Source organism: Amblyomma americanum, chromosome 1 (genome assembly GCF_052857255.1).
Source record: "Amblyomma americanum isolate KBUSLIRL-KWMA chromosome 1, ASM5285725v1, whole genome shotgun sequence".
NCBI classification, from domain to species: Eukaryota; Metazoa; Arthropoda; class Arachnida; order Ixodida; family Ixodidae; genus Amblyomma; species Amblyomma americanum.
This window is the reverse complement of record NC_135497.1, coordinates 530,760,326-530,904,504: the sequence shown is the minus strand read 5'-3', so window position 1 is coordinate 530,904,504 and position 144,179 is coordinate 530,760,326. Positions and strand designations below refer to the sequence as shown.

The following is a 144,179-nucleotide window of genomic DNA, read 5'->3' as shown; positions in this document are numbered from 1 at the left end:
ATCAGCTGCTGATGTGTATAAAGAGCAGTGTTTCCCGAATAAAAAATTCAGTTGTAAGTCCAGCGCTGTGTGTGTGTGTCTTTATCTTTCAGTCCGTGTCTTTTGAGCGCAGGTATATTTTCAATAAGATAATAAGTTACATCTTCGACAGACTGAGCTGGAAGACCGGCAGCGCAGGGACAATCTTCTGTTCTTGGGCGTACCCGACAGTTTGTCCGAAACGTGGGATGAAACGGAAGAAAAATTGTTGAACCTTGTTTTAGGCTTCTTTGATCCTGCTCTTACGAATGACATGTTTGAACGAACACAAAGGATTGGTGCGTTCTCGGATGAAAAGTGTCGTCCGCTTGTTGTGAAGTTCCGGTCTTTCAAAACAAAAGAAATCCTAGTGCAGTCTGCCACACTTATAAATAAAAAGGTCACTGTAGGCGAAGATTATTCTTTGCAGACACGTGTCGCTAGAAAGAAGCTTGTGCAGTTCGCGAAGGATTCTGACTTTAAGCATAAGTTGAGGTATAACAAACTGTATTGTAACAACCAATGCTACGCCTTTGACCCTATTCGCGATAGCATTTTCGAGCTAGCTGGACCACCGGGATATTTAGTGGCCCCTTATCGCACTGCTCCTGCTTCCGGCTCGCCACACGCTTCGCCGTAGAGATAAGGGAGGGGAAGCAAGGCGGATTTAAAGTGGTGGCAAAGGCTGGGCCGAAAAGTGGTTTAGCGCGACTGCAGCACAACCAGAGGATGGGGGCAAAACACTCAAATAAAGAAATGATAAAGCTACAAAATTGGAATGTAATCTGCCAATAGAAAAGAAAAAAATATATTAGCACCTTGTTTTATGAAAGAGGTAAGTCATTTTATTAAAACCTGGCAAATTTTGTATTTTTGCAACACTCTTGACCGGCCCCCTATTCATGAGTGTGCGGTGCATTACAGCGCGTCTTTGCAGGCCTTGTTTCGATACCCGGCTAACCCGGCCACGCCAGTGTCTGGAAGTGTTGCTGCCTTTCTATGCTGCCCCTCCTTTACCAGTCACTTTCATTGCGTTCCCAATTGCACATTAACAAGGCCATAACTAGCAGGAACTCGAGCACACAAGGCGAGCACATTTGACTGGCAAATGTTGGGGCGCGCTGAAAGGCAGCAACCTTCGAGAGGTACGGGCTCGAAAACGCGGATTCTACAGAAAGACCGCTTTATAATTCGCGCCAAAGCATACGTATGCGTGACGTCATTCTACGTCACGTTTCCGTAGTTTGTCCCCCAAAATCCAGGGGGCGCTGGAGTGCCCACGAGCCGCCATTTTTTGGACCAATGGGCGTCTATGGAGCCTTCGCTACCAGTGTACATCTACCTTGGGGGCAGTGGACGGGCGACTGGAGATAAGACAGCGCTTTCAATTTTTTTCACAAACATCAGAAACATAATACCAAAGCGGGAAGATCTAAACTCTGTCATCGACTCATGTGATGCCGATGTTGTATTGCTGACCGAAACGTGGCTCTCTGCAAAGATAGAGAGCAAGTAACTGTTCGATTGCAAGAAGCGCTACAATGTTTATCGTTCTGATACTGGTCACAGAAGTGGCGGAGGTGTTTTAATAGCCATCGCCGATAATATTGTGTCTTCACCCATAAGCCTTTCTAACATCTTAGAGTTGGTTTGGGTTGAACTCCGTGTTCATTTCAGGAAACTGGTTCTGGGCATATGCTACTGTTCCCCGTCTTCGTGTGCAACTTTCGTTGAAGATTTGCATGACGCTCTTAACATAATCTCAGTACGTTATCCGGGTGCGGCAATCCTTCTTGCTGGTGACTTCAATTATCCCAGCATCGTGTGGGCTAATACATCGCCGTATCCTCGCCCCTTTTCTACCGAATGCAATAACTTTTTGCGAACCTGTTTGGATTTCAACCTTTCGCAGCTAGTTACTAAACCAACTCGAGTCACGCCATCATTTTCCATTATATTAGACCTTGTGTTAACCAATGCGCCGGATCTTATCCCTTCTATCTCGTTCTTACCTGGTCTTAGTGATCACTCCTTGCTTCATTTCGATGTAAAAATTAAAATTCCTAATCGCCGGAGCATCTTCAAGTCTATTAGAGATTACAAAAGGGCGGACTATGATGCCATTAATCGTGAATTAGCGCTTTTCTCAAACAGTTATTTACCAGAATTTTCACAGCGTTCTGTCCACACTAACTGGGAATTGTTTAGGGACACTGTTGAACGTCTCACTAATGCATTTTTGCCACTAAGACTTGCGGTGTAATAGACAATCACCATGGTTTAATAACATTTTAAAAAGGCTACCTATAAGAAAAAGCGTTTGTTTCGCTCGGCCAAATAATCGAATTCGCAACAACGATGGGACGGTTACCTTTCTGCGGCCGCTGAGTACAAATTAGCTCTGCTCTGAAAAATGCTAAGGACTCCTTCTTTAAAAGTACTTTGCCTGCTCTGCTGATTAATAACCCTAGACAGATTTGAAACACTGTGAACCAGAAAGATAGTTCGTCAATACTACTTACATCTTCTGATATTCACCTAATGAATGCGCTAGTATTCTTAATAGTGTTTTTGTTGCTGCTTTTTCTGGCAATATTTGCGTTACCAATCAGGAGTGTCCGGTCTTGGATGCTTTTCCCATGAATCCAATTCTTTTTGACACAACTGGTATCCTGAGAATAATAGAAAACCTTAAAAGTTCTTGCTCCTGTGGCGTCGATAACACTAATTCGAAATTTCTTGTCAATACAAAGATGTACAGTTCAATGATCCTTACCAAACTGTTTGACCAGTCTCTGGAAACGGGCTGTGTTCCCAATGACTGGAAGGTTGGCAGAGTGATTCCCCTGCACAAGTCTGGCGATAAACATTGCCCTGATAACTTTCGCCCTGTGTCGCTCACCAGCATTCCATGTAAAATCATGGAACATGTCACCCACTCTCATCTTGCTACCTTTTTAGAATCCAATTGCTTTTTCAGTACTGCCCAACACGGCTTCCGTAAATCATTTTCATGCGAAACGCAACTCATATGCTTCGCAAATGACTTGCATTGCATTCTAGATCGCGGATCCCGTGCTGATTCTATATTTATGGATTTTTCTAAAGCATTTGACAAGGTTTCACATGAGCGTTTTCTTAAACTAAACAGCCTTAACATCGATTCCACATTACTTGCATGGTTGTATTGTTTTCTTTCAAACCGAAGTCAGTTCGTAACAGCAAATAACGTCAATTCAGATTCCTTGCCTGTTGGCTCTGGTGTGCCTCAGGGGTCCGTTCTTGGGCCCATCCTCTTTCTCATTTATATAAACGACTTACCAACTACTATATCGTCTTCCGTTTGTCTTTTTGCCGATGACTGTGTTATTTACCGCGAAATTAATGACGATAATGATGCATCTGTTCTTCAGTCAGATAATAACAAGGTACTGGATTGGTGTAACCTGTGGAATATGAAGCTAAACATTACTAAATGCAAGCATTTTCCCATTTCTCGTCTGTCTACTACACACTCTACCTACTGCATTAATGGCATCACTCTTGAAACTGTGTCGTCTTATAAATATCTGGGTGTTCATGTCTCTTCGAACCTGTCTTGGAAACCTCATGTTGATTACATTATAAATAACGCTAACCTCATCCTTGGATACCTTCGCAGAAATTTTTCATGTGCACCAAGTTCATTACAACTACTACTTCACAAAACTTTGGTCCGTTCTAAATTGGAATATGCTTCATCCGTGTGGAACCCTGGGGTCAAATCTCTCATTTCTGACTTAGAATCAGTTCAAAACCGGGGTTACTAGTAGTGTAACTGCCATGAAAGCTAACCTTTCCCTCCCGCTTCTTTCCCATCGCAGGTCAATAGCTTCATTATGTACTTTTCACAAAATTTATCATAATCCTTATTTTAAAGAGAAGTTGTTAAAAAGACCATGGTATATTTCAGCACGCATTGATCACCGCCGCAAAGTTTGGATCCCTCCTTGTCGCATGAGATGTTTTCACGATTCATTCATACCCAGAACTTGTGTCAGCTGGAATCACCTTCCCCACGATATTGCTGAAATTACTGATACTGTTGCCTTTCGTAACGCTGTTACTAATTTTATATAAGTCTGTGTCTATATGTATGTTTTATTTTATTAGCTGCTGTTTTCTTTTGTGGTTTGTTTTGTGAAATGCTGCCTTTTGCTAGTGCGGTTATTGATATTAAACCAGTGTGTGCTGTAACTATATTCAAATTTTTTATCTGCTGTTTTGTTTTTTACTTGTGTGTTCTTCCCACTATCCTCTGTAACGCCTAACGGCCTTGAGGGAAAATAAATGAACTGAAATGAAATGAAAGTGGTCTAAGCCTACCCGCTGCGTCGGCTCTAGAGATGAGAGTGGACACACAATCGCCCTCATGGTGAGTAGCTCGCGCGGCCTCGTCCGCGCGGTGGTTGCCTGCGATGCCGCTGTGTCCTGGCAGCCCCTGGTAAAAAAAAATATCCTGTCCTTTATTGATGCGGTGTGGTGGAGTTCTCGGATTTCCGCGACCAGTTGTTCATAGGACCCATGACGAAGAGCATATTGAAAGGCTTGGAGGACTCCCGTTAAATCATTGAAAGCAGACTTTTGCTGGGGTGCTTCTTCGCTGAAATGCTCAACGGCGACACGAATAGCAGTGTGTCGTGCACCCGTCGATGAAGTCCGGTAGGATTTTTTCACTTTCCTAAATATGGCCCTTACGGGGATGACAATAGAGCCCGAGGAACTGGAAGGGGTCATTGATCCATCGGTGTATAGGTGCCGTCGGAGTCTGTGCTTCTCATGCAAATATTCTAGAGTGGTCTATTTTAATTCTGTCGACAACAAATCAGCCTTCTTCTTGATTCCCGGTATGGAAAGAAACAGGCAAGGTTGGTGCAGACTCCATAATGGGGAAGACGGTCTAGAGGCTGGTGTAGATTGGGCTGGTATAAAGTCGCGATGGGCATCAATAATTTTCGCAAACGATGTAGTCCGCCGGTTAGCAGGAACACTGGCAAGTCGGTGTGCGGGAATTCGAATGAGGTGACTAATATGCACTCTCAAGCCCTCGGTTCTTACATAGGCAGTCACTGGATTATACTGGGCAATGAGTACTGTTGCGGCAGTGGACGCGCATTTTGGCAGTCCCAGGCACATCCGGAGAGCTTGAGCTTGAATACTTTGTAGACACCGTATGTTCGTTTTCCTCAAGTTTCCTAGTGCAAGGATACTGTGCCGAAGGAATCCCATGAATAATGCGTAGTACAGCTGGAGCATCGACAGCACTTATGCTGCCCACAACTCCTCTCCGAGAAAGGAGAGAGCGTGAATGATCGATGTCAGTCGCCTTTTCATGTACGGGACATGTGGGTTCCATGTTAGATTAATATCGATGATTACTCTAAAGAAGCTATGGCTTCAATTGTAGTGTATTGCTCAGCCGTTTATGCGCATGGGGCATTGGGACATGCTCTTGCGTGTAAAGGCAACAAGGGCACAATTTACAGAGGCGAGGTAGGCTGCAAGTATGCTTGACGTCTCTTGAGGCTTTACTCGAACTTGTGGTCGCGTAACTCCTGATGTCCAGATATAAATATCGTCCACACAGACTGAGACTCGCGTCGACTGTGGTAGTACGTCGAAAAGGCCGACAAGCGCAAGATTTAAAATCGTTGTGCTAAGTACTCCAACCTGTGGGAGCCCAAGGGAAGCGAAATATGAAGGTGTTGGCCTGTCCTCAGTCTGCATAAATCGTGACCTGTTAGAAACACAACTGCGTATTCGGCAGAATATGTGCCGAACACGTTCTGCAGATTCCAGAGAGTCGAAAATAGCTGTATGAGTGAAGATATCATACGCCCCTTTAACCTAGAGAAAGAACGCAGTGGTCAAGTGCTTTAGATGCTTCTGATGTTGAACTGATGACACCAGGTCAATCCAACTATCAATAGAAGAAGAACGTCCACACCGAAATCCGGACATTACATCTGGGTATATTTGGTAGCCTTCCAGATGCCACTCAATTCGCGTAAGTGTGCCATCCATTCCATGAGTTTGCCCACGCAAGTAGCCAATGCACTTGGACGGTACGATGCTGGCCAAGCGGCGATTTCTTGGGTTTAAGGACTGGGACCAGATGACATGATTTCCACGCGTCCGGAACTGCACCCGCACATCATGAGTTGAAGTGTTCTCAGAGAGCACGTCCAGCCTCCTGACCAAGGTTTGCAAGTGCAGAGGTTGTTACTACATCAGGCCCGGTGATGAAGACCGTCTGCAAACAGCCATGGTGACGTCTAGTTCTTCCATGGAGAAAAGAAAGTCCAGTCGCGAATCCCTAGATCTAAGCACTTCTTAGCAATTCCGGGTCGTGAATCGATTCCTGAGGCTTGCTATTCTTGCGCAAAAGTCTTCACCAATCTCTGCTTCACTACGCCCTTGGTGAAGTGCGAGAGTCTTGAATGGTTGAGGAAGAGGAAGACAAAGACGTTGTTCGATCGCCTGTCGCCTCAGCTCTGTTTATTTAGCTAATTTTTCCTAATTTACCTAGTTTTATTTGAATATTCGAGGACGGCAGCATCTTCAAGGCGGTACTATCCCTGCGGGAAGAGTACGGCTTCTCCGGCGCCGGCAAGCCTAAAGGGACCACGCCATTCAAAGGTAGGCTGGCTCGGAAAAGGCGGCCATGGCTTCCCAGGTTGTAGAGAGGCCAGACAATGACTCGACCACCCGTCCAGCGAGACCTCATCGCTTAGTGGGGCTGAGTCATCTATCGTGCACGGTGACGAGTCAGTGGCCGATATGGCTGACGTGGACAACGAGAGCTTCAAGTTGGTGAGTCATCGCAAGCAACGAACGGTAGGGATCCCGATAGTGGTTGAGCCCACAGAAAAGGGGGTTGATTTAAGAGAGAAGAATACCATCTTGCGTTTCGCGGCCATTCAAACACTGCTGGGATCAGCTCCGATTCGAAGTCGGTTCACCATGCACGGGGCTCTTCAGCTAGATGCCTCGACGGAAGACCAGGTTGACAAGCTCCTGCAGTGCTTTCAGATTTTTGGCATCATAGTTAACGTGCCGTTGCCCCATTCCTACATGAAGAACACCTGTGTTATTAAGGGTGTACCAAAGTGGTATTTAGAACGCGACCTACTTGATTATCTGAAACCACAAGGTGTGCTGCACGTGAAAGACTTGTGCGTCGTGCGGAGTCTCCAGGAAAAGAATGGGCTGCGAAACCTACCAACTCTATAGTGTTGACATTCGCTCCCAACTAAGAGCGCCCCGAAAAAATTGATGTGGGATTCACAAAACACGCAGTCGCAGATTTCGCTGAAGCTCCTCCACGTGTTTTAGATGCCAACGGTTTGGGCACGTGGCCAAAGTTTGCAACTAGGATCGATGCTGTAAGTGGTGCGGAGGCGACCACGACTTTAAAACCTGCAGGGCAGATTTTGCTTGCGCCAGTTGCGGTGGCCACCATCCAGCGAGTTTCGGAGGCTGCCCCTTCTTTGTGAGCGCTCTGCACCGTCGGATGTCCTTTATTGCTGGTCCCGGATTTAAAACTCAGGAACCTTTGCTCAGCGAGAAGAAAGGCGGAGCGCCAAATCGTGCGGAAGAAGGACGACAGGCAACTGAAGACGACCTTCAATAGGCTGAATTCTGCTATTAGACGGCACACGAACAAGCTGTACAGGTCTCAGTGGGCCTCATTTTGTGCTAGTTTGACTGTGTTCTCACCGATAACGAGAATATGGCGAGTTATTGGCAGCCTTGCTGGAGAATCTCGCCCTTCGAAGCCTTTTGAAGCTCTTGCAATACGCAAGGAAAAACCTATTGCGTGCTTGGCAGAGAAATTTGCAGACGCACTCGTACGCGCTGATTCTGGAATATATATATATACACCACCTGCTTCCTCCAGGTCAATCATGGACGTCCCGTTCACGCTTCGTGAGCTTCAGACTGCGCTCAGTGGCCTGCGGCGCCGGTGTTCACCAGGTCCCGACGGCATTACCAATCAAATGCTGAATAATCTGCCCTTGCAACTCAGAAAGGAGCTCCTCAACTTCATCAATCGATTTTGGGAGACTGGCGATGTTCCTCCGTCATGGAAGGTGGCACATGTAGTTCCAGTACTGAAGCCTGGCAAAGACATGACAGACCTTCCCTCGTATCGCCCTGTGTCATTCACCTTCTGTGTAGCTAAGTTGATGGAGAAGCTGGTAAATGAACGCTTATCATGGTGGCTTGAGGACAGCAAGGCACTGCCATCATGTTTGATAGGATTCCGCCGAGGTCTTAGTGCGCAAGATAGCGTCTTAGACTTGATCAGTCACATTGAATACCAGAGAGCTTTCGGCCTTTCCACCTTAGCCATTTTTCTTGATGTGGCGAAAGCTTACCACAGCGTGCTTCAGAGCTCAATTCTAAACAGTTTGCAAGGCATGGGCATACAGGGCCATATGTTAAGATTCATTTACAAGTTTATAAGTTATCGCGCGGTTCGTGTACGGTTAGGGAGTACGTTAAGCACAGAAAAGGTTCTATCACAAGGTGTGCCTCAAGGAAGTGTTCTTTCCCCCACGCTCTTTAACGCCGTAATGGCTGGCCTACCCGATTCGTTGAAAAAAAGTTGCAGGCAAGTGCGTATGTCGCTTTATGCTGACGACATCTGTATTTGGATTACTGGCTACCAACACATGCGATTAGCCCTGATAGCTCGACAGGTTCTACTTTCGGCACAAGCTTACCTTCAAGGTGTGGGGTTGTCTCTGTCAGTGGACAAATCCGGCTTTATTCTGTTTCCCGGTGTAGGAAAACGTCAAGTGCGGCTGAAGATAGACCTCGGTCTCTCTTGCATCCGTCAATTCAACCACGCGCGTTTCCTGGGTGTCAGAAGTGACTCCCGTCTACGGTGGCGAAAAGCTGTAGACGCGATTGTTTCATCTATATCTTCTCGTCTCAATGTGATCTGTAGAATTGCACGTGAGCAATGGGGAAACCATCCCTCTTCAATGGTCAAACTTCATGAAGCGCTGGTGGTCAGCCGGATAATGTATCAATTACATTTAATTTCCCCCTAGGCATCACAACTTGAACGCCTCGAAGTTGTCCACAGAAAGGGCCTAAGAAGAGCCATTGGAGTTCCCCAGGCGGCTGCGAATAAGGCAGTACTTCATGAGTCCCTATCGAAACCTCTTAGCCCGATCGCTTCTCAGAGACTATTAATGCATCTTGACCGCTTAGGAGAGACGGTAGCTGGGCAATCCCTTTTCCAGCGGCTCTGCAAGAGATATGAGTCGAAGGCTTACTTGGCACTCAATACTCTTAGTTCTTTAGTCATTAATGTCCGAAGGCAAAGAAACGGTTGAAACCCCCCTGGTCTTTTCCGACCCTCAACTGTAAGGTCACAATTCCCCATGTGAGCGCAAAGCGCAGCTCTCCTTTGGCAGCAACGCGTTCGCTTGTACTGGAATACTTGGAAACAGAGTATGCCTGCCATCTTCAAATTTTAACGGATGGTTCTGTGGACAAGGTCAAACAAACTAGCGCAGCGGCTTTTTACATTCCTTTTCTGGACTGTAAGTGGTCCGTACGCTGTACTGCTGTCGTATTCTCCACAACGGCTGAAAGTGTTGCTATTGAGGCGGCTTTACGGAAGTTGTCATTGTCACCTTCCTGTTGTCATCCTAACTGACTCAAAATCTGCCCTTCAGAGGTTAGAACGCGGATTCCCTACTGACGCCTTGTCTCTAAGCTCTCTGCGCTTGGTGCAGAATCTGCACAGCAGAGGTTTTACTCTACATTTCCAGTGGGTGCCCTCTCACATAGGAGTCAACGGTAATGAGGTGGCAGACAGTCTTGCTCATAAAGCTCTCTCAAGGATTCCATCAAAAAAGTACCTCAAGATTGGAAAAGTCTCTGCAGGAAAACGGTGCTCGATCACTTCAGTACCGTGTGGAGTCCGTCCCACAAGCCATGTGCGACCAAGGGACAGAGAAGATCTCAGGCGACCCTTCTACATCGAATTCACACGGCCTCTGCTCGCACTCCTGCATGGGTGCATAAGACCGGCATAGCAACGTCTCCGCTCTGCTCTTCATGTGGTGTGTGCGGGGATATCGAACATTATATTATGTACTGCCCAGAGTACAACGCGGAAAGGCATGTGATGTACGCTTCCTTCAAGAAGACAGGGACCCGTCACAGCACAGTGCCAGACATTGTCTCCCCGAGTGGAAACCAGACATGCAGAAGGGAGGCTGCACGCCTCCTTTTAACATTTCTGCAGACACGGATCTTGTTTTTAAATGGTGACAGCAGAAACGAACTATGGCCTACTGTGATTGAATGTGTGCGTAGATGGTGTCTTCCGGAGTGGACTACTTTATACTGTGAGTGAATGTGTGTATGGAGTGTGGCACTACAATGGCCTATGTTCTACTGTGACTGAATATGTGCATAGATAGTGACTTCTGGAGTGGACTTGTGATGTGAACTGTGTGGATTGATTGTGTGCATAGATGGTAACTGCGGGAGAGAATGTGTGCTATTATAAGAGACTGTGCGCTTAGCGGGGTTGATGTGGCATTGTTAATATCGAAGGGACGCTGCGGTGGAGCAATTGCCGGCAGATAAAGCAAGGCTAACCCCACCTGTAGCATTCAACACCTCAACTCAACTCAACTCAACTCTTGAATGGTTGCAGCTGTTGATGAGACGTTCGTGGACCGCTTACCACACTCCAAATGCGTGAGAGGGCTTTCGAGGATCCAGCGATTCGGAGAATGCCTTCCAACGGTCAGCCTGCAAGATGTGAATTCTACGCTGGATTTTCTTTTGCACGCGCCTTCCATTCCTTAAGTTGAGCAGCAACTTTGTGCGCCTGTATCTATTCTCTGCTCTTCGTCGAAATGACCGGAGGCGCAGCAGCTTTACATGGAAGTATTGGAACTTCGGCATTGAAGTGAAGAATGATCCCACGTTTTCCATAGCCTCCTTGATGCGCTATTCAATGTCTGTTGTAATGTTTTCTCTGCAGGCAAAATATTATTATAATAATAATATTAATAATATTAATAATAATAATAATAATAATAATTGAATTTCGGGGGAAAAGAAAAGGCGCAGTATCAGTCTCATATATTGGCGGACACCTGCACTGCGCCGTAAGGGAATGAATAACGGAGGGCGCGAAAGAAGAACGGAAGAAAGAGGTGCCGTAGTGGAGGGCTCCGGAATAATTTCGACCACCTGTGAATCTTTAACGTGCACTGACATCGAACACAAACGGGCGCTTTAGTGTTTTGCTCTCCACTATGGCACCTCTTTCTACCGTTCTTCTTTTACTCCCTCCTTTATTCCTTCCCTTACGGCGCGGTTCAGGTGTCCGCCGATATATGAGACAGATACTGCGCCATTCCTTTTCCGCATAAAACAGCTATTATTTTAATGCCTGCAGAGAAGACATTATATTCCATATGGGTTTTAAACATAGACCAGCCTATGCGTTGCAATCGTTTGGCAGGCCTGCATGCAGCGAGACCAGAAACGATAATAGATAATATATGTGGGGATGTGGTCACTTTCATGCGTTTCTACATCGGCAAACCACCGAACGCGTCTCGCAAGGCACCGAGACAGAAACGCCCAGTCCAGAAACTGATGTAAGACAGTCCGCGAATGTACGCTGCAGAACCGTCGTTAAGGCATTGTAGATAGTGGTCAGAGGCGCAACAGTCAAGACTGATTCCGTTCGAATTCATCCCGATGCCTCCCCGCATGATGTGATGCGCATTAAAGGCACCAGTGTAGATCCAAGGACCAGGCGTTACAGCCAGCAAGTCACTCAGTCTGTCGGCGTCGAACCGTGTTGGAGATTATTACGCGGCCAAAGCGTAAACGTCAGGATGCGCCTTTTCACTGTCAGACGTACAGGTTATGGTTGAAGGGGAACCGTATGGTGCACATAAGTAAGCTCCCTTCGAATGTATTTGATGGCCTTGCTATTTCCCCTGTGCGTGGAGGATGCAAACGCTTCATAGCCAGATATTTGGATGGGCTTTTCAAATTGGGCTCACAAATCTTAAAGATTCAGAATCTCTATTTATAGACGTATTCGCTAACGTCCAAAATGCTTGAATTGAGTCCACGAGCATTCCACTGGAAAATGAATGCTTCTCTGACTTGGCTTTCAAATGATAATGCTAGGAGAGCCACTGTGTCTGCTACTGAAAAGCTGCAATGACTGCATTTAGCTCGTTCAGTACGTGAAATAAATTCCGCGCTGCTGATGAGTGAAGGCTAGACAGCATCACACGCATGGCATCCATAAAGGACCTCAAGATGGCGATCATCTGCGCCCCCTCACCTAGGGTTGGATCTGGGCCTTGAGCTCGCTCAGCTCTAGGCCTTGGACAGTGGGTGCGTGGCGCCTGCTCAGACACCGAGGTCGAGCGTGGCTGCGGCAGTGGTGGCCATGTCACCTCTGAAGCACTCGTTCCTGCTTCGCCAGTCACCGGAATTACGTTACTCCGTGGAGGGAGAGGACAAGTAGCAGGAGCGATGGGGCTTCCCTGCCGCTATCAACAGCTTGTCTAGTAGATCGTCGGAGACGGGAATGAAGGCTACGGACCGTAGCTGCGGCCTCTCTGTGCGTTGTATGGTCTCGCACCAGTTGCTTCAACACCGCCCGTTCATTCTTCATGCAGGGTCGGACTTTCGAAGAAGCGCCATGAGGGCCACGGCAGTTGGCGCACTTCAGGAGAGTATCGCGGCAAATGTCACCGCTATGTGGTTCAGAGCAGCGCGGGCACGCTAAGGTCGTATTAGAAACAACACTGGCATGCCCAAATTTCATGAACTTCTGACAGTGAAGCGGCTTCGGGACGAATGGGCAAACTGTATGTCGAAAGTGGCCAACCATCACATGCGATGGGATACAGTCGGCCTTAAAATTGAGCTCCACGCACTTTGACTCGCCGAGGCGCTGAACCTTGGCTATTTCGATGCTGTTCGTCGCTGGTTTAAAGAGTATCGGCCGGTCGGAGTCAGAGATGGTCGCGTCGACCTCGTAAATGATGACAGCGGTTGTGCGATTTCTTTCTAGAACAAGAGAGCGGACGGGGTTGCCTTCGATTTTCTTGATGGTGGCTAGACATTCAAAGGCACTCCGCTCCCTTACATCAATGGCAAGGAGGTGTCTTCGGCTGTTGATCCTGACGTCCGTGATCACTCCAGGAACGCGAGCCTCGAGAATTACCGACGTTGCTTGTCCATTAGGTTAGAGGTTGTCGGTGGGCGTTTCAGGCACAAACAAGATTGTATGAGCCGATGCACCACGCTTCGTGATGATGGTAGATGTAGTGGATGAGGATGAGTCCTCACTTTTACGCAGTTTCCTCTTGGCTTTCTTGCCCACCACTGGGACGAACTTGTAGGGCGCCGAGGAGTCCTCGCTTGTAGCTAAGTAAAGCACGGTGTGCTGGATTCTTGCCTCGCTCGATTGGTAGAATGGCTTCCTCTGGGCGGCTGCCGCCGACCCACCGGGTTCCAGAGTAGGCCTCACGTCCTCCACTTCCATCGCCGTCACGAAGAGGGAGCGGTGCCTCCATGATTGTGCGAAAAAACGGGAAAACTTCAGAGGCAAAGAGATAGCGTTCTGCTCTGGAACGACTACCTATACATAAATGAAATTTTTAATGTTCAAGGACGTAAAAAATGGTGCCGTACTCTTATGATACAAATGTATTTTTCTCAGCAGTAATACTCGTTAAATATAGCCAGAAGCATATAAATGCCTAGAAGGTCTGAAAACGTGGCTGAAAGCCAATAAAATTGAATTGAATACATAAAGGAAAAAACAAAATAATGAACCAATCTACCTGCCTTGCCTTGAAATTTCAAGGCGTAACTATCCAGCACTCAGCTACAACTCGATTTTTAGGTGTCGTGTTCAAAGAGAAATTATCATGGTCACCCTATGTCAATGCCGTTAAGAACCGACGTGTCTAGAGCGATTGGTGTGTTAAATAAACATAGTTCACACCTCCCGTCTGTTGCTAAACGTATAATCTGTGTCTCCTGCTCTCCGTAGTGGTCGGCCGCAGCCGAGACAAACCTTAATTTTCTTTTATCGTTGCGAAAGCGAACTAAACGAGCAATTAGAAGCGTGCCTTACACTGAAAGCACAGCTTTGTATTTTACCAGCTATAGCACACTTGAGATAAACCAATTGTTAAGCAAAAACTACCTCTGGATGCAGTGCGTCAGTACGAAACAAACACAACAGAGTTTCAGGAAAACTATCAACTCAAACAGTCCCCACATTAACTACGACAGGGCTTGATAGCTAAGACCACATCACGCGCAAATTATTAATTGCAGAGGTCGTTACTAATACCAATAATCCGCAATGAGTACCCTGACATATCAAGCTTACGAAACGATATTATCTCTCCAACATAATTAAAGAAGCCCACCGGAGCAGTGCCCGAGTGGCTGAGAATCCGCCTCGCATGCGGGAGGTGTGGGGTTTGATCCCCAGTGGCGCCGGGTACCCACCGGTGATACAAGGGTGATGCAATGGGGATAAATGCTTGGGAAATGGGTCTTTGACCGCACCTTGAGAAATCGAAAATGCCTTGTGTCTTTGGTATAGATGTCTTTGGCGCTCTTTGGTATAGATGCCCTTGCGCCATAAAAATTCATAATCATAATCATCATCACAATTCAAGAAGCAAGTAAAAACACTATATCAGAGTAAAAGGTATAAGAGTTAATCCCCTTAACCAACTCTTGGTGTAAGTCTTTTGTTTTGTACTACATTCTCATCATACATTACGTTTATTGCTTTGCATTATGTGTGTGAATTGTGCTTTATGTTGAATTGTCATGAATGACGTTCCGGAGAAACATTTTTTTTGTTATGAAACTGGTTAAGTAATAATAGAGCTCTATGAAGTTTTTTACTTGACCTTCCACAGGAACAATAAATCTGTATCCAAGGAAACGTAACTATATACTGTATTTGCCTTGATGTATTTTGGTCGAGATATGATGTGTAGCCATCTGCCAAAAATTTGGAGGGCACTTACGTCTGCTTATGTGGAGGAATGCGAATACATGTGTTCTGAGGATAACTCGTCGCCCCTCTTTGATCCTTTTTTTCCTCTGAGAAGTATTTCAGAAGAAGATTCGCACTGTTTCTGTAATTAAATTTCCCTTTACCCTTGGCAACACATTTAAAAAAAACATACACAAGAAAGGCACACTGACAACCGTGTTTTGCTCGTCGTGTAACTTGTCTTGTGTCTGTGTTTTTTAAAGTCACTTTTTATGCAATTGTCTCAAATAGAGTCGGAAATAAAAAAGAATGAAGAGCGAAAGATAGCCTAGGTCGAAGAAGCCAACCTTGGAGTTATTGAAGGAGGGCCCATCTCCCGCGGAGTTTACGAGACTTCAAATTTCCAGCAGCGCACGGTAATTCAAAACTGCTCAGCTGCGGAGCAGTTTTGGCAAAAGAGCTCAGAGAGCGTGAGCTCGCTGGTAGCTGATAGGACCAAAGCTTGCCCCAGTCTATACGTGTGTGTGCGAAGAAACCGAACATGTGCGATGCTGATTGTGTTTCTGTATTTCGCTTGTATCTTTCCTATATCTGAAGTTGTATTTTAAGCATTCATGTAGAAAGACATTGGTTTCCTTGAAAGAGTGCACCGACCTGCTATAATGTGTGATATTTCTTTTCTTAAGATAAAAAATATGAAACAGCGACTACGGATTTTCCTCTCATTCAATTGAGAAATCAGTTAATACACTCTTCAACTCGTGCTGTAACACGTTTCACGTTACAGCTAGCTGGTGCAATGAATCCATGTTACAAAGTACGCAACTTAGTGTTTTCAAAAAATGCCATTATTGCAACAGTGTTTCCCCTAAACTTCGAACTTATAGTCAAAATCAGTTATGCGTTTCAACGTAGCTACTAGAGCCATCAATGAGGTGATTATTCATGCGGCTCCCAGTCGAATTATCGCCCTGAATGTACGAAAAAATATAAGGCGACGTCCCCGCAACCACTCAGGGTCGTTTGAAGCAGGCGAGCGTCATATATACTTCGAAATCAATGCACGTGCCGGGCGCGCCATTGAAGGGCCAGGAAACTGAGGGATGAGGAAGGCCCCCAGTACTGGTGGTGCTCCTTGCGGCCGCGCTGCATGTTAAGTTCACACAAACTGGCCGCGCACGCGCCGCCGTCAGATCACCTTTCTTTCTTTCAACATAAAGAACATATGACGAACAAAAGAACGCTATTGCCCATTGTTCTTAGTTGCCAGCTGTGAAGGATCATTTACAGAAAGAATATCCAGCAAACAGATTCAGTTCCCCATTATATCGAAGCGGCGCAGAGGTAATACAGAAGGTACGGAATTGAAAATTATTTTCTTCATTTTGATTACACTATACACAGCGAGCAAAGAAGGACCGCATTGACAAATATTTGAGTAGGACACGTTGTCGGGATTGTTGGTGACGTTCTTCAGGCATGCTAACGTTATGCGAAAATAAAAACGCACACACAAGACATTCTGTCTTGGGTGTGTGTGCGTTTTCTTTTTTTGGTTAAATTTTTGATGTCCTGACATTGAAAAGAATAACTATTAGAGCTGAGCTCACCGGCTCAGCCCATTGCTCAGGTAAAGCTTATGGACATTACAGGCTGAGGATTCTGGAGTGGCTAGCGCATTTGACGTTTCCCAGGTTCGGTTGGGTGCCAATGAGCTCGCATGCATAATCGTCCTTCCTTCTCCCGCTAGCGGTCTTTGGTTCAATCGCGTTCCCGGCACACTTTACGGACACCAGGGCCCGCTGGCACGAAGCAAATAGCCTTGCTCTCAGTGTTGCTTTATTCGCAGCCTAAGCCCTCCGCTGGTTTTGATGAAAAGAAAGACGTTGCACTGGCTCCCTTGGTCTTTGACTTTGAGCTACGTGGCGGTGGTGTCTACTAAAAAAGCGCGTTACGTACAGCGCGTTACACCGCTGCCTCTGTAATCCCTTCATTGCTCCTATTTAATGGCCTGTTAAAAGCTAGTAAAGCTTTCGCTGTATAAAGAAAAGACAGACGCTGCACCTGGAGTACCGCCCTTCATCTCATATTATCGGCTCTCTCAGTATCGTAATTGATTCTAGTTGCACGCATAAAACTCTTAACCAAATACAAGCCCTAGTCATCATTGCTACAAGTTATCGAGATTCTTATCTTCGTTTGACTCTCAAAGTACCACTTCACCATTGCTGAATCACAATATGTTAGTTGTACCCTCAAAAATGGTTCCAAGTATATGAGTTTCGCTTTCTTCTTTGAGGAACGTTTTTTTCTGCTCTCCTGTCTAAGCCTGTAAAAGCGTGGAAAATAATTATGCTTCTGCAGGAAGCATGTTTTGGGGCTTTCCTTTGATGCTTGATATACTCTAATTTTGGAATTTTCTCATCCCCTAATGAGGTCATTTTTTTATGGATAAATTAGGTTATTATTGTCGTGGAGATACTCTTGATAACGCACAGAAAGTGTTTAAGCTAGATTAACGAAAGTTTTTCTTCTTGCCTTTTTCACCTTGGCTTGACGTTACGTGGAACATCTTGCTTGCGTTCTCTTTCGCTTAATTTCGCCCAGTACGTCGATGACTGAGCTGCAAACTAACCATGTTTTCGTGTTCCTGTTTTCAGTATTCTGCCTTGACTTGCGAGCACTTTATACACCGCCGTCTTCTTACCTCTGATCCAGGAAAATCATGTTGAGACTTGGAAAGTCACTTTGTACGCTCATCCTTCTCAGTGAGTGGCGACTGTTGAACCAGAGTTCCAATAAGCGTAAGAAGTACTAAAATTTGATTGCTTCATTTTGATCCCCAAGTGTGAACAAGACATACTGAACATAAATCCAGCAACATCGCTTGACCTTGTCCGGATCACTAATTATATCTCGCAATACTTCTACACGAGCGAAAGATTGGGAAAATCCGATGATTCGTTTTTCTTTTCTAGCCACAAATTTGCGATCTTTGACCCGTGCTTCCTAAAAAAGCGTGCAGCAAAATATGCCGCATTGAAAGAACGTGAGTCACAGAGGAAAATTACAACCCCTAGTCCTTCTAGTACTTATAGAGAACTCTACAAACTGCGCTTCAGCCGCTGCGGTGGCAGAGTGGTTACGGCGCTCGGCTGCTGGCCCAAAAGACGTGGGTTCAATCCCGGCCGCGGCGGTCAAATTTCGATAAAGGCGAAATTCAAGAGGCCCATGTACTGTGCGATGTCATTGCACGTTAAAGAACCCCATGTGACCGAAATCTCCGGAGCCCTTCACTACGGCGTATCGCAAGCCTGAGTCGCTTTGGGACATTAAACCCCCATAAACAAAACCAAACTGCGCTTCTATTGACAAGAAGAGAGACTTAGTGCATTATTTTATCAAAAGAGTATAGGCACCTAACATTCGGGTGCGTGTTTTCTTCTTTGTAACGATGCGTAAGGCACTATTTTATATGGATTCATCTTTATGCAGCGCGAAACACAGGACGTAGAAGACAAAGGAGACGACACCAGCGCTTTTGTTAAGTGCTCGTGTCGCCTCGTGTTTTTTCCTCTGCGTCCTGTGTTTCGCGCTGCTTAAAGATAATTCCATTCCAACTCGCCCAGTTTTCTGTTCTAGTTATATATGGATTACCACGTGGTGTTCTCCCGTGACCGATAAAAATTTATAATTAAATTTCTTTCTCGTGCTGTCTCGGTTTGAACAGCCGAACGATGACTGCGTCAAAGTGTGGTTATAGGTCACGTCAGGCATAAAAAACTGCGATATATTCAGTGCTTATACAATCGTTATCATTCCAGCTCTTCAGAATGTCTGACTTCATCATTGAAGTGAATTAATACGATAAAGCAGCGATTTTACTGCAGTTTTTCATGCCTCACGCGCGATATAACCAATCTTTGATGTCACAGACATCGTTCGGCTCCTGAAGCCGAAACTGTAACACCATGACAGAAAAATTCGAATGTAAATGTTTTTACCGGTCATCGGTGAATATCACATGGGGATTTATGCGTAGTACTGTCTTCCGCATCATTGTACGGAAGAAAACATGTCACCAAAATTAGGTGTCTATACTTCTTTAACAATCTTGCATGTAGCACCTTGCATCTATCAGTTAACTACGGCTCACTCCTATGCAACAAGTACGGCAGCTGGAAGTGTCCTGACACTGATGTAAATAAGTTAAAGAACATAAATTATATTGTGAAAGCATAACCGTCAGTGGGTATCAGTATATCACACAAAATTCGTCGCAGATGATCCGCTTGTATTTCCCGAGAAGCAGTGTGAGCAGTCTTCTCTTGTGGAATGCGAAACAAAGTGACAACTGCAAACCGGCGACAACTGCTTTTAAGTTAAACCGACACACACTGCCCATTAAATGAGTACGCACACCAACCTTTCAACGTTCTTTGTAGTAATGCGCAAGATATTGCGTTGAATACATAACCACCTGGAATTCCCTTACTACCGCTAAAGAATATTGCAAAAGGGCACTTTTGCAATATTATCTGCAAATATTATCTTTCTGGAGTAGTCGGTATACATTTCGCAGGAGAAGGTACAGTGCAAAAAAGGCAGGACTAAAGGAGCGGAAAAACACAGGCGCTGACTTATGAATGATAATTTTATTGCTATGATGGCGCAATAAATAGGAGAACCTAAGAACAATCAACACGTGGCATTGCATCGCTGATTGATCACGTCAACAAAAGGAAAGAAATAAAGAGATAAACCAGCACTGGTCACTCAGCCGCTGCGATAATTTCTTTTTGAGTGAGCGCAAGAGATGGTTTGCTCAAGCACTTGTCTTGCTCTTGATGAATCAGGAACGCGTCGACTATTTCCCGCGTGCCTCTATGCTTGTACAAAATGGTTCTCCTGCTGAAAGCCGGGGCGCATTTTCACTCAAGCCAGTGTAAATCAAGGTTAGTATTTGTAAGGGGGGGGGGGGAGTTCCAAAGAGCGTTCGTGTTCTCTTAAGCGGTCATTCACGCATCTATCTGTTTGTCCGATGTAGCATAGTCTACAGGATAGCTCAATTTTGTACACTACATTTTTTTCGGCATGGCACATAAGGGATCTCATTGTTCTTCCTACATTCGGCAGGTGGTGGCGGTCTTTCACAGTTGACTCTCTTGCAAAGACGCTGCAGTTAGAAGCAGAGAAGACAAATAGCACACCGGTTTTGCTGGCTCTTCTTTTCAAATTGTGCGATACCTTTTGTACATAAGGTATTACCTGAAAAATACGGCTCAACACATCTTTGCTGGAGGCACTTTTTGTTTTGGTGTTTGAAGTCGGCAAGCATCTTTTCTGCCACTGCGCCCATGATGTGTTTCAGAAAACCGACATTCCCAGCCTCATTATCTGGCTGCTGAAGCTAGCTTGCATCCCATGGCAGCATCATCTAGATATGGCATTTTTCAAGGCGGCTGTCACGATGATTCGTATAACTAGTTTGGAGTGCCAGGATGAGTAGGGTAAAAACCACTTATGCGTTCGAGGTGCGTAATGCCCGCACAGCTCTTCGTTGCTCGTTAGTATCTTTAGATCCACGAACTTCCATCGTTAGTTGGAACGATTGCAGACCTGACATGAACAGGGAAAAATATCGTTGGCTTGATTTGCATTGATGTAGTTATTATTAGAAATCACCAGAAAATCGCTGATGTAACGAAAACTACGTACCACTGAAGACCCGGGTAAGGACTCTTGCAGTCTTTGGTCCAAGCACGCTAGTAGGCAGTCGCAGAAGAAAGGAGCCAGCCGTGAGCATATGCAAACGCCCTCCTCGTGAATGAAATGTCTGTTGTTGAAGGAAACGGCCGTAGAGCGCCGGTACAGGTCCGGGAGTTCGAGAAGGCTATCCAGGTCGATGCCACATTGATTTTGAAATTTCGTGATGCCTTACTCGTCAGTCGTTCGAACCACAGCACTGTGGAAGGCGTTCTAAGGAAGGGAATAGTACATGCCCTTAATGTCGACGGACAAGGCGTTGACACATATTTTAGCCGGTGCTCCTTAAAAAAATCGGACACAGCTGCTGGGCTACGCACTAGGAAAGGGTGCTCGATTTTTAGCTTGGAGAGACACTTTTAAAGATAGGAGCGGAGGGCAAGTTGCCATGTGCCCTTTTCGCTGACAATGACCCGAAACGGGCATTCATTCTTGTGGTTTTTTTACCGAGAAGAAATATAGCAGGGTTAAGGCCGAGGTGTTGCTCACAGCAGCCGCAAGCTTGTCCAGGCCGAGCCTATCACGCTCTTTTAGACCTTCTTTTTTACCTTGTTTGGTTGAAACTTTCTTCATGGAAAGAAGTTTTCATTGATGGCATCTTACGCTTTATAAATTATAATTATAAACATAAATTAAAAATAAAAGCGGTCCACGAACGGATCCTTGTGGTACACCAAAAATCACGTTAGTAAGCGGTGAGGTAGATCCATTAGCAAATAAAAAGTGCCAGCGGTTATATAAGAAGGATTCAATCCATCTGAAGACGTTAGAATCGAGATTAGGATGACTTAACTTATAAACTAACAATTTATAATACACTTTACAAAGCCTTTCGGAAAGTATAAAAAATGCAGTATGCGGTGTATCTTATCAGTGAATGTGAATAACTGTGTCACACGAGTATCTTTGACAAAAACCACGTTGACAGGTGTAGAAAAGCAATTGTCATCAAGAAAGGCAACGATGTTGTTAAAAGTTATATGTTCTACTATTTTGCAGCATGTGCTAGTCAGTGAAGTGGGACGAAAATTTTGAGGCAAGTGCTTACCGCCAGACTTGTAAAGAGTAAACGCTTTCCCGATTTTTCAATTCATAAGAAGGCTTTTTGAGCCGAGAGATTGCTGAAAAGTTTTCTTATAACAACTGAACTAGAAGCGCAAGTACTCCTTAAGTTAAGAAGTTGTGGCTAACTGTATGACATCCAGGAGAATCACACTTTTAAGACTATTTGTTTATCAATGACAGGTGCATCAACAGTTATAGGTGACATAAGGAAGAATCCTTGCGCGGTATATCGGGAAGATGAAGAAATGCAGATTAATTGTGCAAAAAACATTTCTCACCTTGCCGCCGTGAGAAACCGCGCGAGTTCCGCGTTGAAGACCAAGACAGACGCAAAAAAAAAAAACGGCGCCTGTGGGTTAAGAAAAACGCCGCAAGCTTGCAGGCGCAGGTGCGAAAACGACCGTCCCTTGGTTTCGTTCTGCCTTGTCCGCCCGTCTCCAGTCGGCCGTGCAATGGCCCCCGGCTATTCCCCTATGCACCTCACTGGTAGGGTCACCCTATTCTAAATGTCTACTAATGGTCAGTGAGCTTGCCAGCAATGGCGACACCTACGAGGAGCGCAGTTTCATACGAAGCCATAAGAGGGCGTCCTTGTTAATGGCTTGGTAATTGGACGATAACAGGTGGGCAGCTAAGGTACTTAAACACTTATACAGAAAGAGCGTTGACTCGAAACTTCGGGAAAAAACTAGGAAATTAACTGATAAGTATGGCGGACACGAGGACGAAGAAACAAAGATGCCCAATCCTGCAATTTGCAATTCCGGCAGGTGGTTATTCTAATACAATTTAAAATAGCACCCAACAGCTCGAAATAGGTGAAAGCAAAAAGATTGCTTTATTCATTACTACGTAATGAATTCTTGCTACTGGGCAACATCGGGCATTTCAGGTGCTCCTTGGAGTGGAAGAAATCGAAGCGATTCCTTACCGGTAGTAGACACAAATGCATCTTGCATTTCTTACAGAAGAGTTAGGTGTAGCCTGTCTTGCAAAACTTGCACCTGTTCTTCATTTTGCGGTACTGAGGCCAGTGGTGAGTGCCGTCGTAGCGGACATCCGTTACTGGTCGCAGTACCAAAGGTCGCGTGATTTTCTTCGCAGACGCATGTTGAGTTCCTACTGCCGTGCTAGAATTTGTTTTAAGCGACTTTGTATTTACTTGAGCCAGGGCTTGCCCTATGTGTCTGCGGAAGGTGACAAGAGGCAGAGTCAGTTTCCTTTTGATGCCCAATTGCATGCAGTCCCTCTGCTACAGAAGTCATTCATTCACAAAGAGGATGTCGATAAACCAAAAAAAAATCATCCGCAAGTACCATTTTTATTTATGGTCGGTGTGGTAAAATTCGATATGCATGTCCGCAGGGTCCACACCACTCATGAAGGCGTTGGATTCTTTGACTGCAAAAGGGCGAGAAACGTCAATGGTGCGTTTCTCCTTGGTTCTACATCGTTTGCATGTGTCGGTCACCTGGACTCTTGCGTAGCTCAACGCGAGGACAACAGAACTGTTGTCATATCATTTTGCGACTTCAGTCTCTGATTTAGCGTCTGTCCGGAAATCAACAGATCATCTGCCTTGGCTCTTCAGCCTTGCTTCGGCGGCAAGATGGCACTTCTCTATCCGGTCAGATCGCATTGTTGCAACGCTGTGAATTACTCCAGACACAAGCCGCAGTCTGCTGAACCAATTATCGAAATATAGTTTGTACTTGATATGCGGTTCTCGGTCCTGCACTATGTCAATTACGACATCTCTAGATATGCCAAATCCATGTTCATTTGTTGTGGGTTTGCCTTCCTAAATTCGTAAGTCGTGAATTATTCCAGAGGAACTTGCGCGCGTGTGGACTTTTTATCCCCATTTACGGGGTTTTGATTTCATGCATTGTTCAAAGTGATCTCCCTTTGAACGGGACAATTTATTCATCAATGCTTTGGCGCTCATCCTGTTCCACTTTTTTCTTATTTTGTTTTAAGAGGTCTACAATGGGACGCACGTTGTAAAGACGGTCGTAGCCGTCCCTCTGCATCCCTCGGCTTCGTTTCAAAGTTGTCGTTCATGTGCAGACATTGGTGGATGGCCTCGAGCCAATTTCTTGACATCAAGACAGCCACCGTAGCAAAACGTATTCCGTTCTGCCAATGCGTACGGAAGTGGGGCATGCGTATTGTTCCCGATGTCACAAGGATTGATAAATACTACCGCATCTCCTCAGGTGTGATGTCAATGGAAGTACCATCTCTTTACGTAGAGAACAGATTCGTCTGGAAGCGCAAATTATCCACTATTCCGGCGTAAGAGGATGCAGAAAAGTACTCGTAAGGAGTGAGCACATCTGGAGGTGGGGGTGGCAGCTCACTTTTCATGAAATATCCACGAGTGGCAAGCATTCGCGTTGCCAATTCCGCGTTGGCTTCTCTTTTTTTTTGGTTTCTTAGCGCCCTTTGGTTTCTGAGAGCTGCTTGACAGAACTGCAGGGGACGCGCTTGGCGCTTCATTCACGCGTTCTGGTACATTCTCATTAGAAGGGTTAGCGACAAATTTCAAAGGGCAATTATGAAGAAAAGAATCTTGTTTACTTGGTTCATAGTCTGGATGGTCGGGGTCGCTGTCAACGTCTTTATCCAACACTTCCCCATCACGCTAAAAACTTATTAGCTGGATCTCCTGGTCTGCGAGGGCCCTCCGTGGTCTCGACTGCTCCATCTGAATATAAATGCGTTGTTTTCTCACACTTCATGCAAGTACAAAAAGACAAATAGAATGAAATTCTGCACTATGTGAGCAGTTTGTCAGATGCGAGAGCTCGGCGCCCTAAGCTTGCTCATTATTACATGCCACCCACAAGTGCCCGATGTTGCTCCTGAGCAACATAATCGTTTTCACGCCTTGCGCCATGACGCTGTAAAATTTTGCCGATTGAATTGCGCACAAATGTTTCCTGTCTCATAATTGATGCGCTTCACATACGATTAAGCGTTAAATAGCGGCTAGTTGTTGATAAGAAACAAAATATCTCACCTCGTGTAGCATAGTGCACGTTGCTCCTCGGAGTCCAAAACGTTGGCTGCTGTTGTGCGAGACTGGTTGATTGCTGCGCTCTGGTTTTTAGCTGTAGAAGCAAAGGCTTCTTCATAGTTACACCAGATGGCAATGCTATACCAAAAGCGCGCATCTGAAAGATCATGAAAAATACGTGCTGAATGATGCTAGTAGGAATGCAGCTGCCATGAAAAATAGGGCACGGTAGATTTACAATAGGTGTGAAATGGTAAGGGCGATCTCGAAAGGGTTGATGGTTCCTAGCCTGACTTTCGGCAATGCGGTCCTGTGCATGAGACCAGATGATCAAGCCAGGTCAGAAATCAAACAACGCGAGGCAGGGAGGCTAGCTTTGGCTGCGCATGGCAATACAGCAAATCAGGGGGTACAGGGTGATGTGGGATGGGCTTCCTTCGAGAGCAGAGAAGCTAGCAGTTAGATAGCATTTGATGAGCGATTGAGAAAAATTGGGGAAAAGCAGTGGGTTAGGAACGCCTTCAGATACCTGTACATAACGAATGTTGACACGAAATTTAGATAGCGAAATAGAAAATTGACAAAAAATATCTGGGCAGCAGTACGGAGGAAAATCAGCAATTATTGCTTAAGAATAAGGTTAAAGAAACCGAGAGAGCTCTGTGGTAACAGGGATGCTGAAGAAATCGGCACTGGGAACATACAGGATCTTTAAGCAGGAAATTGCCAAATAAATTATCTAGGATAAGTGTACAGGAATCTCTATGTTTCTTGAGGCCAGGACGGAAGTTTTGCGGACTAAGACATATAGAGTCTGGTACCACGAGATAGACACGTTGTGCGCTGCGTGCAGAGAGGAGGAGGAAACTGCTGAACACTTGATACGTTTCCGTAAAGGGCTTCACCTTACAGTGGAAAGCACTGTGATGACCCCCATAATGCGCAGGTCCACACGGGACGGAGAGGCAAAGAGAGACCGTATGGCTCAGTTTAAACAAACAGGTATATTCAATAATTACACATGATTAAGATTATACATCAGAGGCTGGGGCGTCCGAGCTTACGTGCCGACGACTTCATGGGGGCGATGGAGTGGCTCCGGAGTTGGGCTCGAGCGGTTGCTGGCAGAAGCTGCACGCCGACGGGCTTCGGCGCTGAAGGCCCTCTTGGCGAACGATGTCGTCCTGAGCGTGCTTGCAGTAGAATTTCAATAGTCGTCCGTTTCTTCGAGGATGGTTCACAAACCCTTCCTCTAGTGTCGTTCGGCTTGGAAGATGAACAGGAGGCGAGCTTGTAGATGATGACAGCAGAGCATAATTTTACAACATACATATACAGAGAGTTAAACTGGAAAAAGCAGAACTGAATTTACAAAAGAACAAACTTTGCACTACTTTACTCATCGACCGGGCAGGTTAGCGCCTAAGTAGCATCACATTACATGCTAAGCATGGAGCCCCAGCTCCGACTGGACTGCATCCGTTTACATGTGCTTTTAAGCACTTGATTAACAAAGGACTAAGGGCGGTCATTTCCAGTGGCCCGCCCAAAGCATCAATTCTCCAATCCAAAATAACATGCGAGATGGGGACCACCCCTTGGGTTGGGCTTAGCCTCGAACCCAGAGTCTGTTAACAATACAAACTAAATAAACAACAAAAACGCCACCACTCTCTCTCAAGTGAGAGTATATACAGGCTCTCTCTTCGGAGCTAATTCACTAGCGCCTGTCTTTCCACATTCTTGGCGAGTACTGCCTGTCCGCCATGACAGGTGTCCGTCACGGCCCTTCTGGGAATGCGCTTTTGTTCACGAGGCACGGCGGGAAGCTGTGGGTGCCTTCCCGGCGATAGCCCACGTCGAAAGGGGAAGGAGGGAAAGAATGTTGTCTTCGCGGTAGCGCATAGTGTCGGCTGTGGTACGGCGCGCTCTGGCCCGCTGACAGCTCCCTTGTCCTGGAATGTGCCCGGAAATTGGGGAGGATAAAGCCTGTTTCCCCGCGGCGGCGGCGGCGGGTCCGGTTGTTCTGGTCGTCACTCAAAGAGCATGGCTGGGTAATTGATGATGCCGCTGTCATCTGGGTCTCCGTCTACGCCGCGCCGTGGAACGCGGAACCTCGCAGCACACAAGGAATGTCACACTCGCTCACCCTCCAGAAGAATGTTCTCCGAACATTTGAGTCCCTGCAGCTCCCCTTGTCTTTCTGAATCGCCTCGCACAGTGCGTCCGACAAAACACTTTTCGCTGCACTCAACACCACTGCACAACACCAATGCCTCCGCTGTCATAACTGGCGTCTCCAGGGGCAGCACTGATCTTTTACAGATAAACATGAAACTCAGCACCCAAGCCTCTCCTTTCTAGTCCAAACTGGACAAAATAAATTTACCACAGTTACAAAGGAGCTCCCACTTCTAGCACGATCAGGGCACAGACAAAAATATAGATAACGAAAGGAAGTAGGGCAGGTTCTGCATGCGCTCCGCATGCTCTCCTGTGAAGGTGTTACTTAATGACAGAAAGGTTTAACTATTAACTCCGATAACTTAACACATACGCATATAGCAATGTTATGAGCTGTGGCATTACACAATTCTAACCAGTTCACAACTCCGCTCTGTTTACGCCATTAGTCCGACTTAGCTTTCCGATTTCGCAGCGGATATCGGCCTTCATGAGTCATACTAAGTAAGTCTGTGCCCCTTTGTCTGCTTTGGGACTCGCGAGGGCTCGTGGCAGGAGCCTCTCCTGGCGTTATCTGCGCGGCAACCTCGCGCGCTTCTTCTTCTAGCAATGCATGAAGTAAATCCGGTGGCATTCCGGCCGTCACCTCGGGCGCCTGCCGAACAAATGAAGGAGAGGGCGTTTCTTGCGAACTCTCTGCGCGCTCCGCTTCACTTCTGTCCCCATCAAAATCCGCGCTTTCCCTTTCCTCATTTCGTGAATACTGAACCGGTGCCGACTTGAGGCGATTTGCGTGTATCCTTATCAAACGCCGGTTCACGTCTCGGACTCTGAAGTTTACCGGAGAAAGCTTCTCGACAACCTCGCACGGTCCTCTCCACTTCGTCTGGAACTTACGAGCTAGCCCAATCTGCCTTTGGCAGTTTTCAATGTACACGCTGTCCCCCACATCAAACGACGCGTCTCTAGCACTGCGATCGTGCACCTCCTTCCTGCGCTTCGCCGCTTTCTTTAAGGACTCCTTTGCGATGTCCCTCGCCACTTGCAAGCGCGATTCTAGCTCCACCTTATAGTCGTCCAGTGAAGCGTATGGGACACGACGGGGGCCCTCTGGCACTTCACTAGGCTGGTCCGGGTCTCGGCCGTAGAGAAGAAAGAATGGCGATTCGCCCGTGCTCTCGTGTGCTGCGGAATTGTAGGCAAACATTGCATACGGGAGCCACAAGTCCCAGTCCCGCTGGTCGCGCGAAACAAAATGCGACAGGAACCCGGCCACTGTTTGGTTCAGTCGCTCCACCGCGCCGTTGCAAGCCGGATGGTACGGTGTTGTCTGCTTCTTAGCGATCTTAAGCAGCTCGCAAACTCTCCTCATTAGCTGCGACACGAAGTTCGTTCCCCGATCTGTCAAGAGTTGCCTCGGGGGTCCATGTCGGAGCACGATCTGTTCGACAAATGCTCTTGCAACCGTGTCTGCCTTCTGATCTGGGAGTGCTACCGCTTCCGCGTATTTTGAAAGGTGATCGACAAATACTAAAATGTACTTGTTTCCGGAAGTGGTCGTGGGCAATGGGCCCATTATGTCCATACCTGTCCGCTCGAAGGGAGCCGAAACCTCAGGGAACGGCTCAATTGGAGCTGGTCTTCGTCCCTTGGGTGTTTTTCTTTCGAGACAGGAATGACACTTCGCACAGTAGTCTCTAACATCCCGTCGCATGCCACTCCAAAAGTACAAACGCTCCACACGCCTGCGTGTCTTCGCTACGCCAAAATGACCGGCGCATGGCGCATCGTGAAACGCGCGAAGAACCCTTTCTGTCCACGACCGAGGTATGACGACTCTCTCCCAAGCGGTTTTCTCTGGTCTCCCTTTCCTGGTTGGCCTCGTGCGCCGACACAGGGTGCCGTCTTTGTGAATGAAATAACCTAGCTGTTCGGGGTGAGACGGTGCGCCCTCTAAGCTTTCGATTATTCGCTTCAGGTCAGGATCTTTGCACTGCTCTGTGCGTAATTCGGCGGGGTCGACTACGGGGACAAACTCATCTATAGCTGCCACGGCAGCTGTGCGGCTGAGTGCATCAGCATTCAGATGTGTCTTTCCTGACTTGTGCTCAACTTCAAAGCAGTATTCCTGCAGGTGTAGATTCCATCTAGCGAGTCGCGAGCTAGGGTCCCTGACACTCATCACCCATTTCAGAGGATGGCAGTCTGTTACTAGCTTGAATTTGCGGCCGTAAAGGTAGCATCTGAAGTGCTTTACTGCCCAGACAACGGCGAGGCACTCCCTTTTCGTAGCTCCGTACTTTTGCTCTGTGGGGCTCAGCTGTCGGCTAGCAAAAGCAACGGGATGTTCTTTGCCCTCGATAACCTGAGATAGCACGGCACCAACTGCGAACTTTGACGCATCTGTGGCCATAACGAAGGGCAAACTAAAATCCGGGTGGCGCAACAGCGGTGCACTCATTAGCTTCCTTTTCAGGGCCCCAAAAGCATTCTCCGCGTTTTCGTCCCAGCGAAAGGCGACATTTTTGGCTGTTAAGGCGGTGAGCGGCTTAGCGAGCTTGGCGAACTCCTCTATGTGCCTTCGGTAGTAACCGATCAGGCCGAGAAACTGCCGGACCTGGCGGACGCTAGTCGGGGATGGAAAATCCGAGACACACCTTAGTTTCTCAGGGTCCGGTCGCACGCCGTCAGCTGAAACAACGTGCCCGAGGTATTTCACCTCGTTTTTGAGGAATTGGCACTTAGAGGGCTTCAGCTTGAGACCCGCTGCTCTTAGTCGCACCAAAACCTGCTCAATATCGCGCAAATGGTTATCAAAACTGTCACTGTATATGATAATGTCATCCATATACACGAAGCACAGCCTCCCCAGAAGACCTGCCAGGATAACATCAGCGGTTCTCTGCCAGACAGCAGGGCTGTTGGCGAGACCCATCGGCATTCTTTTCCATTCATAGTGCCCTGAGGGCGTGTTGAATGCCGTTTTCTCGGCATCTGCCGGATCCATTGCTATCTGCCAGAATCCCGCCGCCATGTCCACTACCGTGAAGTACCTGGCAGAGCCCAGCTGAGAAAGCGTCTCCTGTATATTGGGGATGGGGTATGGATCGATGCGAGTTACAGCATTTAGTTTGCGGTAGTCCACTACCAATCGATACGAGCCATCTGGCTTTTCCACCAATAGTGCTGGTGCTCCCCAGGGTGACTTTGAGTGTTCGACAATGCCGCGATCAATCAGGTCCTGCACCTGCCGCTCCATCTCCTCACGTTGGGAGTAAGGAATCCTGTACGCACGCTGGTAAACGGGCGATGAAGTGCCGGTTTCCATCCTGTGCTTTATAACGCCACAGCAGCCCAAATCCAGGTTGGACGCGGCGAATACCTCCGAGTAGTCGTTCAGCAAACCAGCCAGAGCCTCCCTCTCCCTGGATTTTACGTGAGAAAGATCGAACGACACCTTTGGAGCAGCCGAAGGACTAGCATGCTCTACAGTTGCGAGTACCGTATCGGTGGGCTCACGTTGCTCTATCGCAGAGGTGAAGAAAGCCAATGTTTTGTTCTTGGGAAGGCTCAGTGGCTGCTGGCTACAGTTAACCACCCGTAGGGGCACTCTGTGGGCGTCATTAACTGTCACGAGGCACGCGGCTGCCTTCAGGCCATTGCTGAGAGAGTCGACCGGCTCAAGCACTCCCACGGCGCCGCTCTCTACATCTGAAGGCACAAACGCGTACAAAATGTGCTCCGACCAAGGAAGGACGACCGCCTCCTCGACCAGCCGGACGGCAACCCGCGAATATACCTTCTCCAATGATCCCACTGTTTGACGGGTGTCAATATCGGTAATGCGAATCTCAGCCCCTCTCCTGTTCAAAAACGGAACTTTTGAGCCGCCCGCATTAACCTCTTCCTCAGAGAATGAGACTACTACCTTCCCTTTTCTCAAAAAATCCTGCCCTAATATACCTGACACTCCGTTTGGCAGAGACACCGTGTCCGGGCATACGTAGCAGGGGTGCTCCAATGCAATTCCTCCGAGAGAAAAGTGTAACCGGTAGAGTCCACTTATGCCAAGAGGATCCCCCTTTATGCCTACAAATTTGGTTGCCATACCACCAGACGCTTCCAACACCTCGCGGTCCCCCTTCCTTCGAAGCGTGTTAAAACTGCTCTCCTTAAGCAATGTCACCTTTGACCCCGTATCTATCAACAATTCCATACAACAACCATTTAACTTGCAACGCACAACAGGGCATGCCTCGTCGGCCACACAAACTACCACCACCTCATCATCTACTGCTCCCTCCCCACGCTCCTTAGGCTGGGGAGGACTAACTAGTTTTTTGACTCGGTATCTGGAGCCCCGCTGTAGGCTTGCTTAGGGCGTGTCTCGCCTGCTTCTCTTTGTGGCTCCCCACGGCGCACGTTTTGGCAGAACCTGGCGATGTGTCCGCGACCCTGGCAAGCGAAGCATACGATTTCTTCAAAATCTCGCATACCGCGCCTGTAGCTTTGTGGCGGTCTCCGGTTTCCAGCGAATGGGCGCTGTTGAGCGCGCGCTTCAACCTGGCATTCTACCTGCTGAGATAGCAGCTGTTCCAAGCGATCTAACCGCTCTGTCAAGAGAGCAACCTCAGGGTTGAGCACCGCTCTCTCTATGACGCGTACTCTCGCTGCGGCTGTCGTTAACGCCTCATTTTGTTCCTCATCCAATGCGGCCTCCACGGCTTGGTCGAAATTGCTCGGCTTGCGCGAGAGCACGAACCGGCGCACGGGGTCTTGCAGACCAGCCACGAACAAAGCGGTCATTTCCTCTTTAAGTATATCCTCCGCGTATTTCTTCTTAAGCTGGTCTCCTTCCTCCTGCCTGCTTAACGTATCGCGCGCTAAGCGCTGAAGCCGCGACGCAAACGTTCGCACGTCCTCCCCTACCATCTGTCCGGCGTCACGGAACCTCTGTACTCGCACGTGACGTGGTTCAGTGTCAAAATGCTCAAACGCGAGCTTCTTAAATTCCGCAAATGATTTTGTGGATTTTACTTTTTCGTCTCGCCATGCAAAATCATGAGCAGCTCCTGCCATCTTACACCTCGCCATTCCCAGCATTTGAGCATCGGACCATCCCCCCATTTTCCCAATCTCTTCTAGCATGGAAAAGAAATCGCAGATTGGAACCCCTGTCTTATCTCCCGTAAACGTCGGAATGACGCTTCCTAATGCCAGCATGCTTGCTCCGAGCGACGGCTGTGGAGTGGGAGCTCCCTCAGATACAGTCATTTTTTTTTTCAAGCCCTCCAGTGCCTCAAGCCTCTCAAATGGGGGTAAAAGTCCCACAATCAGTCCCGTGATTCCCTTTTGATTACAATTTTGAAGTCATGAATGTCACAGCATTCAGAGGACATTTGCTTTTGAGACCCCACTTCTGACACCAGTGTGATGACCCCCATAATGCGCAGGTCCACACGGGACGGAGAGGCAAAGAGACACCGTATGGCTCAGTTTAAACAAACAGGTATATTCAATAATTACACATGATTAAGATTATACATCAGAGGCTGGGGCGTCCGAGCTTACGTGCCGACGACTTCATGGGGGCGATGGAGTGGCTCCGGAGTTGGGCTCGAGCGGTTGCTGGCAGAAGCTGCACGCCGACGGGCTTCGGCGCTGAAGGCCCTCTTGGCGAACGATGTCGTCCTGAGCGTGCTTGCAGTAGAATTTCAATAGTCGTCCGTTTCTTCGAGGATGGTTCACAAACCCTTCCTCTAGTGTCGTTCGGCTTGGAAGATGAACAGGAGGCGAGCTTGTAGATGATGACAGCAGAGCATAATTTTACAACATACATATACAGAGAGTTAAACTGGAAAAAGCAGAACTGAATTTACAAAAGAACAAACTTTGCACTACTTTACTCATCGACCGGGCAGGTTAGCGCCTAAGTAGCATCACATTACATGCTAAGCATGGAGCCCCAGCTCCGACTGGACTGCATCCGTTTACATGTGCTTTTAAGCACTTGATTAACAAAGGACTAAGGGCGGTCATTTCCAGTGGCCCGCCCAAAGCATCAATTCTCCAATCCAAAATAACATGCGAGATGGGGACCACCCCTTGGGTTGGGCTTAGCCTCGAACCCAGAGTCTGTTAACAATACAAACTAAATAAACAACAAAAACGCCACCACTCTCTCTCAAGTGAGAGTATATACAGGCTCTCTCTTCGGAGCTAATTCACTAGCGCCTGTCTTTCCACATTCTTGGCTGAGTACTGCCTGTCCGCCATGACAGGTGTCCGTCACGGCCCTTCTGGGAATGCGCTTTTGTTCACGAGGCACGGCGGGAAGCTGTGGGTGCCTTCCCGGCGATAGCCCACGTCGAAAGGGGAAGGAGGGAAAGAATGTTGTCTTCGCGGTAGCGCATAGCGTCGGCTGTGGTACGGCGCGCTCTGGCCCGCTGACAGCTCCCTTGTCCTGGAATGTGCCCGGAAATTGGGGAGGATAAAGCCTGTTACCCCGCGGCGGCGGCGGCGGGTCCGGTTGTTCTGGTCGTCACTCAAAGAGCATGGCTGGGTAATTGATGATGCCGCTGTCATCTGGGTCTCCGTCTACGCCGCGCCTTGGAACGCGGAACCTCGCAGCACACAAGGAATGTCACAGCACAGAAGCTGATTTCTCCTAGGCATTGAGATTTAAGGACAGTGAAGAGAAAGCAGATTTTTAGCAGGTGGAAGTAACCAAGCGAAGGTTATCAGTTTTGTGGCTGAAATAAAGACAAGATTAAGATTTCACAAGACGTGGCTAGGTTGCTTGAACCACCGCCCGATTTACAGCGCTCAGCCTTATCCATCCATCCATCCATCCATCCATCCATCCATCCATCCATCCATCCATCCATCCATCCATCCATCCATCCATCCGTCCGTCCGTCCGCCGTCCGTCCGTCCTTCCGTCCGTCCGTCCATCCATCCATCCATCCATCCATCCGTCCGTCCATCCGTCCGTCCGTCCGTCCGTCCGTCCGTCCATCCATCCATCCATCCATCCATCCATCCATTCCGTGATGTGCCACAGAAAAAACAAAAACGTTTGTGACTTGTTGCCCCAGAGCAACGTTGGGCATTAAAGGTTAAGCGACAGGTTAAAAACGCAGAAGGTAAAAATTTGATTAATTAAATGAAAAATAAGCATAGTATAGAACTATATCGATACTAGAATAGGCGGATCAGGAAGGAAGCGTTCTACGATAATTCAAGAGCCAGCGTCCTACTCTTTGAAGTTAGGTCAGCATGTCTTAGAACGCGTAGCTACAAAAATAAATTTAATGAAGGTGACACATATTCTGTGTGTGGTAGATCTGTAGAAGCAATTGAACGCCCCAAACTCGATTGGGATGGTATCTCTCTGGGCATCTATATAGGCACAGTCATGTAATTAAATCCGCGGTGGAAGCTATCAAAAAGAAATTGGAAGATTCGTGGCTCAAAAGCAGAGAGGTGACATAAATTTAAAGGTGTATTAAAAGACATTTAAAGAAAATGGCGATTGTTAATAGCAATTTACAACGCATGTAACAAAATCTAAAGAAAAAGCCGAGTGTGATGGCAACTGCCACCACCCAGTTTCAAAGCGGACGCTTCGACCTTCCATTCATCTCCTCCATCGCACCGTAAACGACACCTGGCGCGGAAGGCAACGAGCCATCCGTATTGCAGCCTTTTGTCCCAACTCGCAGGCACCGGCGCTGATTGTGGATGTTGTATTTTTCGGTGTTCCGGAACGACGTATTGTTACCGAGTGAGTTCCTACTATAGCTTCGCAGGTGACGATGACCGCTCGTTGCTGCGCGCCATTCTCAAGTGAGGCGCACAAGCACTGGAGGCACGGGAGACGGGCTTTTACGGACAGGCTGTGTTCGCCCGCTGAGTGTGCATGCAAGGGTCGCTGAGGTTTTTCAGTGTTGACAAAGTTTTGATGCAGGCTGCTGCAGGGACAGGTTTGTGACGAACTAGTGTATTTACCTTGTTTTAGTTCTATGAGTTTGTAAATATGCCGAAGCGTGGAAAACGATTGTGTTTGCTAAGCTTGTTGAAACTTAAATTATTTGTGGAGAATCGTATATGGAAGAAAACTTTTCACATGCCTTTGATCTGCTGTATCATCCTGTCGCCAAGCTTGGACTGAACGAAATTTTGGAGAAGTACCGAAGTGGTTGGTGTCCCCACTGAGCACGGGCACAGAACGATTAAAAGAGGCTGTTTCTGGGGTACCATAAGGCTGGTTTCGTCATCTATGTCTGCAAGGCAGTCATCGGTTAGAAGCATTACTATTCTTCTTCTTCCGTTCTGTTTTAATGATTCCTTTTCAAGTATAAATAAATAAGTAACCCTTCCTAAGTTACTTCAAGTAATATGTTCGAGCAAGTCAAACCTGGATGACGTTCTGCATTATATTACCATCATCAACATTTCTTTCCCTCTCCATAACAGCAAGAGAGAAGGGGGAGAATATGGCAACTGGCGTAGTTGACAGGACTGCAACGTCTTTCCACTCGAGGTTTGCGACGCTGAGCGGCGAAACCAGTCTGTATAGAAGCAATTGATCGGTACATCCTCAAGGAGAGAACATGAAGCAGCACAGGAACGAGAGAAGGCTCCCGGTCAACAGCGACGGGACGCAGAAGGCTCGAACCAGCAAGGAGCTGAAGGAGCCAAGCGACCGACAGGTCATGCCGGGTCCAAGCCGAGCTGCGGAAAGAACCACGTGTCCGCGTCGGGAAGGCTGTAGACATGAATCAGATTACCAGAACAACAGCAGGAGAGGGGGAAGATCACAGCTAACACAGTTGTGGGGAAAAATGGGCATGACGGCTCTTGTCGAAGGTTTCACGGAAGGATCGGCCTAGTTTACACAGTATTTTTTTCTCCGAACATCAACTGAATAACTGTAATCTAAAGTCTACTGAATGGCTCGCCTGCGTGGAGCAGTTTCAATCAGGCTTGCACGATACTCTCACACCTCTCTCCCTTTAAACTTTTCTTAAATGAGTAACATTGAGTAATAACAACAAATGAGTAACAACATAAAATGAGGATGATATACTCGGTGAAGGCGCAAGCGACATTTGCGATGGCACACATGCCGCTGTGGATTAGATGCTCTACGAAGGAGAACTTCCATAGTGCATCGTGCATTAGTAAATAACATCCTCGATCAAGGCATCGACGGTGCTCACTGCTGCTTTAAAAATAAATGTGGCTGCGATGCAACAAAACGCTGAGACAGAATAAACTTTTCTATTGCCGCTGCAGGTCGTCGTCATGTGATCCGTAGTCTGGTTCTTGCTTTCGCGCAGTTGTTTTTTTTCCACCTCATTGCTCTGAGAGTAGGTGACAAAGTCGCCTAATAAACTGAATATATCGTTAGGCATGGAAACAGAGCTGCCAGCGAATATTCTCACTCCAACTAGGAGGAAAGAGGCGATGAATGCAAAGAGTATAAGTGCAATACGGGAAGCCTATCAAGACGGAAGTCGAAGGCACCGACCAAACGAAAGGATGGGATGACGTTTCGGCTCCCCACGGGGACCTTGTGAATCATTGTGAATCATTGTGAACAAGGCCCTCGTGGGGGAGCCGAAACGTCATCCCATCCTTTCGTTTGGTCGGCGCCTTCTACTATCGTCATGTACCATCCCGACCAGACGGGTTTCCGTCATACTTTAGACTTGAAGCCTATCAAATTCGAATATTTAAAACACTGCTACCGTGCTCGCGACATGCCGCGCAAAAGTTCTAAATCTGGGCTGAGACCATTGAGCAGAAGAAGAGAGGATTATTTATCTGTGGTGTTTGATTTTAGGCATGATGGTCGTAAAGGCATCTATTGTCGACGACATTGAAGAAGCGCTTGATCGCTTGAAAGGAAATATTACTAAAAATTGGTCCAGTGTGACAAGCCTACCCAATTCTCTTGGCGACTTGTTACGCAAACTTGGAGTAAAGGCTAACGTCTCAGGTGAGTGTTATTTTCCGACACAAACGGAATTTCAGTTCCGTCACCGTTGTCCGCGTTGGTAATATCTGAGCTCAGGAGCTGTAATGTTTTGCCAGATTGTATTTATTGCAACTAACATGCTTTAGCGTTCGTCATTCTGTCACTAGTCCTGCTGGTTGGCCAGACTGCCATCATCCCACAAATTACCAATGAATGGCGTAACTTCATTATGTGCTGAAGTTTCTACGATTTACTATTTTCCTGAGAAGTAGGCGCTTGGGGCAATAGTAGAGATTCTTTGCATTCCGCCATTTGCGGAAAGAGTGTGGATGAACAAGATCGCCTTGGCTCGCTCACTTCAGAAATACCTACTGCTGCAAAACCCTTTCCAGTCTTTCTAATACCATCAAAAAATAAAAACTGGGTTATCAAAACGGTTAAAGGTACCCAAGACCTAGAAAAACATGTCACTAGTTTATGATGCACATTGAGAGATTGTACCTCATGTGAGAATTGAGCACTGCAATGGCGAATAAATTTGGATTTATAAATTTAAACTGCCATTTAAAATCATGTAACACAAACTGAAGTGCTGTCTTGTGGTAAAACCCTGCCGTTATTACTTTACTGCACCACGTGGCCACATCTAGAAAAATTGTCAGTGATTTGTTTCAAATGCACAGTGCTTCTTCCTTTCGAGGATTTTTCTCACGATTTAGTGAAGTTTACGCTCTCTATCATGGGCCTTCGATAAAAAACAACGAACCCGTCACATCGCCCATTATGTCCTTTTAACTTTTGTCACTAGATGGTGTAACTGTGTTTTCCAATTCTTGAATAAAGGTGCAACCATGTTCCGCTTAAACTCTCGGCCGCAACGTGTGCATCACTGTGCCGTAACAACTTTGGGTGTGGAAACTGAAATGAATGCTACTCTATATTAAAATGTCTAATTACTGTCCGGGGGTGAGATTAGTATTACTCTTTGGTACATCATTTCTGCCAAGGTACAATTGCTATTGTTTTTGCCGATCATTGTTTCCGGCATCGGCCTAAACAGAAACGGCGCACCCAATAATCAAATAATTTTCAGTAAAAACCGTCTAGAGCGGTTCCAATATATCATTTACGGAATCGAGTACCTTATACAGCAAGCTTACCGTAGCGCCGAAAAAATAGCGCGTTTTCTTTGAAACTCTACGTTCTTTCTCTTTAAACAGCATAGTCCACATGACAAGCGTTCTTAGTCACCGGGTACCGCCGGGTACCCCGGGTACCACCGGCTGCTTACCGGTGACACAATGGTTATGAGCTTTCCCTGGTCTGCTGCTCGCCTTATTTAGATTGAAATGCTTGGGAAATGGGTCTCCGACCCCACCTTGAGCAGTCGAAAATACCTTGTGCCATGGCTCTTTGGCCATAGATGCCCTTGCGCCATAAAAATCCATAATTATCATCAAAAAGCGTCCTTGAACCAGATAAGTAGGTTGAATAGGATGGCTTCTGGTATGTCGCTGTATTTGTATGGCTGTTGGCATCAGATGGGGAGTTTTCTGTCCATCGGATTTCTTGTTCTTTTGTGAGAGGGGAGATGGAGGCGTGGTCTTACAACGTCTGAAACAGCTGTGAATGACGTTTGGTGTGTACTGAGAGCTCTAAAGTTCTGTGTTACACATGCGAAGTTCCAAACCAGCAGCCTTGCTAGGATATACTCCAAACTACCGCTTTTGCAGCTGCGGCAACCGTTTTTTCGTTTTTCCTGGCTATGACGTACGACAGTATGCATGCTGAGCAACACTTAGCAGCATTACAAGCAGCAACGTTAAACTAGATGCGATGAAGACACTCGATGCCAATCAGAACTGACCACCGAACTTCAAGCTGCAAGCCACTGAATGAAGCCACAAAACAATAGAATACATATGAAATCACGATTTTATACCGGCCCTCAATCTGCACGACGGCGAAAAAAAACTGAGTGGAATTGAAGAGGAGTGAAAATGTTGAGTTATCATTGGTTTTCATTGAAGCTTATGAGCTTCAACCAGGAAACAATATCGTCATGGTTCAGAACTGTTTCTGTGAACTGCTGATCTCTTGCTAGGCGGTTGAACAATAACATTAATATTGCGAACAATAGTTCACAATTGGCAGCAAGGTGCTGGAAGTTGTAAATGCATGCGTCTACTTAGGGTAGATAGTGACACCTGATCTGGATTATGGGAGGGGAATAACTAGAATGATAAGAATGGGGTGGAGCGCATATGGCAGGTTCTCTCAGTTCATGAATGGCAGTTTGCCAATGTCATTTATAGAAGTGTACACAGCAGATACTACCGGTACTCTCCTGCGGGGCAGAAAAGTGTAGGCTAACGAAAAGGGTTCAGCTTAAGTTAAGGGCAACGCAGCGAGCCATGAGAAGAAAAACGATAGGTGTAACGTTAATAGACCGGAAGCGGGCAGAGTGGGTGAGGAAACAAACCCGGGTTAATGACATCCTAGTCGAAATCAAGAGAAATAAATGAGCTGGGGCAGGGCATTGTTGGATGGGGCTCGGAGTCGCTTTGCCAGGACCGCGGGTCAAGAACGACGCTTGCTCCGAACACCGCCACCACCACCAGGACAGGACTGACGACGAGTTAAAGAGTTGGATGATAGGAGGCAGGTTAATAGTGGGGTTTTTTACACTATTTTCAAGCTTTCAAGTTAAGACGGGTGCTCCTTCTACTGAATCTGCAGTCCGGTTTTATACACTGCGTCTTCCCGAGATTCCCCAGGTAGGGACGCCCTCGCCGTGGTGGGTGTGGCCAAAACTTTCACTATCACATACAAACAGACACCTCCGCACACATGGACACGCCGATGGCATAAGTTGAGCCCGAGAGAAAAGGGTATGAGGTCAGGACCCCGTCAGGCTGGCAGGAGACGTCAGGTGGTCGGCCCGCTCTCCGCCGGTCGGTGAACGTCGAAGCAACCGAGGCGCAACCCCGTCGGGAATAAATCCCCAGTGGTTCTGCCATTAGCCATGGCCGGCGAAGCCTGCAGAGAAGCCACTGTGGCGATCCGTTCCCACGCTGGTGCTGTGCCCGAGAGGCCAGGGGTTGTCGGGTCGGTGGAGACGTTGGGGAAAATCGGAAGACAGCCGGAACCACTTTTCGGCCGGCGACAGCGATTCCTTAAAGGGATTTTCGCAGAACCCTGCTCCCTGCTTGTCCCACGCAGCAACGACCAGGCGAGCGTGGCAAATGCACCCCGCAGACAACTGGCGAGAGATTCTGTCTTGGTGGCCATCCTCGAGACATGCTGGCGCCAATCCTAATACCAGCTGGCGGCCATTCCTAATAACTTCTCCGCGGCCAGGAAGATCTCGACTGGCCAGCGCTCCCAACCGCTGGGCATTAAGAGATGGGCCTGCATCCATGTTGATTTCCTTGCTTGCAGAATCAACTCCAAAGACAAACCGAAGGCACCAAACCACCAACAAAGGAAAGCATAGATGGGACGTTCCGAACAACAAAGCACTGCCCCACGCGCAAGCTTCCGGAATTCACTTCAGACCCACCAGGCTTCCTTCTAATGCCAAACCAAATCCTGCTCGCAATTAATGATTCCTCAATTCTTCCCGAATTTAGGGTCAAAGCGAGCGCCCACGTCACATCTGAGGTCGCCAAGGGCAGACTACCACGTTGTACGATAAGCGGTGTGTCAAAGCCTACAAATTTCTAATAGAACCTTCATCTCTTATTAATCAAAGCTCTGATTCTCCTAAACCACCCGAATATCGAAAGTCTGCTTAAAGTTTGGCCCACGCTCAGTTTTATCTACAAATTCTTCTCAACGTACCTTGCTCGCCCTAGACTGAGAATCAACGGCTCCGGTTGAACTCTCAAAGATGCGACTGCGCATCACAAACATTACCCACTCGTACTGGCGAGATGCTTTTCTTAATCTCATTGTGTCAATGTGACACCTCGTCACCATCATCTATACACAAAGCTGCTGCAGCTGGTCTCTACAAAATTGTGGGCCTTAGTTCAGTCGGTTAGCTTCCGAATAACACCAATGGCTAATTAACCACGCGCCGCTTAACACAATTACTCAAATGTACCCAAATATACGTATTTTCATTTGACTCCGGAATGCACTAGCTACATTTCCCTTAATATAATAACAAACCCCTAGTATCGCGACCAAGTTAAACACGTCTGAATAAACTAAGGATACAAAAACAAACCCGTGCGAAAATTCAGAGACAAAAACCGTCCGTCGAGAACGGTTCCCATTACGGAATCAACGTCTGCTCTACGCGACTCTAGCTACAATGTACCGAATGAGTCAAGCGAAGCGTACCTACACTTTGGCCGCCTCAACCAAACTTTTCCTCCGATATCTGTCAAGGATACCAAAAGAAACCAGTTCCAAAATTTCAAACACAAAGAAAGTTGCTAGCTCTCAGCTGTTCCACCTAGCAAACAGCTAAGCGTCTACTTGAGAACTGTATTCTCTGCATTCTTGTGAGTGTCCTTATCATTTGGCAGCACGGCAATTTCGACACGCATTTCTAACTCAATTAAGCAATAAGCTCTGTCGAAGTTTTAAGAAAGTACAACCCTATCTGATCAACTCCTAATCTTTAGCCCCAACAAAGTAGCCTTTCCCTCCCCGATCTCACGCAACCAAAAAAAAAGAGGAATAAAAAAAGAGAAACCGCTACTTCGAATGGCTACAGGGGAGTGACGGCTGATTCACCTCCACCCGTTTGAAAGGATTTGTCTTTAAGACGCGCCCGCCGGGGTCGCGCTCTGAGGGATTGAACTGCTGTCAACTCGTGACAAATGGCAGCTTAAAACCGCCATTCTTGACCGCCCCTGTCATCTCCGCGCCCCCTCGACGCGCTCAGAAGGCCGTGGAAAAGCATGCTAAGTCGGGAACCGACTCCTGGCGACGAACCGCTTCCAGCAATAGAAACTACCCTTCGTTCTCGTCGCAAGTAAACTCGGCTACGCTTTAGCCCTGCGCGCTTCCCACAATCCCGTGCGGAACTGAAGGACCCATCCTTCTCAAGTGCACGCGCGGAACCCGCCTACTTACGTTGTATCTGTTTCTGGAGGCCGGAGCTCGCCTCCCCAGAATGTCACGCAACTTAGCGTCTTGTGATCTTTCGGGCAGCTTGGCTTTTTTTCTTAGTGCCTTTCTGTCAGCTCGAGGTGGTCTCGATCTTCCCGCAGGCCGATGCCCCTTGAAAAACTCCGCTCTTGTTCTTCTTGCAAGAAGAGGTCTTCGCTCTCTGTTACAGCGGTCAGGTTTACAATCATCCGCGCATTTCGGCTGACCAGTAACATTAGCCGCAGATTTACAACATTCAATGCTGGAAGGCTTCGCTTTCCCTTCTGCAACATTTCCTGTGCTAAGGTTAGCACCTGTCTGCGCCCCTGAATTTAGGTACTGACATTTCAACCCGTTTTTTCTTCTTGGTCCTAGCCTTTTTCCTTTTTTTTTCGACTCAGCTGTTCCTTGTGCGTTTCCTGATAACAACTAGCTTCCTCTAGTTTCTCAATCGCACCTCGAACATCTCCCTCTAAGTCTTAACTGGCCGCGTGGCCAAAACATTCACTATCACACACAAACAGACACCTCCGCACACATGGACACGCTGATGGCATAAGTTGAGCCCAAGGGAAAGGGGTATGAGGCGAAGACCCCGTCAGGCTGGCAGGAGACGTCAGGTGGTCGGCCCGCTCTCCGCAGGTCGGTGAACTTCGAAGCAACCGAGGCGCAGCCCCGTCGGGAGATAAGCCCCAGTGGTTCTGCCATTAGCGATGGTCGGCGAAGCCTGCAAACAAGCCACTGTGGCGATCCGTTCCCACAGTGGTGTTGTGCCCGTGAGGCCAGGGGTAGTCGGGTCGGTGGAGACATCGGGGAAAATCGGAAGCCAGCCGGAACCACTTCGCGGCCGGCGACAGCGACTCCATTAAGGGATTTTTGCAGAACACTGCTCCCCGCTTGTCCCACGCAGCAACGACCGGGCGAGCGCGGCAAATGCACCCCACAGACACCTGGCGAGAGATTCTGTCTTGGTGGCAATCCTCGAGACATGCTGGCGCAAATCCTATTACCAGCTGGCGGCCATTCCTAATAGCATGTAATGCGAAGGCAAAATAACCGCTGGTCCTTGACGGTAACAGAGTGGATTCCAAAAAAGGTAAGCGTAGCAGGGTGCGGCAGAAGGTTAGGTGAGCGGATGAGATTAAGAAGTTTGCAGGCATAGGGTGGGTGCAGCTTGCAAAGGACAGGGTAATTGTAGAGACATGGCAGATGTCTTTGTCCGGCAATGGGTGTAGTTAGGCTGATGATGGTTACTGTGCCTTGGTCGTCGTATCAGAACTTCATATTTTAAATATTTGTCGTCAATGGAAGATTAACTTGAAGTTTGGTTCAAAATTTCAGGGGCCGAATTCTACGAGTATAAGGAGTTGGCGCGTCTAAATGGTGCGGGGTTGAACGGCACTGTCACCGTCGTCCGCCTGGCAGCCGCAACACCACGCATGACTAAGTCAGGAGCTGTTATTTTGTGCGTGTTTCTTTGATTATTGGGCCTTTGTTTTCTAGCACCACCTTCCACTTCAGTTCCAAAAACTGTGAAGCAAGGTACATGTTTTAGAGCGCTCTGACTAGGGCAGGGCAGCAACCAGCGTTTTGCTGAACGTTTTTATCTTTACATTTTTTTTCTCTGGTGACAATGTAATCAATATTTGAGAGCGTTCATTTTAGCTCTCCAAACAAAAGCAAATTGCTCTTGTACTTTCATGCCTACATCTTATCTCCGTCGAGTGCCATCGCTTTTTGTTGTTAAAGGATCAACTCGTGATTCTGCCCAGTTAAAATAAGGTGATGGAATCCTGAATTAAGCATATTTGAATTTTAATTTCGGTTTATTTCGATGATAGTACATAAGAATATGAAATGAAAACGCAGTTTTTATACAGCTTGACTAGATCCCATCCCGTTGACAAGAGCAAAGCATTGGCACATCTTTTATGAAGAAAAGCGATAAGCACCTCTTCTACAGTAATTGAAGAGAAATGAGAAGTTGACAATCATTGAGACAAGCACTAAGTAACACACACATCAGGGCATTATCGACAACGTACAAATAAATGCATCAAAGGACCACCGTGGCTCTGTGGTGATGGCGCTCGGCTGCTGGCGCGAAAGACGCGGGTTCGATCCCGGCCGCGGCGTTTGAATTTCAATGGAGACGAAATTCTAGAGACCCGTGTATTGTGCGATGTCGGTGCACACTAACAAACCGCCGATGGTCGGAATTTCTGAAGCCTTCCACTACAGCGTCTCTCATAGCTTTAGTCCCATTGGAACTTTAAACCCTCATAAACAAAGCCATAAACTAAATGAATAAAAGTGCAGTCGCCATTCGGCATGTGAGTATTTCTACAAATGAGCGAAAAAATAGCGTTACAAAAGCAGCTCCTTCGGTTTACGTCATAAATTTTCAAAGTTGATTCTACCTTTCCTGAAAAAGTATTCAGTGTTTTAGAGACTGTTGTGCACATTTCCGCACCATAATTAGTCCGTAAGTAAGGCACAAATAGAATTCAGATTACTATGTTTGATAATAATGGCTATTGGATCATAAAATACAAAGTGTGATAGTAAGTTTTTTTATTTTTGTTGCCCCCTGAACGTTCCATACGGGATATATTTGTATAGATTGAAACACTACCAAAATAAACTTTTTCATTGAAAGGCTAGTTTTATCTTGAAGGCTTCCTGAAATGATTTTATTCATCCTGCTTTAAAGTTTTGTTATTTTTGACATATTTGTTTTATACTTAAGGCAGAAAGCTGGGCTAGTTGGTGATTAGATTGAGAGGACATAGTACTAGCGATAAAAAACACAGGACGATAGGATAGAAGTAGACAACACAGGCGCTAGACATGAACTGACATTGTTCACGAAAATACCACGCATTTACAGGTGACAATTAGGTGGCAAGAAAATCAACAATGAAATCGCATGCGTGACGGCACTTCCCGATGCAGGAACCTCAATTCCTTGATATAAAGTTAAACATTCGGTTTGCTAGCGCAGGACTGCCTTTCCACGTGCATAACGAAGGCTTTCCATACCTCCCGTTTCTTCTGCTCTGCATTTACATATAGGTATCACAGGTGTCTCCTCAAAAAATGACGTACAAGTCTTTTCATCATGCTTACATTGTTTGCAGTGTGCCGCCAAGTGCCCAGGGCCTGATATCGCATCTGCTAGATTCTTGTGCTCCATGAGGCGAACGTTGATACAACGGCGAGTTTGGCCGATGTAGCATTTTCCGTAAGCTAGCGGAATTCGATAGACCACATTGATCCTGCAGGACAAAAACGGCTTCCCATGCTTGATGAGGCATGGAAGTTTTTTGTTGGCGATATCATTAGCAACCCGGCATTGTTTGCCGAGTCTGCTGGGTGCAGTAAGCACTACCCTGATATTGCCTTTCATGGGTACCTTTTTAATGGGGTGCGTAAGCTGGTGAACACAGAGCAGTGTCACGTATCTACACTGTAAAAAAAAATGCTCCGCAGTACAGAGAAACCCGCTGGTAATGCGTTGCCGGAGGGTTTTCCGCAACATGAGGTACGGACTAAATGTCAGAAACAGAGACTCCGTATGACGACTGTCACATTCTTGGTAACGGAAAGTTACGCCATGCTATGCACGAGACCGAAATCGTTTTTTCACAACGAATGCTTATGTTTTGTTCCTATTGAAGTTTCCGCAATGTGTATGCATACGTCCTCCGTTTACTCGGAAGTCATTTCATCTAGAGTGGAAATTATCTGTATTGTAATTATGTACTTTCTGTAGTACATGAACATGCATCTTCGTATAGCTTCTGCCCGCAATGTTCACTGCAGATATAGCCGTCCAGGTGCCGAAGAAATAAGTATTATGTACAAGGCTTTCCTTTACGCATATTATGTAGTGCATACGTACAAAGAATGCAGCTTAGAATGAAAGAGTGGTAAGTGTTTGGGTGAGTACAAGTACATACGTTTTATTTTCATGGCAAACTACACACATTGTACATCTGCACATTGCTGTCGGATCCATCTGAAAAGCATAAAAAAAATCCTCATTTAGTGGTCACACAACACCAAATATAAATTTCACAAATACATTTCAACCATCCGCTAGTGAACAATCGGCTTTCGTAGAAGCTTTCAAAAGCCATTCACCGAGAACCAACCCGTTATAATTTATTGCCCAAAATTCATTTCTCATAACAGTAAACAGTAAAAACCACAGGTCCAGAAAGAAGCAGACAAAATGCGCTTTCCCGGGCGGCACTGTGCGCATGAAAGTCTTTACAGTTGTTTGTAATTTTGTGCAAATAGAAAGTAGCTCAGGATGGGGGCCAGATGCAATTCAATGCAGGTGCCTTTCTGTACATAGTACTAAATGCACAACTTAGCGAGCAAGGAACATTGGTAACATCTCAAAAAGGTGGGAGACGCTTGCCGAATTTATCGTCCATCCAATTTGTTATAGGCAAGACAAGACGAAGTGAAAGTCCCCGGGCATGCCCGTTGCGGCAGATTATGACGCTTTTTATTATGGCATTCCAATATCTCTGCAGTGTGCCTCACAAGGAACGGATGCTCAAGTTTCAAAAAAAGGGCTCTTGGCAGAAATTTAACCAAAGGCCGTTGCCATGTGAACCTTTTTAAAATGATGACCCAGAAAGACGAAGTGTCCTCATGTGTCTGATGCAAAATAAGGATGAAGGCATGAGTCTTTCTGCTTTTTGAACAGCTGTGATAAGTTTTTTACTGGTACTGCTTGGATCAGCTTCAGTCTTCTTCTTGACATTTTGTGAAATAATTATATATCTGCGAAAGATCTCGCTAGCAAACATTTTGGCACTAATGGAGAAGCAAAAAGACCCATGTCCTAGGCCTTTTTTTGTGACACTAAAGGAAGGCTTGCCTTTTAGAGTCATTGATTACGAAGAGGTCCATGTGGCAACAAACTTTGAGTGAATTCCTTCAAGGGCTCTTTGTTCTCATGAGGTGCCCTGTAGATATACCACAACACCTCAGTGAGCTGTTACCAGCCCTCTGAGTTCACTGTCACTTGACATCAAGGGTATGTACTTTTCCTCGCCACATGCAGCAAAGATGTATATGTCAAGAGAAAGCATAAAAGATTTCTAAGTGCAATTCTAGATTGCTTGCGGAGGAAAGCACAAGAGTGGCCATGCTCAGCTGTTACCTTTGCTTCTTGCTCGAGTTCTACAGTGAGTACTACGTAATGACAGGTGTCTGCATCAACTCATATTTAACACCCGTCCTGTGCGACCTCCATCTTGCTCTACATGACAGGCAACTTTATAACACCCTTCATGCAAAGAGTGTCATCAGGGTCGGTGTGTCCTGTCAGTTTCCTGGTCCTGTGGTTTGTGCTGTGTTTTCTACTCTTAAATTATTTACTGCCTTCATTCTCCACTCCATGAAGCCTGAATGTGCTACACTGGTCTGCTCCATGCGTTGTGGAGCAGCCCAGTGGCCATTTTTTTTTCATACGTCGGAGGCACTCAGCTCGAAAGCCATGCTTACTATATTCAGCAGACAAGGGTACATGTGAGACACATCATTAATAACTAATTCTCACAGTGGTATCTGGCGCAAGAATATCTAAATACTACTAAATTTTTGCTTAAGCTTTCAGATATGCTCTTAGATTAAAAACATAATTTGGCTACATTAGCAGAAGCACAGCACCAAGGTACTCACCAGTTACCTGAAGCACTGTAGGCAAGTTCTCGTGCCATCATGAATACAGCACACTGTCCACGTCTTCATAATGCCATGTCACTCCAGCACTTTGGTAGCAAAATTTTCCTTTAAAAAAAAGTAGTTTTGTTTATGTTAGACTGGTCATATTTAATTTTACTATATACTATGTACTTCTCATTGTACTGCCCCAGACTAAAAAATACCAATGATCACGCTTTGAATTATGTCATATGTGATCACCAAATTATGTGATCACCAATATGTTCTTAGAAATTCTGATTGAAATAAATCTGACAAAATATTATTTCAGAAAATGTGGCACAAGGAAGAAGGACGCTAGCTAGATAACCTGGACGAATGTGTTCAGTTGCATGCAGCCACCGGCACCATTGCACACAAAATGTACAATAAAGTGGGTTTTACCTTTCCGAATAGAATTTAATGCTGCAAACATTTAGGTAAAAAAATTTCAACCTTCCATTCCGCATAAAGGAAAGGAAATTCCTCTCATTTTTTCACAAGCCTCTGCAAGTACACAATTCAGTGAATCTACTCTACAAGTACTTGAATCTATCAGCACGAGACAGGGACGAGAAAAGAAACAAAACAGGCACTGACTCGCAACTGAAGTTTATTGAAGTGAACAGAGTATATACAGAAAAGCCACACGCCACAAACTACACAATTACACATAAGCCACATCACAACATAAGTAAAAGATTGCCCTTAACATTCCTCTCATCTAGACAGTCCAACCCGCTGCATGTTAACGCTATGGGCAGCACACTCACACATTCGTCACCGAGTCATAAGATGTGTCTAGCCTCGATAATTTTCTGGTTAATCTGCTGTTAACGTAGTGCCAAAATGCGTGTTGCCGAAAGGAATGGCTAGCAGCCTTCACATCCCTTGTAATATGCAGATAAGTTACAACCCCTACCAATATCCAAATACCTCTCATGCTCCTGTAGTCTTACATTGATACACATTCCAGTTTCACCAACATAAACCCAACCACATGATAATGGTATGCAATGCATGCAATGGTTGCAAGGCACATATATGTTGCCACGTTTCACTCGACACATGTGCTTTTCCCTAACGAAATTCACAAACTTATTAACAATGTTACAGATTGTAGACAACTTATTAGGGGCCGAACACACCATTTTTACGTCATACCTTCTGGCCACAGTTTTCAAATTTTGCAACAATCTGCAACAACACAGTCAGTCTTTTGGCATCTCACTGGCTGGCCCCAGCCTGATCATGCCAGTCCCTGCGAAGGGGTTTCAGCTTTTAACATGCTAAAGGGAAGAATGGCACAGCATCAAGTAACGAGGAAAGCAGGACAGCACACCCACACACAAGTGCCAACCCTGGAGCAGATACAAAATCCAAGAGCGCGTGCTTGACATTCAGCGTTGACAGTCAAGGAAACGAGGAAACACGGATTTGAACGCTAAAGATTGAACGAGCCCGATCCTTGGCTGCCAACGCTGAATGTCAAGTACACGCTCTTAGATTCTGCATCCGCTCCAAGGATGGCACTTGTGCGTGGGTGTGCTCTCCTGTTGTCCTCGTTACTTGATGCTGCGCCATTCTTATCTTTAGCATGTCAGACCAACTTGCCCAATCTTATATGCTCAGCTTTAACAATTTATCGCACGCTTCTGCAATAGCATGGTTGGGAAATCATGCTTTCATTAGCCTTAAAATCTTCTCTTGGAAACCAGTTGTCACGCTGTAAATGCATGGCTTCACCAATACCGAGCCTAGACTTGACGACGCAATGCTATCTTTCACTAGCTTAGAATCGTTCGACCAACAGTCAAGTAGCTGCTTAACACTCCTGGGTGAATATCGCTAGGACACATGGCGTGTGCAGAACATCAAGGTAAGGTTCAGAAACCGCAGCTCTTTTTGTTGGGACATTTTCTCCAAGGTAAACTTAAGACAAAGGCCTTGCTCCTTAAACAAGTTCACAATATGTACAGGTCCCACACTATCACAACCTTTGTAAAAGACCAGAAAATCATAGACGTAGCGAGAGATTTCCCCCAGCCCATGCAATTTCTTGGCAATCATTCCTTCCACCCTGCTTAAGAGAATATTGCTTAGCACAGGGGCAACCTTCGAATCGATACATTTAGCAGACTTTTGAACATATGCCGCACTGCCATACTCCACAAACATGCTCTTCACTTCAAATAAAAGGAGTCAAGTGCCAAAAAAGACTTATGTTACACACCCATTCCTAAACACGAGCTCATCGTTGTGTTCCGATATACACATTCATAAGCTTTTCACAAGATCTTCATACGGGATAGAATAAAATAGTTCTACATCGACACTAATCACAAGACAATCCGCTGGATTGTCATTCTTAAGATACTCAACCACACTGCGAATTGAGTACAAGAAATGGATCTTCAAGATGCGAAGTAGACAGATGCTTTTGCAAATAACCAGAGATAATTTTGCATGAATCCTTTTCTGAAATTTATCTGAAGAGCATGTTATTGAATAGCATTTATTTGAAGAGCATGTTTGTAGAGTAGTGCAGTGCGGTATGTGTTCTAAAGTCTCGAATATGTAGTGGTTCAAAGGTTGACCTTGTGCTAAGAAATATTTTCTTGAGTAGGGTGGATAGAATAATTGTCTAGAATGTGCATGGGCTGGGGGAAAAATCTTTTGCTATGTCGATGATTTTCTGGTCTTTTATAAAGGTTGTGATAGTTCGGGACCTATACATCTCCTCAAGTTGTTTAAGGAGCAAGGCCTTTATCTCAGGTTTACCTTAGAGCAAATGTCCCAAGAAAAAGAGCTGTGGTTTCTGGACCTTAGCTTGATGTTCAGCACACTTCATGTGTGCTGGCGAGTGTTAAGCTGCTACCTGGCTACATGAATACCATTCCAAGCTAGTGAAAGATAGCATTGCGCTTTCTAGCGCGGGCTCAGAATTGATGAAATTATGCTTTCACAGCATGACGACTAGTTTCCAAGAGCAGATTTTAAGGTTAACGAACGCAGGATTTCCAAACCTTGTTACTGCAAGAGCATATGATAAATTGTTAAAGAAGCTGAGACAGTTTTGCGGCGACCGGCACAATCTGGCTGGGGCCAGCCAGCGAGATGCCAAAAGACCAGTTGTGTTACCGTATGTACATAAATTGTCGCAAAATTTGAAAAATGTGGCCAGAAGGTATGATGTAAAAATGGCTTTCTCGGCCCCTAATACGTTGTCTAAAGCATGTAAAATTTTAAGAATAATTCTGTGAATGTGGCTCGAGAAAAGTACACGTGTAGAGTGAAATGTATATGTACCTTGTAAAATGAATGTGGTATCAAATATTATTATCTTGTAGTCTGGTTTACGTAGGTGCAACTGGAAGGTGTATGAATGTAAGACTACAGGAACACAAGAGGGTAGGGGCTTGGCTAGGTGGTTGGGGTAACTCTGCTGTACACTGCACGGGATGTGAAGTCTGCTACCCTTTCCTTTTGGCAACACGCATTTTGGCAGTAAATTCAGAGAGATTAAATGGGAGATTATTGAGGCTAGACACATCTTATGACTCCGTGAAGAATGTGTGTTTTGTCTATCGTGTTAGCACACAATGAGTTGGACTACCTCGATCAGGGAAATAATGTTGAGGGCGATTTTTGACTCATGTTGTCCTGTATGCTTATCTGTAACTACATGGTTTATGGTATTGCTTGGCTTTTTATATATTCCCTGTTCACACCAATAAGCTATAGTCGCGAGTCAGCACCTGTCTTGTCTCCTTTCTCATCCCTGTCTTTCGCGCTGGTGGATTCACCGCAATGGCTCACCTCTGCAGAAATCAAGACATGACATTTTCCTCTTCACACTCATGGTTCAGCGCATAATACGGCAAAGGCTTTTCAATTCCAAGGAAAGTTCATGGCTCCATTGAACACTGCCTCCTGCTTACAAGACACAGAGCAGCAATCATTGTAGATTCTACCTGTGACACAAAGAGCAAAGTTTTAGTTTGAGTGGACTAAACTAGGAAAACAGCACAATATATCTATAGCCAAATAACTGAACTGAAAGAAATAGAGGGTAGTGTAATAGTGAACACACTCATATATTGCAAGTGAGATATATGCTTAATATATTGCAATATCCAACACTGCTACCATTGCCTTAGCCAACTACTTCATAAATAACAATAAATGCAGTATCACAAAAATACTGATAACGTACTATGTGCTAATAGTAGCAGTGCAGGTTCCATGAACAAAAAAGGGCCCAGTGCTGACTGTCGTTCCCACAGCAGCCTTGTGACCAATGGCCGGTGTAAAGGAAATAGGAGGAATGACTGAAAAGAAAAAGAGCCAGGGGGAAGGAAAATAGGTATAGAAGGGCTTAGGATATCATAGGCAAATAAGGTTGTTTAGATAGTGAGCACAAAATAAACATTACCACACAAGTAAAGACATACAAGACCAAACATATATATCATTATGCAGAGTAACAAACTTGATGCCATTTAGCCCAAAATATGTTTTCAATAAAGTGATTATAATTATTAATAGAACAACTGACCGAGTGAAACCATAACAGGGATGAACAAGGAAGTTGTTAATATTCTGGCAGAAATTAAAAGAAGAAAATGGATCTGGCCAGGGCATACAATGCAGAGAATGAATCACCAATGGTATCTTAGGGCAACATAATGAATTTGATGGATTTTAATGGCACAAGGGCATCTGTGGCCAAAGAGTGCCTTAGCACAAGTTAATTTCGTCTACTCAAGGTGAAATCAGAGACCCATTTCCCAAGCATTTCATTCCAGATAAGCTGAGCACCACGCCAGGAAACAGCTTGTGCATTGTATCGCAACAAAATGAATTTCACCCTAAGGAAAATATAGCAGGAGATAGCTGATTATAAGCTCACTAGATAAGATTAGGTGATTTCTGATAGTGTGGCATGTAGCTGGTGCAAGACACAGATAAATAAACTGGAAAAGGCCATTGTCCTGAGGTGAATGTAAACTAAGCAATGAGGATAATGAAATTCGCTACACTAGAGCTGTTAAGAATCAGCTCAAGTTCCATGCTTCAAGATGATGCAAGTTTGCTCAGTGAAAAAAAATCATAAGTTCACCCAAGAATTGGTATCTTGGCGGTATCAGGCTGCAGGTGCAGATGAATTAATCCTGCCTCAGAGAAGAGCTACATAGAGCACAAAACATTTTAGGCCAGTCCTACACTGACAGCTGTTAATAACTATTTTAAAACTGTTTTTCATTGCACAAACAATAATACCAAGTTTGTGTTGGTCATGTGATTATGTTACTGAGGCTCTCCTAAAAATTCTAGCCAGAGCTAAAATACAAGCTGTCTCAACTAAGTTTTTATATCAACAATGAGAACATAAACACATACAGATTATTCAAGTAGAAGTATTATTCTTCATGACGTGCCCTACAAATTTTAAATTATACTGAAAAGTAATAGAGTGGAGTGCTTGTGCCAAAAATATTAAACCTCAACAACAAAGAGAACACAAGATAAAGGCAACAACATATTGCCCAAAATTTAAATGTTTGACAGAACAAATTTGAAAAGAAAACCTCTCCACAACTGGAACAAAACAGCGTGATACCGAGCACACATTTGAAAATTGTTTCATCCAAATCCCCAGTCTGGTGCTCCAGCACTCTTCAGCCAGCATGTCATGAAATGTACCATAGTTCTGGTAGCTGTAAAGAGTATACAGCTGATCCAGCATTTTGATATGTGAACAGTAACCCTCAATGACCACCAGGCTGAATACTTTCAAGAGGCTGTTCTAGTAACAAGACTGCAGTGAAACACTTAGCAAGTTATGCGGGCGTAATAATGCAAACCGTTAATCTGAGAGTTCGCTACCACGCAACTCTGTAGTAACTCCTAAAGTGTTGCAATCGAATGAAAAAAAGGACTGCCTATTATATAAACAAAAGTCAAGAGGCTGCAATGCAAGGCCACGACAGAAGTGCTGCAATACAGCAATAGTGATACAATTTACACTTTAAGCAACACAATGAAACATGATCTTTTATCCTTAATTATCAGAATTTAAATATTTGTTTTCCTTGCTCTCTTGCAAAATTAAGTTTAGATCGTGAAAGCGCTCGAAAAGACAAGGATACAGAAAGATTTCCACACAGTGCGCTTACTTCCAGTGTCTTTTTGAGCACATCCACTATCTAAACATGGTAACCCAACTAGTTTAAACGCTGTCGTTATTCCAAAATTAAGCCTTTCACAAAGTGGGAGCCCCTTTCCTCATACAAGGTGCACCATAACTAATCCAACACTTTTTTCATGATATGTTTTCTCTGAGAATAAACACTGTTTGAAGATTTTGCAATAGTACTTGTCTTTTCGATTCTACGAATGTATCATGCAAGTGTTCAATGAAATGACCACCAGCCTATCTTGATCATTGCTCAAAATCAGGGTATAATGCACCATGAAGGGCAGGCTCTGCTTGATTTTTATGTTTTCCTAACGAAGCATGTATGTGCAACCCTTCTGCTGGCTTGTATGCAGCAGGTTTGTCTAGCTAGGCGAAATGTGGTTTTGCTATAAAGATGAAATGGTACTTTGGAAGTGAATGGTTTTCTAAAATGCATTTAACATACATACCGGGGCTTTAACAGCGCCTGGTGTAAGCAACATCAGTGGGGGGACCGCAGGAGTGGCCTAGTGGTCCGAGCATCTGCCTCGCAAGCGGTAGGTGTGGAGTTCGATCCCCAGTGCCATCGGGTAACCAGCGGTGATACAATGGGTCGTTTCAATGGCCAGTTTAAAACTTGAAATAACCATGCTGCAATATATACAAAAAATGATTTGTGTGCTCTCTCTTACATGACATAGTTAATCATATCATAGTGTTGGTAGTACACAAAATGCATGTGTGGAACATATACATGCACTGTTTTTGTTCACATCTTACCTGCTATGTGCTGTTATGGCATGTTATGTGCTGGGAAAGCAACAGGTAGAGAGCAATGTTGTGTTGCAGCCTTTCTTCTGATGGAATTTGAATCATGTGAGGTGCAGCTGAAAGAAATTGTTTCATACATAAGTATATTTCATGTAACACAACAAAAAGTGCACAGCCCCATCATGAGTTATGGTTTAAACTAACAGCGAGCTTTTTACCACTCTATTTAACATATGATGCAAGTCAGTGATGCTGGAGGCACAAAACTAAATACTGTGAGGTAACAAGAGCTAATATGGACAATCATGCCTTTAAGAGATATTGTCAATATTTATTTTCCTGAATGAACTAAAGTTATCCTTAGAAGCATTCACAGGAAGATAATTTTGCTAAATGCCTTTTGCCAGAATAGGCCTTTTATGAACCAGTTGCAAATGAAAAGAATAACTTTAAGACCATGCTATGCATGGTGTAACGCCAAAGTAGTTGCATACAAGCAGTATACTATGCCCCTAGTTTTATGGTGGGCCTGTACTGCACAATTTTCATGCAAGGTAGTGCAAAGTATGTGCCATGAAACAGACCTCTGCTTGCTGATACTGGCAAATAAGTACTGGGTTTTTAAGGCAGGAAAAAAGTTACATAGTTCCTTCTGCAGGTTTTGAACTTCAGGTTAGTTATTTGAAAAATATCAATCCCTGAACTGCAATGATTGAAGTTTTTAGCAAATAACATTTCCACTGTAACAGTGGAAACGCTCTTTTATATGAGGAACGACTTTTCAAAAGCCTGCGTTTCATGGTGGCTGTCAAGTAGCCCTGATAAAGAGAAACCAGTCACGACACACAACCAGGCCCCCGTAGCACATTTTCAACTATACCCTCATGATATAGCTTTAAAGTAAGTGTTAAGCAATACAAATACAAATCCCTTGATTTCCTTCATGATTTATCACTGGTGTATACATACAAAGATAACCGTACAAGATGTGGAGTGCTTGGTACAGAGAGAGTAGGCAGATGGTTTCTTGACACTCAAAAAGTGAACAAGGGAAGGAAAAATCTCAGGGTGCTTGCCGTTTCGACAAGACAACTTGTTTTCGTCTGGGGTCAACATATACAGAGGAAACTTAGAATCAAGTACAGGGTTGTCCACTCTTATCATTTATTCATCATTTATTAACCCTTAAGGGTCCCGTCAGGGACATTACATTAGTGCGAACACGCGAGCACATGGCTGTGCTCTTTGGGCCACTGTGTCTGACATTGCCACACATCGAAGTGTAACATGACACGAAGCACCACATCCAGGTGCATCTCCTCTTGCGCCATTTTGCAGCGATGAGTGGCTGCGCCGCACACAGTGGACCTCTAAAGAGTGCGGCCATGCGCTCACATGTTTGCACTAAATGTGGCCAGCTCTGTACATTCCGAAATTGGCATAATTATTTGAAAAGGCCTTGCACATGGTCAGAGGTTTCCCAACACCCATTTTCCCCCTCCTTTCCTGCTTTCTTTAATTTATCGTTATACTTTAACCTTACGCCCTGCACCTCCTGACATCACTTCTCGGAACCTTGGCTGCCATACTCCTCCCCCTCCCCCTTCTTTTTGCCTTTTCCCCGAACCTGCCCTCATTTTCTCTTTTTACTTCAAATTATTTTGCCCCCCCACCCCCCCTGGTATTTTATTCTGCCATGCTCCTTAATTCCTTTATCCTAGTTTTTCAGGAAAAGGCAGCCAGCCATACCAAGCCACCTGTTGTGGCTGGACATAAAGCCATTCAAGCCCACTATCCACACTCCATACCCCGAGATTCGTTTCTACTGAATTGGGCTTTTTTGTTTTCACAGTTTTGCAGGTCAACCGGTTAATCTTCTTTAGCAGCTATTATGCCTGGTCAAGGTTCATGCTCCCCATCGTAACGCCCTCCCCATATCGCACCCTCGTCCCACACAACAGGCCTTTCGCCTCGAAGTGAAAACCTTATTTAAACCCCACCAATGATGAACACTTTGCCAGACAAAGACAAGTCCTCTTGTCGAAACGTCGGCAAGCACCCTGAGGCTTTTCCCTTCCTTACTTCGTGAAAACCTTATTTAAACCCCACCAATGATGAACACTTTGCCAGACAAAGACAAGTCCTCTTGTCGAAACGTCGGCAAGCACCCTGAGGCTTTTCCCTTCCTTATTCAGTTTGTGAGATACCAGGGACAGGTGTTCAAGCAGCCATACCACACTAATACCCCTGTCACACGGGCACCGCAAAGGCCTTTGAGAATCATATCCAAAGGCGTAAGGAGTGCAGCTACCCGGTACAAATGTTGCGCCTTTGTCGCTAAGGGCCTTGGAGGCGAAGGCGCTCAACCGAGACCTTCGGAGCCCGAAGACGCGGCATTCGAGAAGCTGTGATCGCAGTACCATCCAAAGTCAAAAAGTAAAAGCAATAAAAAAATACATAAGCTAATAATGTTTGAAAACATTTTTTTCAAATACGAAAGGTGTGTCTGGCTTTGGTTTTTGTACGGGTGTTTATGTTTTATGTTCAAATTTCAAGACAGTGAAAGTGTTGCGGCAACACCGAGCGCCCATGGAGGCCAAGGCAATACACGTACAAAACCTGCTCCTGCTGATGAGAGTAGCTGTTGCAGTACTTTTAAGGAAGCAATCAGAATAAAAAATTGTCAAAGCTCAACGAATGAACAGAATACACCACTTTAATTTTAGAACACTCACTTCAGCCACCTCGAGTATAGCAGCGGGTGCTAAGCCTGAACGACTTTCACCTTTGGGCTGCACCGTGTAGCTGCATCGCTGCTCCTTTAAGCTTTCGCTCCTTTGGTGAAAAATGGTGCCTTTGCTGGAAAGGCCTTCGAGGAATGCCATGTGACAGGGGTATAAAGCACATTTTTTACTGACAGGAAAGACTCAGCGCCTTTAGTTCTGACAACATTCTGAATCATGCTTTGGTGGCTTAGCATATCAGAATACTGGACATGACAAAATCAGCTAATTAGTGAGGGCTATTATTTGCTATAGGTAAAATTGTAACATTCTCCTAAAATAATGAAAAGAAACCACCAGCACTGACATCAATGTACAATTTGGCTGTAACATACTGATATGACAATCTAGTTAAACGTAAATTCTCTTTTCGCAGTTCAAAACTGCATGCATTATTTCTAGAAAGCGCGAAAACAGAAGCTCATACATAGTGCCAAAGAAAAGAGTGCATAATAGTACCACTTATGAGGTGTTTATCGGCAACTGCAATGAGCAAGGCTATGTTAATGGCAATCCAGAGTTATTATGTGTCTTACGAGCGCATGCACTTGGGAGGTGATAGCAGCTGTGGACGCAGCTGTCCATTGCAGTTTTCAGTCTGTCGAGATAACACATGGGGTAAGGTATTCCCTGTTTTGCTGCCGAAGGCAAAACCGTCAGCGAGTGGAGTTGCCTTGCTATTCACTGTCAATATCTACTGGTCAATGTAAAGGAAACTAGGGCATAAAACATACAGCATTTCATATTATGCTTTGGCCAAATGCAGTGAGAATGAAACAGACTAGAGACTTGTCTTATGACGTTTGCACTCTTTACTTTGCACCAGAGGAAAATAAATTTATGTACAGTTGACCTACTGCTTGCCACAGTCCTAGAAGAAATGAATCCAGGTCTCAGAAATTCTACCGAGAGAATACTGATGCTGCATGTGCATTTCTCTGAACTGTTCTGAAATATGCAGAAGTTACCAATTTTTTTACTACCTGATTACATACTGTAATCTTTGCAAGGAATATGAGGTTAACGGACTGGGAAAAAATGTCAGGAATGGTACCTTTGGTACTGGGCACTTGGACAAACAAATGACCCACTGGGCGTCCCCAGCAGCTCTGCTACCAGGCACCCCTGGCAACAGTAGTCAATTTTCCAGATCCAAAGGAGCCATGCGAATGATTGCCGAAAAGTCAAGTTTAAGGACAGCAGATGCATGAACACAAAACAGTTTTCCAACTTTGTTTCAGTGTTGTGATGACCCCCATAATGCGCAGGTCCACACGGGACGGAGAGGCAAAGAGACACCGTATGGCTCAGTTTAAACAAACAGGTATATTCAATAATTACACATGAGTAAGATTATACATCAGAGGCTGGGGCGTCCGAGCTTACGTGCCGACGACTTCAGGGGGGCGATGGAGTGGCTCCGGAGTTGGGCTCGAGCGGTTGCTGGCAGAAGCTGCACGCCGACGGGCTCTCTCTTCGGCGCTGAAGGCCCTCTTGGCTAACGATGTCGTCCTGAGCGTGCTTGCAGTAGAATTTCAATAGTCGTCCGTTTCTTCGAGGATGGTTCACAAACCCCTTCCTCTAGTGTCGTTCGGCTTGGAAGATGAACAGGAGGCGAGCTTGTAGATGATGACAGCAGAGCATAATTTTACAACAGAACAAACTTTGCACTTCTTTACTCATCGGCCGGGCAGGTTAGTGCCTAAGTAGCATCACATTACATGCTAAGCATGGAGCCCCAGCTCAGACTGAACTGCATCCGTTTACATGCGCTTTTAAGCACTTGATTAACAAAGGACTAAGGGCGGTCATTTCCAGTGGCCCGCCCAAAGCATCAATTCTCCAATCCAAAATAACATGCGAGATGGGGACCACCCCTTGGGCTGGGCTTAGCCTCGACCCCAGAGTCTGTTAACAATACAAACTAAATAAACAACAAAAACGCCACCACTCTCTCTCAAGTGAGAGTATACACAGGCTCTCTCTTCGGAGCTAATTCACTAGCGCCTGTCTTTCCACATTCTTGGCGAGTACTGCCTGTCCGCCATGACAGGTGTCCGTCGCGGCCCTTCTGGGAAGCTGTGGGTGCCTTCCCGGCGATAGCCCACGACAAAGGGGGGGGGGAGGGAAAGAATGTCGTCTTCGCGGTTTCGCATAGCGTCGGCTGTGGCACGGCGCGCTCTGGCCCGCTGACAGCTCCCTTGTCCTGGAATGTAACCGGAAATTGGGGAGGACAAAGCCCGTTTCCCCGGGGCGGCGGCGGGACCGGTTTTTCTGGTCGTCACCCAAAGAGCATGGCTGGGCAATTGATGATGCCGCTGTCACGGGTCTCCGTCTACGCCGCGCCGTCGAACGTGGACCCTCGCAGCACACACGGAATGTCACACTCGCTCACCCTCCAGAAGAATGTTCTCCGAACATTTGAGTCCACGCAGCTCCCCTTGTCTTTCTGAATCGCCTCGCACAGTGCGTCCGACAAAACACTTTTCGCTGCACTCAACACCACTGCACAACACCATATGCCTCCGCTGTCAATACTGGCGTCTCCAGGGGCAGCACTGATCTTCTTTTACAGATAAACATGAAACTCAGCACCCAAGCCTCTCCTTTCTAGTCCAAACTGGACGAAATAAATTTACCACAGTTACAAAGGAGCTCCCACTTCTAGCACGATCACGGCACAGACAAAAATATAGATAACGAAAGGAAGTAGGGCAGGTTCTGCATGCGCTCCGCATGCTCTCCTGTGCAGGTGTTACTTAATGACAGAAAGGTTCAACTACCAACTCCGATAACTTAACACATAAGCACATAGCAATGTTATGAGCTGCGGCATTACACAATTCTAACCAGTTCACAACTCCGCTCTGTTTACGCCATTAGTCCGACTTAGCTTTCCGATTTCGCAGCGGATATCGGCCTTCATGAGTCATACTAAGTAAGTCTGTGCCCCTTTGTCTGCTTTGGGACTCGCGAGGTCTCGTGGCAGGAGCCTCTCCTGGCGTTATCTGCGCGGCAACCTCGCGCGCTTCTTCTTCTAGCAATGCATGAAGTAAATCCGGTGGCATTCCGGCCGTCACCTCGGGCGCCTGCCGAACAAATGCAGGAGAGGGCGTTTCTTGCGAACTATCTGCGCGCTCCGCTTCACTTCTGTCCCCATCAAAATCCGCGCTTTCCCTTTCCTCATTTCGCGAATACTGAACCGGTGCCGACTTGAGGCGATTTGCGTGTATCCTTATCAAACGCCGGTTCACGTCTCGGACTCTGAAGTTTACCGGAGAAAGCTTCTCGACAACCTCGCACGGTCCTCTCCACTTCGTCTGGATCTTACGAGCTAGCCCAATCTGCCTTTGGCAGTTTTCAATGTACACGCTGTCCCCCACATCAAACGGCGCGTCTCTAGCACTGCGATCGTGCACCTCCTTCCTGCGCTTCGCCGCTTTCTTTAAGGACTCCTTTGCGATGTCCCTCGCCACTTGCAAGCGCGATTCTAGCTCAACCTTATAGTCGTCCAGTGAAGCGTATGGGACACGACGGGGGCCCTCTGGCACTTCACTAGGCTGGTCCGGGTCTCGGCCGTAGAGAAGAAAGAATGGCGATTCGCCCGTGCTCTCGTGTGCTGCGGAATTGTAGGCAAACATTGCATACGGGAGCCACAAATCCCAGTCCCGCTGGTCGCGCGAAACAAAATGCGACAGGAACCCGGCCACGGTTTGGTTCAGTCGCTCCACCGCGCCGTTGCAAGCCGGATGGTACGGTGTTGTCTGCTTTTTAGCGATCTTAAGCAGCTCGCAAACTCTCCTCATTAGCTGCGACACGAAGTTCGTTCCCCGATCTGTCAAGAGTTGCCTCGGGGGTCCATGTCGGAGCACGATCTGTTCGACAAATGCTCTTGCAACCGTGTCTGCCTTCTGATCTGGGAGTGCTACCGCTTCCGCGTATTTTGAAAGGTGGTCGACAAATACTAAAATGTACTTGTTTCCGGAAGTGGTCGTGGGCAATGGGCCCATTATGTCCATACCTGTCCGCTCGAAGGGAGCCGAAACCTCAGGGAACGGCTGAATTGGAGCTGGTCTTCGTCCCTTGGGTGTTTTTCTTTCGAGACAGGAATGACACTTCGCACAGTAGTCTCTAACATCCTGTCGCATGCCACTCCAAAAGTACAAACGCTCCACACGCCTGCGTGTCTTCGCTACGCCAAAATGACCGGCGCATGGCGCATCGTGAAACGCGCGAAGAACCCTTTCTGTCCACGACCGAGGTATGACGACTCTCTCCCAAGCGGTTTTCTCTGGTCTCCCTTTCCTGGTTGGCCTCGTGCGCCGACACAGGGTGCCGTCTTTGTCAATGAAATAACCTAGCTGTTCGGGATGAGACGGTGCGCCCTCTAAGCTTTCGATTATTCGCTTCAGGTCAGGATCTTTGCACTGCTCTGTGCGTAATTCGGCGGGGTCGACTACGGGGACAAACTCTTCTATAGCTGCCACGGCAGCTGTGCGGCTGAGTGCATCAGCATTCAGATGTGTCTTTCCTGACTTGTGCTCAACTTCAAAGCAGTATTCCTGCAGGTGTAGATTCCATCTAGCGAGTCGCGAGCTAGGGTCCCTGACACTCATCACCCATTTCAGAGGATGGCAGTCTGTGACTAGCTTGAATTTGCGGCCGTAAAGGTAGCATCTGAAGTGCTTTACTGCCCAGACAACGGCGAGGCACTCCCTTTCCGTAGCTCCGTACTTTTGCTCTGTGGGGCTCAACTGTCGGCTAGCAAAAGCAACGGGATGTTCTTTGCCCTCGATAACCTGAGATAGCACGGCACCAACTGCGAACTTTGACGCATCTGTGGCCATAACGAAGGGCAAACTAAAATCCGGGTGGCGTAACAGCGGTGCACTCATTAGCTTCCTTTTCAGGGCCCCAAAAGCATTCTCCGCGTTTTCGTCCCAACGAAAGGCGACATTTTTGGCTGTTAAGGCGGTGAGCGGCTTAGCGAGCTTGGCGAACTCCTCTATGTGCCTTCGGTAGTAACCGATCAGGCCGAGAAACTGCCGGACCTGGCGGACGCTAGTCGGGGATGGAAAATCCGAGACACACCTTAGTTTCTCAGGGTCCGGTCGCACGCCGTCAGCTGAAACAACGTGCCCGAGGTATTTCACCTCGTTTTTGAGGAATTGGCACTTAGAGGGCTTCAGTTTGAGACCCGCTGCTCTTAGTCGCACCAAAACCTGCTCAATATCGCGCAAATGGTTATCAAAACTGCCACTGTATATGATAATGTCATCCATATACACGAAGCACAGCCTCCCCAGAAGACCTGCCAGGATAACATCAGCGGTTCTCTGCCAGACAGCAGGGCTGTTGGCCAGACCCATCGGCATTCTTTTCCATTCATAGTGCCCTGAGGGCGTGTTGAATGCCGTTTTCTCGGCATCTGCCGGATCCATTGTTATCTGCCAGAATCCCGCCGCCATGTCCACTACCGTGAAGTACCTGGCAGAGCCCAGCTGAGAAAGCGTCTCCTGTATATTGGGGATGGGGTATGGATCGATGCGAGTTACGGCATTTAGTTTGCGGTAGTCCACTACCAATCGATACGAGCCATCTGGCTTTTCCACCAATAGTGCTGGTGCTCCCCAGGGTGACTTTGAGTGTTCGACAATGCCGCGATCAATCAGGTCCTGCACCTGCCGCTCCATCTCCTCACGTTGGGAGTAAGGAATCCTGTACGCACGCTGGTAAACGGGCGATGAAGTGCCGGTTTCTATCCTGTGCTTTATAACGCCACAGCAGCCCAAATCCAGGTTGGACGCGGCGAATACCTCCGAGTAGTCGTTCAGCAAACCAGCCAGAGCCTCCCTCTCCCTGGATTTTACGTGAGAAAGATCGAACGACACCTTTGGAGCAGCCGAAGGACTAGCATGCTCTGCAGTTGCGAGTACCGTATCGGTGGGCTCACGTTGCTCTATCGCAGAGGTGAAGAAAGCCAATGTTTTGTTCTTGGGAAGGCTCAGTGGCTGCTGGCTACAGTTAACCACCCGTAGGGGCACTCTGTGGGCGTCATTAACTGTCACGAGGCACGCGGCTGCCTTCAGGCCATTGCTGAGAGAGTCGACCGGCTCAAGCACTCCCACGGCGCCGCTCTCTACATCTGAAGGCACAAACGCGTACAAAATGTGCTCCGACCAAGGAAGGACGACCGCCTCCTCGACCAGCCGGACGGCAACCCGCGAATATACCTTCTCCAATGATCCCACTGTTTGACGGGTGTCAATATCGGTAATGCAAATCTCAGCCCCTCTCCTGTTCAAAAACGGAACTTTTGAGCCGCCTGCATTAACCTCTTCCTCAGAGAATGAGACTACTACCTTCCCTTTTCTCAAAAAATCCTGCCCTAATATACCTGACACTCCGTTTGGCAGAGACACCGTGTCCGGGCATACGTAGCAGGGGTGCTCCAATGCAATTCCGCCGAGAGAGAAGTGTAACCGGTAGAGTCCACTTATGCCAAGAGGATCCCCCGTTATGCCTACAAATTTGGTTGCCATACCACCAGACGCTTCCAAAACCTCGCGGTCCCCCTTCCTTCGAAGCGTGTTAAAACTGCTCTCCTTAAGCAATGTCACCTTTGACCCCGTATCTATCAACAATTCCATGCAACAACCATTTAACTTGCAACGCACAACAGGGCATGCCTCGTCGGCCACACAAACTACCACCACCTCATCATCTACTGCTTCCTCCCCACGCTCCTCAGGCTGGGGAGGACTAACTAGTTTTTTGACTCGGTATCTGGAGCCCCGCTGTAGGCTTGCTTAGGGCGTGTCTCGCCTGCTTCTCTTTGTGGCTCCCCACGGCGCACGTTTTGGCAGAACCTGGCGATGTGTCCGCGACCCTGGCAAGCGAAGCATAGGATTTCTTCGAAATCTCGCATACCGCGCCTGTAGCTTTGAGGCGGTCTCCGGTTTCCAGCGAATGGGCGCTGTTGAGCGCGCGCTTCAACCTGACATTCTACCTGCTGAGATAGCAGCTGTTCTAAGCGATCTAACCGCTCTGTCAAGAGAGCAACCTCAGGGTTGAGCACCGCTCTCTCTATGACGCGTACTCTCGCTGCGGCTGTCGTTAACGCCTCATTTTGTTCCTCATCCAATGCGGCCTCCACGGCTTGGTCGAAATTGCTCGGCTTGCGCGAGAGCACGAACCGGCGCACGGGGTCTTGCAGACCAGCCACGAACAAAGCGGTCATTTCCTCTTTAAGTATATCCTCCGCGTATTTCTTCTTAAGCTGGTCTCCATCCTCCTCCCTGCTTAACGTATCGTGCGCTAGGTGCTGAAGCCGCGACGCAAATGTTCGCACGTCCTCCCCTACCATCTGTCCGGCGTCACGGAACCTCTGTACCCGCACGTGACGTGGTTCCGTGTCGAAATGCTCAAACGCGAGATTCTTAAATTCCGCAAATGATTTTGTGGATTTTACTTTTTCGTCTCGCCATGCAAAATCATGAGCAGCTCCTGCCATCCTACACCTCGCCATTCCCAGCATTTGAGCATCGGACCATCCCCCCATTTTCCCAATCTCTTCTAGCATGGAAAAGAAATCGCAGATTGGAACCCCTGTCTTATCTCCTGTAAACGTCGGAACGACGCTTCCTAATGCCAGCATGCTTGCGCCGAGCGACGGCTGTGGAGTGGGAGCTCCCTCAGATAAAGACATTTTTTTTTTCTCAAGCCCTCCGGTGCCTCAAGCCTCTCAAATGGGGGTAAAAGTCCCACAATCAGTCCCGTGATTCCCTTTTGATTACAATTTTGAAGTCATGAATGTCACAGCATTCAGAGGACATTTGCTTTTGAGACCCCACTTCTGGCACCAGTGTGATGACCCCCATAATGCGCAGGTCCACACGGGACGGAGAGGCAAAGAGACACCGTATGGCTCAGTTTAAACAAACAGGTATATTCAATAATTACACATGAGTAAGATTATACATCAGAGGCTGGGGCGTCCGAGCTTACGTGCCGACGACTTCATGGGGGCGATGGAGTGGCTCCGGAGTTGGGCTCGAGCGGTTGCTGGCAGAAGCTGCACGCCGACGGGCTCTCTCTTCGGCGCTGAAGGCCCTCTTGGCTAACGATGTCGTCCTGAGCGTGCTTGCAGTAGAATTTCAATAGTCGTCCGTTTCTTCGAGGATGGTTCACAAACCCCTTCCTCTAGTGTCGTTCGGCTTGGAAGATGAACAGGAGGCGAGCTTGTAGATGATGACAGCAGAGCATAATTTTACAACAGAACAAACTTTGCACTTCTTTACTCATCGGCCGGGCAGGTTAGTGCCTAAGTAGCATCACATTACATGCTAAGCATGGAGCCCCAGCTCAGACTGAACTGCATCCGTTTACATGCGCTTTTAAGCACTTGATTAACAAAGGACTAAGGGCGGTCATTTCCAGTGGCCCGCCCAAAGCATCAATTCTCCAATCCAAAATAACATGCGAGATGGGGACCACCCCTTGGGCTGGGCTTAGCCTCGACCCCAGAGTCTGTTAACAATACAAACTAAATAAACAACAAAAACGCCACCACTCTCTCTCAAGTGAGAGTATACACAGGCTCTCTCTTCGGAGCTAATTCACTAGCGCCTGTCTTTCCACATTCTTGGCGAGTACTGCCTGTCCGCCATGACAGGTGTCCGTCGCGGCCCTTCTGGGAAGCTGTGGGTGCCTTCCCGGCGATAGCCCACGACAAAGGGGGGGGGGGGGGGGGGAGGGAAAGAATGTCGTCTTCGCGGTTTCGCATAGCGTCGGCTGTGGTACGGCGCGCTCTGGCCCGCTGACAGCTCCCTTGTCCTGGAATGTAACCGGAAATTGGGGAGGACAAAGCCCGTTTCCCCGGGGCGGCGGCGGGACCGGTTTTTCTGGTCGTCACCCAAAGAGCATGGCTGGGCAATTGATGATGCCGCTGTCACGGGTCTCCGTCTACGCCGCGCCGTCGAACGTGGACCCTCGCAGCACACACGGAATGTCACAGTGTGATAAATGGTTTCAAATGTCTAGACTATATCTGGTAGTACACAAATTATCCGAACACCATCTCCCGCTCAGAATCATCTCAAAACACATTCGACACGCAGTACCAACATGGACAGTTCGTGCTTAATTGAATCCAAAAGTTTACGCTGATCGACCAATATTACTCTAAATAGAGACAGAAAGCGCATGCACGTTGTACTGATGTTATCGTGAACATAACATGCGACGAGACGCAGGGTTACAATACAAACAAAAAACCGCTTTCAAAATTTGAGAACAAAAGGCTCACCTTCTCACAAGTTCGCCAAACCGGAGACGTTGCCGAGTGGCTGCCGCCAAAGTCACTCGCAATGCAGAGAAACAATAAAAATGCAGTGCCGCTGACTTTCCTTGAGCAATTCCAGTCGACTGAACTTCCAACTGTTCGCACCGACTACCTCTGCAAGCATGTCTAAAAGTTAGCGGCGCAGCCGCGCCATTTGCAATTTACAGAGCAACACGGGAAATTCATAGCGCCATTCGCGTATTCGCGCTCAAGCTCACGTCGCTGATGTCGCAAAGGCGCACAACGGCAAAAACATATAAGATGTATTTAATTTTACGGTAGCTTTTTTAGGTGACAACCTGAATCGTTTGATATATTGTTTTTTCTTTTCGTTGCATGAACGTTATTACCACCAGCGGCAGCGCAAATTGGCCATGGCTAGCCATGGCGAAGTCGAAGCGCTAGCCGAGCCCGCAGTCGGAAACATGTGCGCCGTTAGCGCAATGTGGAGTTGAATGAACAGGCGCTATGGAATGGGTTTTTGTTCTTCCGTGTTCGCTGCGTGCGTCCTGCGCGTTGCGTGTCTTTAGTATGTGTGTGTGTCTATGTGTGTGGCCGGAACGCTGCATTGGAGTGTACCTACATACAACAGCTCGCTGTCCCGTGCGGCATCGGTGCGTAGTAAAACGATCATGCAGAATGTGCGTTACAATGCCAGTGGCCCTGCACGAAAGAGGAGACTTGAAGCCGACGGAAAAGCTGCTCTCCCTCGTGGGACTACAAGAATCTGGCGAGTAACAGTCGACGCGCGTTTCGGTGGTTGATTCCGTTTACCACGCCAAAAAATTCAGCACTGGCCAACAGCAATGATGAACTGCTGCTGCATCATCACCTGTGTGATGTTTGTGACAAGCTTGTTGGATGTGAACGTGGCCATGAATGGTATTCGCCGAGCAGTGGCCCTCAGGGCGTGGCACCAGTGGATACCTGAAGACGATTACTGTTTGCCCGCGCCCTGGCGCCTCGCATTCAACCGAATGCTTTGGCGTTAATTATCTATATCTGAATTTCACACGTAGTTGGACTCGCAAATATTACAGCGTACAAACGTACCGTCGGAAGAGCACCCTTTTTCATTTTTTTAGGGAGGGGGTAGGGGAATTACCGTCTGCTCAAATTTAATGTCACTAATATTTTGAGCTTATTTTCTAAACAGGTGCCGTGGTGGCACTGTAAGCAATGCATATACTGGGCAGAAGTTTATTTTATGTTGTGTTGGCACAAGGTTAATGATTGTCATTGTACTGTGGTGCCATGTTCAAACAAAACACATAATTGTACACTCTCTTTGAAGAATGTCTAATGAGGTAATAAATTACTGAGCAGCGAGTATGCACTGTGGTAAATGCGACGAACGTTACTGAATTACTTCACACTTGTCATGTTATGTTGTCGTTAGTGATTACGTATGCCTTGGTGTCTGCTGCTTTCCAGTGTAGGGGTCGAGAGGCATGTCGAGCTCCACTTAGCAGCTTTTTTTCCTTCCACTCTCTACTGGCCAACGTGGTAAAATAAACTCAACATAATGCGTGATTGCTCAGACCTAGATTAGACTACCATTTCACCTATTTACTCTCAGGGCCAATTGGCATCGAAGAGAGGAGAGCAACTAACATAAATACATGTGTAGGCAGATTAATTAAAATGATTATACACAGTAGACTTGAAGGCATTGGATGCAGTGGTGGACATGACGAAGGCAGAGTAGATGTGACAGCTGGAAACGTAGAAAAGTGGAGATCTGCGTGAGTTTGTACGCGACTTAAGGTGAACGCTAGCAAAAAATTAAGAAGGCGCAGAAGACTGAGGCCAGAGTTAAAACTGTAGTTTAACAGAGGAAAGCACCTCCCAGCAAGCCAAAATGTCCACATGCAAGCAGTTGTGTGTACACAGAACATAGAAAATGAAACTCCGTTTTGGACAGAAGGAAAGCTAAGGCACATTGCTTATTGTGATGTTGCTTAAAAAGTTGGTGTCTAGTTGTTGCCCTTCATATCTGATCCTTCCACACCCAGCAACTGAAATGCCATCAAAAAGGAGCATCTCCAATCACTCTAATTACATGGGAGGTACACATCGCCAGATGTCAGAGGCTTGGCGTCTCATCTTGCAGACTAGCTAGTTTGGCAGATTTAAACTTTACCGCATGTAAGAGGCATGCGGTAGCCTTGAAGGGGAGTATTTCATAAGTGTTACAGCATATTGTACAGTGCTGGCATGCTTCATTATTTACATCACAGTAATATGCTAGCACAGGCTGGAAAGTTTCTAAGTGAACAGAAAAAAACAATGTTCATGCCATATCTTAGCCACATTCTTAGTATTGTATAAAAAGTGCAAATAAGGAATTCCTCATTTTTTTGTCAGCTTTTTCTTTCTGTGCATTGATTTTTTGCAAGTTAGCAAGGTTCTGCAGTCTTGTGTGCCTATCGGCTGGCCCCTTGTTTGTCAAAGGTACCGAGTACACAATGGGTCGTGTCAGTGCAAGCTAAGTAAACGATGGATAGAAAATTCGTGCTTTCAGAGTATTTCCGGAAAAAACTGCTATTATTTCCTACTCAGGATGGGGGAACAGCATCGATGGTGCACATCCTCCTTGTCACTGCAGCAATTATGGCTGCTCGCTGCTTTTTGGTGGCGTTTCATTTATCTGCAGGAAGAGCAGGCATGAATGGGCGGCAATAGGTACCTACTAAATTAAACATTGCATTGAGCAATATGTTGTTGTGTCGGTGCTTTTGTTATCCATGAACGAGTTGGTGTTTTTGATTAATGGTTGTGTAGCAAAGATGTAACTGCTACATTGCACTGCATTCACAGATTTGTTTGCCCATGCTTTTGGTTTACTCAGTTGTTTATTTCCTTACCAAATGGCAGATGGAAATTCGGCTTTCAAATTGTGCACTTTCATCATGTTTGCAATGTACTTTCAGCTGGTGTTCAGTTTCACTTTGGAGAAGTTGTCCAACCATTGTCTGTGTCTAAATGTTTTCTAACAGTTGACCTCATTACGCAGCATTTCTCACAGGAAGCAAATGTTGCAGTAACATTTTTATTAAATGTTACTCTATCATGTGGCTAGCAATGTAGCGAAAAATATTTTCCTCAAGTCAGCTTTTAACATTATAGCAAATTAAGGCCTTTGTTTTTTAACGTTGCTCACAATTTGTACCAATCAATCAACCTTGAAGCAACGTAATGCGTTATCACCCTTCCTCGGCTCTTCATTGTGTTAATCATATTAGACATGCTCACGGTCGTTCGCCATGCTAGTTTGCGGACATTGTTGGCTAAGAGTAAACCAGACAAATAAAAAATCGGATGTCATGTGATGCCTATAGTCCGCGGGCCAGCAGTTCATCGTGTAAAATTGGCGTCACATCATAAGCATCTTCTGTTTTTGCTGCCTTTAAGCAAGTTATTAGTGCATTTGGTGCAACACATAGTCGATGGGGTCAACCGTCCTGTCGTGTTAAGTTTTAATCCCCTAAATTGAATGTTTAGTATTTTTCCCTGCAACGACTACAGAGGAACACGGACGTTTCCTTCAATACTGGACTGAATATACGGTCATTCCCTACGTTTCATTGAAAGCAGAAGTGGTTCTGTCTTTAAAACGTACATAGTCTACGTTATAGGTACGGAATTTTTTTACAGTGTAGCCCGTTCATGAGCTTGTCGCTCAGTCCTCTGTAAATGGTTCCGATCTTTTACCTTGTATGTCAGGCTCTCAGCGACCGATGCCACCAATTCCTTAGGAAAACCTGCCTTAGTCATGCGACCAGCCTGCAATTGTATACCTTCAAGCATTTTGTTCACGCAACAATTTTCTAAAGCTGCATGAAGGCATGTCTTAGCAATGCCTCTTTTAATCAATTAGGAGTTGGCGGAATCAAAATTCAAAATTCTTTTTTGGGCCTTGGCTGGTACATGTGGCAACCGTGGGATTCACCAAGGGAAAAAAGAACATCAAGAAACTGTAGGCTACCGTTATTCTCAAGTCCATGGGCGACATTCAGCAACGGGCACAGGACATAAAAATATTTTAAAGTTTGATGGACTAGATCCTCATTTCTGTGGCCTTCATGCCTTGATGCCACAAGAAAATTGTCTACATATTGCCACCTGGTGTTCTCAGGTGGCGCTGAAGTGTCTTCGAAGACGTTGAAGTGTCTCGCGCTGGCTGGCTGGCTGCTTGCTGTATTCTGCTGGTTAGCGACCTGTCTCCCTGTTTTCCGTTACATATTTTGGTGGAGGTGCTGGGTAACCCTTCGGGGCTAACCCTGGTCTTCTCCGCGACCTGATCCGCTCTGTTGTGCGCGAAGAGCTCCAGGCGCTTTTCGGTGCTCCCCTGCCGACGGCCGGCTCTCTCGCTAGCCTGGTCCGCGAAGAGGTTCAAGCCTTGAGACCTTCGTTCCCGTCCGTTGACCCGCCGCCTTTACCAACGGAGTGCCGTCGTCCAACGTACGCTGAAGCCTTGCAACGTCCTGCGCCCTCTTCGGCGCAGTTTCCTCCGTCCAATCAAGGCTCGCTGTTTTCCGCACACCCCGACACGTACTACATCGACAATCGACGATCACCCCAGCGGAAGACGGATCTGTGGCGTGCTCCGGATCGGCGGCGTCTCTGCTTTCACTGCGGGGAACCCGGTCATCTGTATCGCCAGTGCCCGTATCGACAGCTTGGGCTGCAGGGGTTCCCTATCGACATGCCCCGTCCACCAAGAGGTCAACGACCCCGGGAGATCGAGGACTACGTAGCCCAGCAGCGCATGGCGACAATTCCCCAGCGGCAGTCTCGGTCTCCATCACCACGCCGACCTTCGCCACAGCCCCAAAGCTCCTCCTGGATGGCGCAGAGACGGTCGCCAAGTCCCCGCCGGGAAAACTAAAGAGAGCGACCTCAGGGGGCGAGGCCGCTGGCAATCGATACGAACAAGACCCCCCGACAACGCGAACAGCGACCGACCGCGATTTAAAGGCAACGACTGCAGTACCTGAACTCGGAGATCGATTCTCGTTGGATATACCCGTGCTTCTCGATGGCTATAAGGTTAGTGCTTTGGTGGACACTGGCGCTGATTTCTCGATTTTAAGCGGAAAGCTAGCGGCGCTTCTTAAAAAAGTAATGACACCATGGTCCGGCACGCAGATTCGCACGGCTGGCGGACATGTCGTAACTCCGCTTGGCCTATGCACAGCAAGAGTCCAAATTCGCAGCTCCACATTTGTTGTCAGCTGCCTAGTTCTACCGAACTGCTCCCGTGACTGTATCCTTGGCGTTGATTTTCTCCGAGAGTATGGAGCTATTATTGACCTCCGAAAGCGCACTGTCACATTTTCTACCGAGAAAGCTGATGTTTACTCCGAGGACTGTCCACGCCGCGCCGCCCTTAGAATATCCGCCGAGAGCGTTTGGATTCCGCCACGCGCCAGCGTTTTTGTGAGTGTTCACTGCGACGGACTACGTGAAGGGACAGCGGTCGCAGAGGGCAACCTGTCCCTTTTGCTCACCCACGGCATCTGCTCAGCGCGAGGTCTCATCCATCTCCGCGACGCCTGCTCTGAGCTTCTGGTGACTAACTTCTCTAACGAGCCCCGGCACCTTTTTCGTGCTACTGCCATCGCATTCGCCGACCCCTTAGCGGAGGTTTCTGAATGTTTCGCGTTCGAAGCTGTTAGACCTGTGCGCCCATCCCTTGACATCAGCCCGGACCTTTCGGTGACTCAACAGCGAGAACTACGTGCCCTCCTACTTGAATACTCCTCCTGTTTCGCTTCTTCGTCGAAAGTCCGGCAAACGGCTCTTCTCAAGCACCGCATCATTACGCCCGACGATGCCCGCCCCATCCATCAGCAGCCGTACCGTATCTCACCGAAGGAGCGTGAGGCGATCCAAACGCAGGTGAAGGAGATGCTTTCAGATGGAATCATTCAACCTTCCAGCAGCCCCTGGTCTTCACCTGTCGTGCTGGTGAAGAAAAAGGATATGACACTCCGCTTCTGCGTGGATTATCGGAAACTGAACAACATCACCAAAAAAGACGTCTACCCGCTGCCTCGTATCGACGACTCGCTCGACAGACTTCGTCGCGCCCAGTACTTCTCCTCCATTGATTTAAAGAGTGGGTACTGGCAGATAGAGGTCGACGAGCGGGACCGCGAAAAAACGGCGTTCGTGACACCCGACGGACTGTACGAATTTAAAGTGCTACCTTTTGGGCTATGTTCAGCGCCGGCAACTTTCCAGCGGATGATGGATACCGTTCTCGCTGGACTAAAATGGCAAACTTGTTTGGTTTATCTCGATGATGTCGTCGTATTTTCCGAAACCTTTGCCGAACACCTTGAACGCCTGAGGACAGTATTAGATGCCCTCCGATCGGCCGACTTAACGCTAAAGCCCGAGAAGTGCCACTTTGGGTACAAAGAGTTGAAGTTTCTCGGTCACCTCGTGAGTGCCGATGGCGTTAAGCCCGACCCCGAGAAAACTGCTGCCGTCGCCAACTTTCCTGTTCCTGCAACAAAGAAAAGTGTGCAACGTTTTTTGGGTCTGTGCGCATATTACCGCCGCTTCATCGCCGACTTTTCAAAGATTGCCGCACCCCTGTACCACCTCACGCGCAATGATACACAGTTCGTGTGGGCTGCCGAGCAGCAGGAGGCTTTTGCCGAGCTGCGCAGACGACTGCTAACATCCCCTGTTCTTGCGCACTTTGATGAAGAGGCTGAAACCGAAGTCCACACCGACGCGAGCAACGTCGGCCTCGGCGCCGTACTCGTCCAACACCAAGGTGGCGTGGAAAGGGTCATCGCGTATGCAAGCCGCACGCTTTCTCGCGCTGAAACAAACTATTCGACCACAGAAAAAGAATGCCTTGCGGTTATGTGGGCAACCATGAAATTTCGTCCGTACCTCTACGGCCGCCCGTTCAAAGTAGTTACCGACCACCATTCGTTGTGCTGGCTTGCAAATCTTCGCGACCCATCGGGGCGCCTAGCCCGATGGAGCCTCCGCCTCCAAGAATTCGATTACACCATTGTGCACAAATCTGGCCAGACGCACGAAGACGCTGACGCACTCTCTCGCGCGCCCGTCGGGTTAGCGGATGATAGCATAGAGGACGAGAGTGGTTTTATTGGAGTTGTCAGCGCCTTAGACCTAATGACCCGCCAGCGAGCTGACCCAGACCTGCGACCTATCATTGATTATCTGGAGGGCCGAGCTTCTGTCGTACCCCGACAATTTTCTAGAAACCTGCCGGCCTTCTGTCTCCGGAACGGCATTTTGTTTAAGAAAAACTCCAGCACTGTTGACCGAGCGCACCTCCTCGTCGTTCCGGCAGATCTCCGCGCCGATATCCTTCTTGCTTGTCACGATGAGCCGACCTCCGGCCACTTGGGCTTTGCCCGCACACTTGCACGCGTGCGCCAGGCGTATTATTGGCCCAAACTTTCTCACGCCGTCCAGCGTTACGTCAGAGGCTGCCGCGATTGCCAACGTCGTAAGGCGCCTCCTCTCAAGCCAGCGGGCTTGCTCCAACCTATTGAACCCCCTCGGACGCCTTTTGATCAAGTCGGCATCGATCTTCTGGGCCCATTCCCTGTGTCATCGGCCGGTCATAAATGGATCATAGTCGCGACCGACTATTTAACAAGGTATGCGGAAACTAAAGCGGTGCAGCGCGGTACGTCATCTGAGATCGCCCAGTTTTTTATGCAACAAATCGTGCTGCGTCATGGCGCACCGTCCCACGTAATCACTGATCGAGGTACGGCGTTTACGGCACAGCTCATGCGCGACGTGTTCGAGCTCAGTCACACGAACCATCGCAAAACTACTGCCTATCACCCACAGACGAACGGGCTCACAGAGAGACTCAACAGAACGATCGCCGACATGATCGCAATGTACATAGACTCGCAGCACAAAACCTGGGACGAGATTCTCCCGTACGTCACATACGCTTACAACACGGCCACCCAGGAGACGACCCGATTTACACCATTTCGTCTGGTCTACGGACGTGACGTTCAGACGATGCTGGATGCAATGCTTCCATGCAGCACTGATGACCACCCACTCACGCCAGACGCCGAGCAGTTCGCTCAGCGCGCCGAGGAAGCACGTCAACTTGCCCGTCTTCACATTCAGCGGCAGCAGGGCACGGATGCACGCCGCTACAACCTCCGTCATCGGCACGTCGAATACCATCCGGGAGACCAAGTTTGGGTGTGGACCCCGGTACGCCGCCCAGGCTTGTCTGAAAAACTGATGTGCCGTTACTTTGGACCGTACCGAGTTTTGCGCCGCGTCACCGAAGTGACCTACGAAGTTCTTCCTGACGGGACTGTGCAGCCTCAGCGTCGTCCACCCCGCTCTGAGGTTGTGCACGTTGTCCGCATGAAACCCTACTTCACGCGGTAATGGATAGTACGCTCAGTGTTCTGCTAGTTTTCGCGTGGAACACCTTCGCCCACCTCCCTTGTACATTTTTGTGTGCTTGTGCTGTTTTTTTTTCTCTTTCCACTGCCCATACTGCAACCCCGCTTTTGTTTTTCTTTTTTTTTTGGAGGGGGAGTAATGCCACCTGGTGTTCTCAGGTGGCGCTGAAGTGTCTTCGAAGACGTTGAAGTGTCTCGCGCTGGCTGGCTGGCTGCTTGCTGTATTCTGCTGGTTAGCGACCTGTCTCCCTGTTTTCCGTTACAATATCTAAAAATCCTTAAAATGTTTTTGTCATTGAGGCGCGCTTCAAAGCGTTTGTCGAAACTCACTAAAAACAGTTCACTAAGCAACAGAGCGAGTCACGAACCTACGAAGGCGCCCCCACGGTGAACAAGTTTCCCGCTTTTAAAATTAACAATAGTATTAGAAAAATAAAATTCTAAAAGCAATAAAAATTTTATCAGATAAATGCCTACATCATTTTGAAACCTTGCAGTGCTTTTAGTTTACATGCTGTCCTTAACTGCCATTAAGATATCTTTTGGGGGAATTGAGTAGAAAATATTGTCAACGTCAATCAAGAACGCCAGCTTAGACCCCAAAGACATGTCTTCTCGGGAGAAAAATTTAAGCACTTCTTTCGAATTAGCCACCCTAAATGAGTCGAAAACAGGAAGAGCTTCAAACATTCTTGGAGGAACCTGGACAGGGCACCTTGCCAAGACCCTTTTTCCGTGACAATCGCGCGCAGGTGAACATCCAGCTTACACCTTTTTTTCGAAAAAAATACTGTCGGTCCATCTTGTCTGGCCTCTTATTTTTTTAGATTAGTTAGGTTCATCTGATCACAAAGCGCTAGAGCACGCTTCTTGATCCCCGGACCTGTTGACCGCATTTGGACAAAATTCTTAGAAATTGCCTAATTCGCCTTGTCTAAGCAGAATTTTTTCGCATAACCACAAACCTGCCTTGCTTGTCCGATATTATTAACCTTAGTTCTTTAGATTTTAGGTAATTAACAGTCACTTTTACTTTGATAATAGACCTCCCACACTGCAAATCATGCCTCCGAATAGAATCAGCGCCTTTAGATATGCGACGTTCATTCTCCTCTTTATCAGCCAGGTTGGTGATCTTTTTAACCATTGATACCAGGCCGGTTGCCGTTTCTCTGGGCTCTGTGTAGTACCTAAGCCCAACGCACAGAAAACTCTTAACGTCCTCAGGAACATCATACCCTCCAAGGCAAGTAACAGTCCTGCGATCTATGTTGCACTCTCACGTTGAATTCTTCAAGGTGCACAGCTTCTGTAGGCTGGATTCCAAAAGAATTCAGTCACACGCACGACTTGCCTGTTCCATGTCCTGAACACTGCATCGCCGCCTTCCTGGGTAGCAGTTGTGGTGGCAGCAAATAGACGCACAGCATACTGCAAAAGATTTGTACCCGATTTGTTGAGCAGACACGTGAGAATATTGTAAATGTAGACCAGAATGAGCGGGATGTATTGGAAGTCTTTATACTCGTGGAAAGGCAATCCTGCATTAGCAAACCGAATGTCTATCTTTCAACCAAAGAATTGAGGTTCGTGTGCTGTGCGATGTCAGTGCATGTAAAAGAACCGCAGATGGTCGAAATTTCCGGAGCCCTTCACTACGGTGTCCCTCATAGCCTGAGTCGCTTTGAGACGTTAAATTCCCATAAACCATAAAAAATTGACGTTCCTCTATCGGGAAGTGCCGTCACGCATACGATTTCTTTGTTGATTTTCTTGGCACCTGATTGTCATCTGTAAATGCGTGATATTTTCGTGAATAAAGTCAGCTGACGTCTAGTGCCTGTGTTGTCTACTTCTATCCTATCGCACCTGTGTTTTTAGACCTACTGCTATGTCCTCTCGATATTGGTTTTTGCCGTTCTTATCTACACCAAAAAGAATTATTGTTTATGACAAAGAAAGGTTGCTGATAGATACTCAGTCTAGCATTTATGGACAGTAATTGCCAGTTGCGGTAAATTAGGCCAACTAAACGTGCGGATCTGGCTACCGCATGACCTGAATAATATACACCCACAGTTTTTATAGTATTTACTATTTCAATGGGCCTGGTACTTAATAAGGGGCAACTGAAATCCAGTTTCTTTCCTATCGCTAGAGTAACTAGGGCCTTACTTTTTTACCTTTGCGTGTTTTTTTCTCTAATGCTTTGCCAGAAGCCTAGTGACTCGATTTGTTAATATGTCGTTTCTACCCAGGAATAGCGTGTCGCGGTTATCTGCAATAAAAAGTCTCGTATCGTCTGCGTACATTATAAATTTTAAGGAGCTGTCGAGGCTGACAATATCATTTATGAATGTATTATATGCTCTCTAAATGCTTCCTTGCGGTATTTCCAAGAAATTAGGTTTAATATACGACCAGTAGGTTTTTAAAGGTACATATTGTGTTATATGTCTAAGTAATGACGGCATAAAAGTAAAAGCTGTGCCATGTATGCCATAAACACTTAGCTTTTGTGGAAGCGAAGTTCGGTAGAGAGATCAAAATGGCTTACTGAAATTGAAAAAAAATTCTACTACATAATGATTTTGTTATATATTTTAAGATCATTTCTTTCTGGTCAAACAGGGCAAGTTCAGTGGAGCACTTTTTCTGGAATCCGCACTCAAAATTCATCAAGTTCTTCTCCGTGAACCCCACTGGTTCTGAAAGATACACTTTTTCCACGATTTCAGAAAAAATTTAGAAGACTGATATCGGTGTGTAATTATTTAGGTAATTTATATCTCCTTTCTTTTATAAGACACACAAATTTGCTATTTGCAATAGCTGAGGAAAGCCACCGTTCACAAGACAAAAATTAGCAAGTTAAGTGAGCGGCTGTTTGATGTCATATGCTACAAAAATGAAGGGCGCTCCTGAATGCCATAAAATCCAAGGATGTAGTGCTCTTTAATCGCTTAACCATCGGAACGACTTTTGCTTCGATAACTAGGTGTAATAAGACCGTATGCTCAAATTCCTTGCTCATGTATGCGGAATGTACTCCGAATACTGGCCTCCTAATAACTTGTGAAGAGAGAGAGAAAGACAAACGGAAAGACAGAGACGTTAACTAAGCGGCGCCCGGTATGCTACCCTACACGTGGGAAGGGGAACGGAGGGAGAGATAGAAAGGGGAGAGAACAAAGGAAGATGATCGCTTTTAAACATATCCGTTGGCCATTACTTGCAGGGTACACAGGGCATACACTGATAGTTCACAACCTTACACTCCGTCCTGAGTCCTTCAAGAACTTGAGAAGTGCCTTCAAAGCTGTCCTCTGCGATGTAGGCTTACTACAAGCACCCAGAATCTTGGCTTCAGTAAGGGGGCGAGGATCTAAACGGCGCAGTGTTGCAGCCAGGAGTGCACGCTCACGCTGAATCCGAGGGCAGTTACAAAAAAGGTGTTCTATAGTTTCGTCGCACCCACAGATCTCACACGCAGGAGTCTGCCATTGCGATAAAGTGGGAGTAGGCACTTGTGAACGCCACTCCCAGCCACAGGCGACACAACAGAATAGCATTGCAGCGGTAGAGGCCGGACGGAGGACTGAGTGGAAGTAAGGGGTCTAGGCGGTGCAGGTGGCATGTGGAGTTGGCAGTAGAAGACCATGACGCTAAAAGCTCTCTTCGGCCAAGCATTCGCAGATGACTTGCTGCGTCGGCTCTTGCCAACTTTATCTCGACAATGTTGGCACTGCCGTGAGCAGGTCGTGCTGCAGCGTCAGCTGCGTCGTTTCCGACAATGCCAGAGTGTCCCGGTATCCACTGGAAGACGATGTCATGACCCTCTTCCTGCGCCTGGTGTTGGAGATGTCTTAATTCAGCTACGAGTTCCTCTTGATCGCCATGGCGTAAAGAAGAACTAAGACTCGGTAGGGCTGCTTTTTAGTCACAGAACACAGCCAATTTGTAGGGTGTTTGTGCACCGATGTACTGCACAGCCACACAAAGAGCGGAAAATTCTCACCCGGTGGAGGTGGTCCGATGCGAAGTTTGCTGGATAATACTGGTCTGTCTCGCAGGAATGATCACGACGTAGGTTGAACTTGTACCTGAAACCGAACCAGCTGCATGCACATGAGTGCGGTCACTATATGCGGCGTGGAGTAGGTAGAGTGTCAACTGTTTAATGGTTGGTGTCGATAAGTTCGATTTTTTCGTTATGCCCGGAATTGTAAGGCGCACGCATGGCTCCCGCAGACACCACAGTGCAGAGGAAGGACTTGCTGCCGGGTGAACTGTGATCGGATGGACGTCTGGTGGGCTGCTAGAACCTTTGAAACGCTGCGTGTGGTCTTTGATCCGCCACTGACACAAGGTGGTGCTGGGGAATCCTTGTTATATGCCGTATGTAGATCCGCAGGGTGTCAAGTGTTATATACGTCGAGAGTGGGTAGTCCTGGGCGATTGCAATGATAGCAACTGTTGATGCGCTGCGAGGGAGACCCAGACATGTGCGAAATGCCAGACCTTGTATAGTTTGGAGGGCACGCCAATTCGTCTTGCATGTGATTGAAAGCACTGGTGCACTATACCGCACAAATCCCAAAAAGAGTTTTCTGTAGAGTTGCAGCATTGATAGAATCAACAAGCCCTATGATTTGCGGCGAAGAAATCTGAGCAGGTGTGTGTGATATAGATTAGCCTTTTCTTTACATTGCTGCAATGCTAACTTCATGATAAATTAGGATCTATAACAAATCCTAAAGAAACGATGAGATGCACGATAGGCAATGACGTGGCCGTCAATAATTAGCGGATAACGAGTCATACCTTTAGGCGCAAATGCCAGTATAGCGCGCTTGTCGGCTGACGCGCTCAGACCTTGCTCTCGGAGATAAGAGGAAGTTTCGATCGCGCCACTCTGAAGTCTTGCTCGGACCGGGAGACGCGTCACAGAGGAGGCCCAGATGCAGATGTCATCGGCATACATAGAGATATGGACGGTATTAGGTAGGTACGCCGGAAGTCTTATAAGTGTTAGATTAAACAAAGTTGGACTGAGCACTCCGCCCTGAGGCACGCCCCGGTAGGTGTTGCGCACGAGTGTGGAGCCATCTTCACACATAATAAAAAATGTCCTTGTGGTAAGATTGCTTTGGATCCAACTATACATCCGTCCACCGATTCCAACAGCCTCTAGCGCATCAAGAATGGCGTCATATGTCGCGTTATCGCATACACCTTTGATATCAAGAAAAAGTACCGCGCACATGCGCTCCTGGCGTTTCTGTTCCTCTACTGTGGACACAAGGTCAATGACATTGTCTATAGATGAGCGACGCCGTCGGAAACTCGCCATGGCAACAAAATACACGTTATTGTGCTCAAGGCAACTGTCAAGATGCGCCAGAAGCAATCTTTCCGTGACTTTTCTCGCACAACTGGCCAAAACTATTGGCCTGTATGAAATCAGGTCGACCGGGAATATCCCTGGTTTTAGTAATGGTATCATGCGACTGGTTTTCCACTGGGGAGGAACAACTTCGTCTTGCCACGAGTGGTTGTAAAGGCTGTGTACGTCTCTACGCTCGTCATGGCCAAGGTGGCCCAGCGCAGCATATGTAATGCCATCTGGACCTGATGCAGACGAACGCTTACTTTCTGCAAGGGCAGCATCAAGTTCCTCAGGAGCAAAGACAACATCCATCGCTAAATTTCTTGATGCAGGATGAACACGCTGCGAACCAGAGGCAGTCACTGCACCCGCGATTGTCCTGCAGAAGTCAGTTGGAACTTCAATCTAGTGGCGATTTTGATGTAGTGACAATGCATAGAAAGGTTGTCTTTGCTGTGGAAGCGTTCGACGCCCCCGCACTGTCCGCCAAATGAGGTACAAGGGCTATCGATAATCCAGAGATTGTCAGAAAGACTTCCAGTGCTTTTCCGCCAGCGTTTTCATTCGTCGCTTGAGTTTGCTGTGTAAACAACGCGGCTCTCTCAGGTTCTTTACGCATTTGTCCATCTGTAACGTCTCTCTGCACGCCGACGAATAGCACGTAGGTGGTCTAAGTCGATATCAAATTCGGTGCGCATTCTAGTTGACGTGAGGAAGCCTCTAGCAGCCTTCATTGCTGTTGCTATAATGCCCTCAGAACTGGAAGTGAGGGCTTCTTTGCACGCCTCTGACATTCGAGTTTTAAATGCCGTCCAGTCGATGTGCGCGTGCTTAGCTGGGCCGGATGCCCCAAGACCTGAAATCTTGAGGTAGGTGGGTATGTGGTCACTCCCGTGGGTCTCCACATCGCAAAACCACTGCACACGCCGGCGCAGAAACCGCAAAAATAGCGCCAGGTCTAGACAACTACTGTATAAACTGCTTCACAAGCATGTCGGGCTGCTGTCATTCATTACGTAAAGTTCATTTTTTGAAGCAAATAAGGCCAGATTCCTCCCTCTGGCGTTGACTATAAGGACACTCCCACAGTTGGTTGTGGGCGTTGAAATCTCCGCTAATAATCCAAGGAGCCCGGGTTGCCTCTATAATTGTCTTCAACCTCTTGCAGTCCAATTGAGAGGAGGAGGACGACGCAATCAGTGTAAACTCTATGGATCCTTTTCTGACTATGAAACACAAATGCTGATTGTCATTGTGGGGTTGAACTGGGCAGCAAACATACGTTATGCCGGTGTGGATGTAGACCAAAACTTTGCTGCACTCCCCGCATAGCGGAGCAAAGGAGGGCTCGTACCCGGAAAGCCTGATTGCTTGGGATAAGTTAGGTTCACAGATGACTAATAACGGAAAGTGGTTGTTGAAAACATATTGCCGAAAACTTGCGGTTCGCGCTTTTAGGCCTCTTTCGTTCCACTGGAAGACCGCGGTGCCCCTGAATTCCTCACGAAACGTGGAAAGCTGGCCAGCCATTCTGTTTTAAAGATCTTGTAGTGCTGGAACCAGAGAGTCCAGCACCAGTAAGATGCTTCGGGCGGTTGACGATTGCAGGGCCTGCAGGGCCTGTATCAGAGGGCGAATTGCGTTGATCACAATCTTGAGAATCACGAGCGCTTGGCGATCTTGCTCTGGGAGACCTTCTCTAAAGACAGGTGGTCTTGGCGATGGCAGCTTGCGCTGAGGAGGCTCAGCAAGACGAAACGGCGGAAGCGCTGGCCAAGCATTCGTAAACGAAGAGGTCTGATTATCATTGGCGATATTTGGTTGACTGGACACACTTGGACGTGGCTGCACGGGAGGACGTTGAGAAGAAGGTGCCGTGGGCACGTCGATGTTGTTGCTTTTTGCAATAGACTTTCTTGAGTTCTTGTTGCGGCGAGAAAGCCTTTTCCGAACAGTCGCGGCAGCTTCACGTTGCGTAGAACTGCTCCGAACTATTTGCTTTAGAACGACCCGCTCGTTTTTTATGCGCGGACCATTCTTAGATGAGGCGTCATGAGGCCTATTGCAGTTCGAACACTTAAGCACTTGTGCATTACAGGACTCAGCGCTGTGAGCTCCGGCACAACGAAAGCACGCTCTCGTGTTGTTGCAGACCTCGCTCACAAGGCTAAGTTTCAAACATTTGTGGCATTGCAGGGGTTTTGGAATAAATGGCCGCACGGCATGACTGAAATGGCCCACCTTCACGTGTAATAGAAGGCTGTCGTCTTGGAACACAATCTTCAAACAACGGGGATTGCCCAGACGTGATACCCGTAGAATTACGGTGCCCTCATTTACCGGCCTCACGAGTATGGGCGAATCATCTCGCGTGAGAACCCCGTCGACATCATAGATTACGACGGAAGAGGGCTCATCCCCGCTGAGCGGGATAAAAGTACGCACTGTTAACCCGCCGAGCTGAGTTATGGCCCGCAGCGGTTCCAGCGCAGCCGCATGGTGGACATCAAAGGCTCAAATGTTCTTCCCCGCATTCACTCTAACATATTTAATTTTGTTAGGCACGAGGGCCTCAATTTCTACAGAGACGAGTTGCCTGTTCAGCCGCCTTATGTTGTCGGTTGGCTGCAGAGGCAGGACGAGGATGGTGTGTGTCGGTGTGTTGCCACTTGCTTTTACAGTGGACTCACTGGATGACGGTCTGGCTCCTAGAAGTCTTCTCTTGGTCTTCCGGCTGAAGCAGTCTCAAAGCCATCCTCACTGCTGACATTGCTGAAGTACTCGATGGTGTAATGGCTCTCGGGGTTGCTCGGACGGCTCCACCGCTTTCTGGACGAGCTCGAGGAGGAGGCCGGCAAGCCATTCGGATGCCCAGGAGGCTTCAGATCCATCACCGTATGACGGGGGATGGCATCCCCGCAGTATACACGCAAAAACACAGAAAAAAGCTAGAGGCTGCCTGAAAGCGTTCCACAAAGATGCACTTCTTTAAATCGAAAATATGGTCACTAAACGCTTCTGCCAATTTCTCTTCAAGCTTTACTTCATCGTTTTCGTAACTGGGTTATTGGTGTTTGATGCTCCGAATAGTGCATTTATTATATTCCACACTACCGCAGTGATGTACAACGATTTTGGTATTAAGTATGAAATTAGCTATTTCTGGCATTGCGAAGCTCTTAATTTACACAGTTACAAAGCTCTTAAAGCACTTCAAATGTTCAGTGTCTGGATTTGAAACAAAATAAAGATACATGGAATTTTTTGCTTATATGTTCCCAAGTAGTGCTTTATCCCTGCTGAAAAAAGTCTATGGCTATGATCTTGGCAGTATTTTTTTGACAAATTATAAAATTGTATGACAACTCATTGAAGATGGATGATATAACATACAAAATATATGACTTATGATGAAGCTTTTATGATGTTCGACTCGGATTGCATCATATGTCATACAGTCAGACACGATATCATTGCAGAATTTACGACTTATGACGAAACTACTACGATGTACTACTCAGGTTTCATCGTATATCATACAGTCAGACACAATATTGTTGCAGAATTTATGACTTATGAAGAAACTACTGATGTACGACTCAGGTTTCATCGTATATCATACAGTCAGACATGATATCGTTGCAGAATCTACGGCTTATGACGAAGCTTCTATGATGTGCGACTCATATTGCATGGTATATCATACAGTCAGACACGATATCATTGAAGAATCTACGACTTATGACAGAACTTCTGTGATGTATGATTCATCTTGTTGATCAGTCACAAAATCGAACACAATATCACTTGAGAGCGATATCAGAGTTTGATGATGTATGTTGCATCTTGTACGACAAGTATTTACAAAGTCAGTGTGGGGTGGGTGACATGAATATTGTTGCAATTCTTATGACACATTTGAAGGTCAATTAAAATAAGATTTATGTAAGAAAATCAGTAACTGTCTCTGAAATAAATTGTTTATTGCATCATGATGCCTAAAGTATCTTAACTAACACGTAGCTTGGCCGGCTTTCAGCACACTAGTGATTGGTGTGCTGAATCAAAAACAACTTTCACAAGGTGAGGCTTTCATATCATGGATGCAATGCCCGGCAATGACAATTGTCCTTACAGTGCATAAGCACTATGTGGTGGCATCGTGCCTCTCATTAATGTACTATCAAATACTTCAGAAACACAAATAACGAGTGAATCTTTAAAATTTAATTGTTTGAAAGCAGTCGAAATAAAGGAAGTTGGAAAAACAAACATATTCAGCAAGCACTCTTCCAGAAATGAACAGTAGGAATAGAAGGTACTTCAATATTTACAATAGTATTTCATTTCTGCATCACAAAAAATTGGAAATCAGTACACTAAATCAAACTGGGCAGCTGGCATGTGGTCACAGCTGCATATTCAGTGGCACAGAATAGAAGCTACTTCAATATAGTGTATGTACAAAATATGCCTTCATTCCAGGATCACCCCAGTGTCACCAGGTACCCACCGGTGACAAAACAGGTACAAGCTTCCCCTGGTCTGCTGCTCGGCTTATTTAGGGTGAAAATGCTTGAAAAATGGGTCTTTGACCCCACCTTGAGTAGAAGAAAAATGCCTTGTGACATGGTGCTCTTTGGCCACAGATGCCCTTGCGCTATAAAAAACCCATCACCATCATCTCATGGTCGCAAAATACGAGCAGTTTCTTTCAAGCATCAGTGTATTCTCAATTAAGTTGGCCAACATGCACATCAGTAGCACGGCGAGTTGTGCGAGTTGGTACACACTTGAACAAAAACAGTGCAGGAACAGGATCAAGAAAGGAGAAGAATGGACAAACGCTGTAGAGCCCATCTAGCATGCCAAGAAGCTGTGCTTGCTTTAGAAGCACGTAGTGCCATTAGGGACGCTAAGGCGCCCTGGTTGTTAAATAGAGCGGGATTATACATGGAACAGGGCTTAATGTACAAGAAATTAACTTCAGTAACACGTCAAGTTGAGCGAGTTGGTACATACTTGAACAGAAACAGCGCTGCAGCATGGATAAGAAAGAAGACGGGACAAGCGCTTCTTCTTTCTTGTCCCTGTTCCTGCGCTGTTTTTGTTCAAATAATGTGCACATGTCGTAGCAGTTACCTAGTAGTTTGAGCCTCCACATCATATGCAGGAAGTGCATGGTTCAGTCCCCAGAGACGCCCACTTGCAAAAACGTACAAGCCCAATTAAGGCACTCTTTTGTAGCTGCTCTTTCGTCATAGAAATACTCATCATCAAGATGTAAACAGCCAAAGTTGCAAAGTTATACTGAAGAGGCATTTCATAACAACCGCATGAACACATACTGTTTTTTGCCAAAAGTAACTGAGAATCCATGCCAGCAGCCAGAATAGGCTAGCAGCAGAGGGGCGGTGCTGCAGTCCCCAATACTAGCCCCTGCTGATGTAAGCTAAATGCACGTCCTCGCTCTCCTTTCTTGGATGATGAGAAAGCGGGTAGCATATGCGCAGTGCTATTGCACATCTGAGAGCGGTTTCCAGTGCTGGAAACCACACCACCATTCAGCTGCAAGCCTGCTTCGGCTGCTGGCATGGCTGCTCAGTTGCTTTTGGGCAAAGACTGTACATAAGCCTGCTTTCCAGTGCCACAAAAACACAGATGAGTGTCTGAAGTCAGTCACGCCCAATTAAATTGGGCAAAGTGCACACATAGCATGTGGCCTCGGCTGTAAAGTCTATGAGAAGGCATGGCATTGCCACATCTGACGGTGTGAGAAGAGCAAAGGTGGTAAATGGGGACCGAAAGCATGCTCTAATGTGGGAAGGCAGGCCCTCAACGCTATCGAGTACCAATTTCTGACACAGTAGAACCACTGTACCAGAAAGATCATCAACTTGATGGACTTGCAGAATCCGCTGGACAAAAAAAGTCATTATTATGTGTGACTATTGCGCAGCTGTTGCTTTTTTTTGCGTTTTGTATTGTTCGCTATGAATTATACTAACCTGAAAACTCATTTTGAAAAATTCATTCACACAGGTGCACTGGTTGTTTAAAAATCCATTCACTGCCTGCTCCTCTTGCAGTGTTACGCATGGCTTGATTGGCGCCCCAAACAAGCAGATGTCTCCCGTGTGAATTGCCTTTTGTGTACCACAATTACCAAAGACTCGACTACAGAATGATTTGACATTATTGGGCAAAGAAAGTGAGTGAAGGGCTACATCCAGCGCTTGCTCATCAACAACTCTTTCCAAAATTTGCATGGGGGCCCCTTTTGCTGCCTTTACCATCTTCACTACCTTTCCATTTCCAGTCTCAAATGGAAAGGCAGAATTCGCCCACAGTTGTCCAAGGATCTCGACATTCTTGGCCAGGTGCAGGAGCTGATGGACGTTGAATCTCATGAAAGGCTGTCCATAATATCCTGCTGCCTTGGACACGAAGTCATGTAGTCGGCTTGCTGAAAAAAGTAGCAAGGCTTTGCTATAAAATTCGATATTTGAATTACGCTAGGCTCTGATATAAGGCAGCCTTCAATGCAAAGGAATGTCTCACAGCTACTATTAGACTGCTCTCATTTATTTACCAGGCTGTAGATATGTCATCTTTTGCCAGGCTGGAGATATGTCATTTTTTACCCATGTGGATCTAAGTCCATATGATTATATTCGCCATGTAAGCGCTCCATATTTCATAAAATGTGCTTAAGTCACAGCGTAGATATATCGCGCAATGCAGATGTGGAACCAAACCCAGTTCTCTCCTGTTCCCAGAGAGCTGCAATAGCTGTCTGACGTTGCGAAGGCAGGTACGGCTCATGCTACAAAGCACTGCATTCTTGCAGTGCCCTACTTAGCAGGAATTCATGAGTAGGTAATGTGAAAACACATTTATGGCGTTCCTTTGTGAATAGGGTACCTTTGGAGCTAATTCAAAATACTGCCATTTCTGCAGCCAATTCAGGACCTATATATTTCTTTTTTGTAGATTCCACCATGTGCATGTGGAAAAGACACTACTTTTCTCACACATCTGTGAAACACTTTGCCTGCTAGAGGCCTTGTCACTGAATTCCCAATATTTCACAGAGGAAAGGGGTTGAAAACAAAACCAGAAAATAAAGGGAGGAAATACAAAGGTATAGACACTTGCGTGACAGATTAGGAAGATTGCCTTTCGAACATTTCTCTTTCAGCACACAGGTACGACAAGCGAAAAAATATTTCTGGAAACAACATAATCTTCTTGAAAAGAAACTCATTAAAAGCAAGTCATCACAGCACTTTCCAGTTTAATTTGCAGATGGAAGCAATATTCTGTTCTCAGAATAAATGTTTTCCTGGAATGAATCGAAAAAGTGTGAAATCATCCGGGGCACCTATTTTTGGCGACCTAGCTTCATGCATTGTGATGCTATTCTTTTGGTCTCCCACCCTACAAATACTGTGACAGCATAATCATTGTACCCACTACCCAAAACAAGCTAAAGTTGCCTGCTTGCTGAAGGTCTCTTGGCGAGATATTGTCGAGAAGCAGGGCAAAGACACCTTCAACCAATAACACTGTGTGCTTCCAAAAACGTGGCTACAGGACACCATACACAGTTGGAAGGCAGTAAAACAACAGCCAGTTTTTCCACTCGCTGGCTTTCCAGAAGCACCGGTCGTTCAGGGTTCTTGGCAGCCGTGTGAAAGGGTGGGGTGGGTGGGGTGGGCATATGCTCAGTAACTGCCTGTCCTGGATGGCTACTGCAGATGGAGTGCCTGCAAAATTAAGAGGAGGAATTTGGTTCATCTCTCACTTCAAATTACTCTGATAAACATGCACAGTCTACCACTATTCACTGCCTTTGAGATACCTCACTATCTGTTCTGAGCTCTATTACTTGCACTGTAGTACCTGTCAGAGTGAAAAATGATTCATCATCATCGTCAGCCTGTCTATGCCCACTGCAGGGCAAAGGCCTATCTCATGTCTCTCCAATTAATCCTGTCATTTGCTTGCTGTGGCCATCGTATCCCAGCAAACTTCTTAATCTCGTCTGCTCACCTAACTTTCTGCCGCCCCTTGCTTCGCCTGCCTTCTCTTGGAATCCACTCCGTTACCCTTAGGAACCAGTTGTTATTTTGCCTTCGCATTACATGCCCTGCCCAAGTCTATTTCTTCCTCTTGAATTCTACTAGGATATGATTAACCTGTGTTTGTTCCCTCACCCACTCTGCATGCTTCTGGTCTGTTAACGTTACACCTATCAATTTTCTTTTCATAGCTTACTGCGTTGTCCTTAACTTAAGTTAAACTGTTTTTGTCTGCACGTTTCCGCCCCATAGGCCAGTACCGGTAAAATACAGCTGTTTGCTGTTCTATTGAGTGATATTGGCAATTAGCCATTAATGATCTGTGAGAACTTGATATATGTGCTCCATCCCATCCTTATTCTCCTAGTTATTCCCCTCTCTTGATCGAGATCAGCGGTCACTATCTGCCCTAAGCAGACTTATTCCCTTACCACTTCCACCAACTCGCTACCAATTGTGAACTGCTGTTGCCTTGTGCATCTGTTAAACATTACTTTGGTTTTCTGAGTGTTAATTTTTATACCCATTGTTCTGCTTTGTTTGTCTAACTCATTGATCGTGCATTGCATCTCCTGAGTGACATAACAGGGCATTGTCATCAGCGAATCGCAGATTACTCAGGTAATATCCATTAATACCCCTGTCACACGGGCACTTTCCATCCTCATTGAGTCAATGCTCATCGAACTCAATGCAGATCGACTGTTGTCACACGGCCAATTTCAAGCGCAATCGAGCTCGATCCTGCTTGACTCGATGCCGATTCCTCAAGAGTGCTTGAGGTTCCAAGCACAATCGAAAGCACACTCGCTCTCATGAAGCTGTAAAAATAAATACTAGTTAACAAAACAAAACCACAATTGTTGTTTTAATTGATTAAAATGCAAGACAGAACATTTTCAGGTATTATGCCTGCTTATATGCAAACATATTTGAATATAATCTCCACACCACGCTCCAAGCTTCGGCGTCAGTGTAAACAAAGATGGCGTCCTCCTGCTCGTCGGCGCGCAAGCTGTGGAGCGAGCGCGAGACAGCAGAACAGCAGCTCTCATCGGCTGCTGGCAAGACCGCCTAGATGATTTGCGGCGCCAGAAGAGAAACGCCGCCGTCTGTGCAGAAATCGCGGAGGCGTTGCGGACCCTCGGGTTCCATCGCACAGCAGAAACTTGATGCAGATGTAAAGTGTACTAGTTTTTTTTAGTACACTTTAGCAGATGTACCGATTTGGCTACGGATTTGGCTGGCGCTGCCCCCGACTGCACAGTGTTGCCGGACATCGCTATGTTATGGCTGTCGGTGGAACATTTGGCGCCGCCTAACACACATGAGGGAAACTTCTCAATGAGCATTGAAAATACCCGTGTAGCACCGGATGTTTCGGGTGTGCTCGAAAATCTCGATGCAGATCGAGTTCAAAGAGGATCGAAAGTGCCCGTGTGACAGGGGTATAACTCTTATCTCAGCAGCTCCCAAACGAGGCCTCAGAATACCAGCTGTAAACAGGCTCACCACCTGTTCACGTCTCCCTGCCTGACACCCTTCTCTATTGAAATCTTTATTGACTTTATGGAGGGCTTTGGTACCTGTGCAGTTGTTATAGATAACTTCCAGTATTTTCACATGACTCTTCTACACCCTGATTCCGCAATGCTTACATGACTGCTGAGATTTCCACCGAGTCAAGTGGTTTCTCATAGTCAATGAAGGCAATATGTTGGGGTTCGTAATATTCTGCTCATTTCTCTATCATTTGATTGATATTGTGAATGTGGTCGATTGTCGAGTACTTAACTAGAACGCAATCTGCATAGCAGTTTCAGTGAACTGTAATGTACCAAAAATTCAGAATACATTTCCTGTTTTGCCACTCATACACATGCAAAAGCCTACTATAGATTTGAATGATACCAAATAATAATACCACCCTACACATACCAACCATTTTTCAACCACTTGCAGGAGTGCAAAAGCATCAGAGACAGCTTGTTAAGTGCATAGAAAGGGTGGTGTACCATATTGCACTGACATGTGGTAAGGTATACATTGGTCACAACAGAAAATGCACACATGAAGGCTTTGTGAATGCAAAAGTAACGAGGCACAACACTGAAATAGTCTTTCGTGTGTGCACTGCCATGACTGTCCCAGCAAATCGTAAAAGCTGCTATTCTGAGAATGCATGGATGAAGAAAGAAGCAGGGATCATGAGGTCTGCAAGATTATAGAGGCACATCTGATGCAGAAAGAACGAGTGGGGTGCATCAGTGCACAATCAGTTAATCTTTTGACCATAGAAATAATGTCCCTTCAGCACAATAGTATGCAGAAGAACTGTTTCTTCTTTTTCTTTAGTGGTCCCGGTATATATGGTATATACGCCTAGCTATATAGTGCTATATATGCTGCCGTGCTTCAAAGAAAATTAAGTTGAAAGTTAGCACATGCACTTTGTGCTGTCGCAGTCTCATGTCCTTATCAGTCTGTCCATTTGTCAATAACACATTTTTTTCATAAGTTGTTTTACCCTCACTTATCTTAGCATTCCACTCACACACATGATTTCCCAATCAGAAATAATCTCGCATTTTCTTTCAAACTTTCTTTCTGTGACGCAGGAATTGACACATACCAATATAGAAGGGTTCGTGCGAGTTTGACGAGTCCAACCAGAACTCCGTGAGCGGCCATGCAACTCCAATCAGGACGCAGTGCATATATTCCACTGCTTGGCTACACACCAGGTCAAAGTGCTTCAGGTTCACTAAAGGAGATGGACCCTTGAGGCCATTCACGGTCACATTCCAGTCGAGGGCATGGTCCATATCTTTAAGCATGCCCGCTGATGTTCTTGCAACTCCTGTTGTCTCACGATAGCGGCGAGCACCTGCAATCATTAATTCTTAGATGCAAGGTATCACACACTTACTACAAGGTTTAAATACAAGGTGAAAAACCAGTAGAGTGCGGGAAATTCCTCGTGCTCATTTTGAATGGTTAAATGAGTTACCTCAAAATACTACAATGAAGCTAACAAAACCTGCTAAGAACAGTACTATACATCAAATACATTTCAAGCACTGGGCAAAAATACAACCTTTGTTTCCTTTTTCTGATACACAGCTTTGCTTCTTGCATTCTCAGCATCGCTTTTAATTGACAGCTGTGCTTCATGCAGTACATTTAGTAACAGGAACTCAGAGGAGTGCCTGCCACGAAGCCGCTTGGTGGTATGTCTCAAAACTCGACCTTTTCAATGGGTTCCACAAGTGCTCATCGCCTCAGGTCTGTCTTGTGAATGTCCCTTAAAAGAAACTCATACTGCTTTATTCTATATGAACCAACCTGCCTAACAGCACATCATGTGGATCAACAATTTAAGTTTATACTGTAGAAGCATTTTCTGGCGGGCTTGGCCTAGTTTGGTTACACATATGCAAGCAGAATCACTTGCAGAATTAGATGAAAACAATCATACCTGCGACTTGTGTTCCTGATGTAAGGCACCACAGGCAGCCAAACTTTCCATTTAACTGGGTGTGGTTTCCCACGGCAGCCCGAGCTGGAGCATCTACTGTACAACATATAGCATGAACATTGGATTTGACAGTCTCAGAGCAAAACATCCAGACAACTGTCCCAACTGCATTCAGTTCCTCAATAAACTTGTACATGAAGACTGTCATATTGGGGTGCGCAGGGCCAAACCAGATTCCACCTCATACAGGATGCTGTTGTCGAAGCTTTGGCGGCAACTCATTAACAACAAACTGAATTGGCCACACAGAAGTTCTTGAAGATTTGTATACTGGGCTCCCGTCTCTGTTGATAGTGATCGTTAAGTCTTGACCAGTGATGCTACCAGTGCGCCCAAGGTTCTTATAGAGGCGACCACTAGTGATATCTCTTATCTGATCAGTGCATTGGAGCATTTCAATTTTTTTCAACTCATTGTATACGCCTCTTTGCATGTATAAATAAGCTGATGAAGCTGCTCCTTCACATTCAAAATGCTGAAGAAGCATCCATTGTCTTTCAGCACTGAAACTCTTGAGTTTTCCTTGCAGAGTGCACAGTGGACCTGGTCCATGCCATGCACTGGGTCCAGCACGCTGACAAAGTCTGCACAGTAGTAGTGGTGCTTTACATGACAATTCAATTGCGAACTGCATAGTTTCCTGAGCAAATACTTGCTCTTCGGCCGCACGTTGCCATTAAAGCCGAACAATGCGTCGATGAGGCGCAAAAGGCCGTCAACGGTGTCCCACGGGAGACCGTGGGCGACGACTAACGCCACGATCATGACGATCGCTGCTGCTTTTGTGGTAGTGGAGCCAGGAAGAGTGGCGGTGCCATACTCTTGCAAAGCTTCACTGAGTGCCTGGTGCACTTTTAACGTTGGGCCAGGTCCGCAAGGCTGATTTTCATTTTCGCTGGCACACGGCGGCATGTCGGGAATAGCTTCCGCTGAAGGGTCGCCAGTACTGTGGTCCGTACTGCTCGCCGGGGACGCAGGGGGCTCTTCGGTTCCGGCATCATCGCCGGTACAAGACGGCATGTCGTGAACACTTTCCGCTGAAAGGTCGACAGTACTGTCGTCCCCAACTTCTGCGTTCGCAGCACTGCCCGCTGAAGTCGGGTCCGCGGCGGAACTAAACAGTACTGTCGACCCTTCAGCGGAAAGTATTCACGACATGCCTCCTTGTACCGGCGATAATGGTGGCACGAACGTAGAAGTTCCTGCACCTGTGTCTTGGGTGCCAGGAATCGCATGATGGCCGTCATATCCTACATCTGTCAGATTTTCGCGTAAGTGACGCCGACGGTAGTGGCGAGTTGATAGTGGCACATCAAATGGTTGGCTCTCGTGAAGGTACGTCTTTCGTTTCTTCCATGCGGAGGGGCCTTCCATAGCTCAAAAACTGGACGTGTCCACTCGGAGTGCACTTCGTACAGACATAAAAATCGAATGCACTCAGGTAGAAAGAACGCTTGCAATATGGAGCCTAACCAGGCGGTGGAGAGGGGAGAGCGGAGAAGGGGGAAGGAGGTGTTCTTGGAACCCGTAATTGTTGGACCAGTTTTGTTGGAAAAAGTGGTATTAAGCATGGTTTTCATATGTAAAATAGTTCACTTTTGGAGAAAATCCCCCCACCCCTCTTCTGTAAACCTACCTCCGCTTCAGCCAGGCAGATAAATACGATTTTTTTCTGCAGCTGTTGATGACGCGATATATATAACTCGTTTACTTGGTAAATTCGTCATTCGACGACGCTTTTTTTAGCTTCAAGTATATATATCAGCGCAAATGCCAGCGTACCAGATGGCTGCTTGTTTGCTGTGTCTTTGACTACGCAGGAATTCCACAGGAACCGCGCTGGATTTGAATGGCACTGGAAAGTCTGGAACGCACGGGCGGGAGGCTTTTAGCGCTGCACTTTATGTCGAACTGCAATTTTGTAACAGTTCACACTAATCAATTCCCGTGTCATGCGTAACGCTAAAAGCCTTGCGCCCGCGCGTCGCGGACTTCCCAACACCGTTCATATTTAGCGCGCATGCTGTGGGGTCACGTGGCAGGACAAAGACCTCCGGCATGTTTGCAAACAAACGAGGTGGCGCTGCAGTCGCTAGTTGGCTCGTTGTAGTCAAAAGGCCAGGGAGTGTCGTCGCGGAGAGGTGTTGAGCGCGGGTTTTCAAGGCTTTTAGGCGCGTTTTCAGTTTCTGCGAATCACAGGAATTGTTGATGTTTTCATCTTAGTAATTTCTTGAAGTACACGAGCTCGCGTTGGCCACGTGCGGCGTATTCAGAAAAATAGTTCGCAACTGTGTATTGTATATATAGTTTGTAGTAAACAGAACGCGTTTCTGGCGTTGCATGATTTCTACACTAGGCATTGAAAATCTAGGATGTTTTTGACACTCTGCTCTAGCCGGAATGATTTTACAACGGGACAGTACTCAGAGGATGTGCTGGCGTCCTTTCGCCGTAGAGAGAGAGAAAAACTTTATTTGGTTCATTAAGGGTTTAGCGTTCGGTCTTCATCTTCATCGCTGCAGATTCTTGACCTTCAAAGCAGGGTTGGGTCCCTAGTACAGGGCTCCACTGAGTCGCGCTGCTTCGCTTGTGTGCTGCACCATTGCCCTTTGGGCGGCGAGCTCGCAGCTGGTGGGCCGGCTTACCCACTTCTCCGCACTCGGTGTTTTGTGTTGGTGGAACGTGCAGTTTCACTTACACTCCCAGGTTATATGGTAAAACGGGGGGGTTGCCCCACACCACGGGCATGTGTTCCTATACTGTGTAGGATACATCTTGCTAAGTATATGTAGTTCAAAGAATGTTCCCGTTTGCAGCCTCCGCCAACTAGCTGCTTCGTATTTTTGTTTCGGCGGAGCAGACGTGCGCTCACCCTCTGCTGACATACGTAGGGGTCGCACTGTGCGAAAAGTGGGGACAGCGTCGTGTCCTCATTCTCCTCTGTTTTTATCCGCAGGATCACGCACCAGCCAGGCCGACTTGTCTCTCCCCTTGTTAAACTGGTCGATTTGGTGAAAATTTTTGATTTCTGGAAATATTTTCTTTCTTACCCGATCAAAACACACGACAGAATTTTTTGTCGCGCATCTGTCGCGCGACACAATTTTGTGTCGCAAGACATGCTGTCTTGTGGTGCATTGTATCGTGAGACAAAGTTCGTGTCGTGGGTTCTTTCGCGCGACAAAGTTCTCTGTTGTAGGTTCTGCCGCACGACAGACATCTTTCCTGCATTTCGTCGTGCGAAGAAGGTCCCTGTCTCAGCATTTGTCGCGCGACAGGTTTCTGTCGCAGGTACTGTCGTGCGACAGAGGGATTCGTGCCGCGCGACAGAGATTGCGTGCCTCAGTAAAGTTGCCTGTCATGGGTTCAGTCGCGCGACAGACTTCTTGCGCGCCTATTTTCACGTGGCAAAAGTACCTGTCGTGCGGCCTGTCGCGCGACACAACAGCTTGTCGTGGGATATGCCGCGCGACAGATACCTGTCGTGGGATGTGTAGCGCGACAGATACCTGTCGTGAATTGTGCCGCGCGATAGATACCTATCGTGGGATGTGTCGCACGACAGATTCCTGGTGAGGGTAATTGTTTTACTGCAGAATTCTAGAAATGCTGTCGTGCTGTCGTGTGACAGCGATAGGATCAAATTGACCAAAGATGCTTCAAAGCGCGTTCACTGTGGCGAGTCGCAAAGAGGATGCGAGGTGCTCTGGTCTGTTGGTGACGGGCACCGAGCGAAATGAAGTGCTCATTCACATTGGCGAATTGAGTCTTCAACTTGCTTCCTGCGACCTGGCTCTCTCACCGAACGAGATTTGGCTTAGAGGAGAGGCACTGCTCGAGCATCCACTTAAATCTCTTCTGTTCCCACATGACAGTGTAACGAACGTTGTGCATGCTCAAGAGTACAATGCGGCTTTGGAAGCCCAGAAAGCTGTAATACACATGCGACGAAGCCAGCGGTGCCTGCGTATCCGCACGTGCTTGCGATATCGGCATGTATAGCCAGCCACAACAGCGCCTGCACGCCAATCGGCGTGCGCAAGTCGAATGGCGATACTGAAACTAAGTGTCCTCTTGGCTTCTGTGACATTTTCAAGCCATGTTAAAGTGTGACGCAAGTATCGACGTAGTTTCGTATCGCAGTTGATATTAAAGCAATCCGCTTGTACTGGTCACAGATTAAGCTGTTAAATTTCATGTTCTCCGGTATGCGTGCCAGTGTCGCACAAATTAATGCATCGCAGCTGCTCTCCATCGTGCCAATCGCGTTCAACGTATCCACGATATTCACCAGCTTGAGATAAGGCGCATTTTTTCGTTGTTTTTGTCGCAACTTTGGGAATTTATCTGGCATCAAACAGAATTGCTTTCCGTCAACAGCGTCGTCTGCTCTGTCGCCTGCTCCGTCGTCTGCTAGGGCATCCGGGTCACTTCAGGAGATCACAGGGTCGCCATGCCATGCCAGGAAAAAGTAACTAAAAGCACTTTAATATTCATATATATAGTATAAATAATTTTTAAAAAATGAATATTTTTGTTATGGAGATAATTTAATTATTCATGGTTTAAAAAACAAACTTCTTTGTCGGTTGCAATTTTCCAACGACGCGAAAGCGCAGCCGTCGCCGCCATTGCAGCGCAAACGACGCGTCGTGTTTTGTATTATTTGCTTGAGTGCTTGAGTGCTTGTACGGCGGACACGTGTGAAGAACTCATTCAATGGGAAGGTGAGCAGGAGTGTGTTTTGGAAGCCAACGACCAGAATTACAGCCTGTCAACATTGCCGAGTTTCAGCGGGTAAGCCAAGAAAAAATACAGTGCTGTGACGTCTTGTCATCTGTAAAGGCAACGAAGACTCCTGCGCGGTTTTACTAAGTCTGGATGAATCGCACGACCGGTGAGTTCCGCTCTGCGTTTCATTGCTAATGATCTGTATTCACACGCGCTATTTGTATGCGGCTATATAGGGATGTGAGTGGAGGCAGTCTGCATGCGGTTGCCGCAGGTATATTGAGGCGCCAAAAAACAGGGCCTATCTCCTGCATGACAAGTGTTGTTCTCATTTTCTTTATGTGCGTTTAGTACTCGCGTGCCGTGGTAAATAAAAATGGCACCAGATATCACAACAGAGTTACTCTTTCGCTTGCTAGCGCTTCCACACTCAGTGCAAAGCATGGATTTGCGCTACGTAGAAGACGATGAGGGAGAAGTGCGGCGCGGCGGAGCGCGCGCGCTAGGCCGGCTGCGATCAGACACCGCACTATTTTCCTCAGGGTTGGTACTTATCAGATTAGTGCTTGTGCCTTAATATTCGTCATAATAAATTATTCTGAGACAGCGATCGCATCCGAAAGGCTGGTGCATATTCCTCGCCTTGTCATTTGTAAACTTATGTGTGCTTCCCCAGTGGAACAGGATTTGAGGCAGTGTTATGTCAAAGTTAGATTAATCTTGCGTCTCCGGAGCTGTAAGCGTCGATGCTTCCTCTCCTTCTGAGCACGGCGAGCTGTCGGGGATGCATCTGCACACTTATTTCGGATTTCTACCTTTTTGCTATATCCCTCGCTTGTGCGGCCCGCATTCAAGACGTTCGCCATTGTCGATGGTTTTTGTTACTTGTTTTCACTTTGTTTTTATTCTTGGTTGCTTGCGATCAGCTGTGCTGCTGGCTATTTTCTGAGCTCGAAACTCTTCCCAGGCACGGGATCCTACCCACAGACCTCCCATCACCACACTCACGAGTGTTCTTTCGTATTTTTTGTTTCTCTTGCCCTAACTTGCATTGCCAGTCGACTAATTTGTGCAGTTTTTAATTTTATGCAGAATTTTTAAATGCGCTACCAATTTTTTTATGATGCTAAGCTGTGCTGTGAGATATCAAGCTTCTTGCTAGTGAAGGCAAGCTTTTTTCAATTCTCTCTTCTCATTTAACGAAGGCAAACCGGTTGCAACTTTCAATTTAATTCCTAGACATTGGTGCAAGGCACCATGATAGGAATTAATGAAAACCTGTAGATTTTTTATTCAAATTTGTGTGTTGTATTTCATCCACCTCATCTTTCAGTGTGGTTATAACAGTCATTGTGACTTATCAAAGAATGTATATGGGTGCATTTCTTAAGATCTGTTCATTTCTGCTGTCATGGGTTGGCTCATTGGTTTTTATTTATTTATAATATGTCTAATTTGAGTTGTTAAAGCAGTAGATGATTTCCTCGCTTGTCATTCATGACATGGCTACAGCCACTGACAGCTGTTTCTCTGGATGTATTTATTTGCAGTTGCCAGCTGCCAGCATCTATTGGGGCATGCGTGGTTCCTGCCTTCGCCTGTCATCCCTCCTGATCTCTTTATGGTAGTTATTCTTTTTCAGTGATGCATATCTTGGCTGCCTATTTAGAAAAATATTTTAAACATAGGCTTGCAGCTAGGTTTAGAAATGCATGCAAACTCTACATGCACTTCACAGCAGTACCTCAGCTTATAATTTCCGGTACTGTAGACTAGTACAAAATATAGTCGCTGATGTAGCTCTTGACGCAGCTGCTGTTAACATAAACATGCTTTGGCATTACACACCTGCTGCCTGCTATGCATATGTGTCCTCGAAAAGGACCTATATGTTCATTTATCTTTTCAAAACATTGTGCTCTACAGTGATGGTTTACCAGTACCTCTTATACAGAGACCAAATTGTCAGTAATGTAATATTGCACAATGACACCAATCCTTGTATGGCATAGCATCCTTCAATGCACTGGGCAAGCTGCTGTCAGCACACATTTATTGCTGGTTTATTGTCATAGCATATGGTTATACTGCACAGTTTGTGTCTCTACCTTAAAGCTGCATTCTTGAAAAATTTTAAAATTACTTGAAGGAAAAATTGAAGGAAATGTAAGAGTAAATGTATCACATTTTGGTGGACACTTGAACCGTGATATAAAGAAGGGATATAGAAGGGAATTGAAGAAGAGCTGCCCTAGTGGAGGGATGATGCCCTTGTTAGATGCCCCTCTTTAGTTAATCATACCTCGCAATTAACACATTTGGTGCAAAACAAATATGGGGATCGCACACTCACAAGCACCCTCATGTCAGTAAAACAAAGTGCCAATGTTGCCGTACTTAAGACCTTTGCTCTTAAAAGCGCAGCTGACAGCTGCTCAAAGTTGAGAGCAAAAATATGTCTACTTTTTCTCATGTGCAGTCCGCGGTGCTGGTGCCATTTGCAATGGTGATTGACATTGAGTCGCATGATACGCAGTCCATTCCTGGAGTTACTGATCTTGTCTGTCGTGTGAATGTGCCGTCAAAATTAATGCAGAACAATGGTTCTCCTATTCATCATAGGTAACTGTATCCTGTGCCACATGCTACCACCCTGTTTCCTCAAATTTCCTAATCTCATTGAGCCATCTGATTGCCACCCATTCATGCTTTCACATATTCTTGGAATACTCCCAGTGTTTTAGTGTGGTATTGCTAATATCTTCCCTGCATTACGCATGCATTGCACTTCCTCTTTTTTCGATTTAGTCAAGATATCGCTGTGTTTGTTTCTTGCATAAGCATAAGAGGCGACTCAAGTGCACCATCTGCTTTTGTGATGGAATGTGTAGGGCCCTTTCGTTTTTGGGTGAAACCTGGTTTCTTCCTACTGTTGCACCCAAAAAAGATTCCTAAACATCACGTTCAACGCAATTTCTGTGCAAATGAGCCTGTAAGAAAGTGTGGTTTGAAGGTGCACATGCCGAAGAACTGCTGGACTGTAGTGGATGTCGGATATTTCTTCTGACAACTTTTTTAAACAATTCTGGCTATTTTATTTCTCTTTTATGTTTATTGTTTGCCGGTTACTTATAATTTTTGGATAAATTGAAAACTGCATGTACTGACTGGTATTTCATTGCAATAATTATACCCATAATTTTGAAGCTGTGTTGGAAGGTCGGTGTGCATTTAGTATGTGTGCTTTGAATTTCAGTGATTGTTTCTGCAATGCAAAATAGAGGACAGGTTTCTGCTGTGCGAGTTTTTTGCAATTGAGTGAAAGTAACTGGAGCAGCATTTGCTACTGTGTCACCCAGCCAAAAGTTGTCCCACAGAACCACTGAGCTTCTGAATACCTATGGCTTAAAGCTCGAAGCTCTGGTTGCCCTTTCAGAGGTTTTCTGCATTAACCAGTGTAAGCCCAAGGGCTTTCAGCTAACAAGCATTTCTAGTGCTGAGACCGGCAGCAAGTCCGTAATGAGGTCGCAATAAACATGGTTTACTGTAGAAAGCCAGTGCGAAAAAATAGTTGTGCTCACAGAAAACGCTGTTTTTTTTCTTAGTCGGTCATTGAAACGAAGCAGTGCATGTAAAATTTGATATCTCGCTGATCCCTCATTTTTCCAGCTAAATAAAGACTAAGAGTTGCATGGAAGTTGTGCAAGCCACCAATTTGCGTGTGATTTGTGCCAGGGACCTGGAGCAGGCTGGGAAATTAGTGGATGGCCAGTGGTATTCACTCAGTAAGGCAAGCTTTTTCTAGTTCAGAAGTGCCAAGTACAGTTTTTGGCATGGCATTGCTTAGGGATGCATGCACCAAACAGACTACTCTGTACCTGCCCATGCTTCAAGAACATTGAAGTACATGAAAAAAATAGATTGCCGAAAAAATTTGTCGCTTCTGTTATGTCTTTTCAGGAAAGTATTTGCCATTTAAAGGGCTCAGTGTGCTGCGAAAACCTAAAAATTAATATGTGCTTTTGGCTTTTTTTTCAAATTTCTCCTTCCAAGTCTATGTTGGCCTGACCTTGTAGCTAGTCTGCATGAGATTGGCTGCTACCTACAGTTCGCTTTTTTGCTGCTCTTTTATTGCTTGTCACATTCTTTGCGTGGCAGTGTCATGCAGTTTGGGAATTAATCTGATCTGATTTCTGCATTGGCCTGAAGTGCAAGCTTTTGCGTGTGGGGCAGGTTTATGGTGTCCCCTTGTTTGCTGTAACTGCAGTTTGGCCATGAGGGTTAGTCCTTTTTTTTATTTTGATGCAGTGTCATTTACTTCATGCATAAATTAATGAAGTAAGCACTATTTTTTTGTAATAAATGGACATTTATTATAGCTGCGGCCATTATAAATGCGCTTGACTTAAATGGCTCTCTTCCGGCATTCAGTATTACATCTTAAAACCAGCCAGAAGACACAACACAGGAGAAGAGATGAGCACAAGACGGGCCTGTTCTAATAACTAAAATTTTATTGAAGGAAAGCGGCAAAAGAAGACCTGCAAAGAGATTCACGCACGCAAAAACCCAAAGCAGTGAGAGGGCAAAAAACAATCGAAAATCACTGGCGTACTAGTAAACCATCTAAAAAACTATTTTCTTACAGTGAAGGTTCACTGACAGTTTAGCCAGGCACATGTCCTTAGCCTTACCGATGTAGTGAGCCTCAAATATATCAGGACAGATTTATCACTTCCCTAAACCACTGATATGCCACGGAGATCAGGCGTGCAAAGAGAAAGGTCGTCCTCCGATTGCATTCACGAGATTGAATGTGCAGTGTCAGGTAAGAATTCGCCTTCCTCTCTATACAGTGAAAGTGCTCTCAGCCAGGTGCACATTCAGACACCTGCCTGTCTGCCCATAGTAGTTTCAGCTACAAGGCAGCGGCATGCAAAAAACCCATTTACTTTTGCAAGTGGTGAACATTTTTTATCTACCACTGTGTATAGCGGACGATTACCCGTAGTTGTATCAAGCCTAGTTTTAACGGTGGTGCAAAGGGCTTTTACATCACTTTTAGCTGTCAAGACAAAAGCAACATGATACTTTGGTGCAACTTTCTTGGGACGGTGCGAAATGGTGTTGGAGGTAAGGTATAGGGGCCGCCTTTTTGTGCTGCTCAACTACGTCAGCATCATGCGAGTGGTGTTCCGTTCCCTCGAGCGAGTAAAAACACACTCTACAGGTGCACGAGATGAGCAAGTGGGAACCCAGGTGCCATTGGCTTGGAAACCTGCTCCGACAATGCATTCTCAACACTGATGGCATGACTTCCATAAAACGGTTGTGATGCATGAGATTGCCAACCTGTCCTTCACCAGCCTCGACTAGTTAGACTCATAGCTAAGAGGCTTCCCGATCTTGGGCTGTGGCGCCAACATATGCGGTCGTCTGCAAAGCGCAGGTCTAAATCAAGAAACTGCAAATGGTTATTAGTGAAATTCAGACGTAAGAGATAGGCTTAGACCGCATGCCTAAAGATTTCTAAAACATCTTGAGCCAGCTTGTCTGAGCCCTCCTTGTACAAGAAAATTAGGCAGCTATCAATATACTAAAATGCTACAATGTCGAGGTCTTCCAAATAGCTTTGATGCGGTATGGACTCTGGACAGAAGAATGCCGCGGAGGAACGGTGTGATCTGGGACCCTGTGCATACTCCTGATTTCTCATGTAAATAGCGCCCTGCCAACTCACAAAAGTGGACTACTGTGGAGTTCTAGTTTCTTGTGGAGAGCAACCTGGGCAGGTGCTCTGCAGAGAGCATCGACATAGAGGGCCTGTACTATTTATTGTCACATGATAGACCTCTGAGGGGTGTGCAAAACGGAATCAGGGTGAACAATGAACATGCTTTTACAGACGATTGCGTGATTTTGGTTGCTGGCTTCATGGGGCTGTTCTTTTACTGCAGATCCGCATTTTTCAGTTGGCAGGGTGGTATGTACACGCAGGTCGTACCTTTGCTCAGCAACATTTTTTTGTCTAAAGTCGATAAGACATTAGAGCCCTGTTTGAAATACCTTGGCATAGTAGCATTTCGTTATGTTCATGACTACCTAATTTTTCTGGACATGGAAGGCTCAGATAAGTTGGCACAAGATGTTTTAGGAGTCTAAGGCGTGCGGTCAAGGCCTGTCTTGTACATCATAATTGTCTAAGCAGAACCGTTAGCAGTTTCTTGATGCAGACCTGTGCTTTGTGGACGACCATGTTTGTCGGGGCTACAGCCAAAGATCGGGGAAGGCTTTTTTTAGCTACGAGTCGGACCACTTGTGGCTGGGGAAGGATGATGAAGAGGTGTATTTGTCGCTGATTAGAGTCAGTAAAGATAGAAACACTTGATGGGTGTGCAATCGCGTGCATGACATCAGCTTTACATAAGTCACGCCATCACTGTGCTGAGGACGCATTCTTGTACCATGTTTCGAAGCTAATTGCAGCTGGGTTCCCACTTGCCCATCTCACCAAACTTTCATAGTATGTTTTCATTCGCTCGAGGGTAAGGAACACACACTCGGATGATGCTGATATACCTTACCTCCACAGTATTTCACAGTCTAAAGAAAGTCGCGGCAAAGCGTAATGCTGTTGTGGTCTTAAGAGCGAAGTGCAAGACAGGAGGCCTTTGCGCCGCCAATAAACAAAGGCTGTATAAATCTATGGGTAGTCGTTCACAATGAACAGAGTCACAAAAAAATGTTCACCACTTGCAAAAGTAATGGAGTTTATTGCGTTCCACTGCCTTATGGCTGCAACTACTATGGGCAGACAGGCAGATATCTGAATTTGCACCAGACTGAGCACTTTGACTCTATTGGGGGAAGGCAAATTCTAATCTAGCACTGCAAGCTCAATCTTGTGAATGCAAATCTGAGGATGAATTGTCTCTTTTGACGCCTAATTTCCACGACACATCAGTGGTTTATGGAAGGGATAAATCCGTTGGTAGATAGTTGAGGCTTACTACATCGGTAAGGCTAAGGACACGTGTGGCTAAGCCTTCGGTAAACCTTCACCATAAGGAATTTGCTTTTTTAGATGATTCATTAGTATGCCAGTGACTTTTGATTGCACTTCGCCCTTTCACTGCTTTGGGTTATTGTGCGCCTGTATCTCTTCGCTGATCTTCTTTTGCGGCTTTCCTTCAATGATGCCGCCGCGGCGGCTCAGTGGTTATGGCGCTCGGCTGCTGTCCCGAAAGATGCGGGTTCGATCCTGGCCGTGGCAGTCGAATTTCGATGGAGGCGCAATTTATGAGGCGTGTGTACTGTGCGTTGTCAGTGCATGCTAAAGAACCCAAGGTGGTCGAAATTTCTGGAGCCCTCCGCTACGACGTCCCTTATAGCCTCAGTCGATTTGGGACGTTAAACCCTCACAAATCAAATCAAATAATCAAAACCTTCAATGAAATTTTTATTAGTCCAGCCTCTTCTTGAGCTCATGTCTTCACGCATGTTGTGTCTTCTGGCTGGGTTTAAGGTGAATCAGTACCAACCCGGCCAGTCGTGAGCCTTGTTCAGTATTACATTTTAAATAAAGTGACAGCTTTACTAGGCTATGTTGCCGGGGATTGTCTCCACAGCAGTTGTGGGCAACTCAGAAGAGATAGCGTCATACGAGTGGTTGTAATTAGAAGAGGATGATGTGAGGATTCTGCGGGAAAAAAATTTCATAATCGGATAATTATTTACAGCCAAAAATGTGCAAAAAGTGACAGGGCCAGAGAAAAAGTGCCGCGAAATTTGAAAGCGCTCGAAGTAGGTGGAGCTACAGCGCAGCGGCAAATTTGAATGACTGGAAGTATGGACAAAGCCAAAGCTTGGCGCCAAGTTTGAAAACTCAAAATGAGCAATCACGTCACCAGTGATAATTGACCTATACGTAACCAGGAGATAGGAAAAAGAATGATAAATTAGAAGCAATTAGGTAATTAATGAGAAGCAAAAGGCCATGAACGGGTGATTTGACTGGGCGGGTATTCAGTAAATGGGCGGGAATGATGCATGGCGGAAAATTCGAAAACTCGAAATGGTTGCTGGGATGAAATGAGGGTAAAATAAGAGCTAATTGATAACCAATCAAGTCAACGAGAAAACAACCATGGCGCCAAATTTGAAAGGCGACCAGTGTCGAGGAGGCGTCCACGCTTTCACATTTTTTGTGCAGGTAGCTGCGGTGATCTCTATTTTTTCTTTTTTCAGCCAAGACAAAGAGTTTTCTTGGCTCATGGGTGATGTATCTAGGTACCTGCGGCCAGCACAACGCTGGTCAGGGTGCATCAGCAAGCTCGGAAAAAGCACAAAAAAGTAATAAAAAATTGATCATTTTCATTTCAATTCTAGTGGTTTTGGGCATGAATTACTCTGGAATGCAGAAAGATTGTGTTAATTGACAGGCAAAAATTAACAAGCTGTGCGTTTTTGTGCATTGCCTACTCCAGAACACACAAACCCTGTGTTAATTGACAGGTGACACAGTAACGACTGTGACACAGTGTACGAGCACTACAAAAGACACACTACAGAAGACAAGACAGGCTACAGAAGTCAAGACAGACTACACAAGACAGACTATGGAAGTCAAGACAGACTACAGAAGACAAGACAGACTACAGAAGACAGGACAGACTACATAAGACAAGACAGACTACAGAAGACAAGACAGACTAGAGAAGACATGCGCAAAATACGACAAGACTACAGACTACAGAAATTTTCTGTCTTAGAATTCTGTAGTGTGTTTTGACTGGGTAGCCCTGGGGTGCGCTGCTGCTTGACGAAAAATTATAGAAAAATATTCAGTAGAAATTTATAAATTACGCTTTCTAGATGCTTGGTCGTCGAAAATTGTGAGGTAATTTCTTTGATTTCTTTGAAGCTTTCTCTGATTTCCGTGCGGCATTTCTTTGACCAAAGCGCAAGTAGGAGGGCAAAACGAGGGAATAAATGTTAAGGTTCGCTTTCTGACCTTTCACATTTTCTGCGATTGGCATCACTCACACCTTCGGAATTTCGGAACGCATGAAAATAGAATGATTCCATTTGTCGCAAACGATTCCCGAGACATTAAGGAGTGTAATTTATCTCTCGATTTTCCTACACGTGCAGTACGTATTATGTTCGTTATTTTTGTAAGAAATGTTTTCATGTAACTATGCATGCATAAGTACATGATCATCTAAAAAAGAAGTAATAGCGTCATCATACAGAACACAGCTTTATGAACATTCTGGCATAAAAAGAAATTCAGTACATTCTGCTCAATTAATTAAGACCTTGAGGTGGCTTGACGATGGTGTCAATTATAATTACCCAAGAACTACACCAGGTATCGGTAAAAATAAAGAGCATTACTGAAACTAGCGTAGTAATTTCATATTTGCAACAAATTCAGTTACATATATCGAGTGCATAAATAACGAAAACACTTTTCACTGCCGCGTCCCCTCTCAATCTCGCCACGTGTCTGTGAGTAGCACACTTGCGGCTTCTTCTTTCCAAACAAGCTTCGCGATCATGGACTACATAACGAAACATGACAGATGCATGATGCAATGAAAAAGCATGTGGCTTTTAGCACACTTAAGGTACGTTATTCTAAGCATGCCAACGTGACCGCGCAAGAACTTACCTGACCTCTATCTACTGGAATCAAATAATTACATCGTCATATCAAGAAACTGGTTCAAGTAAATATTAAATGCCATAAACCGTGCCATTAAATCATGCTGTGCTATTAACAAAAGAACGCATTACTTGGGGTCGAGTGAACCTGCCGGCGCCTCATGCACACCGGCTCAAGGTGATAAATACGTGGCAGCTACATATGTGCTTTCTTTTCCTTACGCAGTTATAAGCGTACTATGCTGATGTTCAGGTGAATGATCGCAGTAACTTAAATGCTATTAAGTACATTGAGTGTCAGTGCCGACCGACTCCGAGACTTCGCGTTTAAGTGCCGCGGCCCATTCCCTGTTAGCCAGTTTCCTAATGCGGTATTTATCGCGAGAAGCCTATCGGGGCTAATTTAAATTTCCCTTTATGCTACTATACGCGGATCCAACAGTGACGCAACTGATCAATACATGATGATTCTGCAGTGCGCAGGCATGATGCAGCCGCTGGTAGCTGCAGCAGCTGCGGTAGGCACGGGCAGGCGGAAACTGCTTTGCCTACTATGCGAAAGTCGCTGCTGACATCGGCGCCACCGCATCTTCGTGACGTCGCGGGGTGAAGGTCTATAGCTCCGACGCGAAACCAAATCCATCCATTTGCCCACGTGCAGCCATCGTACTTCGGTCCGCACTGGTTCGCTGGGGTGCCTCACTATGCTCATCTTCTTTGTGTAGTGCGTCGACAGTGAGGCCTTTTTAGCACAATGCTTCCCACTGCTCCGACCTACGCGTACGTAGTTTATAAGGATGGCGGCAAGGCGATTGTCGCGATTAGTCTCATTAAGGACTGTGCGCTCAGCGACGTAAATGATGTACAGAAAAACAAAAAAGTATACTGGCGCTCCGAAGTCTCAGGCCGCGAAGCTGAGGAGGGCTACTACGACGGAGACGTCGTCGTCTTGGGACGTAAGTAAATCCATGCAGCATGCCCTTTTTCGAAAAAGTCTCTTCTCCCTGCTTTGCTGCATGCATTGACATCCTGCACCAATTGGCCACTGTTACTGCTACGAGTTAAAATCGCCTTTCGAGACTGGCAAATTGACCGTGCGTTTTAACACAAGAAGCAGTTTTGCTCTGGACGTAAGCAGTGTTGCTGAATAGTGGGAAAATTAGAGCGGCAGAAGGAAATCCCACATGCAAATGTGGAAAATTTTGCGATCACGGTAAAACTGCTACTTCGGATACTGCTGTCATTGACAAGCTAGGCTGCGGAAGATATATCCTAGAGCAGCCGGTCGTTGAATGCGGTTACACAGCATTAGCTGTGGTATAGTACTTAGAATGTCTGTGAAATTGAAATGATGGGTGTTTCACCTAAGATGTTCTTAGATTTTTTAAAATAGGCTTTCTGAATCAGCAGAGTGATTATTTTCTTCATGGCATTATTGTCAGCGTTGTAGTTCATTAGAATACAGCTTAGACTGCTAACTAGTGGGCTGCTAAATGTAGATAACTCTTTAACTGCCACAGTTAGCCTCCTTATTTTTTGACAGGTGTAGAGACCACTGTATGTAATATCAATATCAGTTGAGACTTTCGAACATGCAGTTACCCTCGGCGCTTTTGTCCAACAAATTTTGGCAACATCGCGCCAAATTGAATGCTCTTTCAGAGTAGGAAGTCTAGCAGTAATAGTCAAAAGTTAACTATTCTATATAAGTTAACCAGCCTGCAAATCTGCCAGTCTTAACTGTATTCTGATCCCGTACACTGCCGACAATAATGCTATGATAGCATTGCTCTAATAACTCAAAAAAAGCTATTCTTAAACACTGAGAACACCTTAGGCATAACACATATGCTTCTGTATTTTGTTAGGTGAGAGCTTGCATTGATTTCTATGTGTCTCGATGAGATGCAGTTTCTAATCTCACAAAGCAGGAACTTCGAAGACATGCCAGTGTTCCCTGACCGAATCAATGTAAAAAAGTACATTTAAATTATGCATACATTTGAACGCCGAATTTAACGAACCTTCACTGTCTTTACTGTTGTGCGAGTTAGAAGAGAAATCTGGTGTGCACACGCCAGTACTATTGTGGCTGTTGTGCACATGTCGCGAACCGTAAAATCTTCAGAGACGGGACTATAAGTTCATTAAAATTTACTCTCTCGCAGGAGTCACAGGCTCCTAGGGAGAGCACGTGGAAAGTCCCACAGATGTAATTTTAAGAAATTTCTCAAGCATGTTTCTTTTCTGCTTCTTGCATATGGTTGAAAATGTTGCTTATATTTTGTCAAGTTCAAAAGCAGTTTTGAATGGCAAGAAATGTCCAAATCCCATGTCCTTGCTCTATTCGTTCCATCTGTATAGTATTAATAATTACAGTAGAAAAACTCTCCACAATACACTTTGTCATGAAGATATAAGCACAACAGTAAGGTGAGGTTTTCACTGCAAATAATGATGGTTCCTCACCTTCTGGTTGTAGTTCTTAGAGTTGGGTATGTGAGCTCAGAGGGGCGCTTAGTTGATTATAGGCTTTGCATTTAGTTTTAATGTATTCTTTGCTGCTACTTACTCCAACATTGTTATTTTGGAAGAAATATTTTGTGAAAAAGGAGAAATTTGGGCCGAGAAGAGGGGAAAAGCAAAGTAACTGAGCAATATGGTTACTCTGGGCCTAACGTCATTGGCAGAGACAGCCTGAACCAGGGGTTCCATAAAGGCAATTCACATACAAGGGATTGAGCGGTGTGTTGAAAAATTTTCACCTTGTTGGAACTTCGTTGCTCTGGCCGCTTGGACAGCTGCAACCACTTGAAACAGGTTTTTACACCGTAGCAGCAAAACTCTGAAGCATTTATGCCTGCATGTGAAAAGGGCTTAAGAATACTTTTTCCACATAAGAAAGAGGGCAAAAAGATGGGGGTATTTATTTTTGCTTCCCACGTGAAGTTCTCCTTGCTTGCTTGTTTGTAGTATTTATTGCAGTGCACTCTTCTTCCTTTACCGTGGAAGAAAAAGAAATACCTACACATTCCTGTTTCACAGTGACCAAAGCGGACCTTGCAGCAAGGATGGCTAAGCGCCATATGGCTGTCCCAGATGATGTTTTTGAATGCAGCAGCGCTTATGGGCACACAGCTCCCTCCAAGGTGGGGAATTCATTCCTAATATGAAATGTGCACCATGCTGTTGGTATGTGAATTATATACTGCACATATTTTTTCCTTCATTTTCTTTTTCCTACTCATTAGTTTGACCGAAAAGAAAAAAAAACTAAGTTGGCTGCTGCAAAAAAGGCAGCGATGGCCAAGATAATTAAAAAAAGCGCAAAGCCCGCTACTATCAGTCTGAAACGGACAGTGATGATGACTGAGAGCTTGTGCCTGAGAGGCTGCTGCATGATGCAGAACAAAAAACTGATGCCCTCGAGAAGGAGCTAGAGTCGGCTGAGCAACGTTGGCAGGACGAGCGGCAATGCAACATCAGGTTGCAGGATCTCCTGGACAGCCGAATGAGTGAGTGATATATCTGTAATGATAATCCGCGAAACTGTTTACAGAGGGAGGCATTTTTCAAGACCAAAGAAATGTCCTTAGTCTACTCTGCTTGCTCCATCGTCCTTCAGTGGCTGAACACATTTGCATTCCATTTGTTCCCCCGAGGCGAACACAAGGTGATGATAATGCTGAATGGTTATCGTGCAAGGAGAGCTCTGGCCTATGAGTGCCGCGGCACAAACTAATCTTTAGTGCGAAAGCACTCATATGCTCACCAGTACTAACAAAGAATTTTCTCATATTCGGACCTTGTGCCGTTGCCGAGCAACAGCAATGCAGTGTCATGCTTTTGGTTTCGCACTTCCTAGTGAATATCGCCACCTACTATTCTGAGGTTGCGCACAGCTGATTTGGAAGACGACAATGTAGCGCTTGTGCTATTGATAATCGACGGCCATTATCGCTATATAGAGGACAAAAACAACAACAATCGCTTCCTCCTGCCTGAATCTCGGTCTTAAAAATGTCTCCTTTACGTGACGTTATGTACGGCGAAGCATGAGGTTTGTGGCACTGTCGTTTGAGGATGAGGTTTTGCAGCAGAGAAAGATTTATGTCACAGTCGCTGGTAATTAAATTGCCGCGATAAGAACTCGGACTCAGAAGGTTTGTCGCTGCGTATTCCTATCCCCACCGCACCACAGTTACCTCTAGTGGAATAATATTTTGGCACCCCCCCCCCCCTTCGCTGGTCTGACAGACGCGTGGATCAAATTCAAGCTCGAAGGACTCTGGATAAAAGTGGCGGCAATCGCAGTGCGTTCCCTACGTCGTGCCTAGCGTTTACACAGCTCCAACAGGCGCACGCCGTGACGCGGAAACGGTTGGGCCTGCCGGGCATGGAGGCAAGGAGACGCGTGATGTCACAGCTTCTAAGGAGCAGTTAGTTCAGACTGCCGCCGCCAGGTGCAGCAGTTCAAGGAAAAAATGAGGAGAAAAAGTGCTTTCCGCTGTCTTCATGCAAAAAACAATGCAGTTTGACTCGACTTAGGAACACCTGCTTTCATTCCAGTGCAAAATTAGACCGCCTAAAATTTATAGCTGTATTCCTTTAAATTTGATTCCGAATACTGCATGCCTCATTTAAATATATGCAAATTCTGTTGCTTGTCACATTTCTGTTAAAACTGGTACGTCATTGATATGTGCCCATGATTTCTGCAGAAGCGTTGGAGTCGTCCTTCGAGAAGGCCTTGGTGTACGCCAAGGAGCCAGCAAGTCCGAGGCGGGCTGTCAAAGTATGTAGTGTGGTGTGTGGAATGTTTACGTGGCTTTTTTGCTGTTAGTTACTGTGTAGAAAATTGACATGAAGATATGGCTCGCCAACAGCTTCTAAGAACGTTAAGTGCTAAAAACGAAGCACAGGAATACGGTGTCAGTTCATTGCAGGTTATAGCTATGTTTGACTTTCTTCTTTGAATAGATTTTCTTGTCATAAGCATTGATAAGCTTTTAGTGGCATTGTAGTGTAATAGAAGAAGGTAAACGAATTATTGAACAGCAGTATCTTTGGTGGTCATTTTTAGTGGTGGTTGGGTGTCTCGAACTGCATAGATTGTCAGACTTGCGTAAGGAAGGAATTCCCTGAAATGTATACAGCCTTTGTCAAAAGTTTGGAGCCAAGGGGGTTTGCTTCTAACCATGCAGAAGGGCTCTTGTGGTATCCTTGTAAGTGCTGCCTTTGCTGGGGGAAGTAAGGACGAGATTTTGTCTCACTTCACGAGATATGCAACATTGGAAATGCATAACAAGCCACATGGCATGGCCCAGAAGCAAAAACCTTGGGCTTTGAACTCTTCGCACGGGCTACTTGGTTGCTTCCACCTTCAAAAAGCAATGGTTTACAATACGAGCCATACGCATGCACAGTTGGCAGACGACACATTGGGCAGACTGGTACATATTAACATTACACAGCAGAAACAAGGCATTGTAGTCTTTTTGCTTTCTTTAATGATGAAATGTAAGCAGCCTGAGTAGAAGTAGTACAGTCCGGATTGGAGACTTTTGACCCTTAGGTGTAACCTTAAGAGACCGGAAGCGGGTAGAGTGGATGAGGGAACAAACTCGTGTAAATGACATCTAAGTCGAAATCAAGAGTAAGAAATGGGCTTGGGCAGGGCATAAACAGCGAAGGCAAGATAATCGCTGGTCCTTGAGGGTAACACAGTAGATTCGAAGAGAAGGCAAGCGTAGCAGGGGGCGGTAGAAGGTTAGGTGGGCGGATGAGACTAAGGAGTTTGCAGGCACAGGGTGGCCACAGCTGGCAAGGGACAGGGTTAATTGGAGAGATATGGGAGAGGCCTTCGCCCTGCAGTGGGTGTAGTAAGGCTGATGATGATGATGATGATGATGATGGTAGTTTTATTCTTGCTCTGTTGTGATTGACACCTGACAACTTGCCCAACGTCTCACATTACATATTATGCACAAAATTTTCATGACAAGCTAGGCAGTCGGAATTAATTTTCTTGTTAGATATCAAAGTGCTTGCCTGTGTTGTTTTTATCCCATGGCGTATTTGGTGAGTTTACTGCGTCTTTGCATGAAAGGAATCCCGTCCATCATACTTTCGGATCACTAGCTCTCCTGCTGCTCTTGAGCTCTTTTGTTTCAGTTGAGTGCATGCATGGGATACTGGGCTGCTGAAATGGAGACAACCCGTGTAGTTCAAGGAGATAAATACTGACACTCCCATTGCTTCGCCTTGGCCACAGTGCAAAGTATGAAGATAGTGCATGCAGGCAACATGAAACAAAGAGCTGTGTAGTCTAAAATGGTTAGCTGAAGCCCAGGAACCGAATGCCAAGACTGTTGTTTGTCAGTCTTCACGTGATGCTACAACTGACTGAAGGAATCAGTGGTTTTGGGAACTATGTTTGACCATTGAGAAATATGAGAAAAATTCAGCACACATGAGTAGAGCTACATTAATGCCTTAAATTATATTCTACCGGCTCAAAGAGCCTGAAAATGATGAAAAAATGTTAGGCTGACTCCTCCAAGTATCAGTACTACAGTCCAAGCTGTTATGCTAGCAAGACCTCACACACTTGTGAAATAAATGCAGTTGTGTACAATTTGATTTTGGTGTCGCCAAGTTTGCTGGAAGTGTTGGGAAACTGGCCGACACCAGTGCTCATACATTCACGAGCACATCATCAGTATCCGAAGCTTTTTGAACTGCTGTAGCTTTTCCTCTCACCGAACATGTTGAAGCGCTCTTGAAAAGGCTCTGCACTCGAAGGTGGAGGAACTCTTATGCGAAAGAGCTGGTCATAGTGCAGGGTGAGACACATGAGGCATGTCACAAAGTGCATGCGGCAGCCAAATGGTTCGTAAAATGGCTGTCGTAGCACTGAGCCTGCAGACACAATGTCACATGCTAGCTTTGTATTGAAATTAGTCGCAGTTGCAATAACACAGTAGTCTCACATTTTGCAGAATGTGAGGAATCGGAGTCCATCACCGTCGCCATTTCTGGATGAGGAGGAAGAGGTATGTGAGCTGCTTAACCATTTTTCTATTGAAAACACCGCAGAATTAGGCTTGTCTGCAGTGTAAATAGTGTAGTGAAGTAAAAGTCCGATTTTGTATTGGCTGGTAATTATTCTGTGAACAATTTTTCTATAAAGAAAGCTGAGTTTCTGCTTTGGTATTGTTGACTATTGCAGTTTTTTTGTTAAGTATCTCATTGCTTTAGGGTTATGACTAAATTGGCGTGTGGTTTGAACTTGCACCATGCTTGCATATAGGTGAGAACTATTCTGCGTTTAAGTGCTTTAGAAATGCAAGAGCTGTACTGCTGTTAGTGTTGAATATGTAAATATTGTACAATGTAGAAAATGCAGGGACATGCATAGAGCACCCACCTAGCTTGCAAGAATACCTGTGTTTGAACCCCGGTGACGTGTAGTTTTCCACTGGATAAAAGAAGAAATGGCGTATCGAGAGAATTGCATAAGCAGGCCTGGGGTGCGGCCTGATCTCGATGACCATAACGGACAATTCGCACTCTCACCAGTACAGGATTTGGCCGCCCTGGTGTAGTAATTGGCGCCAAAACCATCCTATTTGAGTACACCCGTAAACCCTCTGCCCTTAGTTCCCAGCAGCTGCGGAGCAACTGACCAAGGCAGCAGGAAGACCTTCATTGTGCTAAAAATCTCAGGCTCCAGACAGGCCGCCTTCGAAAACTGAACCTGGCAGCATTTAGTTCAAGCCTTATTCAGTAAAGCTAGCCTAGCAGTGCTGTTCGAGGAACTAGCAGGTATTAAATGGGATGTCAATAATGCTTGGAAGGCTAGGAGGACAGATGAGGCATGTGCAGTATTAAAGGGCGGGCACAAACCTTGTTATTGTGGATTAGCAGACAGATGACAACCATTATTTGGAAGGTGTACAGTTGTCCACACCCCTGTCTAGAGCACTGGTTATGGTTATGGTGCCCAGCCGTTGACCCCGAAAAATGCAGGTTTGATCTTGGCCGTGGTGGTTTCGTTTCGATCGAGGTGAAATGCTAAAGACCCATTTACTGTCTGATGCAAGTGTACATTAAAGAACCCCAGATGGTCGAAATTACCTGGAACCCTCCACTACAGCATCCCTCATAGCCTGAGACGCTTTGGGGCGTTAAACCCCATTAAAAAAATACACGCGCTTAGCTGTTGATTGTAATCATTCCTTGGAAAACTGAGGGCTCTTAATTATCTGATGTTGTGGAGTGACCATAGTATCTTGCTGCTGAGCACAAGGCTGCACATGCCATTCTGGCTGTTGTAGGTGTATTATGATAGCTGCAGTCTGTAGACGTGAGCATGGCACGACATGCTTGCTTGCCTGTTAACTTTCTTTTCAGCTAAAGAACCACCAATTTTTAGTGTTCTAAAATTAAAATTTTTTCTTCAAGAAGCGCTGAATTTACTGTGCATTGTGATGTATCAAACTATAGCTTATTGATTATACTTCCAAACAAAAAAGTGCTTAAGTTATGCGTGAAAATTTATTGGTTAAATATGCTGGTAATACAAAAAATACAGCAAAACAAAAATAAGCTGCTGCATGCAGCATGAAATTGATTAACAAAAAATTAAAGCATGCAAAACATTCCACATCATATTAGCTATCATTCTAACAATTTTTCAGCTGCATACATAATGCATTGCACTTTCCTGGCCTTTCAAGTTAGGCAATATGACTGTTGTGCCACTAAAGAAAGTCGCGTGATGACATGAAGTGGAGGAGGATGTGAGATGTGGTTTTACGCATTACACTTGTTCTCAGTTCTGTTCTTGTTTTTTTGTAGCATAGCCTGCAGGTACCAGTTTTTCCGCTCTTTTTACTTTCTTACTTTTTCATTTCTTGACTTTTCAGTTGAGAGTAAAGAAGGCGTAGCCTTTCTTGACATCAATATAATCAAAAGCCTGCTGGCAGATTTGGTAAAACATCTTGACAGTATGTTGCAAAGACCCAAAAGCAACAAATAAAACCGCTCTCCTAATTTACAAATCATACACACCGCATAAAATACCACGAGAACGGTGAAAAGAAACGCGCAAGCACACATTGATGTCCCGGTTCTCTGGGACGAAGTCTCGCAATCAAAACTGAAATCTGATCATTCCACATGGTTGTCTTACTCAATATTACTGCTCAAAAAAAGACAGCTTAAGAGCCAGCAGAAATGTTGAGTGCAGCTTTTAGCCTTTTAGGAGCGCATGGTGAACAGATGCCATGATCAGTGACAAGCGGACTACATCGGGTCCGTTTTCGTTTCTCATGGTGCCTCCTTGCGTTAGAAAATGAAAAAGAAAACAAAACTGAAAGAAAAGCAATGGTGCTATAGAAGCAAACTCAATGACGCTGCTTGTCCTGGAGCGCAGCCTTGAATTTTGGTCGCAGGTTCAAAACATGTCATATATGACTGATGGCCTACGGCATGGCTCGTTCATACCGCATGTGCAAGCATTGTGTCTGCTGTGGGTGCACCTGGAGCACACTTTAGTTTGGTTATGTCACTTTGTTTTTGCTGTGCATAATAAACGTTTCGCTGGGGCATTCTGTACAGGACATTTTTGTGCCACCGAGCCCAGATGCCACTCTCAGCAAGGCCTTTGCTGCTCATTCACCAGGTGTGTTGCACCGTTCTGCATGTACTCTGGGCAGTGTAGGGAGCAAAGTTCAGCCTATCTGGGTGTTTTCTGCCATTCCTGCCAAGCAGCCAGGCGTCATCATGCAGCCTCAGGTTTTGCAGACCTTATTTCTGCAGTTGTAGAATTTCTTCCGTTCCTTTACTTTTACAGTTATTGCTATATTATATTGAACTGTGCATTAATGTTCTTATATTTTGCTATATTTTTATGTTGTGAAGGTGAATCGTGGAGATCAGGAATGACATACCTGAAAACATATGAAATGTCTACGATTTCTTTAATCCTGAAGATACCTAAATTGTTTAAATTAATGCAGTGGTTTACATTATGTCTTTTAAGCATAACTCAGCATCCACCTTTCCGATCAGAAAAACGTGAGTAGTGTAGCCGAAATAATTATCCGTCTTGCTTAGGTTGGTATGTCTGTTTAATGTTCCTTTATTGCTGTGCATAACTGTCATCTTTTGCACTGCTCACCTGGAAGCATTTTCACTCATTTGCTAAACATTGGATTTTCAGTGTGGTGATATAGGTGGTGGAAGTGAAAAGTATTTTGGCAGCAGGTGACATGTTTGCTTTCCTGTCAACTATATGGCTCATTCATAACTATACCAGTAGCGTGTATTCTGTGGGTGCTCCTGGAGCATTCTTTATTGTGGTTATGCCAAATTCGTTTAGAGTGCAGCTCTTAGCACTCAGTTTCTGGGCTGAGTGTCAGTGTCGCAGTTGGCACCATTGTAAAAGGCTGAGGGAACAAGGAGCACAGCTTGGGATGAAAGTATGGTGATGTCAAAGATATTGCAAGAAAGACAGGGAAAAAGCAGGCTACTGTGAGAGCTTAAAGTGGAAGAGAAGATTACGGCGAGAATAGGTGAAATCCTACACTCCGCGGCATGTGCAGCGGCAGCTTCTGCGAAATGCACTGTCCGAGAAGAGGCTCAGCGGTAGTAGATCACTCTGCATACTGCTGAAGCCGAAACTCATAGCCACCTCCATTTGGCATTGCGTGTTCTGCAATGGCTCATCGTTCAAATAGCGCAGCAGCTGCGCTAAAAAATTGCATTGCCAAGAATCCTAACTGCTGGCTCATTGTTTCTTGTGTACTAAACAGTTTTCTGGGGCTATTTTCTGGACTTCAGTTTGGCAGCAAGCCTGGAAGCCACTGCCAGCCATATGGTCACAGCTGGGCTGTCAGGGGTGCCACACCTTACAGCGTTTGCCCAGCATCCAGGCAGCATTGTAAAGCCCCAGATATTACAGACTTGATTTCTGCAGTTTTAGAATTGCTCCGTTTTCTTTTCTTATAATGTTGTGGGCATCTTCCAAATGCGAAGTTTTTTTTTTCTTTTTTGCTGAATGATGGGTACTATAGCCTAGACTACAGAGGGTAAGACTGAAAACATGCTTCGCTTTTGTTTACTGTAACATTGCACATATTCAAGTGGAATGTGAGGGTTAATGTTGCAGCACCGTGGGTACAGGAGACACACAGCATGCGGACATTTTGCATCTCCTTGCATGCAAGCATGTTTTCATTTATCTTCATTGAAATGCTGTTACTAGGCTGTGGTTGTCAGTTCATTGATTATCCGAGACTCTCCACAGAACAGATGCACAAGAGGAAAGCACGGACGATTATTCCTGTTGTGGTGTATATTTTGTTCATATCATGCCTCGTGTGTTAGCGGTGTAGAATATAATGAAACGCACACCTTGTTGTTACTCCAAATCTCAACTTGTGCTCGGCAGCGAAGTGTTATAGCCAGTTCGCTGCTGCAGAGAGTAATAACCCTATTTAATGCAGTTTTTTTATGAATAGCTCTTTTGAGTTCCCCAAGGAATCAACATCACCTTGATAGCTAGCTGTAGGGATCAAGAAACTGTTAGTGAGGTTGGCTAATTTGAATGAATTTTGGGCAACATTTCAGTGGAATAAAGTGAACCTTGAGAAGGAACACAGACCGCTACTCTGTAAAATATCAATGGTATGCCTTCAGAGTTCTCATGTTTTCCATCCTTTAGTGCTGAAATGTGACTGAGAAGTCGGACTGCAAGAAATATTTCAGACTGAGATTGAATTTGAGTCACAGCTTTTCATGTTGCCACCTGCATGCATGCTTCATAGTGAACATTTTTTACGGACTTGACCCTCAACGAGCCTTTGGTTATGGGTGAAGGAAGCATTTACATTTTGCACAAATGAATAAAATGTAAACAGAAGTGAAGAAAAAGCATTTGACAGCACTTGTGCTACTCGTCGAGGCACTGCACTAGTATAGCTCCTGTGGCTATTAAAGTTGCTTTGTTTGGGTTCCTAGAAGCAGATTTTTATTTGTCCTCTAAGTACACTTATCTGTACATACCTAAGTGTTTGCTTGTGCTCATCAGCTTAGCCTGTAGCTTTTCCAGCTCCTGAAGTATATATCAGCCTTTCTGATCTAGTATGCAGTGCATTTCCTTTTACAATTTGCTTGCAAGAGCGTAGCTTTAGAGTTGTATGCTCATAGCCAGCATGCTGATATATTTTCATTTGGAGGTGTGTTATTTTAAAATGTGGTTATTGTTGAATGAGATTTTGCAATCGATTTCAGAAGCCTGCATCAGCTGTTGAGCACATTTCAGCAGCCAGTTCCAGCCAGGAGCTGTTTGGCACTGTTTATGAAAATGTAGGCTGCGTTTGTGGAGTTTTACTTATACTGCTTATAATTGGTTTTGGGGGGAAAGGAAATGGCGCAGTATCTGTCTCATATATCGTTGGACACCTGAAAAGCGCCGTAAGGGAATGGATAAAGGAGGGAGTGAAAGAAGAAAGGAAGAATAGGTGCCGTAGTGGAGGGCTCCGGAATAATTTCGACCACCTGGAGATCTTTAAAGTGCACTGACATCGCACAGCAAACGGGCGCCTTAGCGTTTTTCCTCCATAAAACTGCTTCATTATAGCATTATTGCGGCCACTGCATGGAGGCTTCGAAACATGTATATTTCTTATATTGGCAGTCAGAACTCATGCCCCTTGTTGCCAGTCTTATTCGGATCGGTGGTGTGCCACTTATGCACTTCAGTGAGCCCAGTGTGTCTTGAGTTGAAACGAGTGAGTGAGCCCAAATGACTCGTGAGTCAAAATCAGTAGGTCCACTTGAGTCGTGAGTTGAAATCGGTAAGCCCAAATGAGTTGAGACGAAGCGAGTCCCGAGTCATATAATGAATGGCTGACCCCGGATGAGTCTTGAGTTGAGTCAGTCCACATGAGTTGTGCTGCCTAAATCAGTCGAGTTCATGAGTTTGAGTGAGCCCGTATGTTGACTAAACTTTTGTAGATGAGCCTGTCATTTTGCCGAAGTATGTGACTGACAGCGGTTTAGCAGCACCTTTTCAAAATGTTTAACAGTTGTATTCTGCCAGGTAAGCAGGGGGGATAATTTGCTGGTGTATGGTGGCAAGCAGTGGTGACGCACGGCAAGGATATTTGTAAGCGAATTGGAGAGGGTTTTGTTCTGTAGTGAATGCAAGCGCGGTTGATAATCGTAATGAACTGTTTAATACGCGGTCATTTTATGCATACTTTTCTACATTTTTAGGTCCACCTTGGTGGCAATTTCTTCATTGATGAAAAACGGTGGGCATGGCTGCAGCAGTCAAAAACGGACAGCATGTTTACAGGGTAGCTGATGAGAGCACTGTGGCAAGAAAAAGACCTGAAAGACAGGAGTGTGACAGGGAAAGCTTGCAACAGGAAGGTTCAAACCGGAGCTCAAGCGAAGCCTGCCCTCACTTCAGAAAAGCTGGGTGCAGTCCGGGGTGAGTAGTCTATACAGTCTTCTCAAATCCTTTCATGTGGTGGCTAAGTAGCTCAGGCGTTAAGCTGCCAAGCCCAAGGTCATTGGATTTAATCCCAGCCACAGAGGCATTTACTGGAGACAGAAAGCAAAAACGCTTGTGCACTGTCAACACATTTTAACGCATTCCAGATTGTTAAAATTAATTTGGAGTTCTGCACTACTTTATCTGTCATGGCAGGTGTATGGCGTCTGTGGTATTTTTTAGACCCCATATATTCCAAGTACCTTTCATGTAATGTACTGCATTTACATGATTGTAAGTCGACTCAAACGTAAGTTAACACCCACAAATCACATTTCCGATAAAAAAACTTCGAGATTGCTTAAGCATGGCCTTGTATAGCTAACACGATAGCATTATCCAGCCGCCATCGGCCGCCGCCCGCGTGGGGACGGGATGCAAGTTCTGCATGTTGACATAGCAGGTTTTCAAGGCCAGCACCAAGAGCGATGCAACGGAGCCACGCAGCAAAAATGCAACCACGCTGTAGCATGCCCGATATCTCGTTTGTCTCACCTTTACTTGTAGTGCCATATTTTTGTTTCGATTCTAAGTCAACCGCCCACATCAGATTTTAAATTTTTTAAAAATAGGTTCACTTACAATCGTGTAAATACGGTAGCTGCGATCCCAGGTGAGGTCCTTGAAGTCTAGTGGACTGAGAGAACAAGTTTTTTCTCTCTACTGGCTGCAATAATGCATACTTCAGTCATTAGGAAAACTTAATTTATTTGCTGTCAACTGTGACTAGTGTCTCAGTTCAGAGGGGAACGTTACAACTCTGGGAATTGTTTTTGATCCAGTAACAGCCACTGTGACAAGTTAATGAAAAATAAAACTGCTGATCAGTGTATGGTGGCCCATGTTGGCAGTGGCAGCACGTTAAAGAACTAACAGCTGAATGCAGTTGCAACAGAAAAACTTGCCTACTTTTTTGCTGTGAAGACGCAAGTAGAATTCTCGTCATAGTGAATGCTGCTGGTGGCTGTAATGTGATGTAAACAGATGTGTGGGCCGTTCTTATTATTGTGAAGTGTAGCAAAAATGCTTAGGTTTTCTACTATTAATGCTTTTTGGTCTCTATTTTGACACTCTTTGACATAGCATCAGTGAATGCATTTCTTTGCCCAAATTATTTGAGCATTGGCTGCATAAATTACGGAATCATTGAATGGACTCTACTTATGAAACTCTGGATTGTTTGAAAAAGTAATGAGGTCGGCTTCTCTGCAGAAGGAGAACCCCTTCACCATGGTGGCCCGACCAGTTTTGAGGGCAGCTATTGGGTACAGTGCGACATCAATACTTGTTGCATGCCCTAAATTGGTTTCTGGTTTCTTGGGGAATGGAAACAGTCCACTGTCTGCCTAACTGGGCCATAATAATGGAAGGGGCAAGGGCAGAATGGGAGAAGAAAGAAAGGAAGAGGTGGCGTAGTGGAGAGCTCCGGCATAATTTCGACCTCCTGGGGATCTTTAATGCACACGTGCGCCTTAGCGTTTTGCCTCCATCGAAATGCGGCCGCCACAGTCGCGTTCGAACCCGGGTACTCTGCCCGACCAGTAGCCGAGCGCCCTAACCGCTGAGCCACTGTGGTCGGTATGCCCTACTTGCCCACTTTAGCCATGTGTTGCTGTCATGATAAAGGGAATAAAAGCAGCTCTACCGAACAACTGCTTTGTAGTGAAAGTACACCTGCACAAGCACTTGCCAAGGATGTCAAAGTAAGGAGGATGTATAGATGTCGCTACGAGTGCTCAAAAGAACTGATTAGCTGTTGCTTATGAAGGAAGAAGACGGTGCATAGAGTACACCTGTGTCTCGGGCAGATTACCCTGCGTCCGGTTTATTGCTTGGCTCATCGCTTATATAGAGAGAGATTCCATGAGGAGGCGCAAAATAAAGATAGTATCTTTGCAGGAGTATTCACAAAATTCTAGTGAATGATATGGCCTGTGCTTTGTTGGTGCTGCATTGCAATTCAAGTCACGTTGTTGTTGTTAGAAACGTCTTGGAATCTTCTGTCTCATCAAGAAAAGATGGGAAAGCTGTGCCCTCACACCACAAATCGAACCAGAGCTGGCGGCTGAGCTTCAAGTTAACACAACAACGAGCGCACTTTCAGAGCACGGGGATTGTCTGTTTCAGGTCTGTGACAAAAACTGAGCAAACAACCACCTTTAAAAATAATTCTTCACCTTCGTATTAAACGATGTGTAAAACAGGCCGCCAGCTGCTTTTCTGTCTCCTTTATTTGCCTCTCCAGCTGTGCTCGAATCACTACAGAACCCCTTTTGATGGAGCAAGACTTTAAGCACTGACTAGGACAACCCAATGCACTGTGGCAAAAGGGTTTTTTGCTATGCAGGAAAGCTGACTTTTGGAGATTTGCAAAGGATCTATTGTAGTTCTGCAAGGTTCTGTATTCCAGACAGTGTTCTAATTCTCATTGACTGATGAGTACTTATTTGTGAGTCTCTTCAGTACTGCTGCGGGTACATGTAATGAATGACTAGGCAACTATAATAACCGTGAATATTCAGTTAGATTCATGGAAAGCAAACTTGCTTTAGGTAAATATGTTAATATGTGCAATTTGGATGTATCTTCTTAAAATTTCTGCAGATGGTCTTCGCGAATATATCCGGCTGCACCGTGTTCCAAACCTGCTGGATGCAGACAGGCTCCGAAAAATGAAACAGTACATTGCGTGCTTGTTGCGGGATGTTTGTTGAGTGGATTTGACCTCATCTGACGTAATAATCAATCGGGGCTGGCCCCTCTTCAAGAAAAAAGGAAATACATCTGTCACATATATTAAGGGGAAAAGAGGGCTTTAAAAATAAAATTTTATTAATGCACTCACAATTATGAAGTCTTCGGGGAACATGTATTTTTGCGTGCTGATTTTAAATATAGAATTTAATTTCATGTGCAACAAATTCTTGAGCACATATGCAATATGTTATGTAACTTTTTGTGGAGAGCTTTCAAGACATCTTTCTGCAAGGAACTTGCTAGAATGTATGCCATTGGTTTCTCTTGACATTAACACAGAAGATGAGTTCTAGAATTTTGAAGTTGTCACATCAGAAACAGGAAGACAAATTTTTCTTCCCGTTTGTGAAGTACCAAGTTCAAAACTCTGTAACTCAACTTCTGTGATAGGCGGGATAATAATTTTACCCTTATTGCATAGCTTGTTGTCAAAACAAGCGGATGGCATACATTCTAGCAAGTTCCCTGCACCAAAATTTCGTTAAATCTCTCCACAAAAAGTTACATAACATATTGCATCAAGTCAACAAGGTCTTGTTGTACATTAAATTGAATTTTCTATTTAGAATCAGCACGCAGAGATACATGTTCCCGGAAGATTTCATAATTGTGACTTCATTAATAATAAAAACGTTCTAAGACCAGCTTTCCTAAGGAGCCTAAATTAAATTTTTAAAGAAAGGTGTGAAGAAGACGACGTGGATTGACCAAAGAATAAAAAAGAAGAAGCATTCGGTGAGGTGGAGAGAGATGATTGATGGAGAAGAGAAGACGACGACGACGACAAGGCTTACGTGTACTAACGTGAAGGCTATGAAAGGGCGCCAAAGAGAGATAGGCACGGGGGGAACAGCAGAGAAGCAGAGGCTCCGGAGGGTGAGGGGCACATCGGCTGGAAGAGAGCGACGCCGGCTACTTCTCCGGTGAGCTCGCGTTCTACGGCTTCGCATCGTGGACCTCCTGCCGTGTCTGAGCCCGTTCGAGGGAGTTAACGGAGGACGCTACCACCTGCTACGGCCAGGGGTGTCTCCAGCGCTGTTGCCACCCACCCGGGTGGTGCCCCCAACGTCAGCAACACCGGCATCACCTCCACGGGCGCTTGGACCGGGAGCTTGTACTACGCAGCCAGTGACGTCGCCAGCGATACCAGCCCAAGCACGTCAAACGCCACCTCGACGCCGGCTACTGGATTCATACAATGCCAAAGCCGCACCAAACCAACCGTGAGCACGAACGCCGACCGCTAATAGTAGAACGCTAGTAGTCGACGCTAGTAGCGGTGTTCCCGGGTCATGTGTAGTTATAGTTTTTGTGTTTCATGTTAGTTTTGCGTTCTAGTGTGTGTGTCGCATAGGGTGTAATAAATGTGCGTTTGTGTGGGTACACCTGTCGCCTAGTCCATTCGGTCCGAGTGTTCTCCGGGGAGATCCGTGACAACATCCGCCTAAAACTACCGTATTTACGCGCATAATGTGCGCACTTTTTTATTAGGAAATTAAGTTTCCAAGACGGGTGTGCGCAAATTACACGGGGATTTCGCGAGCGCGACTTAAAATCTCCACAAAGGTCATAATGCGCAATATTGGTATAGTGTATGTTGTTGCATATACGTCAGCAACCGAACCCGCACCCCATGCTGGCCGCCCCCCGAAAAAAAAGTTCACTCTAAATGAAAGGCCGTGCACCCCTTCCCCTTCTTGCGGGATGGCATGAAGGTGCATGCACGAAGCTGAATAAGACACTAAAACAGCGTCATCGCTTGCGGCCCAGCCAATTGTCCGGTAGTTCCGGATTCTGTAAGTTTGCATTCGCAGCTTCGTCCGGGAAAGCAACCGCGAATCAATAAATCAATTATCATACCACACAATTCTTTAACCGTACTGCGCGAGCGTCGACCAAACTGCTTGTCGGCGCCTTATCACGACGCGGAGCTGAGAAGCCAGCGAGAACAGCAACGTGCGCACAAGTTTGCCGAAACGATTGTCGTCTATGGACAAACTTGTGCGCACGCGGTTATTCTCGCTGGCTTTTCCGCTCCACGCCGTGATAAGGCACTGACAAGCGCTTTGAAACTTGCCGTATAGTTGTGATATCCCATCGCAAGACACGACCGAACAACCGAACACAAGGCGTCAGAGCCACCAAGAAATGTGTAGCCGGCAGTCGAGTCACATGCATCAGCCAAACAGCGGTGTTGGCTCTTCTATCAGCTGCCGATCCTCCCCGGAAGCGCTGCTGGCTGTTCCGAGTGGCGATGCCGCTGGTGCCGCCGCGATTGTAACAGCGGCCCCTGACACCACCATGAACGCCCAGTGCACAAAAGATTCAAAAAGCCTTCCGAACAAACACGCGGAATAGCCGAATGCTACTGGGTAGAGCCATAGGGTAGAGTCCGCGTGCATGATGGTGGTCTAGCTCAGCGCGGTGCGTAAAATATGTGAGAAAAAAATTTTGTAAACCCGGGTGATAAGTTAAGGGTGCGCAAATTATGCGAGGGCGCAAATTATGCACGTAAATAAGGTATTTCATAATGATTATTCAGGTGCAATGGGTATAAGGAAAGAAACATATATGTAATTGATCCTACCTGCAGATCCACCAGAATAGATCACTCATTAAAAGTTCATGAATACAAGTGTCGAATCAACATATTCGAATATGCTTTTTTTCCCAAAAACAGTTCATGATTGGAATGGTTCGCCGGAGCATATTGCGTCAGTGCCGTCCTCCGGCTTTGACGGTGCTCTTGCCGAAATTTTGTTTACTTAGTGTGTAAAATTTTCTTGATGTGCTTTCTACACAAAACTAGTTTTTGTATCAGTTCTTGTATATATGTTGTTTTGGACATTCTTTTTTCTTGTTTGGATATGTTTTCGACGACGTGGCCTATTCACGGTTACGCAACAGCTACACACTACTAATGATCTCATGGCAGCTTTGGATGGGGGTGCGCAAATTGATATGCTGTTCCTCGTCTTCGAAAAAGCGTGTGACCGAGTCTGTCACAAAAGGTTATTGTTGCAGCTAAAAAGTGTATTGCAAAATGGACAAATTCTGAACTGGCTTGATTGTTAATTGTCGTATCGAGAACAGTATGTCTGTGTAAAAAAGTCCGAAAGTCCGAATTACCCTTCGGCTACTGTATCCGGAGTACCACAAGGTTCTGTCCTTGAACCTCTTCTTTTTGTGATCTATTTAAATGACCTCCGATTTTTCCCCATTGACTGCATCGTGTACCAGAACATCGAATCTGTACAAGATCAGACTGTGCTATGTTATTACCTCTCTGCAATTAACAGTTGGCCCCAAATCTGGCGTATGAACCTAAATGTCTCAAAATGTGACCATATGATTGTCACAAGAAAGGAAAAAAAAACATTATTATATACTTACAAAATCAACAATGCAGATGTCAAGCGGGTTGACAGCTTCAAATATCTGGGCGTTATGATTGACTCCAAATTAACGTGGAATGCACAAGTTGATTATGTTGTTTTGGGGTCTCTAAAACAGCTGTGAATATTGAAGCATCGCATGAGGCACTGCACTAGTGTGACAAAACTTGCAGCATTCACGACACTCGTTAGGGCAATGCTTCATTACACTGGCACTGTTTGGGACCCTCATTACTAAGAAAAACATCACATTTAAGGGGTGCAAAAGAAAGCACTTAGATTCATTTACAACGCTTACCATAGAAGTATCTGTTTCAGACCTGAGAACACGAGCTGGGCTCCCGTCGCTAGAAATGCACCGCAAACTACACTGCCAACAAATGATGTACAATATTGTGAACAACCATGTCAAAATCAGTTTTCATACTTACATGCATTTCAACGAATCCAGCAAAATAAGAGGTAAGCACAGCAAGACAGTTGTAATGCCACATGTTAAAACAAACACCTAACGTTCATTCTTTCCTCGAACCATAGCCGAGTGGAACGCCTTACCCTACGAGGTTGCTGACATGCCCTGTGTTGAATCTTTTGCAACGGCCATGTCGCCGTATCTATGATGCAGCAAGTATTTCTTTACATCGCTCCTTGCTTTGCCATCCGCCTTTTGAAGTGTATTCCTTCTTTCTTTTTCTATTTGTTGATTGTGCGCATTCCCTCGTTGGTGATTGTCTATCACGTGTTTTATTTCCTCGCCGCTGTTAAACTTGGAAATTGGAAAAACCTTGGAAAAACAAGGTATCCACTCCTGCTTTGACTGCCAAGAGGCAGTTGGCAGTATTTGTTAAATAAATCTTTTGAACATAGCTATACATTTTTTTGTTGCTGAATTGTGCTACCTGTACCATTTTTCTGTTTTCCCCCTAAAATAAGGCCCATTTCAGGGCACTGTAGGTATCTGAATAAATAAATAAATAAATAAACTACTGCAGTTTTAAATGCTATGTTCGTATGGAAGCTCATTGTACATGTAAAGTCATGGAACAAAGTTTGCACAATGCGGAATCGCTGAAAATTTTAATTCTGTGTTGACTCCTCACTGGTCAGTAAGCTCCTATTTTTCCGGCAGATGGAGCATGCATGTGCCCTCATGTGCCACTGCTTTTCATTGTATTTCTATCCCCCACTGCAATAAATGAACTTTTTCACAGTCTCGGATCTAGCAATATTTTGTCCATGAGTGTACATTAGCCAATATGCCCCTTTCCCTACAGCTGGCAGCAGCGCATTTCTGGCGCAAGCACATCATGGTATATTATTTGTAGTTGCGCAGTGATGCACGATATATCTGTTGAATCACAGCATGCGTAATGATGAATGATTTGTCATAGACCGCTGTGAACGACATCATAGCTTGATGTATGACATCATAGCTTAACGATGTATGATGTCATAGATTAACGATGTATGATATCGTAGATTAACGATATATGATGTGATAGATTTATGATGTATGATATCATAGATTAATGACATACGATATCGTAGGCTAATGATGTATGATAAATCATAGCTTTATGATGCAACCTCGTACAAGAAAAATCATAGGATATGTTTATAACATTTTTTCAGCAGGGTACAGTGAACCATGATTTTCTTACTTCTCTTGGCGGGCAAGATGTTTTCAAAAGAAAGTTTTCAACGTAGGTGTTTTTTAAATTGGCGATGGAACATACAGAATGCCACACTTTCAATTTTCGAACATGTAACGTCTTTTGAAGACACATTCGTTGTTTTTAGACCGAAGTTATCAGATTTTCAGAGGAAATATTTAATATCCACTTCACTAAAAAGAACTTCTAAATACGCTGGTTTGTTCATGGCTGAACGGACAATTACACGAAAAGATATTAAGCCTGATATGTATTTTTGCATAATTTTTTCCTAGGCTATCTGGTTAAACTGCAGTTTAACAGACGAATACCACAGATAAAAACAGACGAAAATGCGGATCTGTGACACGAGGTTTCTTGACGCCTTAGCTGGCGCCTGTAAATCATTCCTGCTCTTGATAGCAGTTTCAGATTCGCCTTCTTTTCACCTGGTATCATCCTATTGCTAAGCTAAACGAAGCAAAAAACTTTGCCAAATGCCCATAGCTTGGCATCCTGCTGAAGTGAACGTGTTTTATTCGTTAAGTTTTTGGGTGAACACGTTCGAGGTGGTATCCTTTAATTTTCTTCGGCTTTGCAGCCAGGCACATCTGTCAGATTGCCTACGGAATCGTGCAGTGCTTGCTGGTGTACTTGTCTTCCTTTGAAGGGAAGAGAAATAGCAGTAACGTATTTTGGCGTTCCCCTGGAAGTTGAAGTGATGCTGCAATTGCATTTACCCCCCAATTAGGCGTTAAGCCTCACTTTTTAGAATTTGATCAAATTCTATCTTATCTTTCTGTTATGCCATTTAAGCTCTCTCAGATCAACTTTTATAGCACTGTCTGCTTCATAATTTGTCATCCCCAACCTGATTCATTCCTTTTTTTATCCCTGTCTTGTTTTTTTGTTTGCCTACACCTGGTAGTATGCGTAAAATGTATGTGATAACATTTGCACACAGGTCTCAACAGACGTGAAGGTGGCCTTAAGATGTTTCACTATCTCTTGGAATTCTGCAGTTGCAGCAACGTTAGGGTAGTTGACTGCTGCCTTTTGCTCAGTACCATGGCACATAGAACAATGCCAATCTGCTCTCGCTTCTTTACCTTTCTACTTGTATGTCCTTTCCGACACACCGGAGCAGTTTCTGAAATGGTATAAGCACAAACATTCTATGCAAGTCATGCAGTCACTTTCAGAAAAAATAGACAACCCACAATCAAAACAACATCCATCAGGAGAGTCTGCTATGTTTCTAAACTTGAAGGGCAGCGTTCAAAGGCTCAGTAATACAATTTGAACCTAACCAGCTAAAGAAACGTACGCAAAAACCTTTAAAGTACAGAAGGGTCTGCTCCTTTCTGTGCCTCCGCTGCTGCCCAAGTGTGAACTTGTCGATGTCGCCTGCCTTTATATCCGCAGTGCCACTGGCGTTGTTGCGACGATTCTGCGCACTGCGTGATTCCTAATGCGATGGGCTGGTGGAGGCCTTGTTGGATATCAGCCTTCGATTCATGGAGAGCGCCGGTATCGATTTCGAGCGCAGTGTCGTGTCACGGTGCTCTTGTGACACGTGACCTTGCGAAGCAGTGCCTGTTGACCCTACCGCAGCAGTGCTCTAAATACAGAAGGCCGCTGTCAGAGCTGTCCTTTCTGTGCCTCCGCTGCTGGCACTCACTGCTGCGCCGCTGCCGCTCATGCGTGATATACTGATGCTACCTCATGAAAACGACAGGAATTGGACAGAGTATAAAAAACGCTTATCGAATCTTGCCTTGAAATTGTAAAATAGAATGCACTTAATAAAGTTCCTGCAATGTTGAGGCTACCAACATAAATGTTTTTTTTTCTGCAGAGCTCTAGGTTTAGCACAAATATAAGAAAAACCTAGGGTCTATTGAACGAGCAGACTGCGAGGCAGAAAAAACTAATATGAATTAAACATTTTATATGCTTTCAAGAATAAGGATCCTTTCACAATTGCAAATTCTTTTAAAGATGTGTTTGTATAACCTATTAAGGAACTGAAAAAGCAACATATGGTTTCTATCATCTCTTTTCAAGGCAAAAAAAACTATTAATTACACATAATGTTTATCTGTTGACGATGGAATGTTATATAACTTAATAGGACGCCTCCAAATAGCAGACCACTGTGGTACGATTGAAGTAGAATACATGATTTAAAAGGTAATTATTATTAACGTCAGAGGTACTTAAGATAAATATTCTTAATGATTGCTTTATAAATTGAGCTATACCGCTACGTCTTAATATCTCAATTGTAAAACCAATCTGCAACTAAGAAAAAAGTCTTTGACAACAATTGCAGGCCAGTTTCTATTCAGCCCGTCATTGGTATCTTGATGGAGAAAATTGTATGCTCTGACACTTTTTGTGCAAAATATCCATGCTCGAGCACTACACAGCATGTTTTTCGCTGCAATAGGGGTATATTTCAGCTTATCAAAGATTGCTGCGACTTTATCAAGGGCAGCTATGATGTGAACCAGTGTTTTTGGTTTCCTTAGTTATTGAAGCATTCCATATAGTAGAGTGCTTTGTTTTCTTCATTACATTATAAATATTTGTATCTCAACCTATCTTTCCGAGCGCAAACAGGGAGCAATTCCAGTGGAATTTTGATCACCTACATTGTCCTCATATCAAAAGTACCTGAACACCATGCTATAATACATCCAAAATAGAACCGCTCGTTTCATTGCACGCAATCACAGCACCCACGGCAGCAAAGCAAAGATCAAAATTGATATCGACCTCGGGCCTTTAGACAATCATCAATCCGTCGCTCTTTTATGCTTATTTCATAAATTTCGTTAGAGCACAGGCCATCTTCGTTACCTATTGAAGCGCCTTCACGCATTTCACGCCGCGCGTAATGAAATCAACATAAACCGCGTTCATAAAAGAAGTAAAACATTTATTCATCCGTACTTCTACGTGCCATTGTTCGTTGGAATGATCTTCCTGGCAGTCTCGCATTAATCTGCATCTATGGACCATTCCAGGATAAGCTACTCAAACATCTCAAATCCCATATAGCTTCTTTCACCTTCGTTCTTTTTGATCAAAGTGCATTTTGTTTCTTATTTGCTGTTTCATTTGGTTTGGTTGTTTTATGCGTCTTACAACTTTTAAACCAGTGCCGCTTCTATTGTTATCACTGAACTTTTTGCTTAGGAGTGTTTTTATCATATGCTGTGCATTATGCTACTAGTAAGCCCCTTGCGCCTATGCATATTCTCGCGTTTAAGTTTTTCGTGCACGATAGTTTGCTTTGCATCTGTTGTTGTATTAATTAGTTGCTCTTGTGCATATCCGGTTTTTGTCCCCCCTATTCAATGTTCTTTGGGCCATTTAAGGTATTATGAATAAATATTTAAACAAATTGATGCATCTAGTGCTTTTTAGTGCTTTTTTGACATTCAGTATGTTGTTCCACAAGGTTCTTTGCCAGGAAAGTTTTGTTTAATATTGATGTAAATGATTGCTAGATGTGAAACCAAGTGTCATTTTTTTTAATTCTGATAACACGGCATTAGTGCTATCGCATGAATCAGTCCACTGGAACTGAAACTACATCATTACGATGTCAAAAATAATGAAATATTTTATCTGCAAAAAAAATGCACATTAACTATGAAAAACTGCGTTACAACGCTTCATAATCCCCAAAAAATCGATTGCCTTGAGCCGTTTCTTCAGCACGGTACCAACTGTTCCATTTGCAAATGTTCCTCAGTGCAGTACTCCAGAGTTCATCTTGATTCTCACATTTGTTTGTCCTCTGAGTGATCATTTATTGAAACAACTTCGTGCCTTTTACGTGCGCTATTATCAGGGACACTAACCCTGTTATTTTGCGCCACACACTCTAGAGATCTTTGTGAGAATCTGCCCTTAGGTAAAGAAGTTTGGCATGTCGCTCATGTGCGCCTTCCAAGTCCAAGAAGGTTGGCAGACCACTGCGTAGGATAACCAGTAATTTTCTGTATGGATCAGCACGCGAGAAGCCCGCAATTACTAAAGCCGGAAATAGTCTTCTCTCGAATTTGAACTTGCATGTGGTAGCTATCAGAAACAATTTGTAAAAATTTGTTTTACTCGGATAAAAACCAATCAGACAAAAACTATTCACAAAAGTACATGTAGCGTTATCAGATGGCATGTTTTTACATTATCTATGTGGGAAAAACCAGGCAGTTTCATATTCTTAATTATTTAACCAACTATTGCTATACATGCTGGGCTTTGATTCTGTCAGGATGGCAAAATCTGCACTAAAAGCTGGGGTTGGGTATGGCCATGATAGCATATACTCAGCTTCTTTCAAAATAACATCCCGGTCTTGCCACTCTCTAATCCATCCATTGACAACAAATTTTTCTTGATTTTGCTTGTACTTTATTACCGGGTAATTGGTTCTTCAAAAAAATCATTCATTGGTATGTACATGTATGCAATGTAATATACATAATATTGGTGTGTTCAGAAAAGGACGCTAACCGAAGTCCCATGCCTCTTAATAGTTTTCAAATATATCTATACAAATTTTCTGTAGGATTCTAAAGAAATATATTTTCTGGCTCCTATAGCTTTACTGCAAATAAATCTCATATATTGTTGAAAAATAAAGCATTACAATAATGGCAGTTCTTACGACAATAACGGGACAAGAAGGAAGAAGGATACGAGGCTGAAATTTTTCTCGCAGTATTATTTCGTCCTTTATACTACTGTGGGAGAAAACTACTGCTTCGATAACTTGGAGATGATTTTAATGATACGTTGATGTTGCCTAGAATTGTAAAAATTCGAAAAAAGCGAGCTTTGACGAATGTTTAAAAGTAAACTATTTGATCTTCTTTAAAATTTTCCTGAAGGAGCTTTGGTACCTTCTAAGGTGGAGGCTAACAAAAAGGGTGCAACTTAAGTGAGGTGCAACGCAGAGAGCTATGTAACGAAACAAATGATAGGTGTCAATTTAAGACGCCCGGCCGTTGGGTCTCGGCCGTAAAGTAGGAAACCGGAGGAGAACACAACGGTAGCTTGCATAGTGTTATTTTTTGGCGCAGGTAACAAAGTGCAAAACATTGTCCCGAATAAAGAGGTGGCGGTTCACATCCCGAAACGAGCATATCTGTCAGGGTGCGAATTAAGCACTCAACTAGGCCGTTGCTTTGTGGCTGGTACGCAGAGGTAGCGAGATGAATAATCCGGCATTCCTGGAGTAGTGCCTCGACAACCTTCGAAAGAAAGACGCGGCCGCCGTCAGTAATAACCTCTTCGGGAGAGCCGTGTTGAAGGATCCTGTGAAGCAGGGTGGAGGGTAGAACTTCAGTCGTGGAGGCGGGTGCCAGCGACGCAGTTTCCACATGACGGGTGAATGCTGAAGATGACATAATGTCGGCCGTCAGGAGTCGGTGGAAAGAGGACCGTAAAGATCGAGCCCAAAGCGTCGAATAGGCGGGCAGGGAACGGGAGTGGCTGCATGGGTGAGATCGAAAGGAGAAGCCGTGTTTTCCAGCGTTGGAAAGCTGGCCAAGAGCGGAAGCACTGTCGCACAAATTGGTACAGGTTCACCAACACCGCTGCAGACGCAAGTCCGCATATTGCCATGCATATTTGTATTTTGTCCGTTCTCAGTCAAATCCGCTGGCTGGCGGCTTTTTCACTTTTTTTTGTGACGCGAGATGCGACCAGACTCATCTCCATTGACAGTGGCCACGGACAACTGCTTTCCCAATTTTCCAGAATGTTGTATTTGCTTTTGGTCCCTGTTAAGGTGGCCAAGAACTTCAGATATTATGTTCGACGACAGCCGAGATTCTTGCTGCTAGGCCGCTGCCTAGTCATTCAGTTCTTTTCGGGCGCGAGTCAGCCTAAATAAAGCGTTTAATTTGGGAGCCATTTTGGCTGTATTCCTGCTCGCCGCACCGTAGTCACCACTACGTGGCCATAAGTTTTCGACACACCGGCGCAGCAAACTGTTGGTCAGTCTGGAAACTGGAAAGATCATGTCATTTCTAAAGGCGAAGTAGCGAGCTTAGAGCAAGAGAGCGCACAAAAAAGGCGGACAGTGAAAAACAAAGCATTACGGGAGGAAGCCCGTGGGTCCTTTTGCTGTTCAGACGAAATGTCTGAGATGTCACGGCACGACGAATCGTATAAGGCAATGGATTGTTGAGACGGGTCACTCGCAATAGGTGAACGGGAAAAGCTACAGGAATCAAAATGTTAAAGGCCGCAGCGATAAATGATGTGAATATTGGCGGAGGGCTGAACGGACAAGATGTCCAGAGAGATAATTCAGTGAAAGTAACCAATTAAGGGCGTGATGATCTGTCATGGCAAAAATAGGCGACTATAGTCATAAAGCCGGAAATTTCCCCGTCGCCAAGATGTTGTTTTACGGTTTATTAGGATTTAACGTCCCAAAGCGACTCAGAATATTAGAGACATCGTAGTGAAGGTCACCTGAAATTTCGACTACCTGGAGTTAGTTCATGTGCACTGACATCGCACAGTACACGGGCCTCAAGAATTTCGCCTCCACCGAGATTCGACTGCCGCGGACGGCATCGAGCCAAGATGACGACCAACGTTCTTTTTATGCCCCCAAAATTGTTTGACTCGGCTTTTGGCAGGGTTCGACTCGCATAAAATGGCATGAAAAGGGGTTGAGACGAGAAGGCAAAGTAAGGTGGTGAAGGCCTCATTGTAGGCTGGTGTCCACTTCGAGGGTATCGAAGAAATGTGTTAACAGGGCCAGTTTAGAGACAAAGTTTCAAATAAAGGACCAGAAGTAACAGCATGAAACAACGTAGCTGCGCAGTTCCTTAAGATTTAATGGTTTGGGGAATGCAGCAACATCACGAAGTTTTGAGAGATCGTGAAGAGCAGCAGACTTTGAGACTACATGGCCTAATATATAAAGCTCCCTTGCAGCGAAGCAGCACTTTTTCAAAATTAGTTGAAGTCCAGCAGCACTAAAGACAGGAGGCACACCAGGCGATGTATATGTGTACCGAAGTCCTGGGAGGAGAACAAACTTGTGGCTCAAATCCACGCTGTGAAGGTGATTGGACAGCAATCCTGTAAAACGACACCCAATTACCCATTGCGACGTCACTTCAAAATCCAGGCACGTGGGTTTACAAGAGTGAAATCAGAGACCAGTGAGATGTACTTGTATTACCCTTTATTACTTGAAGTAAAGAATGCTTTCAGGCACCACACATTTTGAAGCTCACAACGTCATTCCAAGGAAATGAATGCGACGACACATTGAGTGCGCTTTGCTTCTTTTGTGTATTCGGAACATTTGAGATGCACATTAGATCGTCCTGGAACCAGTCAACCACACATGGAGTAAGTAAATCAAAATTCTACATCGAGAAATTTTTTTATATATTTAGAATTAGCCTCCTTGAAATTGGCCAACTTATCGGCGTGGTTCTTGCGTCGTTTCGCAGTGTTCTCTGCTTCACGTCGCTCCTCGTCGTCTCGGCGCGCTTGTCTCTTGCGCTCGGCTTCTCTGGCGCCATATGCTGACTCCTGCCTAGCATGACGCATACACTCCGTTTCTCTGGTGGCATATGCTTAGTCCTGCCCAGCCTGACGGATACACTCCGTTTCTCTGGTGGCATATGCTGGGCCCTGCCCAGCCTGACGCTCACATCCTGCTTCTCTGGCGGCATATGCTGGGTCCGGCCTAGCCTGACGCATACACTACGTTTCTCTGGTGGCATATGCTGGGTCCTGCCCAGCTTGACAGTTACACTCTGCTTCCCTGGCGGCATATGCTGGGTCCTGCCTAGCCTGACGCATACACTCCGTTTCTCTGGTGGCATATGCTGGGTCCTGCCCAGCCTGACGGTTAAACTCCGTTTCTCTGGTGGCATATGCTAGGTCCTGCCCAGCCTGACGCTTACATTTCGCTTCTCTGGTGGCATAGGCTGGGTCCTGCCTAGCCTGACGCATACACTCCGTTCATCTGGCGCCATATGCTGCGTCCGGCCTAGCCTGACGCATACACTCCGTTTCTCTGGTGGCATATGCTGGGTCCTGCCGAGCCTGACGCATACACTCTGTTTCTCTGGTGGCATATGCTGGGTCCTGCCTAGCCTCACGCATACTCTCCGTTTCTCGGGTGGCAAATGCTGGATCCTGTCCAGCTTGACGTTTACACTCCGCTCCTCTGGTGGCATATGCTGAGCCTGCCCAGCCTGACGCTTACACTCCGCTTCTCTGGCGGCATATGCTGGGTCCGGCCTAGCCTGACGCATACACTCCGTTTCTCTGATGGCATATAATGGGTCCTGCCCAGCCTGACGCATACACTCCGTTTCTCCTGCGGCATATGCTGGATCCTGCCCAACCTGACGCTTACACTCCGCTTCTCTGGCGGCGTATACTGGGTCCTGCCTAGCCTGACGCATACACTCCGTTTCACCGGTGGCATATGCTGGGTTCTGCCCAACCTGACGCATACACTCCGTTTCTCTGATGCCATATGCTGTATCCTGCCCAGCCTGGCGCTTACACTCCGCTTCTCTGGCGGCATATGCTGGGTCCTGCCTAGCCTGACGCATACACTCCGCTACTCTGTCGGTAGATGATGTGTCCTGCCTAGTCTGACGCTCACACTCGGCGTCCTGTGTGTGAGCTGCAGTGTTTTGCATGCGACGCAGTTGAGGAATACGGATTTCTACTTTTCGTTGAGCATTATATTCACGCTGTTCTTCTGGTACCGTTTGGGGCACTACGGGTGTCACAAATTTATCCAAGCTTCACCTTCTTCAAAAAAGAGCTGTAAGATGCATTGCTGGTGTTCCTTATTGTTCCCCCACACATGAATTATTTTTAAATTATGAAATCCTGCCAATCTATAGTTTGAACAATTATAGACTTTTAATGATATATTAAAGCTCTTCACAAAATGATGAACATTATATTAGTTATCTGGCAAACTTGAGAAAAACACGCATATCCTGCAGACTAGACATAAAGAAATTTGGTTAGTGCCCATGCCTAGGGCATATTATACCGAGCAGTCTCTTTCTTATACTGTTCCAGTATTATTAAATAAATTAAACAAAGAATTGTTTGACCCCTCTCAGCATTCAAGTGATGTTATTAAGCGATTTTTTCTTAGCAAGATTACGTAATATTGCACTCAGTTTAAACCTATACCTGTTATTATTTTTTTGTTTCCCCATGACCAGTTATTTGTTTTTCTAATACCTATGTTTGTGCTGCAATGCATAACGCTGCTTTTTTACAAAGTGTTTTGTTATTTTGTTTCAGTTTTTATTTGTAAAATTGAAAATCTCTGCCTGTGTACTCTACTGCCAAGTTGATACGGGGGGCAGGACCTCTGTCAAGCTTACGAGCTTTTAGTCCTGTCTCCTCTGTCCAAGAGAAAAATAAAGACTGAATGAATTAATATGTATGTATGTATGTATGTATGTATGTATGTATGTATGTATGTATGTATGTATGTATGTATGTATGTATGTGGCCTTGTGTTTGAGCGCTCGCTTCGGCTTCGGTAGGTCGGGGGTTCGATCCCCGCGGCTGCGGTCCACCCAACCGGTCAAACCAATGGGAACAAGCGGTCCCCCGGCCATAGCGCTCGGCTTTTCAGGGGTGCACCGCATGGGAAAGGTAGCCTGTGCCGCCAAAGTCCCGTCGATTGTGGGCAAGAAACGACTAGAAGCGGTGGAACCCGCAGTCGGAATGAACTCGGCTTGCTTCGTGCAGACAAACTTAAGGAATGCGAATGCGACTTTCGCAGAAAACTAAGATGTATGTATGTATGTATGTATGTATGTATGTATGTATGTATGTATGTATGTATGTATGTATGTATGTATGTATGTATGCATGTATGTATGTATGTATGCATGCATGTATGTATGTATGTATGTATGTATGTATGTATGTATGTATGTATGTATGTATGTATGTAGGTATGTATGTATGTATGCATGTATGTGTGTATGTACGTATATATGTATGTGTTTGTTTGCGCGTGTGTGTATGTACGTATATATGTATGTGTGCGTGCGTGCATCTGTGCGTGCGTGTAACCATTGGGAGGAGGCGAACAGACCAAACTCCGAAGCACACTGTCTCTTTGGTGCACCTCTGCCTACAATGAAGGAAGCTGGATGGCGGCAGCATGCGAAATCGCAATCCTACAAGAAGAGAAAATCACTGTTTGAAATAAGAAAATTTCGCACCAATAAGCATTCGTGTATTTATAAGGAAATAGCATACTGGTATCGCGTTTTGTTCGCTACCGGAATCATGTGACAAGACTCATGCGATATTTATCATTGGGCTGTCCCAAGAGGGCCCGCCTAGCCGCGCGTTTCTGCGCACTGCAATTTTTAGGTGTAGCTGTCTGCGGTGCAGTCACATTCACTGGTCACTTGTAAACGCCTCTGAGCCGCTGCTGAGAATGCGTTTTTTTGTACCGAATCAGCGGCCCTCCGAACCGGGCTGTCTAGCATTTCCTGGTTTAGTGGCCTCTGAAATTTGGGTTTTCGCACCGCTTTTTAGAGCCAGAGTGCCCGCGGGGATTCCTTAAATATTGTTGCAATAACCAAGATAATCTATAGGTTTAAGAGATTTCTACGTCGAACGTGGTGTATGTTACATCGTTGCTTCATTACGTTGTGAGATAATAACGTTGAGAGGGAACGTACCGGTAATTTCTCTACCTTCGTCATCATAAGCGTTGATACCGCCAGCCACTTCAGAGCTGATAGCAAGGATTGGCATTCGTTGATTGTGGCATCGAAGGTGGGATTGACCGGTGACAAAAAGACAAAAGAATGGATAGAAAAACTACATTAAAAATCATGGCCCGCGAATATAAGCAGCCAGCGTGTATAACCGACGCCATGTGACCTGCGTCTGAAGCGTACAGCAGTCTGTCTTCTCGTTCGTTGGACGAAGCTTCCTTGAGAAAGGGACGTTGATGTTTCTCTAATTCTGATCTGAGCTTTATATTGTAACGGAAAACAGGGAGACAGGTCGCAAACCAGCAGAATACAGCAAGCAGCCAGCCAGCCAGCGAGAGACACTTCAACGTCTTCGAAGACACTTCAGCGCCACCTGAGAACACCAGGTGGCATTACTCCCCCTCCAAAAAAAAAAAAAAAGCGGGGTTGCAGTATGGGCAGTGGAAAGAGAAAAAAAAACAGCACAAGCACACAAAAATGTACAAGGGAGGTGGGCGAAGGTGTCCCACGCGAAAACTAGCAGAACACTGAGCGTACTATCCATTACCGCGTGAAGTAGGGTTTCATGCGGACAACGTGCACAACCTCAGAGCGGGGTGGACGACGCTGAGGCTGCACAGTCCCGTCAGGAAGAACTTCGTAGGTCACTTCGGTGACGCGGCGCAAAACTCGGTACGGTCCAAAGTAACGGCACATCAGTTTTTCAGACAAGCCTGGGCGGCGTACCGGGGTCCACACCCAAACTTGGTCTCCCGGATGGTATTCGACGTGCCGATGACGGAGGTTGTAGCGGCGTGCATCCGTGCCCTGCTGCCGCTGAATGTGAAGACGGGCAAGTTGACGTGCTTCCTCGGCGCGCTGAGCGAACTGCTCGGCGTCTGGCGTGAGTGGGTGGTCATCAGTGCTGCATGGAAGCATTGCATCCAGCATCGTCTGAACGTCACGTCCGTAGACCAGACGAAATGGTGTAAATCGGGTCGTCTCCTGGGTGGCCGTGTTGTAAGCGTATGTGACGTACGGGAGAATCTCGTCCCAGGTTTTGTGCTGCGAGTCTATGTACATTGCGATCATGTCGGCGATCGTTCTGTTGAGTCTCTCTGTGAGCCCGTTCGTCTGTGGGTGATAGGCAGTAGTTTTGCGATGGTTCGTGTGACTGAGCTCGAACACGTCGCGCATGAGCTGTGCCGTAAACGCCGTACCTCGATCAGTGATTACGTGGGACGGTGCGCCATGACGCAGCACGATTTGTTGCATAAAAAACTGGGCGATCTCAGATGACGTACCGCGCTGCACCGCTTTAGTTTCCGCATACCTTGTTAAATAGTCGGTCGCGACTATGATCCATTTATGACCGGCCGATGACACAGGGAATGGGCCCAGAAGATCGATGCCGACTTGATCAAAAGGCGTCCGAGGGGGTTCAATAGGTTGGAGCAAGCCCGCTGGCTTGAGAGGAGGCGCCTTACGACGTTGGCAATCGCGGCAGCCTCTGACGTAACGCTGGACGGCGTGAGAAAGTTTGGGCCAATAATACGCCTGGCGCACGCGTGCAAGTGTGCGGGCAAAGCCCAAGTGGCCGGAGGTCGGCTCATCGTGACAAGCAAGAAGGATATCGGCGCGGAGATCTGCCGGAACGACGAGGAGGTGCGCTCGGTCAACAGTGCTGGAGTTTTTCTTAAACAAAATGCCGTTCCGGAGACAGAAGGCCGGCAGGTTTCTAGAAAATTGTCGGGGTACGACAGAAGCTCGGCCCTCCAGATAATCAATGATAGGTCGCAGGTCTGGGTCAGCTCGCTGGCGGGTCATTAGGTCTAAGGCGCTGACAACTCCAATAAAACCACTCTCGTCCTCTATGCTATCATCCGCTAACCCGACGGGCGCGCGAGAGAGTGCGTCAGCGTCTTCGTGCGTCTGGCCAGATTTGTGCACGATGGTGTAATCGAATTCTTGGAGGCGGAGGCTCCATCGGGCTAGGCGCCCCGATGGGTCGCGAAGATTTGCAAGCCAGCACAACGAATGGTGGTCGGTAACTACTTTGAACGGGCGGCCGTAGAGGTACGGACGAAATTTCATGGTTGCCCACATAACCGCAAGGCATTCTTTTTCTGTGGTCGAATAGTTTGTTTCAGCGCGAGAAAGCGTGCGGCTTGCATACGCGATGACCCTTTCCACGCCACCTTGGTGTTGGACGAGTACGGCGCCGAGGCCGACGTTGCTCGCGTCGGTGTGGACTTCGGTTTCAGCCTCTTCATCAAAGTGCGCAAGAACAGGGGATGTTAGCAGTCGTCTGCGCAGCTCGGCAAAAGCCTCCTGCTGCTCGGCAGCCCACACGAACTGTGTATCATTGCGCGTGAGGTGGTACAGGGGTGCGGCAATCTTTGAAAAGTCGGCGATGAAGCGGCGGTAATATGCGCACAGACCCAAAAAACGTTGCACACTTTTCTTTGTTGCAGGAACAGGAAAGTTGGCGACGGCAGCAGTTTGCTCGGGGTCGGGCTTAACGCCATCGGCACTCACGAGGTGACCGAGAAACTTCAACTCTTTGTACCCAAAGTGGCACTTCTCGGGCTTTAGCGTTAAGTCGGCCGATCGGAGGGCATCTAATACTGTCCTCAGGCGTTCAAGGTGTTCGGCAAAGGTTTCGGAAAATACGACGACATCATCGAGATAAACCAAACAAGTTTGCCATTTTAGTCCAGCGAGAACGGTATCCATCATCCGCTGGAAAGTTGCCGGCGCTGAACATAGCCCAAAAGGTAGCACTTTAAATTCGTACAGTCCGTCGGGTGTCACGAACGCCGTTTTTTCGCGGTCCCGCTCGTCTACCTCTATCTGCCAGTACCCACTCTTTAAATCAATGGAGGAGAAGTACTGGGCGCGACGAAGTCTGTCGAGCGAGTCGTCGATACGAGGCAGCGGGTAGACGTCTTTTTTGGTGATGTTGTTCAGTTTCCGATAATCCACGCAGAAGCGGAGTGTCCCATCCTTTTTCTTCACCAGCACGACAGGTGAAGACCAGGGGCTGCTGGAAGGTTGAATGATTCCATCTGAAAGCATCTCCTTCACCTGCGTTTGGATCGCCTCACGCTCCTTCGGTGAGATACGGTACGGCTGCTGATGGATGGGGCGGGCATCGTCGGGCGTAATGATGCGGTGCTTGAGAAGAGCCGTTTGCCGGACTTTCGACGAAGAAGCGAAACAGGAGGAGTATTCAAGTAGGAGGGCACGTAGTTCTCGCTGTTGAGTCACCGAAAGGTCCGGGCTGATGTCAAGGGATGGGCGCACAGGTCTAACAGCTTCGAACGCGAAACATTCAGAAACCTCCGCTAAGGGGTCGGCGAATGCGATGGCAGTAGCACGAAAAAGGTGCCGGGGCTCGTTAGAGAAGTTAGTCACCAGGAGCTCAGAGCAGCCGTCGCGGAGATGGATGAGACCTCGCGCTGAGCAGATGCCGTGGGTGAGCAAAAGGGACAGGTTGCCCTCTGCGACCGCTGTCCCTTCACGTAGTCCGTCGCAGTGAACACTCACAAAAACGCTGGCGCGTGGCGGAATCCAAACGCTCTCGGCGGATATTCTAAGGGCGGCGCGGCGTGGACAGTCCTCGGAGTAAACATCAGCTTTCTCGGTAGAAAATGTGACAGTGCGCTTTCGGAGGTCAATAATAGCTCCATACTCTCGGAGAAAATCAACGCCAAGGATACAGTCACGGGAGCAGTTCGGTAGAACTAGGCAGCTGACAACAAATGTGGAGCTGCGAATTTGGACTCTTGCTGTGCATTCGCCAGCCGTGCGAATCTGCGTGCCGGACCATGGTGTCATTACTTTTTTAAGAAGCGCCGCTAGCTTTCCGCTTAAAATCGAGAAATCAGCGCCAGTGTCCACCAAAGCACTAACCTTATAGCCATCGAGAAGCACGGGTATATCCAACGAGAATCGATCTCCGAGTTCAGGTACTGCAGTCGTTGCCTTTAAATCGCGGTCGGTCGCTGTTCGCGTTGTCGGGGGGTCTTGTTCGTATCGATTGCCAGCGGCCTCGCCCCCTGAGGTCGCTCTCTTTAGTTTTCCCGGCGGGGACTTGGCGACCGTCTCTGCGCCATCCAGGAGGAGCTTTGGGGCTGTGGCGAAGGTCGGCGTGGTGATGGAGACCGAGACTGCCGCTGGGGAATTGTCGCCATGCGCTGCTGGGCTACGTAGTCCTCGATCTCCCGGGGTCGTTGACCTCTTGGTGGACGGGGCATGTCGATAGGGAACCCCTGCAGCCCAAGCTGTCGATACGGGCACTGGCGATACAGATGACCGGGTTCCCCGCAGTGAAAGCAGAGACGCCGCCGATCCGGAGCACGCCACAGGTCCGTCTTCCGCTGGGGTGATCGTCGATTGTCGATGTAGTACGTGTCGGGGTGTGCGGAAAACAGCGAGCCTTGATTGGACGGAGGAAACTGCGCCGAAGAGGGCGCAGGACGTTGCAAGGCTTCAGCGTACGTTGGACGACGGCACTCCGTTGGTAAAGGCGGCGGGTCAACGGACGGGAACGAAGGTCTCAAGGCTTGAACCTCTTCGCGGACCAGGCTAGCGAGAGAGCCGGCCGTCGGCAGGGGAGCACCGAAAAGCGCCTGGAGCTCTTCGCGCACAACGGAGCGGATCAGGTCGCGGAGAAGACCAGGGTTAGCCCCGAAGGCAGGAAGCGGCTCTGTAAGTGAAGCGGCGAGTACCGGCCGGTCGTAGGTGGTAGACCACCGCAAGAGCATCTTCTCCATCGTGACCGCCTCCGAGAGAAACTCAGCAACAGTCCCAGGTGGACTGCGCACGAGGCCAGCGAAAAGTTGCTCTTTAACGCCGCGCATGAGATGGCGCACCTTTTTATCTTCGGGCATGGCCGGGTCAGCTCGCCGGAAGAGCCGAGTCATATCCTCCACGTACATGCTTACAGTCTCATTCGGCATCTGAATGCGAGACTGCAAAGCCCGTTCAGCCCGTTCTCGACGATCCGTGCTGGTGTAGGTCTCCAGCAGGCGTCGGCGGAACTCGTGCCATGATGTTAGGGCGTCTTCTCGGTTTTCGTACCAGGTACGTGCACCATCCTCGAGACTAAAGAAGACGTTTCGAAGTTTAGCGGCGTCGTCCCACTGGTTGAATGAGGCC

The 144,179-nt window shown here is 46.1% G+C and overlaps 1 protein-coding gene and 3 long non-coding RNA genes across 4 annotated transcripts; 3 read left to right on the top strand and 1 right to left on the bottom strand.

The window, feature by feature from the left end:
- Positions 1-36,993: 36,993 nt before the first annotated feature.
- Positions 36,994-88,150, top strand: LOC144107597 (uncharacterized). Its single transcript, XR_013309319.1, has 3 exons — positions 36,994-37,143; positions 86,953-87,074; positions 88,065-88,150. It is a non-coding gene; the product is annotated as an uncharacterized LOC144107597 (long non-coding RNA).
- LOC144107593 (uncharacterized) lies at positions 54,610-58,791 on the bottom strand. The gene is made up of 3 exons (XR_013309317.1): positions 58,742-58,791; positions 54,914-55,020; positions 54,610-54,784 (listed from the first exon to the last, which is right to left on the bottom strand). It is a non-coding gene; the product is annotated as an uncharacterized LOC144107593 (long non-coding RNA).
- Positions 88,151-107,639: 19,489 nt separating the features above from the next.
- LOC144129082 (uncharacterized) lies at positions 107,640-123,287 on the top strand. Its single transcript, XM_077662979.1, has 4 exons — positions 107,640-107,841; positions 116,574-116,686; positions 120,260-120,392; positions 123,060-123,287. Exons 1-4 carry the CDS (start codon positions 107,640-107,642, stop codon positions 123,167-123,169), a joined length of 558 nt encoding a protein of 185 aa, XP_077519105.1. The 3' UTR covers positions 123,170-123,287.
- Positions 110,315-113,936, top strand: LOC144107588 (uncharacterized). The gene is made up of 3 exons (XR_013309313.1): positions 110,315-110,400; positions 111,607-111,680; positions 113,887-113,936. It is a non-coding gene; the product is annotated as an uncharacterized LOC144107588 (long non-coding RNA).
- Positions 123,288-144,179: the final 20,892 nt, after the last annotated feature.

Excerpts from the sequence above, each read along its gene's own strand:
- LOC144129082 (XM_077662979.1), top strand. The coding sequence starts at position 107,640 with ATGCTTCCCACTGCTCCGACCTACGCGTACGTAGTTTATAAGGATGGC. Across the intron at positions 107,842-116,573 it reads AGACGTCGTCGTCTTGGGAC|GTGTGTTGCACCGTTCTGCA; the intron begins GTAAGTAAATCC and ends CTCATTCACCAG. Across the intron at positions 116,687-120,259 it reads GCGTCATCATGCAGCCTCAG|CTGATGAGAGCACTGTGGCA; the intron begins GTTTTGCAGACC and ends TTTACAGGGTAG.